Consider the following 143325-nt stretch of genomic DNA (forward strand, 5'->3'; position numbering starts at 1 on the left):
ACCCGTGACAGGATCATCAAACATCAATTATACCACAACAGATTGATTTAGAGATAATAATATGATTTAGGGCTGCGCAATGAATCTCAGTGATATTGCAGCATTAGCATTTACACTAGCGACTCCAGAAATCTTGGAGTATAGCATTTAATTATCATACATAGGCCTGTCATGATAACACATTTTGCTTGACAATAATTTTCCAAAATATTATTGCCGATAAACGATATTATTGTCAATATTATTTTGTTTTTTTTTTTTGTTTTTTTCCCATTTTTTCATTGATGTCATTATGATAAATTGGATAATAAAGTGAGTACACCATATCAAAAGCAAGAAACTTTAATTTCTTAAGAGTATTTAACTGAAATTTAAAGTTCAGGATCTTTTAAGTAAAATAAATTACACAAAAAATATAATAAACTTAAACAAAAAAGAGAAAAAAAAACAATGAAAATGACATGGACTCTCTTTTAGAAAAAAATACATGTCAATGAAAATAATTAATACTAATCGAAAACAATAAAACTTTTAAAACTATTGAAGGGCTGCATTTCTTTGGCAATGTAGCGGTCTTTGAGCGCCCACCATTTGTGCTTTTATTTCTATTTACTTTGCAGACCAAAAGCCTCAGTAAGAGTGGATTGTCAAAGAACAAGGCTCCGCTGCACCTCCCCTCCTTCTTCTTCGTCGCCACTATTTTCAAACAAATGCGACATATCAGCTCGTTGGTGTTCATGAGCTCACACTTTGTTCATTCTGATAAAAAACAAAATATTCCCACACTGGGACTGTGGCAGGCGGCTTAAGAACTGTATCTTTGGTGCCATCACTCATATTAGCGTGTGTTTCCTCCTTACCCCTCAGGACGCTTGCTTCAGCTCTCTCCGTGTGTACATGCGATCAGCCCCATCTTCACCCCAAAGATCACATTTTTGACAGATGCTCACTCCACTATAAATCCGCTAAATCCGCTATAGAACCTATGCACCTCGATGTTAGGAAAGATAGACGTAGTGAGCCATCTTCTCATTCAGCCTCTTTGGTCGAAAGAGAGGAGGAAAACAAACATGCATGCACGTGTCAGTATATCGAGGCTGGCAAACTTACCGTACTTCCTTTTTGTTTGTCTGCTTGTTTGTTAGTGGATTCCTTATTTTTTTTTCTGATTGTATTTCCCACAGAGAGATCAGTGAGGAGGTGGGCAGTGTCAAACAGTTTACCAGTGAGCTGATAGTGGAGGCAGTGGTCAGATGTATTCGAGTGATCAATCCAGGCCTGGGCAGTGGGCTGCCTACCTCCCTCCCTCCAGGCATGTCTGCCCGCTTCAGGGTGGGCATGAGCCTCGCACAAGCCTGCCAGGTAAGACCCCTCTCTCTCTGTTCTAACCTTTACTTAATAAGGGTGAATGGAGCTCCTTTACAGTTTGAATCAGACAGAAAAACTACAGTTCATCACAAATGAACAGATATAAGACAGACTCACTGTGAGCAGGCAGAGCTGTTTGTGTGTGTGCATGTCTGAGTGTGTGTATGTGACATATAACACCTTTGTTTGTCAGGACATTGGCTACAAAGGAGAGATAGGCTACCAGACGTTTCTGTACAGCAACGAACCAGAGATCCGCTCTCTGCTCATGTTCCTGGTGGAGAAGCTGCCTAGAGAGAGTGCAGAGACCTCAGACCAGCCAACAGGTACAGGGGACACTCCTCTTTTGTATTTTCATGCACTTGTGTTGTCCACAGATGATGATATCTTCACACAGAGTAGGAAAGCTGGCAAGATGTGTATAACCAAAGAACCATTTAGCTGAATTATAGAGCAGAACTTTTTTTAAACACTTAAAGGTTCAAGAGAAGAGTTTAGTTCTTCAGAAAATTTCAGGCTTTTTCTGCATCTTATTAAAACACAGTGGTGCCTTTAGGGATCACTGCACATGTGATTATTCTTCTTCTTGACAGTGGCAGACAGACATTTTAATCTGAAGTGATGAGAAACAGTCTGTTGGTAAAATCTTCTTTCCCAAAACTTTGCAAATCTTTGTAAAAGCATCACCTGACCTCACACCTGTTGACCATATTAGTCTCCTATATCATTCTATATTAGAGATGAGAGTGAGCTTAGGTGGTCATGCTGGTTACTTATAACAGTATGAGAAGAACTGTTCATGACAGGAACAGATTAACAAACAGCTGTAGAGAGTTTTTTTCTGAAATGAGGAAGTCTTCTGTTTTGTTCTGCTCTAGGGTTACTCAAGATGAAGTTGCTGTCATGTCGAGGTGTTTTGTTCTTGAATCTCTGTGGAGATGGTTAAAACTGTGTTTTCTCCTTGCAGGTAAATCCGTGGTCCTCCAGAGATCCATCGCTGCTGCAATCAAAGCCCAGCTGTCTGTGCCCTGGCTGCCTCCAAACTGTAGACTGCCTCTGAACTGTGAAACACAAGTAAATACACAACATTTTATTTTATTTAATGACTGCAAAACGTTTGAGAGGATCAGACTTATTCAGACTAGCAATTTTTCTGAGAAGCTGAATTTTCCTCTGAATCAATAGGTTCCTTTCTATGAAAATGCTATCTTTCTTATGAGAGAAAATGCAAATCATATTCCTTAATAGAAAAATTATTCGTAACAGCAGGGAACAACACAATCACAAATGGAACAGTGCAATGGCGAGGCTACTTGAGACATGAAACTAAATAAGTTCACTGTCTGTTAGAAGCAAAACAAACTTGCAAACTTAGGAGAGCAATTGTTGCATCTTTACTTGTCTGTGTGTGTAAATGTGCGCACGTGTTTGTGTGTCTGTGAAGGTGATGGGGCGTCGACAGCAGGGGGCAGGAGAGTGTGTGCTGCATCTTCACAGAGAAGGCTCTGGCAAATGTTTCTTGTGGTAGCTTTATTATACGGAATGAGCTTGTCTGTGTGTGACAATGTGCGCACTTGTTTGTGTGTCTGTCAATGCGTTGGAGGTGGAACTTCGCCATGCGCGAAACATGGAAAGCAAAATTAACTCGACTCTCAGGGGGGGCGGGTGCCTCCATTGGGAGGGTGGGCCACCTCCCTTTACAATGGGAGGGGAAACACTGGTCAGGAGTAGGGATGGGTATCGAATTAGGTATTTTATAGGTACCGACCAAATTCTGTCAAAAGTACCGAGTGTCGACTCAGGTAAAACCAAAAGGTACCATGTTTAGGTACCTAAACACATCCTTGTGACTGTGAGGGAATAGAAGAGTAGGCAATTTTCCATGCTGGGCATGAACACAGCATTGCAAGGTTATATATGGAAAAATAAATATGTTAAATTGAATTTTTTTTATATTTCATTAGTAAAAAAATGTATATCCTCTACCACTTAAACACAAGAAAGTACCGAAACTTGGTACCATTGAGTACCAGTACCGATTGCCAGGTACCGGGCTTTGGTACCATATCGTTTCAGGTGTGAAAGGTACCCATCCCTAGTCAGGAGTGAGCCTTGTGTGGAGCCTGTTCACAGTTATGCCAGCTGCTGAAAACACTGGCACAGCAGGGACAGATATGCCAGGTATGGCCAGGTATTTCCGTGCAAGGTTTGCTACTCTTGGAGACCTGCCTTCCTTTACCTTCCACCATGTTGTAGGACTTGAGTCAAAGTCAGGTGGTGGATCTTTAAGAAAGTAGTCCACTTTTGTTCGTTTGTCTTGTTGTTGTTGTTGTCAGAGGTCTGCTTCTCTTGTGTTCCCACGTGTGCATCAAGGACATCTGGGACAAAGCACGCCATTATGTGGGCTGGCGGGGAATTACGGGTTAAAGCTGTGATTAAGTGTAATTAATTTATTTTGATTGAGTTATTTCTTATTGACAATTAATCGATAATCCAATAATTGTTTGCGTGACTGTATTCTTTAATGTGATCCAGCTGCTAATATGGGAACTGGAAGGCATCTGAAAGCTGTTTGCATTCATCAAAAGAAACAAGCATAGGAAGCCTAAAGGAACCGAGTATATAGTAGGATAAATTAAAGATGCAAGGAGCATTAAGCGGGCCCTCGCCTGTCGTGTGCCCATCGGAGCATGTCCTGGTCGCCACATGTCCTGGCCGCCGCATGTGCAGCAGAATGTGGCCAGAGTGGGAGTGACATCGTGTGTAAAATTGGGGACAAATGTGAGAACATATATGTAATAGATATTATCATGCATTTCCAGAGGGTGGCGCGATTGCAGTAGCAGAGATTTGAGGTTATAGAAGTGTTGTGAGATGGATCTGATGGTGTGTGAAATCTGAAGAAGATTGGGACACTTAAGGACAGAGTAACTATGACTTCCTGGTTTATGATGAGTTTCGGAGTTCAAAGTGATACTCAGGGATGGAACAAGTTGGGTCCTATCACAAGGTTTAGGGCAGAAATGACCCCTACAGCAGTGTTTTTGTGCAGCAGAAGCCCAGAGCGCTCGCACCAAACACCCCCTCCCTGCTCCTCTGCCGGTTTCCTCTGCACTCAGACGGGACCATATTTTACTTGACCAAAAACACAAATAAACGGACTCCCACGGAAAAAATCCGATATCGGTCTGCATTCACGCCTTATTTAGAGAATTTTCAGCGCGTTACTTTCACACAAAAACACCGCTATTAAGGCTCTAGTTCTCATCTTGTCGTAAAACAGTGCTACCTCCGCTGCAGAGCCACAGCTGGCCATGAGGCGCTCGCCGCTTAGTGTATCAGTCTGCGCGCGCTGCGTGACAGATATAAACAAACGCAGGTAGTCTGCCAGGATGAAGAGACACAATGAGAATTTTTCGGTGAAGGGTGGTGGTGCATTTTTCAGTCACTGGGGGGCGCCATGGAGCATATTTTTTGTGCAAGCCCTGGATTCATACATTTTTCCCCGTGACTGAGTTTTATTGTGCAATTGTCTCAAGTGAAAGGCACGCAATTTGGGGTTAAAGGTGGGAAAAGAATAATAATAATCTTTACGGTGTAAGCCTGCCACCTGTGGTTGCAGGCTCAGGCCCTAGAAAGCTCTCTTCAGCAAGGCCTTGGAAAATATGTAAATGTCAACAAAATGATCACACCAAGCAGCTGAGCCTCATAGTGTTCATTGTTTTCCCAAACAGATGATTTGATTAATGAATTAATCAATAATAGAAATGAGGATCTGAATAAAACAAAATAAAAGAATGGCTGTGAGAAACAAACTCACTCCATATGAACATGGAACCAAAGGAAGCTCTGTTCTCCACTCTCTATGCAGAAGCTGCTCGCCTGTGAATGTTTCTGAACAACAGTGGACTCATTTTGACGCAGCCCCATGAAAACTGGGTGGTTTAAAACACTCTACCATAAATCTGGATCAAATGAAAGTAGGATGAAACTCAGCCAGCAGATAATCGCTTAGAAATGGCTGAGGCATTTCTACTCCTGATGAAATGGTCGTGACTTTTATCTCAGGATCTGGATGCACAAAGCTGGCTTGTTTATGATGATGTGTCACATGTCTGGAAACATTTCAACCCTGACAAGAGTTTTTTTGATTCTCTTCAGAGTCCTGGAGAATTGCACTGCTTCCACGTCCAGCCGCTGAGTTTGGCACACTGCACTAAAGGTCCTGGGAAGAAGCAGCTGAAAGGTAGATACCATGCTGCAGACAGACATGCAAACACAGGTGCGGGAGAGCTTTTCTGCAGGTCAGAGTTTGCAGCAGCTTTCCAGTAGATGGTGATGTGATTGAACATTTGATTATTAATACCCAGACGGTTTTTTAAAAACATCTTTAGTTTATAAAATTCATGATTTTATGCAATTTAATTTTTCAGCCTGTCTAAAGATTATTCTGAAAGCATGGTTTATGTCATAGAGAGGACAGGACAGTGGACAGAGCTGGAAACAGGGGTGGAGTAGAGACTGGCATGTTTGAAACTGGCCACAGGCTGGGTTTGACCCTGAGCCACCAGACTCTTGGGTAAACCTTATGGGGCGTGATTTACACTGCAAGGCCAACTGTGCTCCAGGTGACTAATAGAAGGTGGTTGAAGTCTTGAGTTTTCAAACTGTGTTTCTGTTCCTTCTGTGACATCAGAGGTAAGAGACTACCAGCGGGATATTCTCCTGCCTGTGACCGCCCAGCCTTCCCATCATTCCTTTGTGGCAGCGTCCATACTGGAGCAGCACACGGCTGAGCTGAGTGCTGCTCAGGAGTGGGACAACGAGTGGAACAGCCAGGGACTCCTGTCCCGCCTCACACCACAGGTGAGTCTCTCTAAACCCACAGGGACTGGGTTTGAGTCTGTGAAGCTGCGCGGTTTTCTTTTTGACTCTGAGGACCTGATGAAACACAGAGCAGGGAGGAAGCGGCTGGGTTCTTCTCATATGAGCGCAAAACATTTTCAGACTGAAAAACTGATGTTCTTATCATGTAGATAGTTAAATTAGATATGAGACCAGGAATGTTTCTAATATTTCACTCTACTTCTGCCAATCTATAAAATACATCGCTACAAAAGCGAAGCAGGGTGAGCTGTCAGCTGGTTTCTTCATATAAAAAATGTGTTTCCTTTATCTGATTACTTAAAAAAAACGTTATCAGTTTTTAGTACACTCTCATGTCAATGATAAAGTCTCTGCAGAGAACATTCAGACGACGTTAAATCAACTTTTAGTCTTGATTTTTTCTAAGGAAGCTGTATTAGTTTCAGGATTTACTGTAAAGATGATTATTTCACTCCTCACAATATTATCATATAAAAGTGAACTGTGTGTGAAAAAGTGACTATTTCACAGCAAAAGACGTCCATTAACATGGGATTACACACAACCTGCTCTCCTCGTGGTACAAACAATCATAAAATCTGTTCTACCCGAGCGTAGTTGTGCATGTACGACACACAGCTTGTCCAGGCACCAAAACGACCACAAATGAAGTTAATGGGATTCGTTTTTGTAGGTGAACTAGTTTATGATATTGAAAAGGTTTTATTATCTGTATCTGACACAATGCAGGTTGGTCTGTCCCTCTGTCTCTTCTGCTTCAAACTGAAGCAGACCTGGTGAGAGCTCCAGTCCCTCCTCAGTCTGTGACAGGTTCAGGTTCAGGCTGGAGTCTGTAGCTTCTTTCAGGGCTCGAACACATTTTTAAAAGCCAACCTTCCACATTTCTGGACCTAAAAGGAAACGATGAATAATATTGTGGCTTCTAACAGTCAAATATCACTGATCAAATGAAAGATGTGTAGACTAAATGTTAAAAACTCTGTTGTAGTTCAGTTTATCACATTCACACTGCTGATGACTGGAGTTATTTCCTTGCAGGCAAGTTTTTTTCTGACGCTTTTAACACCACTTCTATTTCAACCTTCCTGACCCCCAGAGGAGGTACTTCAAGCACTGAATGATACCATATCGTGCACGCGCAGGTCGAGTAGCTATACCAACAGAGTCACGTGTAACCCACTGATGACCCCGACAGGTCTATATCCTCCAGTGTCATCAGAGGATCTGTTCCTTTACATCTTCTGGCTCGCAGGTGTTGGACCAGTGAGTGGCTCTTTGGCTTGTCGCTGGTAGCCCTGAGACTCTGTCAGAGTTGCAGGGTTTCAGTCGCCCTCCAAGGGCTGTGACAAGCTTGACTTCAGCTTCCTTAGATAGTAATCCCCAGAGGTAGTCGCAGACACATTGTGAGTGTCACAGCTTTTGTTGTTGCTGAGGTTGTGTGTGTTTTCACCACATCAGCGTAGTTCAGTTCTCTATTTTACTGTTACCGAAGTTGTGTTCGCCGGAGCTAACCGTTAACAGCGTAGTGTAGCAACTCGGCCTACAGCCAGCTTGTATTAGTTCTTTTGTTGCGGTTAGTAAATTTGTGTTTGCCAGAGCTAACAGCTAGCAGCATAGGATAGCAACTCGGTTGTGGGCAATCGTGCTTAAGCACGGCACGGTTTACTGGTTAATTTTGATGCCACTACTTTTGTTAAAAAATGGTTGTTTGACCATAGACATTTACTGAGCACTTTCACGAGGTTTTACTGGTCCTGCTCCGGGACCAGCCAGCTCCTACGAATTGAGGTGGGTGTAGAGGGGACCCCTCGTGACTTTGTTGGTATGAGTCATCCAGTTCTTGAAGCACAGCCTCTGGTGGTCAGGAAGGTTGAAATAGAACGAGGGTTACATATGTAACAGCGGTTCCATGCACCCTGGATGACCGCCAGAGCTTTTGGTCACTTGGGATCATCGCATCTCAACAGAAGATTCCACAGGAACAGATCTTCTGATGACACTGGAGGATATAGACTTGTCGGGGTCATCAGGGGGTTACACGTGACTCTGTTGGTATAGCTACTCGACCTGCGAATACACGATATGGTATCATTCAGTGCTTGAAGCACCTCCTCTGGTGGTCATCCAGGGTTTATAGAACTGTGGTTACATACGTAACCCTCGTTTTCCAGCAGTCAAACAATCTGCGTCATTTCTCTCTCCCTCTGCTACGGGGTTTTGTTTCTCCAGCACAGAGAAGTCTCTGTTTTTTCTGCACTGCGTCCCTCTATGTTGTAAATTCTGTGGGTCTGGCCAGCTTAACCTTGAATATTTAGGGGCATGTTGGGTAAATGATGAATGTTTTCAGCTGCCACATTTATCAATACCTGATCAGGCATACGCCATGATTGGCCCTGGTACGCACGTTTCCTGGATCACACGTGACCGTTGCTGTAAGCTCATTTTTACACTCAAATTTGTGCCAATTCCCACGCAGGATTGATAATTGAGGGCCACTGTGCCCCCTGTGTTTTTATAGCAGAGGAATGTGTTTCTTAAGACCTGTCTGAGCTGAATGATTGTGTGTGTGTTTCTCTCTTTGTCTGAAGGAGTACCGCTCCAGGAAACTGGGCCGGCTGCGTAAACGTATTGAGGAGCAGCTTCGCTCTGCTGCTCTGCCCTCTCCTGAAAGTGCCTTTAGTGGTCCCTGCTCTTCATCAGAGCTGTCTGAGCTGCTGCAGTCTTTCAGAGGCACCGCCCCCTCCGACCACATCCTGACCAAGGGCACGCACTTCACCCACACACAGAAGTTCTCCTTCACACAGGTGCGGAGCAGAACACAGACATGGGCAATAAGACTGTCAGAGGATACAAAGTTTCTGCTGTGTTCTCCAACTGTGTGTGTGTGTGTGTGTTTCCTACAGGAGGCAGTACCAGTAACCAGCCCCCTCCCCACTGGGCCTCAGTCAGAGACTGAAATCCAGCTCCGGCAGCAGGAGGAGCTGACCTCTCTCCAGCACCAGTTTCAGCAGCTCTGCAGTGACGTGGATCAGCTGGCAGCGGACTTAAAGCACACGAGTGTCACTAATACACAGGTAACATAAACACACATGCATGCACACACGCTGAGGCTGATGGAGGTCATTTTATAATGTGGCTCTTTTCACTCTCTAGGTGTTGGATGAGTTGAAGCAGAGGGAGCTGGGAAACTCTGAAAAAGATGAGAAGATGCAGGTGAAGAAGAAAACCGTGGATCTGCTGCCAGACGCGGACGAGAACCTATTGAAGCTTCAGGTAGGAGGGCTGAGTGAAATCCCTGATCAGGTATCAGACTCCTCACACCCAGCAGAGAGATCCAAACCTGTCCGTTCCTCCTACCTCAGGCTCTGGTTGAAGCAAGTGCAAACCGGGTGGTGAACCTGGCCTCTCAGTGGGAGAAACATCGAGCTCCACTCATAGATGAGCATCGCAGACTGAAGGAAATCTGCAGCAACCAGGATGTGAGATACTACCACAGATCACCATAGATATGTCCTGTCACTTTGTTAATCTGACCATCTGTCTCTCTTTTCTTCAGATGGAGTCATCCAGGAAGCTGACAGAAATCAAGTCTCTGCATGACAAAATCCGTGTGTCCTCCGAGGAGGCCAAAAAGAAGGAGGAGATCTACAAACAGCTGGTAACTGAACTTAAGATGGTTTTCACCAGAACAGAAATAATCAGCAGCAAGTTCAGCTAAAGCCAGGTTATCACAAAAGGGTTGCATGACTTCAACTTGAGACAGAGAAAGAATCACAGAGATTTCATCATTTCTAAATGACTCTGCAGAGCAAACCATGTGCTCAGCTTGTGTTTGCACAAATGTGAATGAGACATTTTTCATTTTTCTGCTGTGGGGGAAGTTTGCCTCCCTGTGTGAGTAAAACTCACTGGAACACAACCTCAGATAGATAAAGAGCAGCCAGCTATTAAACATTGTGTTTGTCTTTATGGAGTGTGTCTCAGGGTGTGCACTTCACAGCAGGGGCAGACTGGTCATCTGGATGAATACCAGAACGGCCCATTGGCGGCAGCCGGCGGCCGGTGCTGCCGAATAGCTGCTGCGCCACCATCATGTTTTTTTCTCTCTTTTTACAATATAGGCCTACTGCTGTTTCAGGGGTGGCAGCAATGCGCTGGCACAAACTGAGCTGCAGCTTACTCGCTACTTATAGGTGTTGAGAGCAAGTGGAGATGGAAGAAATACACTAGAGGGTAGAGACCATCACAGGGGACGTGTCCCCCTCTTCCACAAAGTTGTCCCCCCCAAAAATCGTGGTTAAATAACATTTTTCTAGTAGTAGAGTAATGTGTTTCCGTGGTATAATCCAAGTAACGCTACTTAAAAACACACTGACAATTTTAGTTGTTAAAGATCACAAACCCCCCTGCCCTTAAAATGGTTTGGTCCAAACTTTCTCATGGTGACCAGCGCGTCAAAGCTGTTCCTCAGAGGAGGATGTAGATGACAACAATAATGGTTGTAGATCTAAAGTGGTTTATATATATATATATATATATATATATATATATATATATATATATATATATATATATATATATATATATATATATATATATATATATATATATATGTATATAAACTAAAACTATGCAAGACATTTGATTAAGTATCAAGACAATACAGCAAAAATATAGCATTTATTTTAATGTCACTCCCCCCCTAGAATTACTGTGAAATTTTACTGTTTACCCCAACAAGAGGAATTTACGCCCCTGGACACCATGAAGACTGCTGTTGGTAATTCCAAAAAAAGGAAAGAGAAGGGTGGGGCTAAGAAGGCAAGAGAGAAGAAAACCAGACAACTAGAGAGTGAATCATCCAAATGTCGCAAACTTACAGACACGTTTGCCAGTGGCAGGCATTTAAAACTATGAAAATCAGGAACAAAACACTCAAAATAGTTTCTCTGTGGGCTTCTCTTAACCCTCTCCTGAAACCAGAGCAACTGGATGTTTTAGCTGCAGGCTAGCAGCTGTTTCATTTTAGCTCAACTCTGGTTGTTGCTACCCTGGGAAAATTAGTTGTCCCCCACACATACAATTCTATTGACAGGCTTAACTCAGTAGTTCCAGGTTGAAAATACATCATGTACCCCCTGCAATGTTCTTTGGTACCCCTGGGGGTAAACGTACCCCTGGTTGGGAATCATTGTTCTATACTATGCTCTTAACACCACTTTTAATCAACTGCAGTGATAATGCTTTGATTTTGAAGGTAGAATATCATGGGTTAAATATTGAAGTATTTTGAACCCTGTGTCTCTGGCTGATGATCTTTTGAGCACCTGTTGTTGTGGACTGGGCCGAGTCAAAGTCCAGGGCTGTTTTTCAGTCCCAGTCCGCCACTGCTTCCCAACCCTACCTGTGTCTGCAGTTTGCTGATTTCACCCCTCATCCTGTGTCTGTTTGTGTCTTCTCTCTTCTCTCAGGTAACAGAGTTAGAAAACCTTCCTCAGGATGCGTCTCGGTCTGCGTACACTCAGAGGATTCTGGAGATCGTTGGAAACATCAAAAAACAGAAAGAGGAGATTACCAAGGTACACTTGACCAAACAGATCCAGAGATCACACCATGTCAAACCTGATGTTTTTCTATTTTAACTTCTTTATGGAGAAATGAGCATTTTAATAAACACACAACAAATGATCTATCACGTTCTGTGAACAACGCTTTCTCACTCAGAATGTGCACTGTTCACCTGCTGGTCTTAGGTCTGGGTCTTTGGTTCTGTTCTTCACACCTTGTGAACATAAAGTGTCTCTGACAGTGTGAGAAGCAGGCCCAGAAGAGGAAAGCAGAATAAAATGTTATATTCATCATTACAGACCTTTAAAAACTGATGCAACTTCAGAGAGCCTCCCTCGGGGACATGGGGGGGCGTCTCAAAGCGATAAGGTTCCATCCTTCCTTCCTCCACTTGCGTCGTTCATTTGCGTCTTAGTCCCTCCCACCAGAGATGCATGAGAGAGACACGAGGAAATGAAGAGAGGAGAGAGGATGGAGGGGATTCGTTTATAGAGCAATGGGACATTCTCTCCTCACGTCACATGAAGTGAGATGTTTCAGTGATGACGGCATCAGCTGATCACCTCTGGATCATCTGTCAGTCAGCTCTATCAGCTGTTTGTGTGTCTGCACATGTGCGCTGTAATAACTCAGATCAAACAGAGACAGTATCAGAGATTTGTCTGTTTCTTTAACTTGTTTAACAAACACGTTACCATGAAGAAAACCTGCTCTCTGTTTATTCTGTGTGCTGTTTAAAGCTCATGGATCACTTTTCCGGGAAAATGCGTGAGATAATTTATGAATTATTTAGCCTTTATCTTGAGCCTATCTGATCGTGAACTCTAAAGCTTATTAATATGACCCACCTTATTGTGTCTCAGGAAGATACTGTTTATCAGTCAGTTTTCTGTATTTATCCTCTGTTATATTGATTTGATGATGGCTGTGTTCAGTGTTTTGTGCTTTAAACTCACAACAAACACTTTATTACCAGATTTATGATCAGTTTCTGAACGACCCTTAGTGCCTGATTTAAGCTTTTTCTTTCATTAAACTCCGTTGTGTTTGTGAAGTTGGAAAAATCTGAGCCGCTGCAGCGTCCAATTAGAGAGTGATATTCAATATGGGGGCGTGTCTGTCAGTGAAAAGACTTCCACAAAGCCGGCTCCCGTGTCTCCTCGATCATAGCTCCTCCGATCAGTCTCCTCCATCCTCTCTCCTCTGAGTGCAATTATCGCTTTGGGACAGTCTTCAAAATAGCGACTGGGAAAGTACTTCTGGTGCCACAGAGGAAAGGGAAAGCTCGAAGTTAACACATTGAGACGCACCCATGGAGGGATCTGTGTTTATTACAGAAGACAAACACAGCATGTTTTCAACATTGAAGCGTCTCCTCTGTGGATGGTTCTGCTCTCACAAACTCTTGACCCTGATCTCATTTCAGATCTTATCAGACACTAAAGAACTCCAGAAAGAAATCAACAACCTAACAGGGAAACTGGACCGGACCTTTGCTGTGACCGATGAGCTCGTTTTCAAGGTGAGGGTCTTTTTTTATCAGAAGAGCTCTGGTTACATTTATTTTAAGCTGTTTATCTGTGAAGAAAAGTTTTTACTGCTGTAGAATAAAAAGAATTCCTTCAGGAGAGGGATAAGATTTTTTTTTGTATTAACAGGGCATGTTCTGTTGTTGATTTTATCAGTGTAATACTGTGAATGAAATGATAGTAAGTTTCTGAAACTATATGGACAGTTTTAATTTGTTCTGCTCCTGTGGAATCAAACTGCTTTAATTTTTATCAGAAAAAACAAGGTTCAAAACATTTGATCAAATATTTCTGCAACTTTTTAATAGTCCACCATCAAATCCTGAAACATTTGTTCACATGAGGTGTGTACCCAGCCTAACTGAATAATACACACATTTCTACAGTTCTACTGAAATGAACCCCGAGCCCTTCAGAGGGCTACTGAAACATCACACATTTCCCTTCTTCATTGTTTGTTTTACCCACTGATTTTATGAAAATTGTAAACGGGAAAGCTGCATCCTTTCAAAATAAAAGCATGTGATGAAACAAGTTTAGTCCAGTGCAAAAAAGCCCAAAATGTGCCCAGGTTGAAGTTCCTCACAGCATCAGGGCTGTTTCCTCAATCAAAAAATTTTTTTGAATTTATCTTTGTTTGTTCGTAGGACGCCAAAAAAGATGAATCCGTTCGTAAATCCTACAAGTACTTGGCCGCTCTACATGAAGTAAGTCCTCCTGTTGTCATGTATTTGATGCCTTCAGTCACTCTCTTTAGAAAAAGGTTAAGATCATTGTAAGGTCTCTAGGGATGGGTACCGAATTAGGTACTTTTATTGGTACTGACCGAATTCTGTAAAAAGTACCGGGAACTGATTCATGTAAAACCAAAAGGTACCATGTTCATGTACCTAAATGCATCCTTGTGACTGTGAGGGGGTGGAAGAGAAGGGGATTTTCCATGCTGGACATGAACACAGCATTGCAAAGTTATATATTGTAGAATAAATTTGTTAAATTGAATTTTTTTTATATTTCATTATCAAACAAATTGATATTTTTTACCACATAAACACAAAAAAGTACCGAAACTTGGTACCGTTAAGTACCAGTACCGATTGCCGGGTACCAGGCATCGGTACTGTATCGTTTCAAATACGAAAGGTACCCATCCCTAAAGGTCTCATTTATTCTTCTGTAGAACTGTAATCAGCTGATCCAGACCATCGAGGACACTGGGACAATCCTGAGGGAGATCCGAGATCTGGAGGAACAGGTAGGACTTTTTCTAGATCCTTTTTCTAGAAACATCATTTAATCACACAAACAGCACTTAACCAAACATGCTGCCCACAGAAGTGCGGTTTGATTCTTTGGTTCAGCTTCCTGTTGTGTCAGCGAGCTGGTCACTGAGCAAAAAGGAGATTCTTTATCAGAGGAGTTGTCAGCTAGCAGCTTTGAGGCTCAAGGAGGATGTTAAAATTATTATTTATTTCCTGTTCTCACAGAGGTTTGCAGCTTTTCTCAGAGCTCCAATGTCTCTTATCTGCAGCATTCTGACTCCAAACAGGAATCAGATTCTAGTCTGTTTCTTACATCTGAACTTGATGCAGTACATGTTTGTGCAGCAGCACAGTGAAGGATTCAAGTAGTTTTTAAAGTATTTTTTTCACTGGTGTCTGAAAATTTCCAACAGATTGAAGCGGAGCACAACAACAAAACTGTGGCCAACCTGGAGAAGATTTTGGATGACTACAAGGCGATCCGACAGGAGAACTCTGCGCTCACTGCCAAAGTGCGAGAAGGCTGAAGGAAGCTGCGGTTTTCTTTATGAATGAACCTGGAACCGCATATGGACCTGAAACAGCACTCCAGCTTTCACTACGAAAAAGAAGAAGACAAAGAAGAAGAAGAAGAGACAGCAGCTGCTCATTAACACCACCCTCTGATATCATTGGAGGCTGCTCTCTGTACCATGGGACTAACCTGGCATCTTACAGCACAAGCTGAATGGATAGATCCCACTGAGTGCTGTGGCTCGGCTGGTGGCTCCCTGGGGGTCCTCATGCTGGTGTGATTGCTCTGTACCTGAATGAAACACAACACTGGACAGCAGAGGGCGCTGTCAGACCTTTTCTCTTCAAATGTCAAGTCATTCATATCAGTGTATAAAATGTTTTCATAAGATAACTTGATTAAACTGAAACCTTTGAATTTTTAATACAGGAAGTAGTCCATGGTTTTCAGACCTTAGCAGTCCCTTTGTGGTCATATTTCTATTTGAACCCAGTACGTTGAGTGAATGGCCTTTTGAATGTAATCCATTAACAATGTTGTTCAGCCCCATCAGCAGAGTATTGTTGTATATATGGTACCAGCTTAAATAAAGATGCCTTACAAACTTGAAGAGCAGCTCTGCTTGTGATGGTGAGGTCCAGCTCTGTTGACCTGCATGGCTGGACTCTGGTCTGAGAAGTGTTCTGGTTTGCATGTCCCAGTGGTTGGTCAGGTGTAAGCAGGAGAAATGGTTTGTATGGAGAGTAAAAGCAGGAGAAACACCAATTAGCATGATGACATCCCAGCTCATAAAGGTGTTATTTCTTTTTGTGCTGCTGAAGCCAATCCATGTGTCTGTTTCCTTTCCCTGCTTTAGAAATAAATAAGTCCTCCATTCAGTGCACAACAAAAATCTGTAGTTTTCTTCTCTTGACTAGAACAGACCCAGCAAAGCCTATCTCATCATTGATTTTACACGCCATTCAACAAAAAGGCACAAATTTAGAGGAAGAAGTGGCTGTTTTCGGTGTAGCTGTTAAAAACATTTTTTTTTTTTTCAGCATCGCATCATTAGACACAACAAAAAGAACTCTCATTCCTTTACTCTGCTTTGAGCCAAAGTGATTAGGTTGTCATAAGTGAGATTGAGCATTTCGGATCATGTTTACAATGTTTCTTCCAAAGTTTTTTTTTCTTTTTTAATATGACCATCCATTAAGAAAGTTAAAATGGGATGGATGGATGGATGGATGGGTGCAGCAATACTAGCTTAACAGGTCATCGAGTCAATTTTTTCGGACTCGGCGAGTTAGCTTCCGTGCTCGGATTTGTTTTTGGGCAGCTGACGAGACAGGACAAATAACGTAGCCTTCCATGGAGACCATTTTCAACAGGAAAATTGATAAGTGGGGTTCCATGTATGGGTAATTTCTCATTTTAATTTCAAGATGATGCAAAAGTTCTGTTTTCACTTCTAAATTGATTGAAAAGGTCTACAGAACAATTTTGGTTTAGAAGGTCAAGCAAGCGAATCAAAAAATTGCCATCTAGGGGGCGTTAAAGGCTACAAACCCACCACCAGCCTTAACAGAACATGGAAACTGTATTGATCAGATTAACTGATCCATACATAAGAAGTAAGTATTGATTCAGGGTCAGGGGTAGTAACTGATATTTCCAGCTTACTGCCATTTTTTTCAGTACCAGAGCACAACTTCAAAAATAGTATGAAAATCATAGGTCTGTACACACACACACACACACACACACACACACACACACACACACACACACACACACTACAGGCAGACAGAGAGACACAGTCTGTAGTTTGGCATCGTAATGTTGATTATGGTTAAACTGTAAATAACCGTGGCAGCTGGAGTCTGACAGGAGCACAGCAGCAGACCCTCCAAATCACTGATCCAGAGGAACCTACAAGACAAACTCAGATCCTCCCAGAGAGGTGTATGGTCAGTAACTATAACAGGACATTAAGACTAGGGGCTCTAATTTCGTGGCGCAGCGCAGGGGGCGCAAGCCTGGCGCAGCCTGCGCAGTGCTAATTTCGTGCGGCGCACCGCCTTGCGCTGCCAATTTGACAATTTGGTAGACCGTCTGCGCAGAGATGGGTGTGACGGCGCGCCAGGGGGAGTTGACGGTGCACCAGGGGGAGGTGTCAGCAGATTCATGTTGGAGCAGTGACAATTTCATGCCAAAAAAGTGCGCTGAAAGCTCGCCAGCTCCAACCTGGTCTATCCTCGGTGCAAGGCGGAGTGCACCCTCCGCAGCTGTAATTTGGTGACAGGCACACATGTGCGCACATGTCATCAAAGCCTCAGAGGCAGGTTTCCAGAGTGTCAGGCACATTTTAATGCAATAAACAATCACAGCAATCACTGTTTAATGTAACCGTCTGAACCAGCATATACATTTGTATCTATATTAACTGTCCCGTCACATCTGATGTCAGATTAAAGCTGTTTGTCATCATGGAAAGTTAACCTGACGGCAGCTGGAAGTTTGATGTACATCTTACAATTAAACAATAAACAGCCTTGACATCTGATACTGAGTATATATCTGGTTCTCTCATTTCATTTAATTCAAAGAAAAGAGGGAGAGAAAAGACGAAGAAAAAAGAGACAAAATAAATGTATGTTACTCAGGATTTACCCGTGATTTCCCATTTTTCTCTGTTTTAGTCTTTATTTTTAACCTGATCTAAAAAGATGGAGTACATTATTGTAAGGAGGATGAGGTGGAGACACTGGGAGAGTATACAGTATATCACCAAAGGTTCTGCTATTTGGTGATGACAAACCAGGAGTGCAGGTGGATCAAAAGTATTCTGAATGGATAAGCCAGCTGTGTAACTGTCTCTTAGGCTGTATTCAGACCAGAATGTCCTTTAGTCCACTTGTTTGGTCCGGACCAAAAGCGGACTTTATTTTTTTCGTTTGGTGCGGTTCGTATTCAGATTGTACTTTTTGCAAGTGGACTATATTCTGTAAACACATCCACGTGTGTGACGATCAGTGCTCTCATTGGACAGCACTGACAAAGGTGGCACACAGAATACAGACCTGGAAATGGAGGTAAACATGTGTGTTTGTGCTCTTATTAGAGCTGCTAAATCATTTTCAGTTTCAAGAGCAGCTCCTTCAAAACAGCTGAACAACACCGTTTACAATTTTGGAACAGTGAAGACGAATGCGTGCAGCAAGGAGACGCTATGCTCTGCGTGTCCTGACCCACAACATGCCAGCAACAGCGTGGCTAAACAGAAGACGGAGGATCAGGTATGCACTAAAGACGGTTAGGTTACGGTGGCTTTATAGGCCCACAAGGCACATATATGGTGTAGTTAGTTCGAATGGACCTTGGTTTGTATTTAGACCTGCACCGGAGAACCACGAACCGCACCAGAGTTTGTTTGGAAGCGGACCGAGAACACCTCAAAAAGTGGGTCTCTGTCCGGTTGTTTGGTTCGCACCAGGGTTCGTTTGTGTCTATTCACACCTGCATGAAAAGTCCACACCAGCGTGGGAAACAAACCCCGGTCCGTTTAAAGTGGACCAAACAGTCCAGGTCTGAATACGCCCTTAATTTTTTACTCCGGATAAAGACAAAGGAACAGATTAAATCTGTCCCGGGAGCTGGCCCACAAGGTGACGCGCGTCGTGTCCTCCGATGCGCCCCACTGTCCATTGACCTGCTGCAGGCACAGCGGCTCAGACCGTCTCCGCTACCAGCACTCTCTCCGCGGTGCTGGAGATCACTCAGACCAATCAGACGCTGCGCCTCAGTCGCAGGGCATTTAAAGGCGAGGAGAGGCGCTCATTTGATTGGTGAAAACAGCGCTCGGCTGTGTTAAACCCACTCACAGCTTTTCTCCTCCCTCTCTGCCATTTGCGTGGAGGGAGGCATGGACGCGCAGCTCTGCACTCATGTGCGCCTGTACTGCGCCTCTCTTGGCAATGCAGGAAACTTGCAAAGTGCGCCGGTCACGCCCTGTGCGCACGGCGAAGGCCTGCGCAGGGCAGGTGCGCCTGCACCTGGTCTACGAAATTAGAGCCCTAGAAGTTAGGACTAGAAGTTAGACAGACAGATAGAGAGGGAAACAGGAGCCCTGTGTGTCAGTTCCCCCCAGCAGTCTAAACTTATAGCAGCATGACTAAGAGCTGGTTCAGACCTGATCCAGCTCTAACAGTAAGCTTTATCAAAAAGGAAAGTTTTAAGTCTACTCTCAAAGGTTGAGACCGTGTCTGCTCCCCGGACCTCAACCGGTAAGTTATTCCAAAGAAGAGGAGCCTGATAACTAAAGGCTCGACCTCCCAGACTACTGTTAGAGACCCTAGGTACAACGAGCAGACCTGGTGCTGAGAACGCAGTGACCTAGAGGGATAATACGGAACAATGAGCTCTTTAAGATAGGATGGCCCGGTAGCATTTAGCGCTTTGTTAGTCAGAAAAAGAATTTTAAACTCTATCCTAGATTTTATAGGTAACCATTGCTAACACTGGAGAGATGTGCTCTCTCCTCCCAGTCCAAGTCAGTACCCGAGCAGCAGCATTCTGAACCAGCTGAAGAGTCCTAATAGACTTATTAGGACAGCCGGATCCAACCTGGAGTACACAAAAGCATGGACTAGTTTCTCAGCATTGCTCTGAGACAAGATGTGTCTAATTTTCCTGTCATAACGAAGATGAAAAAATGCCATCCTCGAGACCTGTTGGATGTGAGAGTTCAAGGACAGGTCCTGATCCAAAAGAACTCCCAGGTTCCTGACAGTGGTGCTGGAAGCCAAGCTGATGTCGTCCAAGGTGGTGATGTTGTTCAAGAAAGCTTCTCTGAGATGTTCAAGAACAATGACTTCAGTCTTCTCTGAGTTCAGCAGTAAGAAGTTTCTGCTCATCCAGGACCTTACGTCTCTGAGACATGCTTCAGCTAACTAAATGGAGTTTGTGAATGAGGCACACAGATGAATGACCTTGATCACATCAAAGCAGTAGAAGAGAGAAAATAATTAAATGAAATAAGACACAAGAAAATAAATAACTAAAGGGCAAGAAGTTTTTGTAAGATGATAGAAACTTCCTGACACACGCACCTAAATATTGTTTAAGAAATACAATAATTAATAAAAGCCTTTCCTTACTCACAATACTCAGGTAATAGTACAACGTAAGGAATTAAATGAAACAATTTCTCTCTCAGTGAAGCAGCTGTACTGTAGCAGCTAATATATTCAATTTGACAAAGCTTTGAAAAATGGCAGCCATCTTTGATTTTTGCCAAACCATAATACTGAAAAAGTCAACATTTGAATAAAAGTTGATTACCTACACAGTATTGACTTAAAACAGCAATAGAAATGAAATTAAAAAGCAAATTATATAAAAAATTAAGACCATTTAAAAAACAAAACAAAACATAAATCGTTCGTGGCGTTACCCGAAGCCAGGTCCGCTGTCCTGTCAGACAACTGCAGCTTCACCAGCAGCAGCAGCCCCTAGCCCGGCTCTCGGTGACAAGGATTTGTCAGAGATTTAGCCCGAGATTCAACCCAATGGAAACGATTATATTAAAAAATAGATGAAGGGTTTGAAAATGTTATAAAACAATATGCATGTTTCATGCAGTCAGTAGAGTGAAAATGGAACAATTAAAAACCAAATTTCATATTAAGTACTTTAATCTCACATTGATTTCAAGTCTATTGATCACATTACCTGGATGCTGGATACCTCTTGTCTTTTTATTTCAAATCTCTGTATAATTTTTCTCAAAGTTTTATGAAAATATTAGAATTTTAGCTCCATAGATTCCAGGTCATGTGATCGGTGGACTCAAAATGAATGTGAGATCAAAGTGCTTCACTACCCCCCAAAATACACCTCTTATTTTTTCCATGTTAGATCTCTTGATAATTTCTATCTATTTTTATTTATTGATATTTGCATTTTAGCTCAATAGCTTCTTGGCCATGTGATCAAATGACTCAAAATCAACCTTGGATCAAAGTTCTTCACTCCCCTCCAGAGATACGCCTCTTGTTTTCACATTTCAAATCTCTGAATGATTTCTATTCATGTTTATATAAAAATATTAGAATTTTAGCTTCATAGCTTCCTGTACTACGAAGCTGGATTAAGTCATCCAGGATAACTCTGCGACAACTTGCTGAACTTCACTGGATCTCCGTTATCCAGATCTGCTGTGCTGCGAGGCTCGTTATCAACTCGATGGGCCTTTTTCAAACCGCCCCCTACACACTCTCCCTACCCACTACCCCTCCGTTTGCGCACTCTCCCGCAGGGTCCGCCACATCCAGAGATCCGCGGGGATGGGTAGTGTGCTAAAACCCTCCACAAGTGAGTCTGCACGGATGTTGACTCGCTGAACACGTGTAGCGCTAAAGTGTGTCCGGTGTCAGCCATGGAGGAAGCAACGTACAAATGTAAGTTTCATGCACATGTGCCTGCACAAACACTGTTCAACTAACACAGATATTTTATGATTGTCATGCAGATGTTCACAACTTTAGATGTACATGTCACTGATTAAGGTCTACCTTGCATTTGTTCAGACAGTTTGTGTTTATTTGAGTGTTTTATATTTACAGAGACTGTCACAAAAACAAAAGAATTCATTCAAGCAAGTAAAACATGAAAGACTCTTAAAAAAATAGAAATGCAGCCAATGAAGCGTGGGAGTAAGTTTCTTTCTTTCTTCCTACACCAGGGATGTCAAACTCATGCCATGGAGGGCCAAGAGGCTCTCCACCAGAACTCCACCAGCTAAATTCACTGATTACCTCACCTTCAAGCAGAGAGCAGGGACTAATCAGTGGAATCAGCTGGTGAAGTTTTTGGTTGGAAAGAAAACCTGCAGCTTCTTGGCCCTCCATGGCATGAGTTTGACATCCCTGCCCTACACCCTGATGAAGTGAACTTCATTCAGCTGCGAGTGTGACTCCGTGACGGAGTGCACTCCCTCATGGACGGGGAGTGGAGGGGGACTTAGTCCTAGCAGATCAAGGTTTTGACATTAGGGAGAGTGTTGGTATGTGTGCGAAAGTGAAGAGTCCAGCATTCACAAGGGGTCAGCGACAGTTGGATGCAAAGGACATAGAAGAGACAAGATATCTTGCAAGCCTGAGAATTAATGTGGAAAGGGTCATCGGTGCTGTCAGGAACAAATACAAAATACTGTCCTCAAAAATCCCAATTGAAATGTTTTTTTCCCTGTGAAGGAGAAGAAATCACATTCCTGGACACTTGATGATGTGTTGATGGAGTGGGAAAAGTGATTTAAAAAATTAATAAACAATGCTTAGCCTGGGGTGGGGGGGCAGGTAAAGCCTGGCGGCCTGCCAGGCTTATAATACCCTGGGGGAAACCCAGAAGCTGGCGCTCGCACTCTGTAAAGCCAAGTCAAACCAACCAGTAGAAACTATTCTCTCATCCACCAGCGTAGGTCCCGCACATTAAGTGCAGTTGAATTCGCAAGCGTAACTGGAACTTGCAAGCAAAGAGGACTGATTTATAAGCAAAATGGAAAGAAATATGTTTTTTCAATTGCAACCTGTTCTGTTTTGATCTCATTTTTTTTTCATTTCTCACTTATTCTCTTTGCTTACAAATCTCTTTTTTTTGTTTCAAATCTATTCTTTTTGATTGCATAATAAAGAAACAAAATTCTCTCCATGCAGGGTCACCTTACAAAACGGACTTAAAAAAGATATATAAACTGTGTATAAATCAATATGTGCAGAGGTTTGGTGAATGAGAATCAGAGTGAATATGCAAGTTTAAAAAGATGAGTTTTAGAGAGTCCAGGGGTAGGGACAGAGCAGCTGAAGGATCAGAGGTCTGGAGCGCGAAGCTGGATTTTCTCTTAGCAGGGTAACTTCATGGTTAAAGTGGACATATCATGCTTGTTGCTCCTTTTCACTATGCCAGACTAGGATGCCTGTAAAGCATTTCTGCCCTCAGTATAAGTCATTTAGTTCCTTCATTGCCCCACAATAGCGTTCTCAATATCCTCAGTTTAGGCCATTCTGAAGATCTCGTTGAAACGCTCCGTTTGGAGAATGACCTCCAGTAACCTCGCAACGTCACAGCACTTTGTGCTCTGATTGGTCAGTTTTATCAGAGGGGTGGAGGGGGTAGAGCCAGGGGGCAGTTTTTGCGGCATGGCAGCATTTACAAAATCGCCACATTGAATGGAGCAGACTGAGCGAGTTTGCTGTTTGCCAAAACTTCACCGTAAGGCACTGATAGCACTAATAAAATGGCAGAGTGTAGGATACGTTCTTTTGTATTGGACCCCGAGTCAGACCCGGATGGTTCTGCAGTTCAGGAGGGAGAAAATCCACCTGGACACAGATCATCTCAGGACGCTTCAGTGTGGTGAGTCAAAGCGGAACTGTAACATGTAGAGTTTATACGTGGAAATATAGGCAGACTTCACCAATAAACTATTTCTATAACAGGGCTCCATCCTGCTCCTTCACTTTTCTCTGTCTGTTTTATCCATCATGCTGAAAGTGTAGTCTAAAGATCACCTCTACCGTCAGTTCCTCACTATGTTATTACCGCAGCATTATTGTGGTCCAGGTTCACAGTGCATGTCAGAACAAGCATGCAAATATCACAGTCTCACAAGTATTATGACGTCTGCTAAAACTACAGTGTTTTAACTGCTAATTCACCATGTAAAGCCGAGCTGCTCAGTAGAGCAGAGTCCCTGCATCCAAGTCACTCGGCTCTTGGTGGGTGTATCCCTCGGTGGTGGTTGTGTGACTAACTGACATCACAGAGGAGGAGCTGCTTTATCAGATTACTCCAATAAAAAGAGGATGAAAAAAAGGATCCTCGTGTCGTCACAACGGTCAAAATCTCGCGGCCAACTGGCAATGACCTATTTTCAGAGGCATCAAATCTCATTCTAGGATATGAGAAAAAATACAACATCTAATTTTGTTGAAAATTCAGGGGGTGAAAGGTCTTGTTTTCAAATTTATTATATTATATGTAAGTATTAAATCAGGGATCAGCATGATATGTCCCCTTTAACTTTGGATTTTCTGTCCTACGACGCTGGTTCACTTATTACCGGACAACCTGCTCTGGAGCAGGATAAGATCTGGATCAGAGATCAAAAAGTATAAAAGCACCACCTCCTGACCAATCAGCTCTCTTGTTGAATGGTCTGCTCATTCTTAGAGGATCCTGATGAAGTCGGTGAGGGGATTGTAAGTCAAGCTCTTAGTCGGGAAAGATGTAACTATTTAATGTCCCTGATGAAATGACAAATTTTCATCAGATGGACTGAGCTACTTTTGTAAACCGATACACAGCTATGCCATCAAACATGTCAGTCACTTAAGGAATCAGAGAAGGTGCACAACAACATCATCTTTGTCTGACTGCACTCAGTTCACCAACTCAAACTCATATGATGTTGTTGTGCATGCTCTCTGATTATTTAAGTGACTGACGTGTATGATGCATGATTCTTTTTGGCGTAGCCACAGGAAATGGAGACACAGAGGCTTAATCTATAGTAAATTTTTATTAAACAACTTCAGCATTTACTGCGAAGAGTGAATTCACAAATGGATTGGACCAAACTGATTGGTTCACAGTCATGTAAACTTCATCTCCTGATGGGAGCTGATGCTGGTTCTTTTGGCACATATTGCTCCTCAGATTTATAAAACACACATCATGAGTTAGAATGAATTATCTCAACACGTTTCTTCAGCTACCTCAGACAGCTCTGCTCTCTGACAGACAAATAATCACAGACACACACACAGACACACACACACACACACACACACACACACACACACACACACAGACACACACACACACACACACACACACACACACACACACACACACACACACACACACACACACACACACACACACACACACACACACACAAGGCAATGGGATCCATTCTTAGATATTTAAAGCACATCCTGAATAATAATGCTCCTCCATCAAACTGTGCTGTCAATTACATTTTTCATTCAGACCTTTGTCCAATTTCCTTATTGATTGCGGTTATTTACACCACTTTAAGCCTCTGGGAAAGCAAATGGCTCTGAATGGGTGTGGGGCATCCATGGTCAGCATGTTTGTTGGCTCTTCGTGTGAATCAAAGGAACGCCGCCCATGATGGATGCTGGTGGTCTGGGTCATCCTGGGTGGGCTCCTGCCGCCACTTTGGAGGAACAGATTGTCCTTATGATTAATGAAAACAGTCCCACCAAAGCTGAGAGCCTTCCAGCAGTAGGTTGGGTCTTGGTTCCTGTCCAGAGGACTGGAGGACGAAGGCTGCAGCAGTTGGCTGCTGGTGCGGGAGGGAGAGGGGGGTGCTGGAATTTAATGGCCGCCAAGACTTCGCTTCTCTCCACTCATCCAGTCCAGCCCGATAAACGTGAGGCTCATGGTCATGAAGACGAAACCCAGAGCAGTGAAACACGCAGCCTGTGAGCAGAAAAGGACACAACAGCATGGGACCAGAGTCTTTGTCTCTGTGAGCCTGAGCTGGTTCTCTTCAGTGTGTGAAGGGACTCAACCCACCTGGATCTTGGGTCTGGACTTCAGGGGCTCTCTCTCAGTGGGGATAATGCGGATGTAAAACAGTCCAGGGAGGATGAAAATCAGACTGGGAGCAGTCGTTGCACCTGGACACAGAGAAGGCAAAAACAATGACCTGAGACAGGAAAATGTTGAGCAACACCTGCTAAAGGGATTTTGAAAAGAGTCACATCCATCCATCCAATCATCCCATCGTCCATCCATCCATCCATCCATCCATCCATCCATCCATCCATCCATCCATCCATCCATCCGTCCATCCAACCATCCGTCCATCCCTCCATCCATCCATCCATCCATCCATCCATCCATCCATCCATCCATCCAACCATCCGTCCATCCTTCCATCCATCCATCCATCCATCCATCCATCCATCCATCCATCCATCCATCCATCCATCCAACCATCCGTCCATCCTTCCATCCATCCATCCATCCATCCATCCATCCATCCATCCATCCATCCATCCATCCATCTATCCATTTTTCCCCACAGGTTTGGCTCATTTCTTCAAACAGAACTCTTGGTGCTTTTGCCAAAAACCCTTGATTGATCAGCATAAGACAATGGATCACCTGCAAAAGCTCATATCTCTCTCACCTCACTGTTTGGTTAGGTGTCAAAACCAAATTTTCTCATATAAACAGTCATTGCCTCCAAAATGCATCATCCCATTGGCTTTTTATAAGCATTGCAAGTCAAAATGTTTAGATGTTTTGTTTCTATGGCAGAGGACCATTAAAATATCCCTCATGTCCACCTCTCAGTCTGAGCCCAGTCCACCATTGACAATGGTTACTGTACTCATCAGCTATCAGAGTACAATTATGTGTGAAACTGAAAAAAAGGAAGGTCGTATGCATGCGCAGTACTCTCTGGAGCGCTGACTCCACTTCCTCCTTTCTTTGAGGGGCAAGCGTAAACAAAGTCTTAGTCAGTTCAGAGGTCAGTGCAGCCACACAGCGCTGTCTGGAGTGACACAGACTGCAGCAGAGGACTAAACAGGTGCGTCCATTATGGAGTATTGGTGAAAAACACAAGTTTTGGATGATTAATGCAGTTTTAGGAGAGGCGCTGTCTATGCCCCGATGGATCCCATAATATGAACATCCGCTGCACGATTTTGGATCTAAATATCTCCCGAAGCACTGCTTGGATCAGGAAAGCCTTTTGGGTGAGTATTTTTTTCTACTTCATTGTATAAACAATGTAAAAACTATATAAACTGAACTTATCCTTTAAGATCACTCAGAGACTCTTCACAGGGACTTAAGATTTTAAATTCACATTTTAGAGCTCTTTCCTCCGACAGCCTTGGACTTCTTTGACCATATTTCCATATCTCACCAGTAGGGCTGCACGATTATTGCAATCGCAATCGCAATCGCAATCGCAATCGCAATCGCAATCGCAATGTCAGCACATGCAATTACGTAATCGCAACAGAAGATATCGCAATCGCAATGTCAGCACATGCAATTCAGATTTTTCCCCATGATAACCAAGCAAGTCTGTAGACTCATCATGACACAACTTTTTATATTAAATCGCAAGCACAATCACAATCGCAATATTGTCTACCTAATCGCAAATCGCACCTTTTCCCCAAATCGTGCAGCACTACTCACCAGTGATGCCAAAGATGTCCCTGATGTTGGGAACCAGGATGACCAGCAGGTTGACGGCAAACAGCAGGCATGTGGCAATGGCGATGTGTCTAGCCCAGTGGAAGGGTTTTCCTGGGAAGAGCAGCTGCAGGAGGGCACGTCGGATCTGAGGGTAAAACAGAAGGTGGTGAAGATTTCCAGTTCATGATTCTAAATATTCATATTTAACCTTATTATAAGCTCTGTGTGAGAGAAATATTATGTTTTGTTTTGTGAGCTGACTCTAAAGCTCATTAATATGACTCTTCATTGAGGATTCGTGATTTATTTGGCTGTTACCAACTCAAGAAATCTATGCTGGATCTAAACTGTGTTTAAAGTTCAGTATGACAAAATAATTGCCTCCTCTCTTTGTCTTTGCTCTGTATTTCTGTTGTTTTTTTCATTTCAAATGTATAAAAAAAACTGTTGCTCAGCATCATTTTAAAGGAGGACCAAACTTCTGGTGGTATCTTAAAGCTTTGGTTTCAGGTGTTGAATCAGCTTTCTTACGGGGAACAGGACCACAGGGACGGTCAGAGTGACAGCCACCAGGACGGCCACACGCACACACAGGATCAGGGTGTCCAGAGGATCCACCTTACTGTACGTATGGAGAAGCTCTGCCTCCGTGTTGCCTGCATGTAAGTAAGCACACACATACATGTCCAGAAATATATGACACCTCAACCTCTGTACTTAGAGCTATGCTTGAATTAAAGATGTTTCCTGACCATAGAAAGTTAGGTATCCAAATATGGCGGTGAGGAAGTACATGACAAACATGCCCAGGATGGAGACGTTGCCGATGTTCTGCATCCTCCTCTTTGTTGGGCTGAAGAGGAAGAAAGAGGGGAATGGAGAATGATAGGTGAATGTTCTTAGCTGTGAAGTGCATGATCTAAGGAGAGAGGAGCAGGATTACTGATGCAGCTCTCACAGAGAAAAGGAGCTGCAGTCCTTTGTTTCAGGATGTAAAAAGATAAACCTGCTGTTTGTTCATCTGACCCATGATGGTCATGGTTCGATGCGTTGACTGTGCATGTCCCCAAAGCTGGTGAGCATGTAAGGATGTAACTGTAAGGAGACTCTCTGTCATCCATCTCTCACAGTTGCTGCATTAGGGAATCCTCCTCACCACCATCCTGTCAGACCTGGGTGAGTAGCTTCACGCACCGCCTCCCAGCGCCCTCACCTCAGAGAGACCCTGCGAGTGTGGCTTACACATCCACCAGTACAGCCTGAGATTTTTGGCTTATCCTCTGAAGAAGGTATCATTCACCAGTGCTCAAGTACTCTGATCCCAAGCTCCAGTTCATCGTGGAGGTAGACGCATCTGACGTAGGAGCTGGTGCTGTGTTGTCCAAACGAGACCCACAGACCCAGAGGATTCACCCCTGTGTTTTCTTTTTGCGCCGCCTGTCCCCTGCAGAAAGGAACTATGATGTCCAAAACAGAGTTGTTGGCTGTCGTGTGGGCTCTGCAGGAGTGGAGGCACTGGCTGGAGGGCGCTATGGTGCCCTTCATTATTTGGACAGATCATAAGAACCTCGCCTACCTCCGTTCTGCCAGGAGGCTGAATCCCCAGTCAGGCCCGCTGGTCACTGTTCCTGAGCTGATTCTCCTTCACCCTGTCCTACCCCCCCAGCTCTAAAAACGTCAAGCCTGACGCCCTCTCCCAGATGTTTTTACCTCCCTCTGCTCAGGAGGAGCCTGAGCCCGTTCTGCCCCCCTCCTGCGTCATAGGCGCAGCTTCCTGGGAGGCTCAAAAGGACCAACCTGGGCACCGGACCACCAGGCCGGCTGTTTGTGCATGATGCTGATGCAGCTCGAGCACAAGTCCTCCAGTGGGGACATTCATCTAAGCTGGCCTGCCACCCCAGAGTGACCCGGACTGTCCAATTCCTGAGGCAGCAGTTTTGGTGGCCCAGTATGGCCAAGGACACGAGGGAGTTCGTCCTCGCCTGCTCGGTCTGTGCCCAGGGCAAACTGTGGTGTTCCTGGGCTGCAGCAGCTGCTGCTCTCTCTTCTCCCCCTCCCTGTGGAAACCTGGCTGCACCTCACACACCTGTTTCGAGCTGGTGATCAGGAGCGCCAGCTCTTCAGCTCTGCTGGGGGAATGGGCCTGTGCCAGTTGATTCTGACCGTGATAATCAGGCCGTACCAGTGTATCTCAGTGTTTTGTGTTTTTGTGAGTCATTTTGAGACTAACCTCTGCTTATGTCTCCCTTTTTCCCCAGTGCCTCTTGGATTGCTCCTGCAGTCGCTCACCGGCAGCCACACTCTCTCACTCTCACTACTACAAACCCCTGCAATAAAAACCCTCAAATCGATTTTGCCTCTGCCTCCTCTTGGGTCCCTTAAACCTGCTGGTCATACAGACTGTAACAGAAAATCCTGAATGAGAGTTTTCTTAGGAAACTGTTACCATCTGCTAAGCTAAGGTGTTTGCAGCAGACTAGTCAGCAGCTCTGGCATAGTGTAAAGAATTGATAAGGGAATCGTTAAGCCCAAGAGCTAATGATATTGATGGTTTGCAACATTTCTTATCGATTCTCAACAGGAACTGATTTTCGATTCCTATCCCTAGTTATTACATTTCATTTCATTTCCGACTCAGTACTTTTGTCATGTTATTAACCAGTGATTACATTTTGGCCTTTGTTACATATTGAGCTTTAACAGGGCTGTTAGCAGTCTGTGGATCACACTGCCAGCCTCTAGTGGAGACTTGAGGATGTGCGGTTTGTTATACTATAATGAAGGTTTATGGTAGCAAACGTCAAATGAGTGGTGCCAGCACAGAATGTAAGACAATACATGGGTCTATTTTGAAATTAAGTGTCAAATGGAAATTGAGTTTCTTCTGTTTGAGGTTTCTCCATGAGCCAAACTCAATCAGCACAGGAACTCTACCAGCTCTTACATCATGACATGATCATTTCCACTGCAGGAAAGTTGATTCAGTTTGAAACACAGTAGAGAAACCTGTGTGTACATTCAAACACCAGGAGAGAGGATGCTGTGTTTCCTTACACTGCTGGGAGTAAGAGGCCTGTTAATGGTGCTGTGTGTGGACTGTATGTGCAGAATGCTGTAATGAGTTCATCTTACTTGCTTAGCTCCGTGTAGATAGGAAGCACTTCAGGATGACAGACGAAAGCAAATGCCAGGATGGGGATGGTGTACGCTGTCTGTAATTGGAGTCACACAGTAACATCATTTGGTTGTTTTCCAGGAAGTGCATGAACTGAACACCACCAATGAAACGTGATGCTCCCACAAATAGTTCCTGAGCAAACATGTGCCGAGCGCACTGAGCAGACAGCTCCATACATGAGCAGCCTGAAAGCAAACTTTTGTGTCTCTGTAATTGCAGTTTAGCTAGTTCCTCCTCTCTGACCTCTTGGTTGATGGTGAAGAATTTGGCTGTACACGTGTCCTCTGGGACCACGGCGCTCACAGAGAAGTTTCCGAACACTTCCAGAGGACACGGGATGTTGAATCTTTTGTAGATGACCTGAGGAGAAAGAGGAGAGACACTTTCAAACACACACCCCACACTCAGGCTGGCACTGCTTTCTTTTCCTGTTCTGTTTGCTTGCTCACTCCTGGATTCACTATAAACTATGAATACATGTATTTTGATGCATTAACTAAATCACAATCTGGAGACAAGTTTCCCTCTCTGCTCATTATCTAAAGTGGATTGACTTCAGCTCTGGGAGGATGAAAGCACATGGTGTGGCTCTCTCTAGTAGTCACTAGCCACGGTTACATGAGGAGTTTTCCGTCTTTCCGAATGGAATCTTTCTGAATGACTTTTCCGAAAACAATAGTTTACATGGAAAGGAATATTTCAATCTCTGGTCTACATGTGCCGCTGTAATCAGAAAAACGTAAACATCACGAGATTTATCAAAGCTGGAGGACGACAGTTTGTTTATCACGGTGTTGCAATACTCCGTATTGCCGCTCAGTCTTGAAATTATGTTCATTTCTTTCAAAGTTTGGATCAAAAACAAACTTTCTGCAGCAGTCCAGTGCTGACGGCTCGCCGCCATTTTTAAAGTTGAGGAACATCTCTAGTTGCGTCTTACGTCATATTTGAGCATGCGCTGAAAGAACGCACCCTGACAACTTTCTGTTTGAGTGGATACATGATACCTCAATCAGTTTGGGGAAAGGAATATTCCACCCCTGTGAAACCGATTAAATGTCCATTCTGATTGGCACTTTTCTTTCGGAATGAGGTGTATACAAAGGTTAAATTCTTTCCGTTTGAGCAAATACACCGAATGCAAGCGGAATATTTGGGTCCATGTAAACGTGGCTAGTAGCAGCTCAACAGCTAATCAGACTCAACACGAGTCACTGATCATGATGTCTCACCGAGGACAGGAAGAAGACCATACAGGAGAGAGAGAAGCCGCTTGTGTAACCCAGATAACCTGCAGGACATGAAAAGACAGCCTTAGAAAACACACAGACTCCCTCCGAAGCAAAGTGACTGTTTCTGTTGGCGCAAGGTTTGTCTTTTTAGCTTCCTTTCACTGAAGAGTTTTTATTTTCAGCTGATTCTGACATACCCAGGTGTTTCATCAGGGTGAGAGGGAGGATGATGCACACAGTGACGATGATGATGAGGTAGTTTCCATTCATGAACCACTCCCTTCAAGGAGAAAACAAAGTATCACACAGACAATAGAAAACAGGTGGGCTATGCAAAACTCAACCACCACAGACCCATCACAAAGTTCAGACCACAGACTTCAGACCACTGACCGTTAACATCAACAGAACATAAAAATGAATTTGACATCTTCAGATCTGAGGTACAGTAACAAGTGGGGGAAGATATTTCAGAACAAAGCTGTCGAGGTGGGAGATGTTTGTTGCATAAATTAATGTTGTCTTGGTGGAGATCTCAGCAGCAGAAAAAAGAAGATCTTTGCGGGAGAATCTTTCAGGAAGGCTTTTTGATGAAAAAGATGCACGCTGGAGGATTTAAAAAAAGGGTGTTTGAAGAGATACTTGCCAGAGATCCTCAAAGTGATACTCTGGGATGGAACAAGTTGGGTCCTATCACAAGGTTTAGGGCAGAAATGACCCCTACAGCAGTGTTTTTGTGCAGCAGAAGCCCAGAGCGCTCGCACCAAACACCCCCTCCCTGCTCCTCTGCCGGTTTCCTCTGCACTCAGACGGGGCCAATTTTTTACTTGACCAAAAACACAAATAAACGGACTCCCACCGAAAAACTCTGATATCAGTCTGCATTCACAGTTTATTTAGAGAATTTTCAGCGCGTTACTTTCACACAAAAACACCGCTAAGTAAGGCTCTAGTTCTGATCGTGTCTTAAAACGGCGCTACCTCCGCTGCAGAGCCACAGCTGGCTACGAGACGCTCGCCGCTTAGTGAATCACTCCGCGCGTGGGGCGTGCCAGATATAAACAAACACAGGTAGTCTGCCAGGACAAAGAGACACAATGAGAACTAGAGCCTTATTTAGCAGTGTTTTTGTGTGAAAGTAACGCGCTGAAAATTCTCCCAATAAAGTGTGAATACCGACCGATATCAGATTTTTCCGGTGGTAGTCCGTTTATTTGTGTTTTTTGTCAAGTAAAATTGGCCCCGTCTGAGTGCAGAGGAAACCTGCAGAGGAGCAGGGAGGGGGTGTTTGGTGCGAGCGCTCTGGGCTTCTGCTGCACAAAATCACTGCTGTAGGGGTCATTTCTGCCCTAAACCTTGTGATAGGACCCAACTTGTTCCATCCCGGACTATCACAGAGAAGATTGTGAGAGAATCTTATAATATTGCTGTTTTGGAAGAAAGTGTTTTGAATATTGAAAAATCCTTTTTTTTTTAATCTTTTAATTGTATTTATTTATTTTTTCATTTATTTTTGAGGAAATATTTTTTGGAGAAGCACAAATTGATTTTATCTGTGGGGAGATATTTGTAGGAGAAGCCCTGAAGCATTTTGAAAGGTGATAACTGCAGGAGAATCATAAAATAATTATAATTGAGAGAGGTTTTTGTCTTGAAATCTTGAAGTATCTTGAAAAAATGCTGGCTTAAAAAAGAGCTTGGGAGAAAAGCTCATTTAAGGGGGGATCTCTGCCAGGGAAGCATGAAATATTGCTTTTCCTGGGAGGTCTTTGTGGGAGAAATACTGCCGTTTAAAATGAGATCTTTGAAAGGTGATCTTTGATAGAAAATCTCTGGGTAAAGCTGTTTGAGAGGACATGTTTTCAGGAGAAGCAGAATGCCAGCTGTAAGTGGAATCTGCAGGAGAAGTTTGAATAAAGTTAAGAGTGTTCAGGAAGTTCAGGGGTAGATACATACCCATGGAGGGGATCGCGAGTCTTTAATTCATCACTGTGATTGGTACTCACTCAGACATGGATGTTTGGCCGAGAAAAGCTTGGATAACCAGCGGCAGCTCAGATTTGACAATGAACAGGTAACTGGACATGGCTGCAGGAGAAGAGACCAGAGAAGAAAAGGTGTTTACACTTCCCCATCTGCTTTTCTTATAAAGCTGTGACCTCCTGCCATGTTTGTTCCCCTGGGAAGATCCGTCTCCAGCACCCACTCACACAGCACAAACATAACAAATACCACACCTGGATGCCAGGGTCTCACCTCCGATGTTATGAAGCGTTATGATGATCGCTGCCAGAATCTTCCCCGTGTGACCGAAAGCTCTGAGTCCGAGCTGCTCGTACGCACGAATCCCTGGACAGCAGAAAGGCCACTCTATGATCTCTGCTGGGATTTATTCTCTAAGCTGCCTCAAAGAATGAATGAAAACACTGGAAAGTCTTACCCACAACTCCTGCACTGGTCAGCAGCAGGTGGATGGAATAACAGGATAAACATGCGATACACATCAGCAGGATCCTGTCACACATGGGGGAAAAGTCAGGGTTGGGTCTTTTTTACTGAACTAAGAGAGGAGCAGGGTTTGAGGTAAAGTGGAGGGTACTGAAGAGCTCACACTTTTACATTCTCTAGAAATGGCATGGGGATATTGGATAGAGAAGTCAGAGTCAGAGTCAATGTCTTGTTGTTTGTTTGTTGGTGCGCCTCAAAGCAAGCACTGGCAGACATCTTTGACTTTCTGCAGACTGCAGAATTCTTACTGAGGTGTAATGGTGAAAGATTTATTCTGCTGTGGAGAACAAAACCTCATGTGTCATCCAATCAAGGAATCTCCAAAATTTAGAACTGGGTCCAAGCTGACCAACATGTTCTTCATACCTAAACCTACCCTCAGCTCCACCTGTGCGGTGCTGGGCTCTGAGACCCCGTTTACACGACAATGTTTCACCTGAAGACGATAAAATGCTGTGAAAATACAGTGGAAAAAAACTGCGTTTACATGGAATCGCAGAGGGTCTGAAAACACTGTAGTAAGCATGCTAACCCTATAGTCTGCACTATAACTGTCTTGTCCAGAAGCCAGTTTTGGGAGATCTCCACCAAAGTAGAGTTGGGCTGATTATCTGGGGTGTTGGGGAATAGTAAATGCAAAAGTGGAGCAACTGATGCACATTTTGTTAAAGACAGTCAGCAAGATTCAGCAGCACAAGCACAACACGGTGGGGGCAGCTGTGGCTCTGTGGTAGAGTAGTCGGCTCTCAATCGGAGGGTCGGGGTTCAATTCCAGCTCCTGCTGTCACATGCCAAAGTGTCCTTGAGCAAGACACTGAACCCCGAATTGCTCCCACTGTTGGTCAGTGGTGTGTGGATGGGTGTGAATGTGTCAGATAAAAACTGATAGTTTCCATAGGAAATCCACCATCAGTGTATGAATGTGGTGTGTATGGCAGAGTCCTGCACGGGTCCAATTTTCAAGATCCGACCCAAGGATGTACAAACCCGCGCATCAGCCTGATTAGTACCGCAATCCGATCCGACCCGTTGAAACACGACCCGCAGTCTGACCCTTAACTTTATTTAAAGTAACCATTTTGGGTCATATTGTCTGAAAATTGAACAGTATATCGCCATAGTTCAGATGCCAGTGAGTAAACAACCCACCTGAATGAAGCAACTCTTCCAATAAAAGCCTGACTTCAGCTCCATCATCAACCCTCTGTGATCTTCTCACATACAACTGTAAAATCACTTGTTTTTTACGTTAAATGCTTTTAAACTTTTAATCTCTTAAAGGACCTTTGCGTGTGTAATAGTAGACTTACTTTCTGTCCAGACTTAAGCGACGCTCAGCAGGTACGAGCCGTGATCATGTCACAACCATGGATGCATTATAAGAACTGGATAGCGTGGCTCAGCCTTCCACCATGTTAGGGATTTACGGATGAGGTCCATGTTTTTTTACAGTCTATGGTCACAGCCTTACAACCAGCTTACAACTTACGTTTTTATTTTATTGTATTTAATATTATTTTATATTAATTTTGATGTGTCAAACTAAAACCTGCGACCCAACCCGCATGTTATTTTTTCCACCCAGATCTGAACCCGGGAAAAAAATAGTTTTTAAAAACCACCCACAAATCAGCTGTTTTTGCAGGTACCCGTCAGGTACCCACGGGTTCCCGACCCAGTGCAGGACTCTGGTGTATGGGTGAATGAGAGACTAGGAGTGTAAAGCTCTTTGAGTGGTCTGAGGGGCTATAGTACACCATTTACCATTCACGGTAGTTCACGACACTGGTAACAACACTGCTTACGCTGAGTGGAGTGTGACGTCAGCGTTTCCACTGAAAACACCAGCTTACTGTGTTTCAGAAAAATCCTGCTCTGGCTGTTTTCAAAAGTTGCAACAACAAACTCAACTTTTGCACTTCACCCTAAAACCATTGTCGTGTAAACGGCCCCTAATATACGACACCAGAGTGGTGTGTCAGCGCCCTCTGAGGTTGTGTTTTGGTTTCACTTGGGAGAACACAGAGGCGTGTCATTCATATTAATACGAAGACCACACCTTCTGTTTCTGGGTTTTTGTTTATATCATATAAGTCTCAAAGTCTGTGTCTGGGTCTCTTCTTCTGTTCTTAAACCCTGAAGTGATAAAAGCAGCACACACACAGAGGCTGAGTCAGTGGACTGGCTCGGTGGACCAGAAACATATGTCTAAAGTTAACAAAAAAAGCAGCTCCCACTGTTAAAGCCACAGGTCAACACAGCAAACCCAGACTGTGAAGAGAAAGACTCCAGAGAAAGAAACAGACAGAGCATGGAGCAGGATCTTTCTGGATCTGTTTGTGTCCAGTTCATTGTGATTATTGTCAAACCTGATTATTTTAGAGACGTCTAATGTTGAAGTTTTTGTCCATCACTGTCTGAATCACAGTAAAACAAATTTTAAGATGCTCACAGATGGTGTGAACATGACAGGAAGAGTGCATCTCTTTCTTTTCTGTGTGTGTGCGTGTGTGTGTGTGTGTGTGTGTGTGTGTGTGTGTGTGTGTGTGTGTGTGTGTTGTATTTGGTGTACCTCAGCATGTGCTTGCATTACTCACAGGAAGAGGACAATGCCAGTGTTTGACATGGCGTATGACAAACCCAGGATTCCACTGCCCATGATGGCGTTACTCAGGTTAAACACGGACATCCCGAAGGAGGTTTTACCCTCAAACTGGAGACACACCAAGATAAAAACAGGAAGTCTAAGGACAACTACAATGAATGAAGTGTGGGCCTCAGCAGTCTAAAATCTTTTAGTATCCTCGTCATGGACAAAAATCTTGAGTCCCTGTCGTACTCACATCTGTAAACTGAGCGTGCTTGGATCCATCGCTCTTATGCTGCAGGAACTTTTCCTGCTCAGGTGGGACTCTGTGGAACAAAGAGACACAGCTGACATGAGCTTTAAATATTATACATATGGAAAATAACTCAGAGGGAGGAAATATACCCTCCATCCAGAGGAACTTCAACGTCATGGTGGTGATTTCCATTCGACAGCTTCTGCATCTCCATTCTTAACATTGGCTCATAGGATGACGGGTTTCTTTAGGTGGATCTCAGGAACAGGATATAAAAGCTGGAAGAAACAGAACCATAGAATAGATTCATTTAATCCAGAGCACTGCAGGAGGGAGCTTTACATGGTGAAACCTTTCTTCACATTAAGACACTGATAAGAAAAAAAAAGAGGTGGACTAAGTTTCCATCCATCCATTTTCTGAACCACTTATCCTGTTCAGGGTTGCATGTGGCTGGAGTCTATCCTGGCTGTCATTGGGCGAGAGGCGGGGTTCACCCTGGACTGGTCACAGCCAATCACAGGGCTGACACAGAGACAGACAACCATTCACTAACACACTCACACCTATGGACAATTTAGGGTGATCAATTAACCTGATGAGCATGTTTTTGGACTGTGGGAGGAAGCTGGAGAGAACCCACACATGCAAGGGCAGAACATGCAAACTCCACACAGAAAGGCCCACCGGCCAATCAAACCGAACCAGTGACCTTCTTGCTGTGAGGCTGCAGCCCTACCCGTTGCGCCACCATGCATCCCTGATTCAGTTTCAGCAAACATAATTTATTCCTTCTTTTGTTGATTGAACTCTAACACTATGGGTCATCAGTGAGCTGCTAGTTATTCTAGCAAAAATGTATTTGTGTCTAACACTCTCACTCTACAGGGACTCTATGTGAACACTGACCCCTTCTTTCAGCTGGTGCTAATTCCAGGCCAGTGCCTAACTTGGCACTGGTTTTTGTGTTTCCACCAACAAAGAACTGGCTCCAGGTGCTCGAAACTAGAGTTTAGCACGCACTAACTCTTTGCTAGGCCAGAGATAAGCACCGACTACGCACATTCTGTGGCGTTATAGCAACATGTGAGTGTTCGGTCAGCTCATTGGCCACAGAGCGGAAGAGGGGAATGGGATGGAATTACCGTAATTTCTTGTATAAATCCCCCTGCTTTTCATTGAAACCATAAATATATAGCAGTTTATGTTTGACCCTCAGAGGAATACGGGACAAAGTGCAGCCCTTATCGGTTCAGCACGAGACGCGTATGCTCGAGTCCAAATACGGGACTATTCCGTATTTCAAGGGACGGTTGGCAACCCTAGTGTGCATGCGCTTGTGGGTGTATGTGTGTTTTTGGACAATCATCAGAGCCCAGAAAATGTGACACAAACTACAGTAGGTGCTTGATCAGCCATCAGTAAGGCCCTTTATTCTTTTTGCTCCAAGAACAGTTTAACAAGCTCAGTCAGCTTTCCCATCCTACAGGTTCGTCTGCCATACATCCATCCAAATCTTCAGAGGGTTAAGGAGTTGCTGAAGTAAAGCTTGTCTGTAAAGCTTTTCCCAGCTAGAAACAGCAGCCCTTTTATATATCCTGGGTCCATTATAACCGCTTAACCAGGCTCTACTGTCCTCACACCTTTGTACTTTCATATTGATCCGGCAGTACGGCATCCCAGGGCATGATTTCACGTCATGGTATAGCAATAAAAAATGTAACTGACCTTCAGCTGTGATTCCCATTCACACACACGCACGCACGCACGCAGGCACGCGCACACACACACACACACACACACACACACACACACACACACACACACACACACACACACACACACACACACACACACACACACACACACACACACACACACACACACACACACACTGTGGGGTTTGGTTGATTTCATTTTGAGCTCCTCTTCAAAATCAAACTGAGACAGTTCAGCTGTAAAACCAAACCCAGAGCTGACAGATCCTAAAATGTCATGACACTTATCATCTGTTCACATCTGTTCACATCTGTTGACCTGCAATCAAACCAACAGTCTTAGGGAAGTGTAAACTTGATAGATGCTTCCATTCATGCACTACACAGAGCATCAAAATCTGCTTTCTGCACAGGTAGGGGACTTGAGTGACCCAACTAGAGTCAGAATCTCACAAATTGAGGACTTGAGATGTGCTTGACCAAAAGTAATAAAAGACCCAACTTGACCTTGTCTTGGTTCATTACTTGAGACTTAACTCAGACCTGAGACAGATAACTTGAATACTTTAATTGAGATAGTTGCACTGTTTGCATTAATTTAAAGTCATCGTGAAGCATCTGTTTACATGAAGCGCAATCTCATCAGAGTCAGCACAATGAGACACAGAGAGCACTGCTACAACTTTAGAGACTTTTGGACTTATAGTAAGTCGTTTTCGCCCGACACAGCGCTCGCGGTGATTATACGTAATGGATCGCACGCGCTGTCCGCGTGCTTGTGCTCGTGCATGAAGTAAACCGTGCTGAAGCCCACCTCATCGAAGCGTGCCGAAGCACGGAAGGGAATCGTGCTTGAGCACGGTACAGTTGCGGTCACACTGGCCATTCCAAACGTGCTTTAGAGCTGAAGCGTGCTTAGGCACGGCACGACTGGCCAGTGTGACAGCGTCCTAACAGCGGTTGACAAAGGAGCAGGTCATCACAGGAGCAGCAGCAGTCATGGAAGCAGCAAGCCAAGAATCATTCAATTTGGGTTTAAGGATTATGATGTTGATGGCGATGTATGGAGAGGAGAACAGTGGTACGCAAGGTCTGCAGCTCAAACCTAGTGACACCACCACCACAACATCCATCTTCATCCCTCACCACAAAACTCTCAAAGAATAACAAGCAGCCAGCTGTTACAGCTGGCTGCTTGCTGAAAGCTAACGTTTGCGAACACTAATATTACCCAAACAAGCTACCTAATGTAGATGTCATGTCAATAAAATGCAAAGTAAAGTGTCTCTTGCTAACTTATTGGTTCGTCACATGAAGCATTAACTAGAAAGAGGGCAGTAAGCATCAGGTTGGGTAATTGTCAGCAGGCTGCAATACTTTGGGTGATTGGTAACTTAAAACTCAACTTGTATTCCACTGTCTTTGCTGACTTAGATATGGAAAGTGGGGTTGATCATTAGATTTTTGTATGACTTGACTTGAGACTTGAAGGTTAAGACTTGAGACTTGCTTGTGACTTGCACATAAGTGACATTCTCCCAGTTCTGCTAGTCTCTGAGAGCTCAAGTCTATGCGCTGCAAAAGCAAGAATCTGAACTACAGTGTGTTTATCTTATTCTTAGACTAATGGACTCAATAGACTTAGACTCAGCAACATTCATCTGATACAACAAAAAAAACTCAAACTTCAAGATATCTAAGACAAACACGATGCCTGAACTGCTTGAAGTGAGTGATAAAATAACCTGGGGTAGAAAAAAGTGCTAGGAGCTATGAGCTGAGAGCTAAAAGCTTAGAGAGCAAAGAGCAAAGAACCAAAGACTGAGAGCTGAGAGCTGAGAGATGAGAGATGAGAGCTCAGGGTTGAGAGCTAAGAGCTGAAAGCTGAGAGCCAAGACCTGGGAGCCAAAGGCAGAGAGCCATTAGCTGATAGCAGAGAGCTGAGAGCCAAAGGCTGATAGCTGAGAGCTGAGGGCTGAGAGCTGAGCACTAAGAGCTGAGAACCAGGGGCTGATAGCTGAGAGCTGAGGGCTGAGAGCTGACTGCTGAGAGCTAAGGGTTGGGAGCTGAGCTGAGAGCTAAGAGCTCAGAGCCAAGAGCTCAGAGCTGAGGGCAAAGGGCTGAGAGCTAAGAGCAGAAAACTGAAGGCTGAGAGGTGAAAGATGAGGGCTGAGAGCTAAGAGCCAAAAGCTGAGGGCAAAGGGCTGAGGGCTGAGAGATGAGAGCTGAAAAGTAAGAGCTGTGAGGTGAGGGCTGAGATCTTAGCGCTTAGAGCTGAGAGCAGAGGGCCAAGAGCTGAGGGTTGAGAGCTGAGAGCTGAGAGTTAAGAACTGAGGGTAAAGAGCTTGGGCTGAGAGCTGAGAGCTGAGGGTTGAGAGATGAGAGCTGAGGGTTAAGAGCTGGGGCTGAGGGCTGAGAGCTGAGAGCTGAAAGCTGAGGGTAAAGAGCTTGGGCTGAGGGTTAAGAGCTGGGGCTGGGGGCTGAGAGCTGAGGGTTGAGAGTTAAGGGCTGAGAGCTGAGGGTTGAGAGCTTGGGCTGAGGGCTGAGGGCTGAGGGTTGAGAGTTAAGGGCTGAGAGCTTGGGCTGAGGGCTGAGGGCTGAGGGTTGAGAGTTAAGGGCTGAGAGCTTGGGCTGAGGGCTGAGAGCTGAGAGCTGAGGGCTTAGAGCCATATGCTGGGAGCTGAAGGCTGAGAGCAAGGTGGCGTTGCAGATTTGTAGCTGGAGATTAGCCAGGTTTGTGCGTTGAGCTTTAGCAGGCCTCAGGAACCACAGAGCCACTGATAACAGCTGAGAATGACCTTCTTGCTCAAACATCACTGAGCTGATTTCTCAGACTTTGACACCCAGAGCAGCTGTTAGTCCTCATTTTAGTAAATATTGTCCCTGTGCAGTGACAGCTCACACTGCTGTCCACAACCACTGCACACACTCAGGCCACCTCTTCAGAGACAACAGTTTGTCACAGACTCTTTTGGACCTCACGCTAATCTGAAAATACTACATTAATTTTCACACAGTTTAAAGTTCTGTTTGCACTTTACTCTGCCTCCAACTGTCTTCATTTTGGACTTTTTACATGTTGCTGTCCCTATTTTTCCTTGTTCTTTGGCTGTTTTTTATATTCTTAGTTGGTGTTCATTTTGGACAACAAAGACATAAATTATACAGGGAAACATTTTTCTTTACCAAGCACAAGACAATAAACTTTTTGAATCTTATCTCTAGAGGAGTCACAGGATGGGCTGAGTGGAAAGCACAAAGTGTACAAACTTGGGACTTGGTCTCTGTGAAACCCTACATCTGAAGCCTATCGTCGGGTCATAGTGGAAATACTGGCTCAGCCTGACTTCAGTGGACTGTGGTAGGGAGAGGTGGGCTCTGAGCCTCCTCATTATCAGCCAAGGAGCGCCTGCCTGTTTATCAAGTCGGCCATTTCTCTAATTATGACAAATCCAAAAGCTTAATATCTCCTTAAGTTCTGAGTTATACTAGCTCCTCCTCTGCCATACTTAAATCCAGAGGCTCTTGGACTGGCTGTGTGTGAGTGCTCTGTGCTGTTTTTAACACACCATCTTAACGGTGGTGGTGAATTCAGCCTGCCCAGAGGCTAATGAGAGGCTACCAACGGTGGAATCTGAGAGATTGTCTTTTAGCTGTGCGAATACATCAACTTGTTTTTGTCTGTGGTTGCTGATAAGTGAAAGGGTGTATGATGAGCAAGTGGTTATGGCGTATATGGACACAGAATCAGGGTGAGACTCAGAACCAGGTCAGAAGTGTTATTTAAAAAGTGGAGCTCCAGGTTCATGAAAGTGATGCTGACAGTCTGAGGCTACTGTGAATATGACAGGTTTCAAGTCAGAGTATGGACACATGCTCTGAGTCCAGCTGTCTCCTCTGGCCCTGAGCTCACCTGTCTCTATCTGACTGATTGTTTGGACCAACACCCGCCCACCCTCTGCACCAGTCAGCTTTCAGAGATTCATGCCAATGTTTCTCTGACCAAAGACACGTTCACGACTGTCAACAGAAACGTCTATTTATGCCAAACTCTGTGCTGAGACATGTGCTCTCACTCTGCAAACAGTGTTTGTGCAACACAAAATCAAACATGGCTGTCACTGAACTTTCGATTTACTATAAGACAACATCACAGCAAGTCAAACATCAGGTGACAACATGAATACACATCCAAAAAGAAAGAGGATGAGTGTTCATTCATAATAACAAAGTGTGTTCACTCTGCGTGTGTCACGTTTTCTGACATCTGCCTGATATGTATGTCCAGGTAGAAATCACAGGTATGTGTTTAACACCACTCCAGCTCAGAGTGCCCTCTGTGACGATTTCCAGCTGTTGGTCTTTATCTGAAGATTACACTCTGTTCCCTTTCCTTTGGATCTGCCTCCAGTTTAAAGTAGGGTGGAGTGGGTATGGTCGTAACACTTTTTTCTTCAGCACTTCTCACTGAATTATGGGTCAGAGTTCTCCAACTTCAATGCAAAATATCCACATTTGTTTACTACAAATGGCACCAATTTAAACCTCTGCAAGAATACCACAGACCTCACCAGGTGATGTCAAATACATGGTGCTCCTTTGTTACAACCTTCCCCTCTAGTGGGGTGGGTTGGAATACATATTGGGGTAAGTTGTAACAGTTGTTCAAAAAAAAGCAAACAGAGATCATGCCCCTAAAAAAGAGGTTTATTGAAATAGAACAGTCCACATTGTCTCTTTCTGTGACTGACCATAACTCACTTCCTGTTTGACTCAAGACTTAACAGTATGTATGTTCAAACACCACAGTGCAACTGTGAAAAGAACACATAGGTCTAACAAAAACATTGTGTGTGTGTGTGTGTGTGTGTGTGTGTGTGTGTGTGTGTGTGTGTGTGTGTGTGTGTTTGTGTGTGTGTGTGTGTGTGTGTGTGTGTTTGTGTGTGTGTGTGTGTGTGTGTGTGTGTGTTTGTGTGTGTGTGTGTGTGTGTGTGTGTTTGTGTGTGTGTGTGTGTGTGTGTGTGTGTGTGTGTGTGTGTGTGTGTGTGTGTGTGTGTGTGTGTGTGTGTGTGTGTGTATTTAATCAAATTAACAAATAAATGTTTTTATCACTGGTTGATTTTTTTTTTTAGGCGCAACGTTTCCTCCTGCACCTCAGAGGAAACCTTGCTACTGCTTTGTAACCCACACTGGGACATCACTGGGATATCACTGGGTCCAGTAGCCTACACTGGGACATCACTGGGATATCACTGGGTCCAGTTACCTACACTGGGACACCCCTGGATCCAGTAACCTACACTGGGACATCACTGGGATATCACTGGGTCCAGTAACCTACACTGGGACATCACTGGACCCTTAGCTTCTGCAGTGATTGGTAGGAACATGCCAGATCCCTTGTGCCTTTGAGACTGATCTGACTGGCGTACTGTTCCTTTTTGACAACATCAAATGCTTATTTTAAACATCTGCAGGCACACCTCTGTCAGTCTTTCTTTCCCAAGGCCTAGGTGTTCCATAAAAATATTTAAATCAAAGAAAATGTTCTTAGGGGGATAGCTGTAACAATTTATAAAGATGTGTTACAACCCACCCCACCCCTGTCAGCCAGTGTTTAGCTAGCTCAATTAGCATAGTGGATTGAAATTAGCATGGGAAAAATGTGTCAAATTTTGGCTGAGAAACGACAATTTACTCTGATATAAGACAAATGTTTCTTTTTTTCTGGAATAGTATAAGTACCAAACAAAATATCTTCTCGGTCAAGAAAATTACTTTCTGACCTCAAAATCATTTTTTTCTCCATACCAGGGGTACCCAAACTTTTCTTGCTCAAGACCGAAAACAGAAATTTTGTGTCTCCCTGAGACCCAAAGGTCCAGTCACTACTGTTGTTCTCCTTGGACAAACTCCAACAGCTGTGATCAAAGGATCAACATAAAAAGGCAAGCTTTGTCACCTGAGGTGATCACAGTGGATTCCCTGAAGCTTGAGTTGCAGCAGTGAAATGCTGCTGCGTGGTCGGCTAATGTCCTGACCAGCTAAATAAAGTTTGTCAGACTGTAAGCCAACAGAAAGCTCTTTGTGTCACTCAATACAACATCCTACAGACTGAAGCATAAAGGGAAATCACATTTTTCTTCTATTTCAAAATACAATAAAATAATTTTATGGATGTTTTTGTGCTGTTGTGACTCCTGTTTTTTTTTTTTTTTTTTTTTTTAATTTCTCGTGTACGCCCTCCAGGGGATGTAGAGGACATTCCAGCACTGTTATTTTGGTTCGTGCAAGCTAAGAGTTAAGGAACTTCCTTCTTTAGTGGACGACAAATGAATTGCTCAAACTGAAAACTGCAACTCCTGGTTGGATTGTTAGCTTAGCTTTGCTCCCTGAACAATATGCCGAGTTTGTTCCTGAGAGAGAAATTTCTGAAATGTTTCACACATCACACATCTTTGACCCCTTACATAGAGTATGGAGCATCTTTATGAGGCAACATAAACATTCAGACAGCCTGGAAATCACAGTTTCTCTCAGGATGGATGGGTCAGCTCACAGAGATGGTCACACGGTGAGGAAAGAGGAGAACATATAGCGTACAATGTGTGCCTGGTTGAGGCCCTGCCCTGTTTCCAACTGTGGACCGTGGAGATATATTTGGCTTATGTAATACTGTCACCTTTAACCACATTTGGTCTCTTTATGACAGTTTTAAAAGGTTTAACTCTGTGATGTTTAGTGGGATGAGCATCAGCTGAGTTTATGCTCACGTCAGAGTCTGAGAAAATGTTTACAGTTTGTTTTAGTCGTTGTTTGGGTACGCTCTCCATAAAAACCTTCAAATTCATGAACATTTAGACCTGCTGAGCATTATTTTAGATGAAGAAGCTTAACATTTTCAATGTTAGTGAACAAACTTTCAAGGAGTAATTACAATGAAGATCTTTAGATATGTATACCCAACAGAAACCAGCTTTACTCTCTGTGGTACACACTTTAAATGCCGCACTCACTGCTGACTGTCTTTACACATAAACACATTAAAAACAGTTTTTTCCCCCCAAACTTTAACAATCTAAAAAATATCATACTGCTAGAGATAACACAAAAAGTCACATCCAAAATTATTTGAGTTTTAAGTTATATTTAAGTCATCTATATGGAATCAAAAAGCTGCAGAGAAATGTAAAAGCTGTCAGTAAACATCTGTAGAACAGCTGTATCATCTCAGTGAGAGCACAGTCACTTTGAGGGAATCTAGCAATCCTCCAGAATCAAAGCCCCTCAGCTCTCTCTGCTCTCCTCTCCCATGATTCCTCACTCCTCTGGAGCTGACCCTGCTCAAGTGTCCAACCCACGTGGCAGCAGAAGCTGCAGTTCAGACATGCTGAGAGCGAAAAGAAATGTCCTACCTGCAGAGACAAGTCCAGCTGAGTCCTCTGAGCGGCGAGGTGAGCAGGAGGTCCTGAGATCAGAGGTGCAGCTTGGGTCTGAGAGGACGGGGAGTCTGGTATGTTTCTGAAGCCCAGCAGAGGAGCACAGGGGGAGGTTTGGAGAGGGAGGGAGCAAATGTTGGAGCAGCAGCAGCGGGCGTTGAGGAGGGAGGGAGGGCCACACAAAATGACGGTTTCAAGTTTCTGGTGATGTCACATGTGAAGGCAGTCCTGTTGAAAAGTTTACTGTGACTTTCTCTCAGGCCTGTAAGGGAAATGTCTGGGCCTCTCCACAAATACACACAAACACACACACACACATACACACACACACACGCCACGCACAGGGCCTAATAATTTGTTGCCGTGCTGCAGCTCCTTCCAGTGCTGACAGTGGAAACGTGTTGAGGTGATAGGCGCTGTTGCGTAAGAGCTGCTGCTGCTGCGTGGTGAGCAAACTGGAAACAGCCTGCTCTCATCAGATCGATGTGGAACCGTTCCAAACGGAGGTAAATGTATAAACCAGTGTTCCCCTCAAGTGTCCAAAGTGACCCAAGTCAGGGAGCTCTGAAACAACAGCTGGTTCAGGATGCACACATTCCCAGGGTTATTTTGGTGCATTGTTCCCACACAGGAACAGTTAAAACAGAGTGTGCTGGTTTCAAATGTGTGTGTGTGTGTGTGTGTGTGTGTGTGTGTGTGTGTGTGTGTGTGTGTATGTAGAGGACAAGCTTTTCCAACGAGGTCCTCTAGACATGAAACCTGCAAAAACAGGCAAACCCCTCTGAATCTGATTCATAGTTTTCACAATCCCTTTAAATGTTTCTCAGCCTGTTGAAGCTATCAGGACTCCAACTCTGGGTGGGACTGAGTCTGACTGTGCAGTGTGCACATGACTCCTCCAGTAGGGATTTGGTTCAAGAAAGGAGAGCATGGTTTCTGAGAATGAACTCTCCTTTCCAGCTCAGCAATACAAGCTCAGCACAACACAGTACAGATAGAAACAGGTTCTAATAAAAGCAGGGTTCAGATGGTAACAGTAAGACGGCGTATTGGGCCAGTAAAGAAATAATAATAAAAAAAAAAAAATTCAAGAAAAAAACTCAAAATTTTTGAGTTTCTAAAGTCACAAATTTACGACTTTAGAAACTCAAAAATTTGCGAGTTCATTAAGTGGAAAATTTACGACTTAATAAACAAGTAAATTTGCGAGTTAATAAAGTCAGTTTGAATTGGTGCCATCTGTGTGTGTGTTAACAAAATTTCTGAATCAGCGTGCATCTCTGACCATCTGCCTGTACTGTTCACTGTATCAATCCAATGTTTCAGGTCTATGACCTGTGCTTTTATGCCCTGCACGCCCTTTTGGTGATATTTTGAGCACTTTGGATGATGATCACACTTTTAATGCTGAAGAACTGTTACATAACTTTAATTCTACTTGTGCTGATATCCTTAACCCTTCTATGATGTTCGGGTCAAATAAGACCGATTTACAACTTCATTCAAACATAAAAAAAATATTTTTCCTCTGATCGCATCAAGATCTTATGATATCCTCCACACCAGGCATTTGAACATATAACATTGCTGATCACCACTTTCATTGAATTTTGACTGATCCAATCAACTTTGAAACACCTGTGGTGTTCCCGGTCAAAAATGACCGGCATAGAAAATGAATGGGTAATACTATATTATGTTAATCCATTAGATGGGAAAACATCCATGCAGACACACACATCCACAACCACCACCCCCTCTCCCCTCACGCACATACACACACACATACACACATTTAGGCTGAAGAATTAGGTGTCAATTATGGGAACCTGTCTCTCTCTTGCACGCTTGTGTGCCTATCCCTCCACATGAACCACTTTCCAAACTAATGCATCATACCTGTTCAAAGGCACATCAAACAAAACAATTAAGTGTTTGTTTCTGTAACATGTCTCTTTCCCGCGCTTATGTGCCTATTCCTCCACGGGAACCACACTTTCCAGACTAAAGAATGCATCACATCTTTTCACAGGCACCCTCATAATCTTACATTTAAAAATTTGGTCCGTTTGGATAATTCTTCTAATGTTCAGTGTCAATTTTTTGTATATTGACTGCATTCATAAATGTTCACTATGAGTTGGAGACATTGTTTACATCATTGGAAGGGTGTTAAATAAAATCTGGTGATGATTATGCTTGAATGATGTTTTTTGTGTTAATATAAGAGAAGTTAAACCAGAACATCAAAAGTAAGGGGGGGTGACACGAACATAATACAAGGGTTAACTCTGTTGCACATTTTAGATTGCAACGCACTAAAGCACTTTGTTCTGCCCTTTGTGTGTTATGTATGTTAAGGTTAAGAACAACTTAGTGAGATGGTTTGTTTGTATTAAAAGTTTCATGCTTTTATTTTGAAGTCAGCTTGAACACAGAAAACAGGAAGTAGGAAGTTCAGCTGTTGTGGGAGAAAAACAGCATGCTGCATCTGTGTGGTTTCTCTGTTGTAGTCCAGCCCAATGCCCTCCCCAAATCCCTCAGAAAGCAATGGCTGTAAGTAATACATATTAGTACTATGTTTTATGACTCATATTTGTGAGTTTTGGATGCACCTTTCTTCATTTGTACATGTTTTATTGGGTTAATCTCAGAAGACCTAGCTGTTATTTTTCACATGCTACTTACCTGATACATATTTACAGCACTACCAGTCATTACAGGAGAACTGTCCACATTTGTTGATGCTGTCAAAGCAGTTTATTAAGAGCGATTTGTCTCTTTTTTTGTAGTTTCACTCCATTTCAATGTAGTCAATCTAACCTTCTACTGTGAAGAAGCCATTAAAGGAGCAAGGACGCTCACTTCCTGGCTCTTGAAAAGGAGTTTGGCTTGCTGTTTATTAATGTTAACACTCCAGGAGTACAACACATAAAGAGAACAGTACAATGAAAAGCCACATTATCGGAGGGAATTCTTCAGCTTCAGTTATGGAAGTCCAGGCGAAAGACAAACATGAAGAAATGTCATCAGTATCTAAGTGTTCAAAGCAGACATCATCTTCCTCGGTAGCTAGCACCGCTGCTTAGGCTGGAACGAAAGCTGAGGCTGCCCATACCAGAGTCACGTTTTCACAAGAGGAATTAGAGCTGAAAAAGCAAAGAGCTAAACTAAATTTGGAAAAAGCTACATAGAAGGCAGGTTTAAAGGCACTGGAGCTAGGAAAGGTAGCTGCTGCTGCCATGGCAGAAGCTGAAATTTTAGAGGCTGCAGCAGGGACTGACTGTGAGGACATGGGTAGTACTAGGAGCGATATCTCTTCACAGTTTGTGAAGCAGCGCACTGAAGCATATCTTGAACACCAGGCCAGCACCAACCCTTAGACCAGCCACACCTCCCCAAGAAGCACAGCCCCTCAAAAGCCCATCAGGAGCCAGGCTCCTCTTCATTCTAGTGTGAGAACTATCCAGACTAATTCCCGAAGAAAAACACGCATGAGTCACCTGTTACTCCAGCAGATAATATGACAGACTTTGCTAAATATCTTGCATGCAGAGAGCTGGTGACCACAGGACTTTCTGAATTCGATGACCAGCCGGAGAGCTTCCGAGCATGGCAGTCTTCTTCATTAACGCCACACAGGGCTTGGATCTGACGGCCAGTGAGGAGGTGGATTTACGAGTAAATAGGCTCGGAAAAGAATCATCTGAACATGTCAAAAGAATATGAACTGTCTATGTCAGCAATCCCCATGCTGCACTTCAGCTGTCCTGGACGAGACTCCACGAGTGCTACGCAACCCCTGAGGTATTGAGAGTAGTTTTTTTAGGTGTCTGGACAGTTTTCCTCGTCCCTCACCAAAGGAGAAAGTTAAGCTAAGGGAATTAAGTGACCTGCTCATGGAGCTACTCTCAGCTAAAGAAGACGGGTATCTACCTGGGCACAGCTACCTAAATACACCCCCGGGCATCAACCCAATCGTTGAGAAGCTACCACTTAGCTTACAGGAGAAATGGTCTCTGCTGGCTCACTCTACAAAGAACAGCATGGAGTTTACTTTCCTCCTTTCAGTTACCACTCTCAGTACTGCAACGACAAACCAATAGCGAGACATAAAGGTATGAAGGCCACCATATCTGTTCACAAAACAGATGTGCTTGCAGCAGCAGACTCAGGCGTAGAATGTAAAACAGGGACAGACAAGAAGTTTAACACAGATCAAGCCAAGTATTGCCAGCTTCATAATAAATCTCATCCCCTGGAGAAATGTCAAGCATTCAAAATGAAGCTGCTAGTAGAACGCAAAAAAATTACTGAAAGAACATAGACATAGTTTCAAGTGCTGCTCACCTGCTCACATGGCCAAAGAATGTTTGGCTGAGCTGACGTGTAATGAGTGCCAAAGTAATCAGCACAATGCATGCATCCAGAAAACATGCACTCAACCCTCTCACCCCTAGCCTCTCCTGTGGCAGAACCAGAACCTGAGCTATGAAATGACCTGCCTCCAGAGGTAACTTCAAGGTGCACTGAGATCTGTGGAGAAGGTCTCCCAGCACAATCTTGTGGGAAGATATGCTTGGTGCAGGTATTTCCTCAAGGACAACAAGAACGCACAGTCAAGATGTACACCATCTATGATGACCAAAGTAATAGGTCCCTGGTTGTGTTTCAGATGGAAGCTGTAAATGGTGATGTGTGCTTGGACTTACCTCAACTCATTGAACACAATGAGATTATGAGCAACAGATCTGAAATTCCGACACCAGAGGTTGCTCTTGCTCATACTCACCCGACACCTGTTGCGCCTTACATTCCAGAGATTGATCCTGAAGCCCAGAACCTAATCTTACTTGGGAGAGACCTCACATGAGTTCACAAGGTGAGACAATGGATTCATGGGCCCCACAACACTCCTTTTGCCTAACCCTTGGACCTAGGTTGGGCGATAGTGAGTGAAGTTTGTATCGACAGTGCACACAAGCCCACTGTAAGACTAATGGCCTGCAGAACGGATGTCGATCTCTTTTGTCACTTTGTCAGAATAACATCTGCATTAAAGAAAAAGCAGGCTATGGCAGGGAGCAAAGACGCCGTACCTCCACCTCTCTGTCAGGCTGTCCCAATGCTAGTACCCCTGCCAAAGACAAACTTGGACTGGATGTGTTTATGAGAACAAAGAATGATGACAAACCTGCCCTGTCTTTCGAGGACGAGACCATCTTGGAGATCATATCAACAAAGTTTAGTAGAGATGTACAAAACAACTGGATAGCTCCTCTGCCAATCAGATCACCCAGACCACACATCCAAAACAACCGTGGTCAACCTCTTTCTTGCCTGCACTCCCTGCAACGTACTCTGAACAAAATCCCTTCAACGAAAGAACAGTTTGTCACCTTTATGGAAAAGCTTTTTGAGAACAAACATGCTGAGGAAGCCCCTCCCCTCCGGGAAAATGAAGAGTGTTGAAACTTACCCATTTTCAGGGTGTACCACTCCCAGAAGCCCGGTCAAATACGAGCTGTTTTTGACTCAAGTGCTCAAGAGGATGGCATCTCTCTCATCAGTGCTCTGCTCTCAGACCCTGACTTAAATAACTCCTTACTTGGTGTGCTGCCTAGGTTTAGAAAGGAGGCCATTGGCTAACAGCTGACATTCAACAAATGTTCTACGGGTTCATGGTGAGAGAAGACCACAGAAACTTCTTAAGATTTCTTGCAATCCTGCAGTCACACACATTGTCAATTCTTCCTTGGAATCTGGGGTCTTCCCCACAGCTTTTAAACAAGCTCGGGTCACACACAGTAAACCACCAAATCTTCCTCTCCACACTCTCTGAACTTGGAATCTTAGGATCTGCGCTGTCTTGGTTCAAGTCCTACCTCACAGACGGATCCATCAGAGTGTCATGGCAAAGAGAAGTGTCAAACTCACATGGGTTATCAACAGGGGTACACCAGGGTTCAGTGCTCGGTCCCCTACTCTTTTCCTTATACACCACCTCACTTGGTGCAGTGATCCGCTCTCATAGCTTCTCCTACCACTGCTATGCTGATGACACTCAATTTTTCTTGTTTTTTCCTCCTGACGACACAGCTGTCTCAGCTTGGATTTCAGCGTGTCTGGCTGATATCGCCACATGGATGAAGGAACGCCACCTTCAGTCAAATCTGTCCAAAACTGAGCTCATTGTCCTTCCTGCTTGTCCCTCGGTTCAACCACAGATCAATGTCCTGCTTGATTCCAATCGACTTGTGCCACAAAGTCTGCCAGGAATCTGGGTGTCATGATTGATGACCAGCTGACTCTTAAGGCTCACGTGGCCTTGATTCCTCGATCTTGTGGATATGCCCTCTGTAACATCAGGAAGGTCAGCCCCTACCTGACACAACAGGCCACGCAGCTTCTGGTACAGGCCCTTGTGATATCACACATCAACTACTGCAATTCCCTCCTAGCAGGCCTCCCTGCATGTACATTTACAGTTTTTCACAATTGTTAGCACACAAAAAACTTAACTTTGGCAAAATTTGCACAACCTTAACCTCACCTACCATTCGCCTGACCTGAATCGTCACTGCTTCAAACTCCCTTATGCCCCCCAGACTCTGACTTTCCTTCTTTACACTCTGACGCCAATTGCACATCACCTTGTTGTCTAACACTACACACAATGTTCAGTTGTTGCACACACCTCTAATGTGAAAGCTCAAAGCTTCATCCTACAATACACTCTGCAGTCAATTGTACATGAACTTGTTGTCAAAACACAACACACAATGTTCTGTTGTTACACACACTTCTCATGTAACATCTCAGTGGTATCAACCTACAACACACAGGTGTTCAAAACTCAACAAATTCAGGTCTGGTGAGCAATTAGCAATCAGGACTGCAGCATATAAGTGCCTTGAGCTTCCTCCTCTGTGCAGTGTCGTACCCAAACACTTTCAAAGATCGTTCGTTCATTAAGTAACTCATCTTCTGGGTGAACGTGAACGTCCCATTCATTTTTGCTTGATGAACGCTAAATCGTGAACTCTGTCTTTTATTTCTTGAACGGCACTTGGATTTCATACAGATTACGTTAGTGACAGATTTCAAGAGCCATCCAGGCGAAAAACCCAGCTAAAACTGTAAAAACACATGGTAAACAACTAATAGACTGTTGCGGATAACCACCCGATCTGGCAACCGCAATTCCGGCCGGTCACTCTACCAACTTCGTCATCAGCGGACCCCAGTCTCATCACAATTCACATGTGTGCAAGGAAGGAGGATGTGTTTACTGAGAAACAAACACAGTCAGCCAGCATGGACGAGGAATCCAGCAGGAGCAACTCTGACCACTCAGACCAATTTGACTACTTGAAGGATTTCTACATTAAAGTCAGTACTGACGCTGATTGTAAAAATCTTACCTACCATTGTAAACTCTGTCCACCGGGATTAAAAAAACATGTCCGTACATTAGCGACGTCGGCAGCCGATCTTAAACGGCATGGCAAAAAAGCACATGAGTAACTTGCACGGTATGAGCGAGTAGTTCGTACATATAAAATGACACAACGTCAACAACGTGCCCACTCATAAAGAACATCGTGCAGTCACTAAGCACAAGGCTAGCTGGTCTTCTGGAGAAGAGGGAGAATATACTGTCTGCTATGCTGGTGCCAAGGTTCAAGCTAGACTGGGTTGAAGATGATGTGAAACGTCTCCAGTACAGATTGATGCTTAAAAGAGAATGTCAAACTCACTCTGATGACTTAAGCTGCGTTTCCACCAACCAGTCCGGGTCGGTTCAGTAGGGTTTGGGACGGTTTGGGACAGTTAGGCCTGATCCCGTTTGCGTTTCCACAGCAAACTGTGCCCTCTCGTGGTGGGCGGCGTGTAAGCTGGATGCCGGAAGCCACAGCTGTTAAACAATAGCACGACGCAGTAGCAGTTTACCCCGCTATTAAATCCAACAAAGAAGAAAACGCGACACAGTAAACAAAGAGCATGGATGGAAGACATGCAGCATTTCGTCCTCTCTGTGATTGTCATGTAGCTCTTTGATCCAAAGGGCAATCAAGTTTTGTTTCAGAGAAGTCTGTGTGCCGCCAGGAGAAATGCAGCCGCTGTCGGGGTAAGTGACAATTCTTTTGACCAATCAACGGTCTGCAGTGTGTTGCTCCACCTCCCGAGAGCGGATCGGTTCAGTCTGGCACCCATACAAAAGGGTCCCAAAAAAGTGGGACGGCTCGTCTCGGTTTTTAGGGATCCGTCCCGGGATGACTCAGTGGAAATGCCGCTAAAAGTGCACCGTACCGAGACAAACCGACCCGGACTGCTTGGTGGAAACGCGGCTTTTGATGCAGGAGATTCAGGTCAAACCCTGACCAGTGGTGAAAGTGAGAAGAAAGATCCCGTGGCTTCATTCTTTGAATTTAACAGGAACCCTCAGGTTTCTGAAGAAACTAAAGTGGACACTTATCTGGATGCCCCAACAACAGATGGGTTTGAGGAATACAAGCATTTTCCTGAACTCAAAAGGTTGTTCTTAAAACAAAACACTGCGCTGCCCTCAAGTGCTCCGGTAGAGGCTCTTCAGCAGCGGTGGTCAAATATTCAGGTTAGGATGAACTGTGATTGTATTCCATATTAAGACATTATTCACCATTTGCTTTAGTAATAAGTACAATGTATCACTCAGTAAACATCCAGCCTCAGTCATAGATCTGTCTTGGTGATATTATCTCAACACTTACACAGAAAATAGTAATTGTGGTTTCAATAAAAATAAAGCATATGTTTTTGTTTTTATATGAAGCAAGAAACCAGGGGTCCATGTAAGTACATGGGATTTCTTATTCCTGCCCATGTAGGCTGCCGCATTTGGGAATCTAGACAAAAAAGAAAAAGTTGTACAGCTTTAAAAATGACACAAATGGATTTCTGACAAAATTTCCCACAAAACAACATATGTTTACACAGATTAAGTCAACATTCTGGCCTATATTACAAGTTGTTTGTAAACTTTAATGAATTTGGATCCTCCTCTGCTGCAGCAGTTCTGTGATGATGTCACACACTGATTTGCAGTTGGTCATGTGACTTAGCAGAGGAAATAATACATGGTATCAACTGTTATAGCACTAAGAGGGTCAGAAACATATGAAACCCTCACAGTGGAGGTTATACCTTGATAGCAAAAAGGGAAAGACCAGCAGAAGGTACCTGCGAGGACCTGTTCAATGCTGCTTGCAGCTTCAATTCGTCTGTTGAGCTTCTGTCCATCAAACCTCTGTTTGTGTAGAAAACTTTTACATGACTTGACAAACTTTTGAAAAGCCTTTGTAACTCCTTTTGTTTCTTTCTCAAACTAGGGACAGTGGTCCATGAATAATCTGTTGTGGGGGGACTGGTGATAGATGTTGTGCTGTAATAACTTTAATGTAATTCTCATCTCATTAAGGGATCAGTTCTTTGAAGAAGCTCTCTGTAAGAAGGCTCAGTTTGAATTGAACCACAGCTCCACCTTTTGGCTGGAGGCTCATATACTGCCATAAAGACCTGAATCCTACCAAGGCATGTGTTTGCTTTGGAAATAGATTAAAATCAGATTTTCTTTTAAACTCTATTTTTCTTTGTTTAAGACAACTTTTACCAGATACAACGCCACAGGGTAAAGTATTTGTCAACAGTTAGGTAGAGCTACGCTTTGAAAAGTGACAGCAAGCAAACTTTGTCAGTTTGTACCATAGTTTAACAGACGCCTATATTTCTCTGTACTCACAGCACGGTGCTAACGTGTGTAATGTGTAACGTTAGTGAATCCTGGTTATGTCCAACCAGAGCTCATCTACCAACTCCAACCTCACCAGATAGATTATCTAAAGACATCCAACAAAGCTTCCTTTGAGATAGACCTTTTTTGAACACAGACTATACACTGGGATTGTCAATGGAGTCATCCCTGTTGGCCATTGAAAACATGACAGGTTTAAAACACTTTTGCTCATTCTTTTCTCATTTCTTCTTATTTCTGTTTTGTTTTTCACATTCAGCAGCCTAACACTGAACTCTTATTCTAAGAGTCAGTTCAAAACTTCCTGTCTGCTGATTGGCTGACGGTTCAGGTTTTGCGGTTTGATAAATCCACTTAAAGAGCACCCTGCTTGTGTAATCTGTATTAACAGATAACCACACCATCAGGTCACATATGTTAGCCTCACTGACTGAACCCAGTGCACATAAAAATAACTCCTGTCCCCAGAGGATTAAAGAGACAGAGAGACCTCACCTGGACCAACACGAGGAACTCCTACACACACACGCACAGACACACACATACACACACCAAAACACAAACACACAATCAAAGACAGAAGACACAGACACACACAAAGACACAGACACAGACACAGACAAACACATAGACACACACACACACACACACACACACACACACACACACACACACACACACACACACACACACACACACACACACACACACACACACACACACACACACACACACACACACACACAACTAGTGGGTTGAGTCAGGGGTCTGGTTTTTCACATCTGTGTGTAAATGTCACACTAAGGTGAGTTAATGTTAGCACAATGTGAAATAAAAGACACGCTATCATTTGTCATTCCTTGAAAAGAATATTTGGGAACATGTGCTATGACGTGAATGTCAGAGCCACTCCTGGGTAATACTCTAGGAATGAATTGAGCTGGAATTTCAGTTTTCTGACAGAAAGAAAAGAAAAAGCCTTTGAGCCCTGATCTATGCAAAGCCTCTTTAGCTCTTTCTTTTTGTTTGCAGTGATCAGATTCAGCACTTATCATCAGATGTTGAGCACACAGCTGTTTTAGTTGTTTGGTTTCTCTTCAGTTTTTCAGGCTCTTTGCAGAAAACAGCTCAGAGACAGGAGCAGCTGGTGATGGTATGGAGCCTTTAATGGAACTAAGGAGTTCAAAATCAGCAGAAACAGGTTTGGTTCTGGTTTGCACACCTTGAGCCCAGGCATCGGACTAAAAGACTCCTGAAAGACATCAGCTGTCATGGTGCAGGTACCAAGTAGATCAGACGGTCACCTTGAGCTCCTTCAGTCTGCTTGACTTCATTTTTTTCACGTGTGTTGTGAGAGCTTGTTTTTGGTTGTAGTCATTTTCTTGAAAAAACAAACCCCATGGCTCGGCTTTTGTCATACTGCTGCTGTTTTTGGCGTTCCAGGTAGTGAGAGTTCATTCCTCCACAGGAGTAGAGAGCACCTTTCTCTTCACCTCACTGACAATTTTTCAAGCCAGCGAGCTACCACAAGACAACACAGACACATTTCACCTTTCCCACTCATGCTTCAGCAAATCACAGATAAGGTCATCAATCATGTGTGTTGAAGATTCAGAAATATTTCAAAACCTGCTGTCACCTTTAGGTCTGAAAAGAGAAAGATAAAAGAAGAACACATGATTTTCTCACCGTGAACTTTTCTTGGACACAGCATATGTTAAGATACAGCTGAGTTTAAAGGGGACATATCATGCTGATCCCTGATTTAATACTTACATATAATATAATAAATTTGAAAATAAGACCTTTCACCCCCTGAATTTTCAAAAAAATGATATCGTATTTTTTCTGATATCCTAGAACGAGATTAGATGCCTCTGAAAATAGGTCATTGCCAGTTGGCCGCAAGATTTTGACCGTCGTGACGACACGAGGATCCTTTCTTTTTATTGGAGTAATCTGATAAAGCAGCTCCTCCTCTGTGATGTCAGTTAGTCACACAACCACCACCGAGGGATACACCCACCAAGAGCCCAGTATAAACATATAAACTATACATGTTACAGTACCTTTGACTCACCACACTGAAGCGTCCTGAGATGATCTGTGTCCAGTTGGATTTTAGTGCTATCAATGCCTTACAGTGAAGTTTTGGCAAACAGCAAACTCGCTCGGTCTGCTCCATTCAGTGTGGCGATTTTGTAAATACTGCTATGCTGCAAAAACCGCCCCCTGGCTCTACCCCCTCCGCCCCTCTGATAGAACTAACCAATCAGAGCACAGAGGGCTGTGACGTTGCGAGGTTACCGGAGGTCATTCTGGAAATGGAGCGTTTCAACGAGATCTTCAGAATGGCCTAAAATGAGGATATCGAGAACGCTATTGTGGGGCAATGAAGGAACTAAATGACTTGTACTGAGGGCAGAAATGCTTTACAGGCATCCTAGTCTGGCGTAGTGAAAAGGAGAAACAAGCATGATATGTCCACTTTAAAGATCCTTTCTCACTCTTTCAGAGGATCAGAGTGGAGTCAGATTCATTCCCTGTTAGATGACTACACTCAAAAAAAACTCAATTCATTAGATGAACATGATTTTATCATGCCACCTATACTCCATAAAAAGTAACCAAGTAAATTCAATAAATCTTGGCTGTGTTATTTTCACCTAATTAAATTCCTTTCATTTAGCAAGACCCAAATTTGTTTAACTAACTAGTTGTAAATATGTTGTGTGAACATAAAGTTTTGGCATTACTATTACTTATTTGCAATGTGTGGGTCCAACTTAATTTGTAAAGGTTGTTTCAAGATATCCACTAAGTTAGGACATTTGAACCGTCAGTGAGGAGGGTACACAGTGGATATGTGACCTTGTTGTACATCGAGCTGTGTTGTACGTTACTTTGGACGAAAACAAGGTAGGCTGTCTGAGCACCACTGCATGAACCGGCTGTGTTATCTTAAAACACTCCATTTTAAAATTGTCCCAAAAAGCAAAGCCCATCAATACATTTTGTTTTGTTAACATAAAACAAAATGTAAAAATCATTGGGTAAATGGGCTGGCCATATGGAGCAACGACCACCAGTCCATGCCAGTCGAGCACAAATGGCCAGTTTGCGCCCAAGGAGCACAGACAGTTGGTCACACAGGGCCTCATATGCACTGACTTTACTCCTCACTCATGGCTTCATGAGCTGTTACAACAAAAATACTTCATTAGTTTGTACCAATTATACAAACAAAAATTTACAAAGTTATGTCCAGATGGAACCCTCACAACAGTGTGTGGATTTTTCGCCAACTCTTTGGAAACATGCACCTTCAAAATGATGTCCAAATTATCCTTTGATGGATGGGGCCATTTGCACCCCCACTGACACCATAACAGTGTCATTTATCAATCTTGGGTGGGAATTGGCGCAGATCTGGGTGTAACAATCAGCTTACGGCAGCGTTTGCGTGTGATTTACAAAACGCAGGGCCAATCACGGCTTACGCCAGATCAATTGCTGATAAATGTGGTGGCTGAAAACAATCGTAATTTACACAATAATCCGCAAATATTCAAGGTTCAGCTGGCTGGACCCACGGAATTTACGACATGGAGGGACGCATCACGAGAAAGAGGAAACTTCCCTGCGCTGTGGATCGACAACGCCACAGCAACAGTCGTCATGTTGTTTGGCAGTCGGAACAGTGGCATTAGAGAGAGTCAAAAAAAGGTTGTCTGCAAGGAAATGACTGCAGCTGTCAGCAGCGTGGATGTGACAAACTTAACTACAGCAGAGTTTTAAACATTTAATTTACACATCCTTTGTTTATACCTTGATTAATTCATCCGCAACATTTGACTATTAGAAGCCACAATTTTTTTTAATGTTTCGCTTTGAGGTCAAGAAATGTTGAAAGTTGTCTTTTAAAGATGTGTTTGAGCTCTGAAAGAAGCTGCAGACTCCAGCCTGAACCTGTCACAGACTGAGGAGGGAGTGGAGCTGAAGTGTGTCCATCGTGTGAAATTACACATTGATAGACCCGAGTTTTATGATTATTCGTACCATGAGATAAGCAGGCTGTTTGTGATCCCATGTAAATGAACAGCGTTTGGTCACTTAGTCACACACACAGGTCATGTTCATATGATAATATTGTGAGGAGTGAAATAGTCTTCGTCACTATAAATCCTGTAATTAATACAGCTTCCTTACAAAGTTTCCAGGCTAAAAGTTTGTACCTGCATCGTCTCAATGATCTCTGCAGAGACTTTATCATGGACATGGGAGTGTATTAAAATGTTAAAAGCGTCTCTATTTTTTTCTCTCTATTTTTTCAAGTAAACCAATGGGAAAGACATTTTTTACATGGAGAAATTAAATCTTAATATTATTCTAAAAAAACAAACAAACAGTTTTTCTGTCTGAAAATGTTTTGCGCTCATATGATTGAATATTTCTCCTCCACTGACTGTTCACAAACTCAGACCGTGCCTCCATGAGTCTCCTTTGCGACTGCCCACCTTCTGCCACGCTCTCACAAATGGACATTCACCTGCCTCCTCCTTAAGCCACACAGTTCACCTCCAGTGGATTGATTCCTTTCAACCTCTACTCATTTCTGAGGATAAAACTCACTAAAATGGCTTCTTCTAACTCTCAGCTGCTTTTGGGTTCAACTTCAACAACTGCTTACAAACCTTAGAAAATAAATCTGGGTCAACTATCTGCTCTGACGTTACACGTGTCTTTGTTGCTGTGTTACCTCTCAGCCAATCAGAGCACAGATCCTCACACTCCTCTGGGTGCACGCCAGCTCGTTAAGATCCACTTAGCTCTGACGTCACTAATGAGCTTAGTGTAGCAGCAGGTGAATGAAGAGAGAAACTGAGAAAGATCTGTTTACAGTGGTGTTGGACTGAAGGATGGTGCAGGCCGCATCATGACGACATGTGTCTGTAGAAAATAGATCTCAGAAAAGCCCACAGATTACAAAAACCAGCAGGATTGATTTCACGGCCTGAAGGTGAAGTCTGGAGTTTGAGAGTGATCCAGGAGGCCAGGATGGAGTGCAGCGGAAAGGTAACTGCTAAGTCATCCACACAGGACCGTGTCAGACTCTTAGACCATCAGACACAGAGCAGGACTCTCTGCAGAGCCACAGGAGCACTTCACCAATTAGACTTCTCTCAGTCTCACCCTATGCATCCCTCTACCTTTACCTGGGTGTTTTTACACCTGTGTGCAACAGGAGCAACACACTTTAGATGGTTTCTGCGCCACCAGCAGGCGACCCTTTGTGACCTCTGCTAATCCACAAAGACAAGGAAGAACTGCTTTCAAGGCTTTTCAGAAAAGACAGGAGGCAAAGAGGAACAAACAATTCTACACACACAAGAGATCTGTGTGTGTTTGCATGATGATGGTTATTATAATAACAAAATATGAATTTGTTCACCTGCAGTCATTTTACATTTTCTCTACCTTCACTGCTAAATAAGTTTTTTATTACATTCTGCTGTTGCTAACTCAGCTTTTCCCTTTTGAGCTCACTGCTGTGATCTTTGACTCACACAAAAGCATTTTTAGGGATGAATGTTAAAAATTAGCATCTGCTACAAACACTGAAACTTGTATTGGAAAACATTTACCAGTTTTCCTGTATATACTGTATCTGTCTTTTAATACTTAATTTATATTTAGATAAATAATGGATCAGTTTTAGAATTAAGATTAGAAACAGGAAAGAGAAAGTTAGAAAATAAAATCTGGATGTTAAATCGAAACAATCATGTATCTGTTTTTTGATGTGATGTGCATGAAGTTTCTGCAGCTTTGAGCTGCTCATGGTTCCTCTCTGCACGGTGACAAACTGACATTCATCAACAAGCACTGGAACTGATGGTTTTCATGGTTAGATATATATCTGTTTATGAGTGGCACACGATCATCAGCCTGTTACTTTTGCCTCTTTGAAAGTTGTCCAACTGGTACTGTTTGAACATGTTCTTGAGAAACAAAGTGCTGCCAGTCAGTCAGAGCCCTGTTTGCAATTCCTTCATGGTCTTTGTTTTGGTGTTTGTAGTTTTCTAAAAGAAGACATAGTTCCAGCTCTGCCCAGTTTTACAGTTCTGCTTGTGTTATTGTTATTTAGCATATGAACATCTGAGAAGCATCTCACACACTGTACAGTCACTGTCACAAATTACTGTATAATTACATAAAAATGTCAACGGTAATTTCACTGTAAAATAATAGTAAAATCCTGTTTTGTTTAAATACAGCACTCTGAAAAAAGTTCATTGTTGAATAACTGTAAAATACTGGCAGCAGGGCCCCTGGTATTTGACTGTTATTTCACATTCATACTGTAACCCAATTTACAGTATTATACTATAAAATAAATTGCAGTACACGCACTGAAAAATAACAGGAGGTCACTGGACATTTCTGCTGACAGTATTTTACTGTTATTTTACAGTGACATTTTTAAAAGTGACGGTAAAGCAAAGCCTCAAACTCCGTCAGTGAGTTGATTAAGTGAGTCCATGCAGCGTGAAACCACTCTGACTTCTGCTTTGTGTGTACAGATGTGAGGTCATCTTCTTCTCAGAGGAGTTCAGAATCAGAAGGGTTAGGGAATTTGGAATTAACATTGCTCTTCACATAACACAGCAGCTGGAAAGTAAGATGTAATAAGGGCATAAAATAAAGTAAGTGATAGATATACAATCAAATAAGCAATAAGTAAGCAGTAAGTAACAAATAAGTGATAAGTACTAAACCATATAAAAACTGTTTTTATTAAGAGGTTTATCAAGATGAGCTATGAACTATGTTGTTTCGCTTAATGAACCATAATAAACAGAATATTGCACTTACTGAAGTGAAGTAAAATGAGCAGGGGAGAATGGGGTAAGTTGAGCCTGTGGGTAAATTGACCCACCCCCTGTCTCTGGGAAACGGTACAAATCAGTGGTCAAAAAACTCTGGATTTCAAGCTCTCTGTGGTAAACAGAAACACAAACTGAAGTGTTAAGTAACTTTTATTCTCCAAAAATCATTTTTTGCATGTCAAAGTAAATTTTCAACATATCACGCATAGAGCCTATAAACTCAAAACAATTTTAACTATATTTAAAAAAATACATCAAATGTGTTGCTGAACTATCAATGTATAAAGCCATGTGAATCATGTAGCTAGGTATTAGCCTGAATTGCTAGGCTAGGTTGTTTTTTGGGGGGCAAGTTGAGCCACAAAGACCTTTTTTTTTGAAAGGTTATATTTCCATGACCAATCATTATGGATGTGGTCTAATTATTTCCATTGATGTCAGACATCATGAAATCAATGTACATGTGTTGAATTCACTTCAATTTCGTTTCCACTTGCCTACAGGTCAAACAATGTAAAAAGTGGCTCAGTTTACCCCGCTCTCCCCTATTGCATTTGGTATACTGAGAGAAAAAAAGATGTTGCACACAGTGAACTGTTTAGACAGATTTTGCACTTGAAGACAGGTATTGCACATTAAAAACACGTATTTCACATTAAGAACAGGTATTGCACATTAAAAACACGCATTTCACATTAAGAACAGGTATTGGACATTAAAAACACGGATTTAACATTAAGAACAGGTATTGCACATTAAAAACACGCATTTCACATTAAGAACAGGTATTGCACATTAAAAACACGCATTTCACATTAAGAACAGGTATTGCACATTAAAAACACGTATTGCATATTAAAAACACGTATTTCACATTAAGAACAGGTTTTGCACAATAAAAAACGCGTATTTCACATTAAGAACAGGTGTTGCACATTAAAAACACGCATTTCACATTAAGAACATGTATTGCACATTAAAAACATGTATTTCACATTAAGATCAGGTATTGCACATAAAGACCAGGTATTGCACATAAAGAACATGCATTGCACATTAAAAACACGCATTTCACATTTAGAACAGGTATTTCACATTAAGAACAGGTATTGCACATTAAAAACACGCATTTCACATTTAGAACAGGTATTTCACATTAAGAACAGGTATTGCACATTAAAAACACGCATTTCACATTTAGAACAGGTATTTCACATAAAGACCAGGTATTTCACATTAAGAACAGGTGTTGTGGTGTTTTAACCACTGTGCAGACAGGATGTCCTGTTTTAATCTGAATGAATGAGTACTAGTTCAATAAGTGAATGCAGGTTATTTGCCCAGTGTCTAGTTTGAATGGAGGAGTGATGAAGCCTTAAGGCCACAGCCAGGAATGACCCCCTCTCTGTGGGGCTTCATGGGGGAATCTGTTAATGGATTGTTGTCATTTTTACCTACATGATATTTGCTATAATCTATAATTTCCTTGATATTTTCGCAGGTTGTTAGAGAACATTCTAAAATACTGTATATGACTCTTTTATCTGCCTGCTTTTCATGCCTTGTGTGTTAAATGTCTGCCTGTGACATACCCTGTACCTGAGGCTCTGGACTTTGCTGATTATAACTAATCTTATTGGAACTGTTAGCATCACTGGCAGTAGATGCTGAGGATAATGTTTTGTCTCTAAAGTTTTGAAGAGCTGTTTCTCAGCTAAGTCTTTAAAGAACAAACAGTAATCTGCATCAGGGAGTCTGCTTTAAGGCCTTTGCACACTAACAGCGACGTGAATAAACGACACGAAATTGCAAAAATTTTGGAGGCATCATTCAATCTCCTCAGCTATTCTCCTCCAAACGATGTCTTTGTAATCGTTGTCTTTGGAATTTTTATGTTTGTTTTTTGTTGTTGTAAAGAACTGGGTGCTGGGACACGAACACAATCAATATTGCATGTTTTGATATGTGACTTGTCAACAACGAGCGTTTTGATTGGTCGGATGTGTACTTGTCACAAGCGAAACTTTGGAAAAATCGACCTCGGACTGAAAAAATAATAGCTGCAATTTTGCTCAGCAAAAAAACATTGCTGGTGTGAAAGCTTGCATTGTAAAACAGTAGGTTTGAAAAAAAGAAATAATGTGCGAAATATTCAAGCAAAAAATGTGCGTCTGGTGTGCAAAGGGCTTTAAACAGCTTAATTTGTGGTAATGATAAACACAGCTGATGATTAATCATGACCTGATCCTGTATCATCGGCATGTCTTAGGTTCTGCAGAATCTAGAGTCAGAAAGTGAGTTTCATCTTTGTTCTTCTGTTGTAACTCTAGGTGACGCCCCAGCTGATGATGGCTGCAGGGACAGCTGTGATTGGCTCACTACAGTTTGGTTACAACACAGGAGTCATCAACGCTCCTCAGAGTGTGAGTATGCTGAATGTAGCTACTAAATCCAAACTATGCAGCAAATTTGGAGAATTAATAAGTGACTGCATGATTTAGAAACTGCATACATCTTTCGAAACCTTAGCACGAAGCAATGGAAGGAGGACAGTTTATGGTTGAATGTTAAGAGGTGAAATTCAGGGCATTAGAACCTGAGAGAGCAAAGACTCACAGTGACCCGTTCAAAGACTCTGTGTCGACAACTGAGATGAAACTGTCTGATGCTGACAGAGTTGCGTGCCACCAGGCTGTGTTACGGACGTTAATCTGGGTCCCTCAGGTCACTGGGTGCACCTGTCAGCTCCCCTGAAAGGGTCTGACAGAAATCTGAAATGACACAGAGCATGTTAATGAGATAACGCAGCAGTTTGTTGAAGGCATTAAGGATAAAGGAGCTCAAGGCTATCAGAGCAGGTAACATAGTTTGGAGGACTTCACATCAACAGAGTGAAGAGTATTTCTGTTTGAGTGTTTGTACAAAGTTATGTTTCAAAACTCTGCATGTGGGATCTTTCTTGAACTGAACTGTGTTCACAGAACAGTAATCTGAAAAAATGAAGCCCTGAAACTGGCTCAAAGTTTACGGGGCTTTTCTGAACTCCCCACAGCTTCTTGTTAAAGCCAGTCTCAAAGGAAATAGTCCTGTCAGATGAGGAGCTGGAGTAACATCTCCAGAATAAACATCCAGGCCTGCAGATATAAGACCACTCTTTGGTTCAGAAACATATTATTCAGTGTTTTACACACAGATGATTTCTGTGTTACAGCACAAGAAGAGACAGAGCAGCAGAACTAAGCTACAATGACCAAGACAGAGTTTCTGTTGGTTAGGAATAACAGACCAATGTGCAGACACTGTCACACTGTCCCATCTTAAAAACTATTCTCCTTCTTTCACCTTAGATGTTTTCCTTCAACCAGCATGGCTATACCTGCAGTGAGCTGTACCTGCAGATAGCTGTGCCTGCTGTTTGATGTAATGTAGTTTAGTGTACCATCAGTTAGCTGTCCCTGCAGCTTCCTGTAGCAGGTTTCCATGGCAGCCATCAGCTCTGCCTGTTTTCTCCCTGCTGTGAGTCTCACATCGGTAAATCCTTGATGTCCTGAAGAAATAAAACTCAGGAGCTGAAAAGACACATGTAGGACAGACCTGGGCTCAAAATTTGCAGTCTGTGATCACACGTGCAGCCCACAGCTTCATTCTGCTAGTGTAAAAAGTTTAAATTACTCAAATGGATTAAGCTATAAAAACTAAAAAAATGTTGGTAAGTTCAATTTACTCAACTGTCTACGGAAGCGAATTGCATTCACTTCAAGAAAAAAAAACGACTCAGGTTTTTCAGTTTGTTTTTTGTGGTAATAAATTTTGTTTTCTGATTAATATTTTTTATTGGTTTGTTTTTTGTTATAATTATTTTCGTTTTTATGAGTAATTTTTTTTTTTCTGTTTTCAGATTACTTTTTTCCTGTAGTATCGAGATACAGATTTATTGACGTTGATACAGATACTTACAGAAATACAGAACTTACCTTCAAAACCTGTCTCCTCAGCGACTTTCACCAAAGCCTGCTCCTTTTTTTTTTGGTCTCTGTAGAGTACACACGTTGTATCATATAACTCTGTATAATGACACACCGCACGGATTATTTTCTACTCCATCTTCCGGTGGGGTTGAAGTTTGGAGCAGGTGGCGGTTCCCCCCCACCGTCATTAAATCATTGACGTCGTGGGGGAATGTCATCGCTGATTGGCTGCCGCGGCACAGCCTCACACGAATTTGCGTCGAAAGTTCAATATTTTCAACTCGAGCGTAGAGGCGTCTGATGCCCTAAACGCGCCGACACTCCAAACGCGGCGACACTCCAAAAGTGCCGACACTCCAAAAGCGCCGACACTCCAAAAGTGCCGACACTCCAAAAGCGCCGACACTCCAAAAGCGCCGACACCCCAAACGTGCCGACACTCCAAACGCGCCGACACTCCAAAAGTGCCGACACTCCAAACGCGGCGACACTCCAAAAGTGCCGACACTCCAAACGCGCCGACACTCCAAAAGTGCCGACACTCCAAACGCGCCGACACTCCAAAAGTGCCGACACTCCAAAAGCGCCGACACTCCAAAAGCGCCGACACCCCAAACGTGCCACGCGAACGCGTCCAACATGCCTTCCAGGATGAATGGGTGTCTTAACACGTCTTTGCATCAACTTTGTATGTAATTGGACGTAAATTTGCTTTCTGTGTGGCCACAGGAGGAGTCCATACCTTTACACGTCATCTTGATGTAGTTTCTTTAAGCGTGTGTGTGTGTGTGTGTGTGTGTGTGTGTGTGTGTGTGTGTGTGTGTGTTTTAGATCATTGAGAGCTTTTACAATGAGACTTGGCACAGCAGGTTTTCAGAGAACATCTCTCAGCCCACGCTGACTGCTCTGTGGTCACTCTCTGTGGCCATCTTCTCTGTGGGAGGAATGGTCGGCTCCTTCTCTGTGGGACTCTTCGTAAACCGCTTTGGCAGGTTCGTCTCTCCTCTATTAAAGCATTTTAACTTCATCCTATGTTAACAATGACAAACAGACTTTGATCAGCTATCTTTCTCTCTGTGAAGGAAGAACTCCATGTTGGCAGCCAACGTGCTGGCCTTCGTCGCTGCAGCGTTCATGGGTTTCTCCAAACTAGCCGGCTCCTTTGAGATGCTCATCATCGGACGTTTCATCATCGGCCTCTACTCAGGCCTCTCCACGGGCTTTGTGCCACTTTACGTTGAGGAAATCTCTCCAACATCGATTCGGGGGGCACTAGGCACTCTGCATCAACTTGGAGTGGTTGTTGGCATCCTCCTGGCTCAGGTGAGTTCAGTGACTCCTGGAGAAGGAGATGGGGGGCTGATGAGGACAGTCATGTGGAGGAACTGGCCTCTTTATTCGGTGTCCACGCTTTAACTGTTGGAGTTTGTGATCGTGTTTCTGCAGAATGAGGTTTAGTTTTACTATAACACCACTTCCTGTTGGTGCTTCAGCCAAGCCATCAAGCAGCAGAGGATTCACCAACCTCCTGCGATAGAGCTGGTGAGTGAGGGAGTCACCAATGATCTCAGGGGAGAAACCCTGGAAGCACCCTGTGTGCTTCAAACATGTGACTGCTGGGGCACAGATGTCCTAGCGGTTTAGGTTGCGCCCCATGAGGTTCACCCAGGAGAAGCAGCTTCTGTGAGCCATTTCTGTTTGGGTTTAGGTATCATTGAATCATACTGCTTCAGTTCGTTTTGGTTCATTTATAGATTTGATTGTGTTTATGCCCGATCACTGAGCTGCCCTCCAGAAACAATCGGCTAAAGACCTATAGACATCTCATTGGCTGGGATACATCAGTGGGTCAGCCAAGTTAGTGGCAGCTCGGCCCTGCAGAGATGCAAATGTGGGACTCTTATTGAACTCAGTTCACTTCTGTGAGTCTGCTCACATAGATCTACTCCATACAGAACCTACAGACAGTTCTTATTCTTTATTGTAGTATCTCATGGTGAATGAAAGGTCAGTGTGCAGCATGCCACTGTTAGATATGTGCATATTAAAGGTGTGTTCCCACTACATGTCTATCTTCACCTTTCCACCGTGCCACTACCAATAAGGCCACAATGCTGCCATATTTCTCAGCTGGTCGATGCAGCATCTACAAATACGTGTGTACACTCACAGACCACTTTATTAGATACATCTTGCTAGTACCGGGTTGGACCCCCTTTTAGATAGATTCAACAAGGTCCTGGAAACATTTCTCAGAGAGTTTGGTCCATATTGACATGATAGCATCACACAGCTGCTGCAGATTTGTCGGCTGAACATCCATGATGAGAATCTCCCGTTCCACCACATCCCAAAGGTGCTCTATTGGATTGAGATCTGGGGACTGTGGAGGCCATTTGAGTACAGGGAACTCATTGTCATGTTGAAGAAAGCAGTCTGAGATGATTCCAGCTTTATGACATGGAGCGTTATCCTGCTGGAAGTAGCATCAGAAGATGGGTACACTGTGCTCATAAAGGGATGGACATGGTCAGCAACAATACTCAGGTAGGCTGTGGACTTTAAACCATGCTCAGTTGGTACTAAGGGGCCCAAAGTGAGCCAAGAAAATATCCCCCACACCATTACACCAGCAGCAGCAGCCTGAACCATTGATACAAGGCAGGATGGATCCATGCTTTCATGTTGTTGATGCCAAATTCTGACCCTACCATCTGAATGTGGAGCAGAAATCCAGACTCATCAGACCAGGCAACGTTTTTCCAATCTTCTATTGTCCAGTTTTGGTGTTGCTGTGTGAATTGTAGCCTCAGTTTCCTGTTCTTAGCTGACAGGAGGGTCACCCGGTGTGGTCTTCTGCTGCTGTAGCCCATCTGCCTCAAGGTTGGACGTGTTGTGTGTTCAGAGATGCTCTTCTGCAGACCTCGGTTGTAACCAGTGGTTATTTGAGTTACTGTTGTCTTTCTATCAGCTACAACCAGTCTGTCCACTCTCCTCTGACCTCTGGCATCAACAAGGCATTTTGACCCACAGAACTGCTGCTCACTGGATGTTTTCTCTTTTTCAAATCGTTCTCTGTAAACCCTCTGTAGATGGTTGTGGGTTAAAATCCCAGTAGATCAGCAGTTTCTGAAATACTCAGACCAGCCCATCTGGCACCAACAACCATGCCACATTCAAAGTCCCTTAAATCACCTTTCTTCCCCGTTCTGAGGCTTGGTTTGAAAGGCAGCAGATCATCTTGACTGTGTCCACATGCCTAAATGCATTGAGTTGCTGCCATGTGATTGGCTGATTAGAAATTTGTGTTAACGAGCAGTTGGACAGATGTGCCTAATAAAGTGGCTGGTGAATGTATGTTTTCAATTCTTAACCCAAAGGGCAGTGGGAAAAGATAAAAAAGGCACTAACACTGAGTTTTTTTCCTCCCATGAAGGAAGTTAAGCATGATTTTTCCCCATAGGAAGCCCCTTAACTACACTTCTGGCTTCTAAGAGGGCATTGGGGTGGTTTTCTTTGCATTCAAGGGGGCTAGCATTTTGGCTCCAAGGATAGTTGTCTTTGTGGGTTTTGGCTCCTGAGAAGGTACTTCAGCATGTGTTTTTAACAATAAGGTCATAAGGGGGGCAATGGCTGCCCTGCTCCCCTCTGTGCACCCCACTGCTAAAGGGTTGTCATAGAGTAGATCTGAAGTGATGGGTTATCAGAGTGTAAAGCTGAAGTGATGGTTTCAGGTGTTTTTTGTGAGTCAGTGACTGAGTTTTTATTTTTTGGGGAACATGTGGTCAGTGGAGACTCCATGCTGTCAGCTGTGGCAGAGACCCTCAAATTTTTTTGTGTGTTTCCAGACACAAACTGTGGGCTTAGGAAGGTCATACAGAGGACCAGGGCTCTATTGGATTGACCTGATGGCTCCCTGCTGGGGAGACTTTAGGCTGACTTTAGCTCCTGTCTCCAGGCCGCAGACAGAGCTCCTGCTCTGAGGACGGAGAAATTCAAACCTCTGTTCTCTGAAGTCCTTCACCTAAAGTTAGGCATCACCTGTCTGGCAAAGCTCTGCATGCATCAGACAGCTCTTTCTACAAAGTAGCTTTAGTTTGATATTTCCTCCTGTGGACCGTCCTGGTTGTTGCTTCATGCTCCAGCGGTGTCTGCGTCTTTAGAGGATGGTAAAGTTTGCTTTGATTGGGTTTGTTCTGGGCCAGTCCCTCTTAGGGGATTACACCTTTAGGCTGCAGAGAAACTTCCTTTTCTCTAAGTGAGTTCTTAAAGGCAACCCATGTAAACAATTTAATTCGAGTAAAGCCTTAATCCGATAATTGGCTGTAATTAGATTACTGAGTGCTGGAAAAGCTCTCAGTCTGAGTCCGGAGCTGGATGTGCTGATGATGGTTGTTTATGAAGTGTGTTGAACTTCAGCAGATCCGGCCTGAGGCATAAGCAACTTGCTAGCTGCCTAGGGCCCTGTCACCTCCAGGGGGCCCCCAAGAGTGAGAGCTGTGGTGCATCAACTCGTAGGCTATGTGTCGCATTCATAAGCACTGAGCTATACATTACACCAAGCAACCTGTTTCTGGATACCTCTCCATCATGGAACGGTTTATGAAAAATAACTGAACCGTTCAGTTTTCCTCACTCTGTGCCTCATTTGGTTTGTGTTTTTTTTTGTTCTTCATTCTACTAGAAGCAAGTATGTAGCTCCGATCATACATGACAGAGGGTGTACCTGTGGCATTGAGTCACTCTGCTGTCTGGGAGCACTTTAGATTCAGTCTGATGACGGCGGTAAGAAAGTGGAGGTAAAACCATCACTGAGTGTTGCCAACTTAGAGACTTTGTCGCTACATTTAATGACCTTTCAGACCCCTCTAGCAAGTTTTTTAGGCAAGTGTGTGTCTCATTATGGTCACTTCTGCTGGTCCCCAGCCCACATAAAGGAGGAGGGTTAATATTAAGACTTAAAAAATTAAAACAAGAACGGACAGAAGAAAGTTCATTTGTAGTTCTAAACATATTTATGATGTTGTGTTTACATACTTTCTGTCTCTCCCATGTTATTTCTCCCTCCTACAGAGTCCAGCAGCATCATTAAGTAACTTTTAGTGACTTGTGGGACAGCCAATAGTGACTAGTGAGTTGGCATGTTGAAATTAGCAGTGCTTCACTCAGCTTTAATGATGTTTGAAATGGGAAACCGTCTCATTCTTTCAGGTTTTTCATGACTAAACGTGACAGAAGTGATTAAAGATAATGATGAGTGCGTAGCATTATGAAGAAGAGATAGTTTATTGTGGATGTGAAAGATTTAGTGTTGGTGAACAATAATTACATGTAAATGATAAAGAATTCACTAACAGTCGTCTGTGCTTAAGTGAAAGGGGGCCCCCAAATGAAGTTCGCTTAGGGGCTCCTAACAGCTTGGACCAGCTCTGGACTTCAACCTCAGATTTTTGACCAGAGTTGTGTCTGTCTCATTCCAGGAATATTATTCTGAATCTGTTTAACTATTAGTTCACACAGTGTCTGTCAGAGCAGTGAACCTCTCCCCATCTCTCACTGCGTTGTGTCTGTGTTGTGTAGATCTTTGGTATTGAGGCCATCATGGGGAACTCCACCCTCTGGCCTGTCCTGCTGAGCTTCACCCTGCTGCCGGCCATTCTGCAGTGCATCCTGCTGCCCCTGTGCCCCGAGAGCCCCCGATACCTCCTCATCAACTGCAACGAGGAGACCAAAGCCCGCAGCAGTGAGACACACACACACACACACACACACACACACACACACACACACACACACACACACACACACACACACACACACACAATCCAGGCTTGGAACCTCCAGGGTCTGTATAAATCCTGCTGTGTGTATCCACAGTCCTGGTGAAGCTGCGGGGGACAGACGAGGTGAGCGAGGACATGCACGAGATGAAGGAGGAGAGTCAGCAGATGCTGAGGGAGAAGACGGTGACCGTCATTGAGCTGTTCCGCTCTCCAGCATACCGTCAGCCCATCTTTGTGGCCATCATGCTGCAGCTCTCACAGCAGCTGTCTGGTATCAACGCTGTAAGTCAGCCTGAACATCCCCCTGTGTTTCAGACACAGGTCTTACACATGGTTTGCTCAGCATATACAGAAGATATATCATTGTTGGATGATTGATGGTAATGAGTTACGGGATCCCCCTGGATTATTCTGTTTCATCTTCTCTTTTCTTCTGTGGCTCTAACTATAAATCTGGACAGACTTTCAGTCTCAGCAAAACAAAATGTGACTCAAGGAGTCTGGCCCAACTTTGCCAACTGCTATAATTCTCATGTACAATGGTATAGCTCTACCTGCTGGTCAAAAGCAGAACTGCAATGCATCTCTGCTTAAATACACCCATGTTTGCCTGCTGTAGTGGCCTGGGCTCATCACATACATGGCTTTTTGTAGAGAGATCCTGCTCAATGAGGAGCCAGGCCTCGCTCATAAGTACTTGTAGCTTTAAATTGTCTTACCTTTGAAATAAGTGTCCTAACTGGAGGCCAATTTTTTTTATTTTACTGTCATTTAGGTTCCTGTCTTAGCTTGAAATATCTTGAACCATTGGATCATATTTAATGTCTTTGCAGTGTTGCTGAATGCTGTGAAGTGGAGTGAAGGTGGATTTCTGCATAGAGTGCAGAGATGGTGTACAGCAGTGTTACCCAACCCTGGTCCCGGGGGACCCCTGCCCTGCAAATGATCTGCTCGTCATCAAGCTCTGCTCGAGCCTGATAACGAGCCATTCATTTGAATCAGGTGTGCTGGAGTGGGGTAACATCCAAAACATGCAGGGCAGGGCCCTGTTCTACGAAGCAGGATTACTGCCTAGCGAGGTAGCTTTGAGGATAGGTTTCGGATTCCCTGTTCTACGACACGGGATCACTCCTCAGCGAGGCGAGTCTCCATGGCAACACATGCTGAACGGCTAACCTGCTCCGGGGCAAGTTAGGTTCCAGATTGAACTCGCGGACTATTAAAACCCCGCCCACTGACCAATGAGCCCTCACGAAAAAATGGCTTGTCCGTTCTTAGAGGATCCCATGGACATCGGAGCCCGACCCACTCTCTTTTTGGGATGACCACCTTTATGAAAGTTACCGGTTTTCCAGGGAGGGGTTGGTAGTATATGACACTTTCTACAGGTAGCCTAGTTAAAGGGAATGAAGAACTCTCATTGCCGTAATAAGATCTTCAATGCCAACACTTCTGTTCCATGACAATATTTTATTGCCCGTATTAAAATTGTGACAGGAATTCATGTAGGGCTCATGTGGGCTACATATCCCACAAAAAATGCAAACACGATAGGAATGAACAAATGAATAAATTCACCTAAGAAATAAATTAGTTTGTTGCATGTTACAGTAAAAGTGCATGGTGAACAGTGCTATTTCAGGATGATAATGGCACAAAAGATTTTATTTGCACTACACCACTACACTTACGCATTTAGACTATCAGCAATTTTCTGCCAGCACTCCTTCCGTGCTTTAGCAGCGGCGACGGTGTTGCTTTTAACGTTAATTACATGTTTCACCTCGTCAAACTTCCTCATGATCACCTCCTGCTCCTCCTGTGTGAAGTATGCGGTCCTTCTCTCTCCGGCCTGCTCTGACGCTCCAGACTGCTCCATGTTTGTGATTGGTCAGATGCAGTGGGCTCCGCCTTATTACGTGCACGCGCTCATTGCCTAGCTGGATCCACTTATGAGGTTGACAACCAGCGTCGTAAAACCGTGTAGCGAGACCGCCGGCTACCGCGCTCAGTTCAGCGAGGTAGCTCCAAGGCTATCTCGCTAGGCTGAACTTGCTTCGTAGAACAGGGCCCAGGGGTCCTCCAGGACCAGGGTTGGGTAACACTGGTGTACAGAGATGGTGTGCACTGTGCAAATCAAACAGCCCTTGCACTTACACACCAATCACAGCAATATACCTCTTCAAAGCTCCACCATAAAAGCCTCTATGAGTCAGGACCCATGACTCGGGATCTATGATTCAGGATCTCGTTGAAGGTCTGACACTGCATCAGAAATGGTGGTGTGCTTAGTAAACGATCCAGCCTTTACCAAACTGATACAAAAAGTGATGATTCCAGCATCCTTTTGACTTTGTTAAAGTGAATCAGCTTGATTCAGTTTGAAGAGGTGTAGTGAGTGTGGTCTTCGTTGATGTGGGGACTTAACAGATGAAACAGAGCTGTGTATGTTGGTCCAACCCAGGACATCCTGTCACCTCAAGCCAACAGATCTGTTGGCTCTAAGTCACAGAGAAGTGAATGTACCCTTGCTCAGACTCTTTGTGTCCTCCTCCTCATCTTCCTCATCCTCCTCAGGTCTTTTACTACTCCACCGGGATCTTCCAACGAGCAGGTGTGTCCCAGCCGGTCTACGCGACCATCGGGACTGGAGTGGTGAACACGGCTTTCACCGTGGTGTCTGTACGTCCTCCTCTGAGCTGACCTTTCACATGTGTTGGTTATTAAACCTCTGCTCTATGATGACCTTCTCTCTCTCTCTCTCTGCAGCTGTTTGTGGTGGAGCGGATGGGCCGCAGACCTCTTCACCTGATTGGTCTGATGGGGATGGCGGTCTCAGCTGTTTTCCTAACCACTGCCATGGCTCTGTTGGTGAATATCGGTGGGCAGATCTTCATCAATCAGCTCCTGAGATGGAGTGACTGACCATCTCTTTTGTTTGCTCCATCAGGACCATTTCAGCTGGATGTCCTACATTAGCATCGTGGCCATCTTTAGCTTCGTGGCCTTCTTTGAAATCGGCCCCGGCCCCATCCCCTGGTTCATCACGGCGGAGCTCTTCAGCCAGGGGCCGCGCCCAGCTGCCATCGCTGTCGCTGGTTTCTGCAACTGGTCTGCAAACTTCTTGGTGGGAATGTGCTTCCAGTATGTGGAGGTATGCCTGGCTGACAGCTAACAGAATCTGAGCTCTACAGCCTGAGCCTGACACCAGAGGAAACGCCTGTTGAGAGAACGTGATGTGCTAACTTCTCCTTATGTTCTCCTTTCCTTATGTTCTCCTTTCATGTCCCTGCAGCAACTCTGCGGCCCGTACGTCTTTATCATCTTCACTGTCATGCTGCTCGGCTTCTTCGTCTTCACCTACTTCAAGGTACCGGAGACAAAGGGCCGCACCTTTGACGGGATTGCAGCAGGTTTCCGTCAGTCGGGAAGTCACGGTGCAGACAAATACTCAGCTCCTGAAGAGTTCAACACATTGCGAGGGGAGGATCCGGACCTCTGAACACTGCCGTGCATGTTCACAGTCATGTGCAGCCAGGTTATGATTCACAGCTGGGGTACATTTTTAGAGCAACACTGTCATTTTTCACGTCTGTAAGCCGTCGTTAGCGTTACGGAAGAGCTGTAGTCTCCTCACAAACAGTTCAGAGATGATCGAGCTGACTGAGGATGGCTGCGTTTGTAAATATGAGAGCAGGAACTTCTCAACAGTTGCTAAACATTCCTCTGTGTTCCTAAATGAGAGGTCCAGAGTGGAACCAGGGATAGATTGGCAGAAACAGAACCTGGTATTAAAATACTGTCTTTAATTCATATTTTATCAGCTAAAACAAGGTGTGTTGTGTTTTTGTAAACTTAGTGTGAGGAGCTGATATCTTTAGATGAGTTACACATTTAGCAATGGCATCTTTTTTCTGTATCCTTGGATGATTTCTGCAGTTTGTCAGGTGCAAATTCAAACACCTATCGTGTGTGTGTGTGTGTGTGTGTGTGTGTGTGTGTGTGTGTGTGTGTGTGTGTGTGTGTGTGTGTGTGTGTGTGTGTGTGTGTTGGGGGGTGGGTGGGTGTTAGTTGACTGCAATCTGCATCCTGACCACTAGGGGTCACCGAAGTCTGCACATTACTTCCTTCAAGAGCATGCACTGTGGCAGAAAACACAGGAAGGTGAATAAAATGTTGTTTTCTAATGTGGAGAAACAAACCCACACTTTAAACTTTAACCATTCCAAAAATGTTAAACTTTTGCTTTAAGGGAAGAGGAAATAATGCTTCAAAAATATTCTGTAGGATTGGAGAAGGTTTTGGATCTGTGAAAGCAAATAGGGACAAAGCACTATTAACAGAAGGTATAACTGATACTAACCATGAGAGTAAAGTGTGTATTTTAATCCTCACCAAAGAGCAGAAAACATCAGACAGAAGACACTGTGCTACTCCTCATATTAATGCACCAATAGTCATATCCTTGTGTTTTTCATAGTTTCATTAAGGCTCTTGTTGAATCTTCTTCTATTCCAATTTTTGATGGTGCTCAGGAGATTTGAATAGTGTGCACTACATCTGGTCTGAAACTGACTTTAACCTTCTCATAAAGATGAGATATCAGGATGTTATAGATTAATTTGACTGTAAGTCAAGGTTGTGAGCTGTGAATATGAGGTTAGGCTCAAACTGAGGGCTGTCTTTGGTGTTAGGCTTTATTTATGAGTTTTAAACTCCTGTGAAGAACTTCCATTTAATGTGAACTTTGGCACCCGCCTGTGGACAGAGCAGTACCTGTTTGGCACCAGTGTGGAGCATGCAGTATAAAAATGTCAAAAATTGTTTATTACTAGTTTCTTTTTTTACTTTAAAGGGATTTAAATAGCAGACATGAACAAAGACTTTAAAAGTGACAGGCGATGATTCAACTTATTAAACTTACTTATTAAAACTCTGATCTACAAATGACTGTCTTTTTGACCAAACAGATTTTAGTTAAAGGAGAAATATTTTGTACAAAAACAGTGAAACACAGATTCTTTGTGTATATTCTCTCATAAAGGTCTGGACAGAAGTTCACTGTTTTTTACAGGCTGTTTGTACGTCACAATGTGTCTCACAGGGTTTGGTTATAGTAAATAAAACAGATATTAAAACAATGTGTTTTCATCATGTTTTTAATGTCTGCTTAAATACTGTCGTGCTCTCTGGGATGATTTGGGGTTTTACAGATTCCTGGTCTCTTGTTAGGAGAATAAAACAAGTGAGGACAGACTGCCAGAGCAGCTCAACAGAAGATATTTCATAGTTAAGTGAAGATTTCAATCACACACTTTAGCTCTTTGAAACACTAGAAGAAAAAAGTCTTTATATGATTATATTTATATGAACTACAGATGAATCCAGCAAGCCATGCATGAACAGAACTTCAAACATAAAACCAACACTTTTTGACCATACCAGTTGTAACACTCATTATTTGTCACAGATCTAGTGTGCTAAATAAAATATTAGTGAATTTGTTTGGTAGAGATATCCATAACCAGGTCACAAGTGTCCCCATTAATCAGCAGGTATCAGGATCTCCTGTTGGTGCCCATCAGCTGACAGGTCAACCCACTCACTGACAGGAAGTCAACACCATCAGTTGGCTCGGTACCAGTGGCGGAGCTTTACTTTTTTTCTTGGGGTGGCCAGGGGTGGCCAGGGGTGGCCAGGGCAATTTCAGGGGTCCACAGACTGACAATAAATTGTTTCTTGAACATCAATTGCAGTTAGAACCTAAACATAGAAGTACATTTTAGTATAGATAAAGCACACAGGAGATGAGATCTGTGTATGTTATTCGCATTTTAATAGAATAGAATAGAATAGAATAGAATAGAATAGAATAGAATAGAATAGAAAAAAAAACACTTTATTTATCCCCGAGGGGAAATTCAGGAGTCACAGCAGCATTTAAGAAAACAAAAGTAAGAAAGTGTATAGAAAGTGCAAAAAGGTCAACAAGAAAATAGATAACGACAGTCCGTCCACCACTCGTCCACCACTCTCCAGCCCAGCCAGTCTCCACCTCCACAGGGTCCAGGACTGAGCCTCCCCAGCAGTCTGTTCAGTCTCTGTCTCCTGGATCCTGTCTGCCCACAGCAGGTGAAGCTCCTCCATTGTGGCACCGGTGTCTGATGTCAGCTCCGTCAGCCACGTCTGTGAACAACACGATGCCACTCTGCCCTCCGGCAGCCCCTCTGCCGCTGGGTTAGCACGGCTAGCTCGTCCATCCCACTGGAGATAGATCCCACGTTCCCAACAACGATGGATGGAAGGACTGGTCCATGTCGTCACCTCCCAGCTCACACCTGAGAACCAGCACGTCGTCCTCACCTCCTCCTCCTCACCTCCTCCTCCTCCTCCTCACCTCGAGGGAAATCATCAAGCCCTACACTAGTTAGCATTGACATGCTACAGGCTGCTAACAGCTGATTTCACATGTAAACAATGCAGCCATGGTTACATGTAGGATCTCCAGACAAACACAGGAGAAAAGTAGTAAAAATATCACTGAAACCACAAAAAGTTTGGTGTCCGTGACCGACAATGAACCATACAAAGTGATGATCCACTCCAAATACAAAGTGATGAAAAAGAGACAAAAAAAATTCAAGAAATGGACAAAGAAGAGAGAGCTGCTGCAGGAGGCAGCTACTTGGGCAGCGCCTAGCAATGAAAAAAAAAAAAAAACTATTATCAATAGTCAACCTATTATCAATATTATGAATTATTATCAATATTATCAATTTATCAACCTTGCGTGGGAATTGACGCAGATCTAAGTGTAAAAACAATCCTACGGCAATGTTTATGTGTGATTTATGAATCATGCGTACCAGTGCCATTCACGGCATAGGCCTGATCAGGTATTGGCGGCTGAAAACAATCGTAATTTACACAATACACCCCTAAATATTCAAGGTTTAGCTGGCCGAACCCATTGATTTTAGGACATGGAGGGACGCATTACAGGAAAAATGGAAGTGTCCTCTGAATGTTCTCTACAGAGACTTTAACATGGACATAAGTGTATTAAAAACTAGTAACAGCCTCTCTATTTTATTTTATTTTTTAAGTAAACGGATGGAGGAAACACATTTTTTTATGGGGAGAAATCAGCTGACAGCTCCCACTGCTATTTCATAGCGGACTATTTTATAGATTTGTGGAAGAAGCGTGAAATGTTAGAAACATTCTTGGTGTCATATCTAATTCGAGGATCTAAATATTTATCTAAGAACATCAGTTTTTATTTCTGAAAATGTTTTGTGCTCATATGATCTAATAACTCTCCTTCACAGACGGATTTCCCTCGCTGCACCACGCTGCCCACTGACATGAAACTTGCGTACACAAACTCAGACCTGGCGTGGGATTTGAGCGTACCCAACGCTCACGTTCAGATTGATAAATGCCGATCTGTGCATGGAAAAGAGCGTACTCATTTTTCATGTGTACGCATGTTTGATAAACGAGGGCCACTGTGAGGAAATCCTTGACACGTCATCAAGCTGCCACAAAGTCCTGCAGTCTGTCCTCTGTACTTTCAGCTCCCTGTCCCTGTGGTGCTGCTTACCCCATGTCCACGAGCTCACGTCATTAAGCTCATGCCTTAAAGCGCACATTCAGCAGTGGTTAAGAAAGAGGCTTGACTCAGGTCTGTCTGAGACATTCCTGGAAACTGTTTAATGAGCAGAGAAAAATAAATACCACATACATTAAACGTGTCAAGGCAACAGGTTGGAAATGTAACTTTTCTTTCTGTGGTTCATAAAATCAGCAGCAGCTCAAACTCTTCAGAGAAACATCTCCACAGAAAACATCTCTCAGACTGAAGGACAAATCCTCAGTGACAAAAACAAATACTTACTTTAGACTGTTTTTATATGGTAACATTCATTTCAAGCTGCTTTTAGATGATCTCTGTATGATAACCTATAAAAATAGACGTCAGGGTCATGTCTCAGCTTGGAGTGCTACACGGTATGAAAAATCCTCTCCTGTCTAAACAGTCTGCCTTTAGTTCAGAGAGTCAGTGCAGTTTCATTTCCATTCACTCAAAAACACGAATAAAACTTTAAAAATACTGTTGAGGAAGCTTCTGACTCATGATGAATTAGCAGCTTCTCGTGGCAATGCATGAATCCAAGCAGTTCTTAGTGTTTTTAAAAAGCAGAGTCTGTTTCACTCAGAGACGCTCCATCAGCGAGCGCCTCTGGAGGTGCGTCCAGCAGCTCGAACATGTCGTCGATGACCTGCCACAGACAGTTCTCCAGAGGAAAGTCGTTGTCCACCAAGTTCACCAGGAAGTAGTTATCATGGATGTACTTGATGATCATCCGTGACGGAGACTCGTCCTCATAGAGTTTGGCCCACTGCTCGATCCAAAGGGCAAAGGCCTCGTCCTGAGGAACCCACAAGAACATGTTTGTAAGTAAGTGACCTTTATTTGTATAGCACTTTTCACAGACAAGCGTCACAAAGTGCTTCACATAAAAAAAACCCATTTGATTTAAATACAATAAAAATTAACATCAATACTACTAGCTCTGAAAGCCTGCTTAAAAAAGAAAGTCTTTAAATGCTTTTTAAAAGTCTCTACAGAGTCCAGGGAACGCAGGGACAAAGGGAGTTCATTCCAGAGACAGGGCGCCACCGCTTTGAAGGATCTGTCTCCTCTGGTTTTGAAACAGGTTCAAGGAACCATCAGTAGGTTCTGACCTGAGGACCTCAGAGTATGGACAGAGCTGTAGGTCAGGTAAACAGCATGGGGCCAAACACAAACTCCTCCTGAAAGGTTTTAGAGTCGAGTTCAATGTGCCACAAACCACAGAACTGGTTCAGTCTGATTTATTTGTCTGTGTTAGACGCACACTGCAGATAAGCCACAGATCTGCATATCCCTGACTCAACGCAGACGCCTACATGTTTAGCCATCAACACCTGTGACTGGTCCACTGGGCAGCTTCAGACTTCCTGTTTTACATCACTAGAATCCCTGTACATCAGAGGTAGGGATGGGTACTGAATTAGGTACGTTTATAGGTACCAACCGAATTCTATCTGAGAAACCGATTCACACAAAATCAAAAGGTACCATGTTAAGGTACCTAAACACATCCTTCAGACTGGGAGAAGGTGGAAGAGTAGGTGATTTTCCATACCGGACAGGAACACGGCATTGCAAGTTTATAAATTGAAGAATGAATATGTTAAATTAAAAAACTTTAAGATTTTATCATTAAAAAAATATTTATTACCATATTAACACACAAAAGTACCAAAAATTGGTACTGTTGAGTTACCAATACTGATTGGCAGGTACCAGGCATTGGTACTGTATCATTTGAAATGTGAAAGGTACCCATCCCTAATCAGAGGTACATGAGTTATTCATTTCTTTTTCCTCTGGGACCTCCTTTACCCTCTTTGCGTTAAGAGATCAGAACTACATCAGCCAATGGGACGATATAACCCAGCATTGAGATGCGTCTATCCGTACCGGTTTCACCTCGGAGGCTGACATCCAGTGTCAGTGTCAGCATCCCCCTGTGTGTGACCCAGTGGAGCTCATACATGCAGCCAGCAGAGGAGCAGAAAAAGAAGCAGCAGCTGCACCAGATAAAGCAGTAAAACTTCCCAACAGAGGCTGCTGGCCTCTGGCCCTCAGCAGGCATCAGTTAGTTTCAGATTTTGCATTATTTTTCTCTGTTTTTCAGTTCGTCTTCTTTTTATTCTGTGTCATTAAAAATGTTCTGATAAGAGATGAGAGCATGTCCACAAGCTGGAGCCACTGATACTGTACCCATAACAATGGAGCTCTTTACGCTCTTCAAGGATAAGTTCAGTTAATACAGCTTTTACATTGTTTATAGAATGAAGTAGAACAAAATACTCACCCAGAAGGCTTTCCTGATCCAAGCAGTGCTTCAGGAGATATTTAGATCCAAAATCGTGCAGCGGACGTCCGTATAATGGGATCCATCGGGGCATAGACAGCGCCGCTCCTAAAACTGCATTAATCGTCCAAAAACTCGTGTTTTTCACCAATATTCCATCATGGTCCACTCAGAGTTAGTCCTCTACTGCAGTCTGTGTCACTCCAGACAGCGCTGTGTGGCTGTGCTGACCTCTGACCTGACGAAGACTTTGTTTACGCTGCCCCTCAAAGAAAGGAGTCAGCTCTCCAGAGAGTACTGCGCATGCGCGGAGGGGCAATCGTAAACAAAGTCTTCGTCAGTTCAGAGGTCATTACAGCCACACAGCGCTGTCTGGAGTGACACAGACTGCAGCAGAGGACTAACCCGGAGCGGACCATGATGGAATATCGGTGGAAAACGTGAGTTTTTGGACGATTAATGCAGTTTTAGGAGCGGCGCTGTCTATGCCCCAATGGATCCCATTATACGGACGTCCGCTGCACGGTTTTGGATCTAAATATCTCCCGTAGCACTGCTTGGATCAGGAAAGCCTTCTGGGTGAGTATTTTGTTCTACTTCATTCTATAAACAATGTAAAAGCTGTATAAACCAAACTTATCCTTTAATGAAGGAGACATTTATTCTTCCTGAAACACTTTTAGTCTGACTGCACTACACTGAAAAAATGAAAACTGAACAACACCCCAAGGAACTGTTGGGTCCAGGTCCAGGTTCAACAAAGTGTAAAGGCTATTTTCAGCACAGACACTTGGTTATACAAGGGTTGATAAATGAAGACAGGGAGCTTCCTCCCTGTTTAAAAGTACACACCTCCATGGTGATGGTGATGGTTTGGAGAAAGACATTCTCACTGAAGTCAAAAAGCAAACTCTACAGTACTAATATATAGAGATGGGTACTGAATTAGGTACTTTTATAGGTACCGACCGAATTCTTTCAAAAGTACCGGGTACTGATTCATGTTAAATCACAAGGTACCAAATAAAGGTACCAAAATGCATCCTTGTGACTGTGAGAGAGTGGAAGAAAGGTTGATTTTCCATGCTGGACATGAACACAGCATTACAAGTTTACATACTGAAGAATAAATATGTGAAATTAAAAAGAGTTTACATTTTATCATTTAAAAAATGATATTTTTTGCCACATTAACACACAAAAGTACCGAAAATTGGTACTGTTGAGTACCGGTACCGATTGCCAGGTACTGGGCATTGGTACCGTATCGTTTCAAATGTGAAAGGTACCCATCCCTACTAATATAATAGTACTGAAGACAGTTTACCTTTGGGGCCTCAATCTAAGGGGTCCAAACAAAACCCAGACGTTGACTCTAAGGCTCACCTTCCAGTACATGAAGCTGACTGGGTCTGCAACGGTCGGCTGGACGATCTCTCTGCCAGGAAAGATTCCCCATGTCACAGCGTTCGGCTGCATGTCGGGGGCGTTGGTCAGGTTACGGCCCTGCAAACACAATACACACATTAACAAGAATAAGTGACGCTGACACACACACACACACACACACACACACACACACACACACACACACACACACACACACACACACACACACACACACACACACACACACACACACACACACACACACACACACACAGAACAGCAGGAGCTCTCTGCTGGACTCACGTGCACGTTGACGATGTGGTAGTTGACCCTGGGCTCGTACTTCTTCAGGACTTTGAGGAGAGCTGTGACGTTTTCACTGGAGGTGAAAAACTCCAGATACGCCTGATGAAGGAAAAAACAGACTGAGGAAACATGTCAGAGACAAACTCATCTGCTAACCTACACAAAGCCTTCCCACCTTCTGGAAGACATATCCTCCTGCAGGGCCCCAGCCCACGATGGGGTCTGTGGAGGGTTTCCCGTTGATGTTGGGCTGCGAGTTGATGGTCAGGACTCCTCGCCTGTTCACCTTCTCCAGCTCCTCCTTCAACAGGTTGGTTTCTGGGGCCAGAGGCTCGTCGTTCCACGGCAAACACATCACCTGTCAGGAGAGGACATGTGGTGAGGGATGAATGTGATGACCTTTTAGGTGGTGCTGGGTGAGTTTTTAATTTTCTACCGAACAAAAAGCCCCAGAGGAAAATGTGGGCTCCTGGTATACCTTGTGCCCTCTGCGGTTTGCTTGTGCTGAGATGTAACAGGTGAAGACCTCGAAGACGCTCTCTTCATTCATCAGCTCCTCTCCCCACATATGCAACAGAGCTTCTTTGGAGGATTTGCTCTTCAGGTAGAACAGGTAGTAGTCATTTAACTCGCCGAAGGCTGGAGACGAAGAGTTCCCCCTGAACGAGCAAATTATTGAACAGTTTAAAAAAGAAACTAATGTTCAGGGTGTCTTGTTCATTACTTATCCAGTCCCTGAGCTCACCATCTGCCATTGGGGAATTCGTCCCAGTCCTGAGTTCTGTAGATGTAGCTCTTGGGTCTGGACGCCCAGAAGATTGGTCGAACATCTTCCACTTTTCGTTTTGGATGAGCGCTCACCGCCCAGGGGAGAGGTCGTCTGGAAGAAAGAGACAAGATCTGACTCTCTTTGAATCAGGATGGACTAACCAAGAGCCTGGGACTGGACCAAACCAACACTGGGTGTTTATAGAAGGTACATGTACCTAAAGTGTGAGACTGACCTGGGGTCCTCTATCCACAGACCCAGCTGTCTCAGCACCTCCACAGGGGCCACCTCTCGGTTCAGCGTGTAGAAGTGAAGCCCCGGCACCTTCCCGCTGTTCAGCAGCACCCGGCACATCTCCACCGCCTGCTGGATGCCGTAGTTCCGGATGGCAGCGTCGTTGTCTTTGATCGGCTCGATGACTTCAGTGATCTCCTCTGGGACCTCCAGCTTGGACAGTTTGACCAGCTGACGCAGAGACTGGTAACCCTGAAGGAAAAACAGGATGCACATTAGAGTCTGATACAGGAATGTTTCATTTCCTGTTGAGATGAGACCTAGGCAGAATTCAAATGCTGAAATGCATCAGGGGTCACCTGGATGGGGAAGATTCCAGGTAAGATGGGACACGTGATACCAATGGCTCTGCAGTCGTCCAGGAACTTCAGAAAAGTGTCGGCTCTGAAGAAGAGCTGCGTGATGACGAAGTCTGCTCCAGCATCCACCTTCTCCTTCAGGTGTCTGAGATCATCCTCGTAGCTCTCAGCCTCAGGGTGTCCGGTCGGGTATCCTGGAACCATGGAGACCTAACTCAGAGATGGACTCCTGACTGCTGAAAGTGATCAGCACTGAAGGAGTGGTAGCACAGACACATACCAGCAACACAGATGTCAAAGTAGTCATCAAACTCTGATCGGATGTGCTTCACCAGGTCGATGGCGAAGTTGAAGCCTTGCTCCTCTTCCTCCCAGTCGGTTCCGATGGGATCTGTGCAGACACCAGAGTATGAAGGTGTTTTGTCCATATCCAAAAAAACAAGATGCCCTGTGGTTATTACATCTATTGTGATAGTGTCCCTCACAGAGCCCTACTTAAAAAAACTGGAACTGTCCGTTTAAGAGTCTTTGTTTTTAAGACATTGATCTCTGAAATGTGAGTATGTTGATCGTCATTCCTCTTCCTTCAAACTAAACTGAGTTTCATTTAGGGCTGGGCGATTAGACCAAAATGTAATATCCTAATATAGCTCATTTTGGATCCTGATAGGATATACATCACGATAAAGCACATTTTTGATAAGTTCAATGAATGAACAGTTTATATATTATTGCAATGTGGAAATGAAGTTTGAAATGATATACTCAATAAATAAAGGTAGTAGGTATTTGTTTATATACGTGTATTTGTTTTATTTAGAACTTTTTTTCCAAGCATGTTTTATACTAAATATTTGTTGGTCATGTTAACAAATGACATTAACTGTATTCATCATGAAGCAGTAGCCTGCTTCGTAAACAGTACACCACCCAGACTTTTCAGCATTGTGTTCGTTGCATCAAAGTATTCCTAGTTCTCTCTTAAAACAGTAAAAATCATGTCAGATTGCTTTTTTTTTATTTCCCATCAGCTTTCAACACGATCCAGTCTCATATCCTAGTAGATAAACTTGTGCATTTGTTTGGTCTGGATGTGTGTCTCGTGGGCTGGATTCTTCACTTCCTCACTAATAGATCACAACAAGTAAGAGTGAATGGAACATTGTTCAGCCTTCTGTCATCCTCAACCGGTTCACCTCAAGGTTGTGTTTTGTCTGCAATTTTCTGCATCTTATATACTAATGACTGTTGTAGTAACCACACAAACAGATTCATTATAAAGTATGCAGATGAATCTATTATCGTCAGCCTGCTCCATGATGAGGAGGTTAGTCACGGCCAGGTGCTTGATGATTTTGTATCCTGGTGCCTTGAATCTTTCTTACAAATCAATGTTCCTAAAACAAAGGAAGTCTGTATTGATTTTAGACGTTAGTTAATGTTTGTCCACAAGCTGCAGGTTTAAGGCTGGGTTATGCTTTCAAACGTGACGCATGGAATCAGTGCGAGAGTCCATTTATACTTTTTAACACTCTGTGCAGCGGCTGTTCCCAAACTGCAGGGGGCTGTGTATTGCAAGTGCTAAACCCGAGTAGAAGTAGTTCTCCTAACTGTTAATGTCACTTTTTCGCTAATTCTGTGTCTCTGCAGAGTGTGGCTGCAATTTCACACCAGGAATTATTTACACGCAGTTATCTCTGTGTGATGAATCATAAAAATGCCCAGATTTTTTTGTACTTTGGAAACTCAGAGCTACGCAGACCTCTAGGACACATCAAGCATGACTGAAGCACAAGTCGTTTTGATTTAGTAAAGTTGTGACAGACGCTTTTATTTCTACTCACACACAGGAGTGGAGGAAACAGAGGGATTTCCTCCCTCTGTTTCCTCCACTCCTATATGTGAATGAGATCAGAGACCTGTCTCTTACCTCCCCTCAGGGCCATGATGTTCTTTAGACCCAGGTGTTTGGCCTTGGCCAGGTAGCCTGTGATCTTCTCTCTGCTCTGGTTGCAGCAGGTCAGGTGCAGGACGCTCTCTAGACCACAGTAGTTGACGGCAGTGCTGGCGATCATCATGGAGGAGGTTTCTTTGTCTGAGCCTGGGTCTCCTGCTGGGTGCCAGGTGATGTCTATGAACAGAGGCCCCCCGGAGCCCATACGGTCAAATCTGAGGAGAGGAGAGCAGAGCATGAAGACACAGCCAGGATGATACTTAATACACATCACAGATCTTCATGCCAGTTCAGTCACTCATCTTTAAGCTCTTAAAGGTCTTTAAAATGAGTGAAAACATGTTACTGTGGGATGTGAGTGATCTGTATATCTTCAGTTGTTCTGCAGGGATTAAGAAAAGCTTCCTTAAGTTACTTTTAACAAGGCAGACTGCACAGAACTACAGCTTTCTGCTTCACCCTCTGGTCATGTGTGAGCTTATCTCTACTAACGCTTGCCAGTAGATAAGTATGAAGCCTTGATGACAAAAAAGCAAATGTTGGGTCACTTTTGTGGTAAAAAGATATGATGTAAATATTCAGTTTATTAAGTTATAAGATACTGAAACAAAAAAGGAGCAAGACAATGTCACACATAATCAAAATATTGGTTGACAGGGACAATTAATGTAACAGACTGTCCAAATTAGGAGCTAATTTTCCATTCAAGGAAAAACAGTTAGAAAAACAAATTAAAATTGTGAGCCCATTTGTCATAATATGTCAAAAACATCTGAATCGTTAAATTAAAAAGTCAAAACTGTGAAAGTGTTACTACACAATGGAAAAGTTGCAGTTATGAGAAAGTATGCCACAATTTTGACATAAAACATTTTAATTAAATTACATGAAAGATGGAATATCAAAGTTATGAAATAAGATGTCGTAACTTTTAGGGCTGGGTATGGCCACTGATTTTCTGAATCTATTCAATTCCGATCCACAAGGTCCCAATTCGATTCACAATCAGATTCAATATCGATTTATTTAGTAATAATAAAAGTTTTAATACCTGTTCTACTTTTGCCAAGGCTTAAAGTGAAATTAAAAAACAGTTAGTTGGGTCATTTTGGAGCGAAACGTGACCACGGTGAGCAAAGGTCCGTTTCTCAATGGATTTGTCGTCTAGTAGGGCCAAAATACAAATTTAGATGGGGTGTGTTTCTTAAAAGGGTGGGGAAACATTTTTGGAGTCCAAATCCAACATGGCTGTCATGGAAATGATCTTTTTAAAAGTTCGACCTACAATGATGGACAATACATGTTTTCAGACCTTATTTTTGTTAAGAAATACATATTTCAGGGTTACATAATGATTTGACCTTATTTTAACCTTCAAATTCAAGATGGCTGCCACTTTTGGTGTTTTTTAGGGGTTTTTGGTGGGAGGTTTTGTCTTTTCTGGGGCATTTTTTTTTCCATTTTGTTGCAGAGTCTCTATAAGGTTAAAATGGAAACGCTGCTCATGTGTGACATCACACATATGTCTTTGCTCCAGCGGTTTCCATGGTGATGGTAAATCTCCATTCATTTAAATGGGAGCATATTAAAGGAATCTTTTCATTTCCATTGGCCTGAAACTGCAAAAGAATTAAATAAAGCCAAAAATATTGTGATATAGACCTGACAAGTCATAGCTGCATGGTCCTTTCTAATGGGAAATGGGTAATCAACAAGCGTTGTTTACACATAAACATCTACTTTATTGACTTCAGATGTTATTTCTGTGAACTTTAACTCTATTTTATGTAATTCAGCATGAGCAGAGCTTCCATTTTAACCTTATAGAGACTCTGTAACAAAACGGAGAAAAATGCCCCAGAAAAGGCAAAAACTCCCCCCCCAAAAAAACACCAAAAGTGGCAGCCATTTTGAATGTGAAGGTTAAAATAAGGTCAAATAATTATGTAACCCTGAAATATGTTTATTCTTAACAAAAATAAGGTCTGAAAACGTGTATTGTTCATCAGTGAATGTCATTGCTGATTGGCTGCAGCGGCACAGCCTCATGCAAATTCGCTTTGAAAGTTCAGTATTTTCAACTCGAGCATAGAGGCGTCTGACGCTTCAAATGGGCCAACGCTACAAACTCGTCCAACACGTCTGTGGCGAATCGGCGTCCAAGCACGTCTCTGCAGTGACTTTGTATGTAATTTTGACGCAGGTTTGTGTCCGGTGTGGCCATACCATAATACTTGTGACAACTTTACTCACCAACAACTCATTCTGTTATTCATACGGCCCATATCCCGCCTCTCCATGACTTTTTCCAAAATTGTTTTTCTTTTTTTTGGTTTTCTTTTTCTCAAAAATTTAGACGCCAAAAACAACAGTCATTGCTTTTTTCCTGTTTGTTCGTCATGTTTGTTTACACCAAACTCACGTTTTATCACGCAATATATTCTGATCTTGCGTTCTAAAGCGTGACTGAGCATGAAGAAGCTGATACCGTGCTGAAGAATGGGTTAGTGTGTGTGTCCTCCAGAGTGCACACCACACACTGTAAGATCAGAAGAGAGAGATGTGATGCGATCTGCCTGTGTTGTCATCAAATGTGTGCTCTGTAAATGCGTGAAGGTTTGAAGAATCCTGTACTGTGTGCCAGCCTTAAGTCAGGGGGCTAATCTCTTTGACTGCTAATCATAATTACGAGATTTCAAGGGAAAGATAAGCAAAAAAGTCAGTCAACATTTGAACAATCAAAACTAGAACACAAAGGTGTTACGATGCTATTATGTCTATATTCACTAAGGACTTTTCACTGGTTTGAATCTCTTTATGTCCCTTAACAGATCATATCTGAATGCACCTGCCTTGAAATAAGGTTGACGGCTCCACTGGATGTGCGAGGGGGAAAGAACTCTAGTGAGAACCAGTGGTCCCCAGACTCTATCCTCCTCCTCATCTTGTCCCGCAGCCTGTCTGACCGGTCTGCGTCCAGCACTGGCGTGGAGGACCGCGAGCTCTCCTTGGAGCTCTCTCCTCCACTGTTGCTGGCTCCGCTGGAGTCGCTCTTGCATGGCTGCCAGCTGCCATCCCTTTGCTGAACCTGGTTCACCATGATGGCAGATTATACTGAGGGAGGAAGACACAAAACAAATGACACATCTTAGACACAGATACTTCTGACAGTGAAATCTTTACGGTGTAATTCCTTCTAAGCTGCTATCTAGGAAGGATCTATGCACTCCATCGCCACCTTGTGGCTCAGAGTCTTCGCACGCTGTCATAAATTACTAAGCGGGGTGTGTGTTTGTTTTGGAATTAAATGGAGATTGGATCAAAACAAAGTCCCTTTGCTCAAGACAACTTTTTACTGGATACAACACACTGAGGTAAGGTATTTATCAGTACAGATACATAGTGCAGCCCGGTGCTCCGACATATCTGAAGGATAACGTGACAACATGTAAACACTGTCAGTTTGTAAGTAGTTAAGTTTATGTTTAGTGCAGCTGGCAGCCCTGTGCTCTAAGACATGTCCATAATATGTAACATGAGTGATCCTGGTTCTGTCCTGCCAGTCATCTACCAATCAGAGCTAACATAACCTCACTCTTCATTTTATTGATAGACTCTCAAGTTTGAACAGACCACTGCAGAATAACTGCTGACTGTGGGTTGGAGTCAACATTATCACAAACAGATTAGCCCCTGTATTATGGAGTGATACAACCCGAGCAGAAGGCTAATTAGCCTTTAGCTCGGGCTGTATAACTCTCCCTTTAAGCTTTCTTCTGTGCTTCTGTCCTTTTTCTGTCTGACAGTTAGACTTCTGTGTCCACCATCACTACAAAATTAATGACAGGAATCGTTTTTAGCAGAAAAAAGCACAGATCTCTGTATTTTATCTCTTCTCACAACTAAATTTCGTCAGTTGGCGTGGTATTGTTGGAGACCCAGACATTTTGGTCCCGGTCGACCTGAACTGGAAGCTAAGAAGATTTAATTTAAAATCGCATGTAACCAGCAATATTAACGCTAACAATCACATATTAAAGGGAGCCTTTTTAAAGATCACTTTCAAATAATTCACAGCCCCTTTAAAGGGACAGTTCAGTTTTTTTGAAGTGGGGTTGTATGAGCTCTATGTGACCACTAAGGACATTAGATACAGTAGAAGTTGTCTCCTCTCCCTCAGTAAGACACAGACTGTCATCGATGGTGATTAGGAAATAGACGCTAACAGGGAGAGACCGTACCAAATTCAAAGGCTATTTTCTCTGCCTCAAAAAATGATACCACAGTTTAACTCATCACACAGATTTCCCTGCTCTTCTAAATTCTGGAGTGTCCTGTAACAGCAACAACAACAACAACAACAACAACAGTCGTAGCAGCAGTAACACTCAGCATCTTGATATCCAGTGTCTGTGGATGCTTCCTCTGTATTCCTTTCAGTCTCCATCTGTAGCAGCTCCTCTTCTGTGTACTCCGGTTCATACAGGTATCCTTTTAGTTCCAAAGTGAATGGAACTTCTTCATCACTGTCATAGTCACTCATTTTGAATTTCCTACGCTGCCTCACAATCCTTAGAGTACAAACAAAAGAATTACAATACTTGATCAAACTTACACGAGGCCACAACCGGTGCCCGAAGCATAGCTTGTTTACTTTCCCTACAGCTGAAAGGGGGAGGGGGGACGGAGCACACTAGCGCTGCGCGGAAGGACACATGACCAGTTAGTTAGGTCCAGATAAATGTTTATATTTCTGAAGACTTAATGCAATTAAAAATATTTTATGTAGCATACTCTTAAACTGTGGTATTACTTTTTGATTTGAGTTCTTGTAGGCAGAGAAAATAGCCTTTGAATCTGGTACGGTATTTCCCTGTTAGCCCCTATTTCCTCGTCACCAGCAATTAGTCTGTGTCTTACTGAGGGAGAGGAGACAACTTTCTACTGTATCTAATGTCCTTAGTGGTCACATAGAGCTCATACAACCCCACTTCAAAAAAACTGAACTATCCCTTTAAGGACGACCATGAGGTTATCTCTCCAGTCAAAATTTACAACAGGTTTAAATGACAACAAAAGAAATTGTTCTTGACTAAAATTTTAAGAAAACTTCAAGAAGATCCTTTTGACCATTAACCATCCCAATACTTGATTTAACCATTGGTCAAGCGACATTAACGCTAACAGCCAATCACAGTTTAGGATTTTAGAGCGGCACATTAGATGGCTCAATGGGGTCTCATACCGCCCTGTCCACCCCTCTCTGGACGCGCTCCTGCAAACGCCATTGAAAGTGCGACATATCACTTCGGGCGGCCTTTTCGTCAACATGCCAACCAACTGAACACGGCAGAAAAGATCAGATCACATCAAATCCACTAGGAATGAATAGAAGAGGCTAGTGATCTTCATACTTATACTTTTAGCAACTTTTATCCCCCTTTAATGCAGCCTACACATCACACCCTACGCCGACAACACTAATCTAAAAGTCTAGAGTTTTCTAGTAGGTGTTAGGACGGTGTAGTAGCATAAAAACTCGTACAAATCAGACGAGGGTGACAACAGTCTGGATTTAGAACCCGTACGAGTAAGTTAGCCCTTAGATGCTACATCAGCGATGCTAGCCCATTGATTGTAGAAATCAAAATAAAACGATAAGGTTAAACTCTTGTGTTCTGGAGCAACACAAGAGACGACTTATTAAATGTTGCCTCTCCTACCTCCTCCAACCGGCTGTCCCAGTGGAGCTTGGCTGTCTTCCATCCAGGACTACGCATGGGAGAGTGCATTAGCAGCAGCAGCAGCAGCGTGGGAGACAACGGAGCTCAACGACACGGTGCTGCGTTCAATTAAGACGGAAAACACACTATCCGAGAGTGAGCGCTCACACCGCAGCCACTGCTTATTCATGAAACACAACCAATATCGATTTCATCCCACGCAAATTTGACTCTCAATCCAATAATTTAATAAATACCGCACACCAAATTTATGCACACAAAATTGTTGAGGTAATGTTCTACGAAATATCTGAAATTTAGTATTTCCCTGATGGAGTGTATTGAAAATTTCTCTGACTTATTTTTATTTAATGCATTTCTTAATCCAATCAAGTTTGTTTCACGGTTATGGTTGTATTTTTTGTTGTTGTTAAAACAAGTGGAAGCTAAACAGCAAGAAAATCAGTTTTTATAAGAGACATTGAATGCAGCATCAAACACCATATTTGGTGTTATGGAGAATCACAACCACGCGGTTTTAACATTTATTCTCTTCTCTTATGTGTTACTTATATGATAAGTATACGTTTTACATTTGTAGCATGTGTCTCTCTAAAAAAACCTTATTATCAAAATAACTCGAAAGAAAGAAAGAAAGAAAGAAAGAAAGAAAGAAAGAAAGAAAGAAAGAAAGAAAGAAAGAAACAAAGAAAAACTACAGTACAGTGTGCACAGACATTCAAAGATGCTTTTTTAAAATCTTTGCTGACTTAAAAAGAAATCAGACTAGTTTTGCGTAAACACGGCGCAATTTGATGTTTGGGTCCGATTACTTCCTTTGAGTCACATGACTATGCCGTATGCTGCGTTTACTTATCGTGGTAATTATGGAACTTCGTGTACATACATGACAGTGCTACCCAGTAACGTTTTAAAACAAAATTAATATCAAAGCTTTCAGTTTATGGATTTTAACTTCCGTAATTTCTTATCAGTTTGACGTGATCTTAAAAGTGAGTTTTCCCGATAAGTGTACAGTTTTGATTTTTTAAGAACTTGCCTGTTTTACTGTGGGCCCTGAACATAGCATGACACAACAACGAAGATGGCGTGTTGTAGAAGCTGTTTTTGTTGCCAATGTTGCTGCAGAGAAGGAGAGACACGGACACCAGAGGAACTGGTAAATTGTTTAAATTTACTGGGCAAACTGGGATTGTGTAGGTGGTTTTAATGTGGGTTATTATACCTCTCTCAGACTCTCACCTGAGCTCATCGCTGTGTCCTGCTCCAGTTACTCCACCCTGTTCACTGACCACAGTCTATTTTGTCTTTTGCAAGTAAACTACATTTTTCTTTTACTGTCCTTCGATGCAAAATAACAAGAAGGGTAAAGAAGTCAGTAACAGGACCATAACTTGCCCCTGGTAGCTATCAGTCGATAGGTTTCTTTAGTCATGGAGCTGAAGCAGATGTACTGAACCCTGTTCAAAAATTCTTCAAGTTAGAGCTTCCCTCACGGTATATTGAGCCACTGCACGCTTCCTAACACTATGCCAATGTATCTTATTAATCTGAATTTTGTCCTCAATTCGGCGTTGAACTTACCCGTCAGTTTTCTACTTTACATACACACACACACCTTAAATGTATGATAAGCTTGATATTGCAAGTACCGTCCAGGTGCGCTCCATATCTCACATTGGGGTTCATTCAATGCAAAAACATGTTAATGATTAAGATTATTAAAGAGCCGAATTAGCTTAAAGATTATAACTATGCCTGGAAACTATGTGAGCATACTTCATGTAAAAGGTGTTTTCTTATTTTTAAGTGCAAAATAATTTTACAGAATTGTAAATGGAGTCTGGTGTGGCTGTTTAAACTGCATTTAATCATACTGCTTTTTGGCTTCAGTTCTGGTCAGCTGCCTGCTAATCTGAGTGTATTAATGCTGTGTCCTTCCTCTTTCTTATCCAAGACAATTCTTGGGGAAATCCGAGAAGAAGAAGATGAGATCCTGCCCAGGAAGGACTATGAGGTGAGGAACTTTTGTTGTAATAGAAACACATCGTGTGTAGAAAGTGTTGTTGTTGTTTTCACTCTGTCTCTGGTGATGGTAAGAGCGTGTGGATATCTGACCTTGGCTTTAGGAACACAGTCTGTGCTTGTTTTGGCTCTTTCAGAGTTTGGATTATGACCGCTGCATCAATGAGCCGTATGTGGAGGTCCTGGAGGGGATGGACCACAAAGTAAGGAAGATTAGAAATGTATTTGTGTTATTTTGAAATGTATTTATTTGTGATGGTTGATATTGAGATTCTTAATCATGATAAACAAATGATAAATATGAGGCGACACTCAAGATCTTAGGGACTGCCAACAGCCTAAGAAGTGGAGACCAGCTTGTCCATAAATATGTGCAGATTTATTGTTTATTTGTACAATGTTTCACTATTTTGGATTGAGCATTAAAACATAAAAGTTTAAATGTTGTAGTTGATAATATCTAAAAGCCTGTTTGCTGAGCTCCAAATATGAAAGTCATAATGATCATAAAGAAAATAACTTTTTTAATAAGGACATTTTCACTTCTCAATTTTAGATTTTTCCTCTGAACCTGTTTTTTTTTTGCCACCAGAAATCCGGGAAGTATGAAGCCGTGCGGTGGCTGATGGTGTTTGCAATTGGAGTCACAGTGGGTCTGGTAGGTGTAAATTAAAATATCTTAGTATTCACAACATTTCCTGATCTTTAATTTAAGTCTATTTTACATGTTGGTAATTTCTGCAAAGTTAGAAAGATTTTCAAATAAAAAGAGTTTTTTTTTTTTTTTTTTTTTTTTTTCATAGAAATGTTTCAGTCCAGGTCATGTTTTGATATTTCTGTAGTTTATTTTTATTAGATGCTGATCATGTGACTCCACTGTGACCTGTCTGTCTCTTTCAGGTGGGCCTGTTTGTAGACTTTTTTGTGCACCTCTTCACTAAAATCAAGTTCTCTCTGGTGGGTGATTGTATCCTTCCACTGTCAAACAGTCAAACAGATTGCCGAGCTTCAGTCATTAAGTGAAATCACAGTTTGCATAGTCTGCAGAATAAAACAGCCACAGACAGATTGTTATAACCTTTATGTGCAGAACAGAATCAAATGGATCAGATGTTGAGACAGTTTGAGACAGTCCCTAAGCTCAGCTCAGAGTTTCTCTGCATGTGTAAAGCTTATTATGTGCTGCTTTGTGTGATTCTCTGACATGTGGCTCCTACTGTGAGCTACATGTTGGCAGCAGAAACACTGACGGCAGAGCTCTGTAGAAACATGTGCAGAGTGAGTGTTTTATTTCTCCTTCACTTGGTGTCCGTAGCCATCGAGAAGTGCAGTGATACAGGCTGCCTGGCTCTGTCTCTGTTGGAGCTCCTCTCCTTCAACATGTTCTTCGTCTTCATCGCCAGCATGCTCGCCCTCATTGAAGTGAGCTCACTCAGATACACTCAGGACATTTATTTGAGTTGTGCTTTCTTGTTTTCCTTTTCAAATACAGAAGCTAAGTGTGTTGGAGATGATGTTAAGACACTAACACTATGATTTCCTGTTTTCAGCCGGTAGCTGCAGGTTCAGGGATCCCAGAAATCAAGAGCTACCTGAACGGAGTGAAGATCCCTGGAATCGTGCGTCTGCGAACGTTTCTCTGCAAAGCTGGAGGAGTCCTGTTCAGTGTGGCTGGAGGTAAGGATGAAGAAATGCAACAACAGAATAATAATAATAAAATCCATTTTTTTGTAATGCACTTTACATTTCAAGGCTCTCAAAGTGCTACAGAGCAATAAATAAAACAGTAAAAACCATAGAAACAAACAACAGAGAACACAGGGTCAAAGCTGTGAAAATGATTGTGAAATATCGTGATTGCTCTTGGTGCTCTCAGGTCTGTTTGTAGGAAAAGAAGGCCCAATGATTCACAGCGGAGCCATCGTGGGAGCTGGTCTTCCTCAGGTAAACACACACCTAGCTGACTAACACTCTGTGTGTAGAATAATCTTTAGAGTGTTTGCTCTTCCTGTTTTGTTTCTTATTTAGGGAAAAAAAGAGTTATGAAGTAACTTACTGCAGTTTTTATCGCTGAAACAAATTATTAAGTTCCCCTGAATTTAAGCGTGAATGCAGACCGATATCAGAGTTTTTTGGTGGGAGTCCGTTTATTTGTGTTTTTGGTCAAGTAAAATATGGCCCCGTCTGAGTGCAGAGGAAACCGACAGAGGAGCAGGGAGGGGGTGTTTGGTGTGTGCGCTCTGGGCTTCTGCTGCACAAAAACACTGCTGTAGGGGTCATTTCTGCCCTAAACCTTGTGATAAGACCCAACTTGTTCCATCCCAGAGTATCACTTTAAGGAGAGTCAGAAAAAACACTTGCAAGAAAATCACTGCAGCTGTCTGCAGCGTGTGTGTAACAAACCAAACTACAGCAGAGATTAAAACATTTAGTTCACACATCTTTTGTTTAAACTGTGATTAATAATACATTATTTCTAGGGCTGGGACAATTTTTATGGTCTGATTTGATTTAAATTGTGATTATTCAATATTTCTGATTTTTGAGAATTTTAGTTTGCTTCTTTAACTCCACGGAACCCCAAAAGATTCACAATTAAATAAATAAAATCATTTTGATATAAATACCATTTTGATTAATAATAAACAAATATATAATATGGCCATTAAATTGTAAAATACTGTAATATTATTATGAAATGTGTTTTATTGTTCTTCAATATCGAAGTATTATAATTTGATATTTTATAATGATTTTGTTAACAATTTCATACGTTTAAAAGTAATGACTTTTTTTATTTATTTTCCAACCTTTTATAAAACAATTTTTTTTTTACAAATTCAATTTTTATTTCTCAATGTCCTTTTCCACAATGTTCATTTTATTTCATAATCTTGTTTGTCGGCACAATTACTTGGTGTGTCAATCACATAGACTGTATGGTCAATCAAAGCACATAAGACGGAACCAGTTAAGTGATTGGCTGATCCTTTACACACACATTGCAGCAGCACTTGCAGTATGGATTCAAACGTGGAGACTTATTACTAATGCTAAGATGACTGAAAAGCTAAAAACAGGAGTACATGACACATTTGAGACTAAATGGCTGCAGGAGGGAAGTCAGTTTCAGTTTCAAGGAGCTGAGAGTGGAGGTCTGCAGCTAGACCCCTGTCAAACTAATTGATCTTAAAGGATCAAGCACTGGTCCCACCCTCTAGCTTTGACAGACCAAGTCATTCTGAAGAAAAATGACATGAAATAAAAAGGCCACTGTGGAAAAAGACATTATGAAATAACAATTGTCTTTTAAAAAAACGTTTATTTTTTAATTTAATAAAAGCGTGGAAAATAAAAAGACATCACTAAAAAAAGTATGAAATTCTTAAAATAATCACAATGAAATATTTTATTATAATAATTCAATATTAAATAATAATAAAAAATCATAATGATATTGCCTTATTTACAATTTAATGGTCATATTGTATATTTGTCTGTTATTTATCAAAAAAAGTGTTTCAAAAAGTTGTTTTAATTTATGTATTTATGAATCCTTGGGGTTCCATGAAACTCCAGACCATGTGAAAGTTGAGTGATGATGATTTCTATTTTCGGGCTGTATCAGGGGCCATGTTTTCAGAGGAAAGGCTCATCAGATGTGAGTCAGTTTTTGAGATTTATTCAGGGGATGTGACATCACTTTACTGGATAGTCTGAGAAAACATTTCACCATCTGCTGGAACCCACCTTTTGAACAAAGACTAAAATGAAAGATTTAAATTTGAAAAATACATTTATAAATACATATATTTTTTAAAATTCTGATTTAAAAATTGTAAAAAAAAATTCTGATGCTTATATGATTGATTTTTTTTCTCACCCAAAGTTAAAGCTAACTATTAGAGCCCCAGTTATATTATTTTATCACACCCATGTAAAAAAAACCCTGTAAGGATGGCTGTTAAAAGTGTGTCAGCTCTGAAAGAAGCTGCAGTTATAAACTGAACTGAACCTGTCACAGACTGAGGCACAGATTGTGTCTACACACGGGCAGATCAGAGTGTTGTGGTTATTTATTCCATGAGATGAGCTGACTGGTGGTGATCTTATCTAGAAGAGTGTCTTTGTTAATGAATAACCCACTTTTTTCACACACCGACCAGATTTATATGATTTTATTCTTAGGAATGGATCAATACTGGATCTATACAACTTCATTAAAAAAAAAAAAACAGGCTGAAAGTTTGATCCAGTGTCCTCTGACTGTTCCTCTCAGACACTTCACTGTGGACATGAGAGTGTCTTCATCACTGATACTGGCCCCTCTATCTTTTAAATAAATGGATAAAGGAAAACACATTTGTCATACAGCTCACTTTGCTCTTTCATAAGCAATGTATTTTACAGATTCAGATTGATAAATGCCGATCTGTGCATGGATACGAGCGCACACCCATTTTTCCATAAATGAGGGCCACTGTCTCAAAGATTCAGCAAAGTTTGAGAGAAAGTTTTACAGGGGGCAGTGGTGCCTCAGTCAGACTGATATCCTCCAGAAGAAAACAAGCAAAGGACTTCCATAAAGCCAAATTGCAGTACGTCTCTTCAGAATCCTGAATACATCTCATTCTCAGTATCTGTTTTTTGCCTTCAAACTGTCACAGATTCATCTGAGAGGAAGCTTTTACTCAGTCCTCTCCAAATTATTGCTTTGAATCCAGAGTCTTATGATGCAGCTGATGTATTGAACCTTTTCAGCTCTGTTTGCTCATCCGATGTGTTTTCTTCTCTCAGTTTCAGAGCATCACTTTCAAGAGGATCAAATTTGATTTCCCTTACTTTCGCAGTGACAGGTAAATCTGTGTCTCTCTCTTTTCTGATTTCTTTGAGTCCAAATATAAACCCCCCACTTCCCTGCTCGGTCTCTGCTCTGTTTCAGGGACAAGCGGGACTTTGTATCGGCCGGCGCTGCAGCTGGAGTCGCTGCTGCCTTCGGCGCTCCTATCGGAGGAACGCTCTTCAGCCTGGAGGAGGGCTCGTCCTTCTGGAACCAGGCGCTCACCTGGAAAGTGGTGAGTCACAAACTCCCGTCTACATGAAGGAGGACACAATGTTTCCTATTCTTTATGTTCACTGTGTTTGAGCTTCAACACTGAACTAAACCCCATGATAGAAATAAGAATAAAAGAAGAAAGCCTTCAATGTCATCACCTAAATCATGCATGGTGAAATAAGGAGCGCTGGTTTGTTTAGTGCTCCAACAAGGAATCTAACAACAGTGGAAAAACAGCAGCATAAAAAAAAGAAAAAGAAAGAAATAGGAGAAGAACAAGAAAGACAAAGAAAAAATGAAAAAAAAGGCAAGAACAAAAAAAAAATGAAGCAAGAAGAAAAAAAGGGGGAAAAAATGAAGGAAAAAAAACTTGAATTTAAAAAACACCTTTCTTCTCTTCATAGTCATTACACAAACTCACAACCTCAGACCTCTTCTTCTTCTGTTTCAGCTCTTCTGCTCCATGTCTGCAACTTTCACGCTCAACTTCTTCCGTTCAGGGATTAACTTCAACAAGTGGGGCTCCTTCCAGCTGCCGGGTCTGCTCAACTTTGGAGAGTTTAAGGTTCAAAGTTTCTCCTTTGATCTGTCTATTAAAAAAAGACACAAAGTAATCATTTCTACACACAATCTGGATCTTATCAACGTTTTTTTTTGCCCACTAGTGTCCAGATGGAGATAAGAAATGCCACCTGTGGACGGCCATGGATCTGGCTTTCTTCGTCATAATGGGGGTGGTGGGTGGCCTGCTAGGTGCACTCTTCAACTGCATGAACAAGAGTCTGTCAAAATATCGTATTAAACACATTCATCCCAAGGCCAAGTTCATCAGGTAAGTTCTACTTCATCCAGAACCCAAACTGTTCCTCAGACCTGTCTTCAGACCTGTCCTCAAACCTGTCCTTAGACCTGTCCTAAAAGTCTTCTAACCAATTCTCAGACCTGTCCTCAGACTAATCCTCAGACCTGACCTCAATCCTGTCTTCAAACCTGTCCTCAGACCTGTCCTCAAACCAGACCTCAAACCTGTTTTCAGACCTGCCCTAAAACCTGTCTTCAAACCTGTCCTAAAACCTGTCCTAAAAGTCTTCTAACCAATCCTCAGACCTGTCCTCAGACCTGTCTTCAAACCTGTCCTTAGACCTGTTCTAAAACCTGTCCTCAAGTCTGCCCTCAGGCCTGTCCTCAAACCAGTATTCAGATCTGTCTGGAAACCTGTCCTCAAACCTGTCTTCAAATCTGTCCTCAGACCTGTCTATAAACCTGTCCCCCAAACTGTCCTAAGAGTCTTCCAACCTGTCTCTAGTCCTGTCCTCAGACTTGTCTTCAAACCTGTCCTGAGACCTGTCCTCAGACCTGTCCTCAGACCTGCCTTCAGACCTGTCTTTAGATTAAAATAAAAACCACAGAACACAGATGCTGATCTGATTTTTGCATGTCTCTAGAGTCCTCGAGAGTCTTCTGATAACCATGGTCACATCCATCGTGGTGTTTGCATCATCCTTACTGTTGGGGGAATGTCGGGATCTGTCAACCCCACACACCCACAACTCCACAGTAAGTATGGTTTTCTTCCTGCAGATTATTTTGATTTTACAGGGCGCTGCTCCTTTGGTTGGATTAATTTCTGTGCACAGTTAATATATAACACTTTGAAACAACCATGGGAGGCATCCTGACATCCTTTCCCCTTGGTTTTTTAATCTGAGGTGGATTTTCTTTTTCTCTGTGAACAGTTATGTGCATGAAGAGCAGCTAACAGTCTGCTTACTATCAAAGGTTTCAGCCAGAGCTGCAGATTTGAAACTATGGCATTGATTTATCTGGAGGTTTGAATTTCACCTTACTTGTGATCTGAATGCATGGTAGGCATGCACAGGAAGTCCCTACTGGATGTTTGGCATTAGATACTGGCTTCAATGGAATATTAAAATCATCATTTTCACAATCCAGTTATTGTCATAGAGAGCTGATGGAATTGCATGGACCCACAGAGAGCAGGGTATAAATACAAAAGATTTTATGAATGAGACTTTGATCCAAAGGATGGAGACTTAAGCTTCTATGTTTCATGATGAAATCTCTACACTTATGCTCATGATTTTTAATCTCAGGCTAAATGATTTTTCTCTCAGGTGTCTGGCAGTGAAGACATCAACTCAACAATCCGTCAGTTCTTCTGCACCAATAAGACCTACAACGACATGGCCACACTGTTCTTCAACCCGCAGGAGGCCGCCATCCATCAGCTCTTCCATCAGGACGGTCTGACCAGAAACACTCTTTCTCAAGGGCTTTTACTTTGAAAATCTAACCCCCATTTCCTGCACACGAGGGTCATTTAATGTATCTGAAAGAGAAGCTGAATAGTCCATTTGTGACCCCATCTGTCTTTCTTTTCCTCTCAGGCACCTTCAGCCCGGTCACTCTGTCTCTCTTCTTCCTGCTCTACTTCCTGTTGGCATGTTGGACTTATGGCGTGTCGGTGCCCAGCGGTTTGTTTGTTCCCTCTCTGCTCTGTGGGGCTGCTCTTGGACGTCTGGTAGCTAACATCCTCAAAGTGTGAGATTACATTTCTCTCCATTCACAAAAACTGAAGCTAGCCTCCCTGCTGCTTCTGCAGGCTCACGTCCACCATGCTGGAATCTGCTGACTGTTGGTTTGTCCTTAACTGTGTTGTGTCAGCCAGTTTTGAGCTCCTCTCAGCTGAAAGTAATGACTGTTAGCACACGCTACTATCAAATCACCCACTGGCTCCAGTCTTTATGAAAGAGGACATATCATGCTGATCCCTGATTTAATACTTACATATAATATAATAAAGTTGAAAACAAGACCTTACACCCCCTGAGTTTTCAAAAAATGAGATATTGTATTTTTTCTGATATCCTAGAACGAGATTTGATGCCTCTGAAAATAGGTCATTGCCATTTGGCTGCGAGATTTTGACCTTCGTGACGACACGAGGATCCTTTCTTTTTATTGGAGTAATCTGATAAAGCAGCTCCTCCTCTGTGATGTCAGTTAGTCACACAACCGCCACCGAGGGATACACCCACCAAGAGCCGACTGACTGAGTGCTGGATGCAGGGACTCTGCTCTGCTGAGCAGCTTGGCTTTACATGGTGAATTAGCAGTTAAAACACTGTCGTCGTAATACTTGTGAGACTGTGATATTTGCATGCTTGTTCTGACATGCACTGTGAACCTGGACCACAATAATGCTGCGGTAATAACATAGTGAGGAACTGACGGTAGAGGTGATCTTTAGACTACACTTTCAGCATGATGGATAAAACAGACAGAGAAAAGTGAAGGAGCAGGATGGAGCCCTGTTATAGAAATAGTTTATTGGTGAAGTCTGCCTATATTTCCACGTATAAACTATACATGTTACAGTACCGGTTTGACTCACCACACTGAAGCGTCCTGAGATGATCTGTGTCCAGGTGGATTTTCTTCCTCCTGAGCTGCAGAACCGTCCGGGTCTGACTCGGGGTCCAATACAAAAGGACGTATCCTACACTCTGCCATTTCATTAGTGCTATCAATGCCTTACGGTGAAGTTTTGACAAACAGCAAACTCGCTCGGTCTGCCCCATTCAATGTGGTGATTTCGTAAATACTGCCATGCTGCAAAAACCACCCCCTGACTCTTCCCCCTCCACCCCTCTGATAGAACTGACCAATCAGAGTACAAAGGGCTGTGACGTTGCGAGGTTACTGGAGGTCATTCTCCAAATGGAGCGTTTCAACGAGATCTTCAGAATGGCCTAAACTGAGGATATTGAGAACGCTATTGTGGGGCAATGAAGGAACTAAATGACTTGTACTGAGGGCAGAAATGCTTTACAGGCATCCTAGTCTGGCATAGTGAAAAGGAGAAACAAGCATGATATGTCCCCTTTAACTCTGTGAAGTTTCTCTCTCTGTGATCTCTTCTCTGCACAATGTCTGGAATGATCACTGATCTGATGTCTGTCCTTCCTCTGGTAGGAAGCTGGGGATGGACATCTACTCGGGGACCTTTGCGCTCATCGGAGCTGCTTCCTTCCTCGGGGGTGTGGTTAGAATGACCATCAGCCTGACCGTCATCCTCATCGAATCGACCAATGAAATCACATACGGGCTGCCCATCATGATCACTCTGATGGTGAAGTTTCATATAAACATATGTATAATCAATACAGAGACTGAGTGTCTGCAATCTGCAGGAATTCATGAAGAGTTGATCAGTTTTTTTGTTTATGATGAAGTCACATGCTCTCTCTTCACTTTATAGTTGAGCCTTTTTGTGTGTCACCAGGTCGCAAAGTGGACTGGAGATTTCTTCAACAAAGGCATCTACGACATCCACATCCAGTTGAGAGGAGTGCCGCTGCTGGAGTGGGAGACTGAGGTGGAGATGGACAAGTGAGCCAGATCCTTTCTTCCTACCTGTCTCACCTGACAGATAGTCTGTGTGTGACTGGAAGCTGAAGTCATTTGTGTTATCTTAAGTTCTGCTGGAAACAAGCAGGTTAACTGGCACCTCTACAGGATCCTCATCACAAAGTGCAGCTCCGTCCTCACCATTTGTTTGTTTGTTTGTTTGTTTGTTCATGTCGCTTCCTTCACCTTTACCAGATTGACAGCCAGTGACATCATGGAGACAAACCTGACGTACGTGTACCCCCATACCCGGGTCCAGTCTCTGGTCAGCATCCTGCGGACCACCGTCTACCACGCCTTCCCCGTGGTCACTGAAAACCGACAGAATGAGCGAGACTTCATGAAGGGGAACATCCTGGTCAGCAACAACATCCGATTCAAGGTTGGTCCCTAAACTGTGTGAGCTCAGCGTTGAGGTGTAACTAATGAGCAGTAAGACCACTAGAGAAGTGTAGAGGTTAGGGGTGAGAGATATACTGGTTTCATCACCGTCACCGGTATCATAAGTTGCCACGAAATGAATTTTGCTTTACTGTTATTACCGCGGTAAAGCGTTGTTACACATAATTTAGTCCAAGTAGTGGTTAATCTATGTAGGAGATTTATTTCTCCCGTCGTGAGAAGACGTTTCTGCCACAGCCATTCTGAAAATGCACCTTTAAGTCCAGTAGCACTGAGTCAGTGACGTGACGAGGTAAACATTTACCACGTGCAGAAAGCGAAACAGCTGATGTGTGTGATGATGGCTACCCTGTTTTGGACACAGTCTGTGCATCGTTACAGGTAAGTGTCTATGGTCAAACCTCTTAACCTAAAATATGATACAATCATTTTTTAACAAAAGTAGTGGCATCAAAATAAACGTTTTGAAGCAAACTGAAACAGTAAATTACGGATTTTTACAGTCTAACAAGCTTCATACCCTCTAAGCATTGAAACCAATAAATTTCTCGATGATTTTCGTTATCAATGAAATGCGTGCAGACGAAAAATCTGAGTTTTGCTGAGCTTTGACGGAGTTCAGGCATAAACAGCCAGCCTGCTCCTGTGCGTCCGGCTGGATCGACCGCTGTCATTCAGAAGGTTTCTGCTGATGGGAAAGAGACAACAAGCGTTGTGCTAGTTTGCTATAAGTTTGTTTTTACCCTTTTTTTTGACCAATAAACATGCAGCTACAAAATGCCTGTGATAGACTCTTGTTCTGAGGATGAAGCCTGAGCGCTGTCAAGCGCCACATCATGATGTTCCGCTGGGACAGGTTGTTGTTTTTACTCCTTGTGAGTGACGATGATAAATATCTTAAGACAGCATGGTTTAGGAATCCTACCTTGGATCGATAAAGCTGTGGACCGAGCACCTGCTTCAAAAGTTTTTGTTTTTTCTGGTCGTGGTTCAGGCTCTGAGTCTGAACTGTCGCTCTGTTCTTCCGTCAAAATCACTGATCTGTCTGTATCTCTGTGTTTGTTGCCCGAAAAACACGACAGCGATGGTAAAAAGCACGTCAGTAAAATGTTCTGTCCCATGCCACAGCCGTCTGTATCACAGCAGCAGTGTTTAGAGGAATAAAAGCTCAGAAATCTTAAGCGCTTCATTAGACAACCTTACAGGCTTCAGAAAACATACAGAACATGCAAAAAGTTTTTTTTTTTTTTTTGTATATATTCTTCATTCCTCAGTGCTCACCAGTACAGTGCGCTTCAAGCTTGAATTGGGAAAAGTTTCCTTCCAAAAGCACATTATGGGCAAAGCCTTTTTCTATCACAGTATTAGAGATTTTCCTCCTGCTTGGTAGGATGTGTACACTTATAACACAGAACAGTCAGAATCATGTTTTGGTAAGACTTCATGTTTTACATGTTGGAAAACCACGATATAATACTGTTATCACAATATGAAGGAAAAATACCGTAAAGTAAATTTTGGGCCATATCGCCCACCCCTAGTAGAGGTTCAGTGACCACTTGTCCGACCTTTAGTTTCAAATGGACCCTTACTCTCACTCATGGCTTAAAATGTTTGTTAGGATCAGGGCAGAGAGGACTAACATTTCAAACAGTCAGCATGTCCTCTTCATCGACATATTTGATTCATGTCTTATCCTATACTCAGGTTTTTTGGTACTTAGTTATTTTTTTGATCAGAATTTCAATGGCTTTAGTATTTTATAATCTATTGTCTTCTATTTTTTCCCTTTTCCTGGATTTCATATGTATTTGGTTGTTAAAATTGTTTACTTCTCTATGTGCCTTTAATTGCCCCTCAGGGTTAAATCAAGTTTTTTGATTGAACTGAATTTGAATTATTCTCTATCTTCTGTAAGGCTGTCCAAGAGGACTGGATCTGTAAAACTTCTTTTACCCTCACTTGTAGAAATCCAGTGTGATGTCTCGAGCTGGGGAACAGCGGCGGCGCTGTCAGTCTATGAAGTCGTATCCGTCCAGTGAGCTCAGGAACGTTTGTGACGAGCAGAGTGCTGCTTCAGAGCCGGCAGAGGAGGGAGAGGACCTGCTGCAGCAGATGTTAGAAAGGAGGTAGAGGATGCACACACACACACACACACACACACACACACACACACACACACACACACACACACACACACACACACACACACACACACACACACACACACACCTGACAGTCCTTAAAGTTAGTGCGAGGAGTTATGGAGTGATTGTAAAGATGCCAGTGAATCACTTCCTTTTTAATACTTTTTATTGTCATCACATCACAACTTTCATTGCCCTTTTTAAGAGACCTATGTAGAGATGACAACCATTTTTATACATACATAAATAATAACATTATTTAGCATCCAAGTTTAAAGTGCTACCATATTTAAGATTCTCCATATACAATTAAATGTATACAAAAACATTTCTGATTTATGAAAATCTGATTACTGTATTTTTCTCAAATTTTCACACCTTCTGAACATTATGGCAAGGCAAACATAGAGTATATACAAACAGACAAATAGAGAGAGAGAAAAAAATGAAAATAAAGTACAGGACATTTCTCAAGGTAAAGTTCATATAGTGCTCCCCCAGTTAACTGTCGGCCTCAACATAAAAATCACAATTCAATAGTTTCAATTCATTATGCCATGACCATGTGATAATAAAGTGACCACTTAGACCATCTTTTTTCAAAAAGTTTCAAGTTTCCCCTTATTTTATAAGTTAATTCCTCCATCTGGTGTATTTTTTGCACCATTACCCTCCATTTAACTATCAGGGGACATGTTTTCTGCAGCCAGTTTCTTGTTATCTACTTCTGTGCTGTTATGCGCAGTGTCCTTATCAAATATTTATCATTGTCGTTTTGTGTTTTATTCACAGTTTTGCCTAAGAGCACAAAGTATATATTCAACACTTCAAATGACATTATTCCATTTTCGTCCAGACACTGTCCAAAAATAGTCAGTCTCTTTTGTGCCCATATAGTAAAAGTTGTGTCATGTTTATTAGGAAAAAAATCTGGATCTTCTTTTATCTCTCTCAGCACCATTAAATCATTTTTATTTCAGTTACTCTTAATTTGACCCCAAATCTGCAAAGTATTCTTAATAAATGTACCATCCATTGCTTGTTACCTTTGTTGCTTTGCACAAAAGGGTATCGTTTTTAATGAAACACCACACATGTATTTCTCTATTGACCTCCACCTTACCTCAGAGTTATCATTTAACCAAGTACGTATTGATTGTAATTGAGATGCATAGTAATAATGCTTTAGATTGGGGAGAGCAAGTCCCCCCTTCTCTTTAGCCATTTTCAGAGTCTTCATTTTAACTCTTGGTTTTTTATCATCCCACACAAATTTACTCAACATTTTGTTCCAGTTTTTAAAAACAACATTTTGCTGCATTTATAGTTTAGAGAAAACATTTATAAATGACAGTGGTTTTAAGTTTGTCAAATTTCCTTTGCAATGCATAACTCTTGTTAAAATTCAGAACCAAATCCTGACTCTTTTGAGCTCAGTGAGGTGGTGTGCTTTGTTTTTGTCTCCAGCAGAGGACAGCACTGACCTGCAAGCACCTTTGAGATGCACAGATTATAAGTCAAATGGTTCATGTTTATGATAATATAATGGTGTGTATGAAGCCAGCCACCTGTGATAGTTCACCTGTGACCTCCTTTTCCACAGACACACTCCGTACCCAAACCTGTACCCAGACCAGTCCCCCAGTGAGGAGTGGACCATGGAGGAGCGCTTTAGACCTCTCACCTTCCACGGCCTCATCTTGCGCTCTCAGCTTGTCAACCTGCTCATCAGAGGGGTCTGCTACTCCGAGAGTCAGTCGGTCCGTCTCTCACAAACACACACACACACACACATACACACATACACACACATGCACGCACACACACTTGACCTGTGCTTCAAACGTTTCTGTGTGTATCTGAGTGAGCCTCCCTCCCACAGAGTGCCACGCAGCCGCGGTTATCCTTCACAGAGATGACAGAAGATTACCCACGATACCCCGACATCCACGACTTGGACCTCGCCCTGCTCAACCCCCGCATGATAGTGGTACGACACATTTTCTGCACAGAGGGCTAAACTTAACGAAGCTTTCATTGTATCTTCCAAACTCTCTTCAGACAAAGAGAAACTTCCAAACATCAAATAATCTTAAGGTAGAAGGATCCAGCCAACGACTGAGTGCTCCAAATCATCAGCAAACGCTGAAGTCAGATAATATTCACATCACATGTTCAACATGTGATCACTCAGAAACTATTGTGGTAAAAGTTTGGAAAGCTTTTAAGTGTGACCATGAATAGATCTCTTTACGTCTCTTCCATCTATTTTTTGATCTAAAACCCTCTGTGCTGCCAATTTAATGCCTTCCATGGTTTTTTTAGTTCATGTGTTTGGTTTTAATCAAACATGTGGAAAGTTAGACCCACTCACAAAACTCTAAGGTGTCTGTTTGAGCTGCAATATAACTGGAAGGATAATAGCTTCTTTCTCTCAGCCAAAGTTATCTGTGAAATGGCAAAGAGAAACATTCATGGGAGTATTTAACTGTTTTAATCTTTAGCCCGTGTTTTAGAGCTTAGCCTGTATTTTAGACTTTATCCCATGTTTTTGCCGTTAGCTTGTGTTTTAGCCTGTAGCTCGTGTTTTAGCCTTTAGTCTGCGTTTTAGGGTGTGTTTCAAAGCGATAGAGTTCCATCCTTCCTTCCTCCATTTGCGTCGTTTATTTGTGTCTTAGTGCCTCCTACCAGATATACATGAGAGAGACGTGAGGAAATGAAGAGAGGAGAGAGGATGGAGGAGATTTGTTTTTAGAGCAATGGGACATCCTCTCCTCCGGAGCGTCACATGAAGCAACGTGTTTCAGTGATGATGGCATCAGCTGATCACCTCTGGATCATCTGTCAGTCAGCTCTAACAGCTGTTTGTGTGTTTTCACATGTGCGCTGTAATAACTCTGATCAAACAGAAACAGTAACAGAGATTTGTCTGTTCCTTTAACCTGTTTAACAAACACGTTACCATGAAGAAAACCTGCTCTCTGTTTATTCTGTGAGCTGTTTAGAAGACACAGATCAGTTTACTGGTAAATTGCGTAATTGTTAAAGTATTTTTGAATGATTTGGCCTTAATCTGGAGTGCATCTGATGGTGAACTCTGAAACTTATTAATATAACTTAGTTTATTGTGTCTCAGGAAGATATTATTTATTAGATACCAGTATTGATCCTCCATTACATTGATTTGATGATGGTTGTGTTCAGTATTTTATGCAGCTATGGCGATTCAGAAAGTACTTCCGGTGTCACAGAGAAGATAGGACAGAGGAGGCATGAAATTATCGCTTTGAGATGCCTGTTTCTTAGCCTTTAGCCTGTGTTGTAGTCTTAGCTCGTGTTTTAGCCTTTAGCTCGTGGTCTGTATCTCCCCTGTTTATCTTTCTTCTGCTCTTCTGTCATTTTTCTGTCTGACAGTTAGGCTCCAGTCTCCACCATCACTACAAAATTAATCACAGAAATCATTTTCAGCAGAGAAAGACACAGATCTCTCTACCCTGAACTAAATGTCATCAGCCGGCGTGGTGGTGTTATAAAGGCTTAGATGTGTTGTAAATCAATGGGGTCCTTCTCGACCTGGAAGCTAGGAGTAGCATTCAGGAATTACCTTTAAACCTTTATTGGTGCTGATAATCTCATTTTAAAGTGTGGATTAGGATCAGGCATGTATCTAGAAGGAAGAGTTTTTCTACATCACTCAAATGTCCTCACAGGGACTTACACATCCTGGGCAGGTATGAAAGTCTTCCATGTGTTTTTTGTCCCCAGGACGTCACCCCCTACATGAACCCTTGTCCCTACACGGTGTCTCCTAACACCCGAATCTCCCAGGTGTTCAACCTGTTCAGGACGATGGGCCTGAGACACTTACCGGTGGTTAACGCTGTAGGAGAGGTGAGTGAGACGGTAAAGAGGATCAGGTTCTGCTGGGCCAGATTCCAAAAGCTGATATTATGCTCTGTGGCTGTAGGGACATCCCACTTTTTATTAGAAACCTGGATTAAAGTCTGATAGCCCAGCTCGTCTTGGCTTCATCCAACCTCCCCAATCTGCTTTGTCTTTCAGATTGTTGGAATAATCACACGACATAATCTAACACATGAGTTCCTGGTGGCCAAGCTGAGACAGCATTACATCACCATCTGACCAACCCCCAACCCCTCAGCATGTAGGCATTCCCAAACCAAACTGAATTTTAACACACACACGCACACACACACTCTCCCTCTCTGCGGTTCAGTGTGGATCTCAGTCCTTCTGTTAGGGAGACCAGCAGGTTGTGTTTCACAGGAGTCTATCTTTCATCCCTGGCTGTGCTGTGATCCACCATGGATACTAACGGTTGGTCAAAAGGAACAGAGCTGACTGTACCACCTTGATGTGTTAGGAAACTCATCATCTCATTGGCCACATGGTGAGATAAAAACATCTAGACCAGTGTGATGCTAAATGTCCTGATCCGTCTGCTAACCAAAACAATTTTCACATTCATCATGGCTCCCTCATGTGTCACAGCAGAACACGCTCCTGTGTGGCTTTGAGGCCTCATTGGTCTACAGAGCTTTCGATTATGTTGTTGCATCCTTTTTTATTAACATCAAATTCCTTTTTTTTTTATTAACTAACCTGTCAGTGAAGTGAACCAATTGCTTCTCTATGAGGAGACGTAACACTGGCCATCTTTTTATGAAGGATGTAATGAAAATAAGATTCTTTTTCAATTATCTGAGCTGGAGACCCCTGCAAGCAGATTTTAACTGGTTTTAGAACAAATATAAATTAATACTGATGTCTTTGAATGACCTTAAAACACAAAAACTTCCATGTGCAATCAGATTAATCATTCTTTTCAGCTTCAACAGCAAGTTCTTGTCAAATCAAATCACCCTGGGATGTTTTGGACTGGAAAAAAAAAACTTTAAAATGTAAATTTTGGGGGCAAGATCAACATAAGTCAGAAGGTCACAACAGGAGCTGTATGTTTGTTGAACTGTGTGACATGTCAAATATTTATTTTAAACTCATTTCTGCTCTGATTTAAGCTTCCTCAACCTTTGCACAGCTAACGGTCAGACTGGGAAAGAGTTATTCATGCTTTGATTCGATGTAGTGAGGTCACTTTTTGCTGGTTGAAGACCAGAGCCCCAGGTCTAGTTCAGATCAATGCATGGCGCAGGGACAGATTAGAGGGGGTCAGGAAGGTGCTTTTGTGCACCTGGTGCTCTTTAAACTCTTAAGAGCTTTTCATTTTCAATGTTTGCATGTTTGTAGTTTAGTGGCAGAGGTGCTGTTACATGAGAAACACCTCTGCTGTCCTCCACAGACCACATTTCTAAGCTCTCCTCTAACTTCTCACCTGTCTGTGAGTCAGCAGCTTCTTGTAGGTAAATCAAGAGAAATAACCATGAAACATTTCTCTGTGTGCATTCAAACAGTACTCACAGGACTTTAAATTCTCAGATGTTTAGTCTGTAATGATGTTTTGGTTTAGAGTTCATAGGAGCACCAGGCGATGAAAGACCAGGACACCTTGTCTAGATGTCTGTCCTCATGACCTCCTGCATGATCAAACACTACATTCCCTCAGTAACGAGGTTATGGTCTGCTCTTTTGGTTCCTGTGCCCTGAAAACCTACAAAGATAAGTCTGTTTGCTTTTCTTCCGCTGCTTGCGGCGTGAAGCTGACCTGAGTGAAACACCACCTGCTGAAGTTTCCAAACTACCCACTGGCCAGAACATCTGATTTGACTTTTCAACAATGCTTTATCATCTCTGTCACTGTAGCACTTTGATTTTTGACTGTATGTTTGGGTTTCCTGTGGAGGTAACTGGAATTGTCTGCACTAACGCGGGCTGGCATCCCTCACAGCCTGTGTCTGAACTAACCCTCAGAGGATGCTCAGAGACCTCGTGGGCTCATTCCAAGGTGGACCAACAGTAACATTTTTAACCACTTCAGCTCTTTGTAAATAGATTAGCAAAGTTGATTTGCACTTCTGATGTGTAGATGGTTTCCCCGCCTGCCCATCCATGAGCTCAGAGCTGGAATTTGTCTGGACTGAGAGGACTGAGCAACAGTCTGAGGTTACTCAGACCAAGTTTTTCTGTCAGGATCTGTGGGGATGTAAAGAATGAAGCTCCTGTATTAACTCTTATATTTGAAGTATTCCACAGAGTCCTCAGCTACGGGATGTTATCAGCACATTAGCTCCTTTCTTGCTCTCTCTATACAGAATCTGTTTCCTCTGAGGAACTGAAAATGAGACCCAGCAAAGGAAGTGAAGGGTGCTTTTAATGAAGACCACTGTTTGTCAGGGCGATTGAAAACCATGGCACATATTTGTTCATCAAACATTCCTTTTTTTGTTTCTTGTCTCTGCTTTATGTTGTATTTAAGAGATTATTTTTATAAAGCTGGATTTTTATGATTTGCTGCCTGTGCTGTGAATGAAGCATCATGCAGTCATGTTTCTGAGGTGGCTCTCTGTCATTTACTTACTCAAAGTCCTATACAGTAGGCAGTGCTCACTTATTTTATCATTGAACTTCTTGTTTTGATGTTAAGCCTTTTAAATGCGTCATACGGCACAGCAGGAGGTGTCCAAGCTATGAGATTAAGGGAACAATGCTTCGTACATATCCAACGTGAAGCCGGACCTGCGACTGTTTGCCAAATCCTTTCTGCTTCTTTTGACTCATGTGGAGGTTTCCACAGCGCCCCGTGCTCGATCAGACCATGAGAAAACTGACCCTTTTCCTGCAGAAGGAAGAAGCAGAGATAACTCTGCGTTGTGCCTTTGTTATGTTTCAGATAAATAAAGGTTTTCTGTTTCCCAATCACACAAAGTTTGTCTTCTCTTTGGTTTTAATAAAGAATTTGACCATGGAAACGTTATAAAGGAGCGATTTTTGAAGTGTAAGACAGTGAGCCTCCCTTTAGGGAACATGGAAGTCACCTGGGCCCCCCCTACTTGAATGAAAAGAATACTCATAATAATGAATACATTATTCCCTTTGGGTTTCAACCACCAAACATCTAAAACAGTCTCCAACATTTTAGTGAAGACAGGTAAGAATCTGATGAGTGATTCTAAAATATGGGTCCATGGCATATATTTATTAATTTTACCAAAATATTAATTTCAAGCAGTGACCAATTTTCCAGTGGGTCATTAAGTTTTTGTGCTGTCTGATTTCTCACACATAAAGTTTGCTCTTCAAAATTAACACTAGAATACATGTTTGTGTTTATTATTTTCGTTATTATTTGATCAAAATAATCATTAGAACATGACAAAGCAGTTTTAAAGTATTGAAATAATTAATTTAGATAAAACATTTCACTTTGTGTGTGAAAAAAAACCCTATAAATTAGCAATGGTGTGCTCCAAAGTCACGCGACCCAAATCAGCTTTTTGGTGGGAACCTTGAAGAAAGTGTGGTATGTTTCACTTCCTCCTCATCAATATTTCATCAGAATGATTGTCTGTACATGGAGCGCATTAATTGTACATCAACTGTCCACGGCTATCGGCTGTTAGTGTTCCATGGCGCAGACCAGCTGTCGGCTGTCTGTGCTCCACAGCGCAGACCAGCCATCTGCATCCACAGTGCAGACTGGCTGTCTGCGCTCCATGGCCCAAACCATGTATCCAGTGATTTTTGCCGTGTGTTTTTGTGTTAATAAATGGGATGTGTTGATGGGCAATGCTGTGTTGGTCAATTTTAACCCTTTTGCCCCACCAGCAACAATTGTTGCCTAAGTGTATCACTGTAATTTTCAACACTCAATAAAAAAAATCTCAGCGTTACTAAGCAACTTTTTCAACTTATATGTTAGTAGACAACTAAACAAACATTTTGGTTTGTAAAAAGTAGTTTCCAAGTGGTCCCGGTCACATGACATCATCTGCTTGTGGAAATCTTGCTCCTGGAAAGAGCTAATTTTCATAAATTTTTTATGACACCCCCCAAACATATACAGTTTTTTTATTTTTCAAGTTTAGAGTCTGGATGAGAGCATTTAAGTGAAGGTACAGTCCCATAGACAGCACCATTTCATGATTCAGCTGCTGTGTTTGGATGTATACTAACAGCAATGTCTAAATGCTGTTTGAACTGTTATTAGCATGATGGTTATTTATTTGTTTAGTCAGAGACTTATTTTGTGGCCCCTTAATCAGTGTCTCACATCCCACAATGACCAGCCCTGATCCAGTTTATGATGACTGATGGTGATCATACATGGTTAAAAAGGAAAGGGTAAAAATGATCAGAGGTTTATCTGAACGCTCGTCCAGGTCTTTGTGTAACTTATTTTATAACATTTGAAAATCTGCTATTATTTATCTCTCTTCACCAACATGGTTATACACTCTGATGGATCCTGTCAGGAGGAACAAATGTTTGTTTGTTTAATGAGTTTTTCTCTCCCTCCTCTCTCTCTCTCTCTCACACACACACACACAGATGGTGAGTTCTTCACTGTTGAATCTTCATCACCTGTAGAGCCGGGACGTGTCCGATCAGCTGGTGACTTTAATCAGTTTGTCAGCAGGGGCTGCTCGGGTTGCAGCGTGTGAGGGACTTTATGATGATATAATTCAAAGCAGGAGGAACGCTTGACACCATTTAGCTTACTGAGCGTAGGATTGCCCACAGATAGCAGTAACAGAGCATGCTTCATAAACTCAGCCTCTGAAGCTTGATGATGAAAAACAGTGTTAAATATAAGTGATCAGCCAGTGGCCTTGCAGGGGATATAAAGAGTTTCAGAGGATAAAAGTTACTCCTGATGACTTTAAGCTGGAGCAGCTTATTTGGGTGTGTCTCTTTGGTTTGTTATCAGCTGAGAGAAACCATCGCCTCACTGTCTAGTGATTTAAGGGTTTGGTGTTTAGCACGCACTGCACACTGAGGTCTGTAAACCTACACAGTGACATATCACAGCCCAGGGACTGTCAGCAGACCCTGGATAGGTGCAAAAAAGCTCTCACTGGTAAATGGCCATTTGCAGACCTGAGAGAAGCAGATTCTCCAAAGGTGCACCTCTGTGTTAACCAAAGCTGACACCACCCATGCAGAGGTGTGAGGGGAGACACAGGAAACTACAGTAAACAAAAAAATTATTCACTTTTACTTTTGTCCTGACCCCATTTTTGGCTTCCTTCAACCATAACAAGAATTCATCATCAGCCACAGCTTGAAGTGCGTGTTTTTAAACTCTACCTCCAGGAATCTAATTTAGCATCAGTTTCCCCTCTCAACACATCAAATCAATTCTATTACTGATCTTAGGTTTATCAAAATCTATTAAAAATAGCCTCAGCCCTCCAACATCTATTATATGAAAAATAACTCATTAAATGTGTTTTTCTCCATATTAACAGTGACATCATGTAATCAAATGGACATTTAAATGATTCAAATAATAAAATTGATACATATTTTATGTATTTAATTAGGATTAAAGTGGATGGAAAGATTTAAGAAAAAAAAAGTGGGAAACCTCACCAGATAACCAACAGGCAGCAATTGCTCAGTAGTTTTCAAGTAATGAAGGTGAACTGGACTAAACACAATAGGTTTGTTTACCACTCAAATTTGGTTATTTGTGGCAAAGTGGAGTCTGAAATGCCTTTGTTTAACCAAAATAGGTCAATTCTGATTGTTCATGAGACAGTGTTGCTGCACACATTGCATTTATGTACGGTAACTTTTCAAGAACATTTTCATGCCTATGAAGTGACCAAGATTAATCAAGACTTTGTTGTCATTCGTGTTAATGACCTGCAATATCCCGGGCCTTTTGTATGGGGAGCACATTTTTGTCTGACTTAGCAGTTTAGAGGATACTAAGATCATGAGCTCACCCAATCAGAGGCACAGCTCAACTCATCTGACTGAAGGGACCCCATAGCTGTACCCCAGGCTCTCATCAATTCCAATAGGGCTGTGATAGCCAATATGCTTCAAAAACCTGTTTCAGAAACAGACAGGTGACATCCGGGAGACTATGTCCATTAATTATGCAGTCCATGGTCACGCCACTGTTGTTATGTATGAATTATAAATCTACACACTTATATGAGAGTGCTGAAAATTTTATTTTCTATTTTATCATTTTTGAATTGGCACTCTATTATACGGGACATTTGAGGTGAGCATGCCAGTTTTCTAGTTTGATCTCTTTATGTCAGAAATGAGCCAGCAAGCTCAAGGAAGATGATAAAAGGTTTAGTGTTCAAAATATGTTCTTGAAATAACAGTATTTTCTTTATTTCTTGTTTTTTTCTTCATGTTAAAAAGCACCATCATAATTTTTATGTCATTACCAAAACATGTTGTCATTACCATCACAATACATTTTTTGATAGACAATGTTGCTTTTTTGTTAACTAGGGTTTCACCTCAATTATCGTAGTAATGTTAAGAGGTCTGAATTTAATTTTCTGAAAAAAGTTGTAATTTGAATATTCTGATTAGTACACAATATTTCATTGTTGAGACAACGCGATATATTAAAAAGTTAGAGAGAACATGTTATTAAAATGTATTTTAAATGTACTTATAAATACCTAGTACATGGTTTTTAAAAAGCGTTTTGTACTTACTGGAATGATTATGGAAACTTTGCTTGTCATATCATTTTATACTAAAATCAGTGTTTTGTTTTTGCGATGGTAATGACATTTTGCTGTGACAACTTTGAAAAAAGCATCACAATATCAAAATTATCGTGAAGTACAATCAAAGCTACACTGAGATCTTAGTTCCAGACAAGTTGATAAACCTTTTGAAAAACATAGATAAAAGAACATTATTTTTTCAAAATTTCAAAAGCCAAAAGTACCCTGAATTGAAGAATCAACAGCATACAAACATTAATCTGTTGCACAGTTTTCCTGTTGAATCCATAAACACAAACTGTTCCTCAGGACTCTGTCGGTCGTTGGCTCTGAAACCAGCCCTGAAGCAGATTGAGGCATTAAAAACAAAAACAGAAACAGACAGTTGTTTGTGATGGCTTCATTAGTTTGAGTGGGTCATAAAGAAGCATCAGTATCAGTATTAATCTGTTTGCTTTAAAGCCCCCCTCAGGGACTTTACATTCCATTTGTTCATATTTTATCACACAGTTTTTCCTACCAAGACGCTGTCCTCTCATTGCCTGTGTGTACGTCAGTAAGTGCACATTGATTTCTATGCTAAAGAATAAGATGGTTATGATGTAGGATATCTTGATGCTAAAAGGCACCTGTAACTTTAAAAGCAGCTTTGGTGTCACTTCTTCTTCGATCAAGTTGGAAACACGTGTTTATGGCCCTTTATGTTTAGACCGACTAAAAGTGATCTAAACGCTCAAACAGATGAGCGCAGGGGTTGGTGTCTACGAGAGCCTCTCAGCAGGAGACCTGAGCCCACTGAAGGCCTCTCAGTCATTTAATCCAGCCTGTTATAAATCTTCACCTTTGACTAGCGAGGGGGGAGCCTAACATAATCTGAGAGGAGCTCAGAGAGGTGTGTGGAGGTGAGGGCAGCTGGCTATTATCCCACCAGATTAGTGAGAGAAGAGATGGAAACACTCGTCCTTTGTGTGTAATTGGAGACCATCTGTAGGTGATGGTAAACACATGCTGCTCTGAGGGACAGGATGTGGCATCGGCGAGTGAACATCACCATATCTGCTTCAACTTCCTCTCTTGAGCTGGTAATAATGACAGAGCCCCATGGTTAGAATGCTGGGTTTAATGGTATGAGCTGCAGAGGTGAAGGTGCCCAGACACCCTGACTCCCCCTCGCCTCCTCACCTCCTCTCCTCCTCTCCTCCTCACCTTCTCTCTGTCTCTCAGTGTGACTTTTTATTTCACGGTAATTCTTCGACAGCCACTTGCTCCAAACTCATCCTGATGAGTCTCTCGTCCTTCCTTCAGCCGTGTCACTCTCATTCCCTCCATGTCTAACACAGACAGATGTTCAGTGACATGTTCTCAGTCTCACAGTCAGGATTCACTTTGAAACTTAAAGACACCTGACCCAACTCTGGACAACTTTCACCTGCATAAATATATAATATTTGTACCAGGCTGTTGGTGATTTGTTCTACTTCTGTTCCACTCCATCATCTGACTTCACAGATTTGCTCGATGAGGTCTTGGCAGAGTGTCCAGAAATCTGCCTAAAGTAAAGTGATGCCTGTATGTATGCAAACCTTCATTGCTTATAGTGCAGGTTTCAAAGGGTAAATTGAACTCCATTAGTGTTAAATTTAACACTGCTCTGGTGTTTCTATGGGAACCTCTGAAGAAGTGTTAAATTAACATCTACTCTCATAATATGAAATAACACCACAATCAGATCCGGCCCGAGGCATGAGCAACATAAGCAGCTGCGTAGGGCCCCGTCACCTCTAGGAGGCCCCCAAGAGTGAGAGCAGTGGTGCATCAACTCATAGGCTATGTGTCGCATTCATAAGCACTGAGCTGTACATTGTACACCCAGCAACCTGTTTCTGGATACCTCTCCATCATGGAACGCTTTATGAAAAATAACTTTGTTCGGGGCGCGTTCGTGTTTTTCTTTTTTTCTACATTTTACAGCTTGGTATGAAGCGAGTATCTGGCTCCGATCATACACATGCATAACTCAAGGCGTAGGAGTACAACACATTGTAGGGAAGCATGTGTGTTGTTTAAATGACAGAAGGTGTACCTGTGTTGTTCTGCTGTCTGGGAGCACTTTAGATTCAGTTTGAGCTCTGATGATGGCAGTAAGAAAGTGGAGGTAAAACCATGACTGAGTGTTGCCAACTTAGAGACATTGTCGCTACATTTAATGACTTTTCAGACCCCTCTGGCAAGTTTTTCCAAAGACGACAATTCTTGTGACCTTTCTTGAGTTTGGAGAACCTGAGGTTAAAGCGTGTTTTGATCTTCTCAATGGTCAGCGTGTGGGAGTCCCTCCCCTGTCCAAAACACAGACAGTCCTCACTCACAGCAGTCTCCTCCTGCTGTTCTAGAGCAGACAACTGCTTTCAAATGAATCATGCAAGTGTGTGTCTCATTATGGTCACTTCTGCTGGTCCCCAGTCCAGATAAAGGAGAAGGGTTGATATTTAGATATATAAAATCAAAACAAGAATGAACGGAAGAAAGTTAATATGAGTGGATATGAGACCCTGTTGAACATTAAGTGGCTGCAGAGGGGCACAGACTGTTGGATAGTCCCCAAGAGACTTTCCAATAGACAGGCTGTCTGTGCTCTACACATGACACGGACCTAATGTCTGTGCTTCATGACATGGACTGGCTGTCTGTGCTCAGTTTGTCATTGTGGGGCCTTTTCAGTTAACTTTGAATTAACAGACAGTAATGTTTGGTGCATGCTGGGCACAGCCAAGGCCCATCTAGTGTTGGGCACAGACACTGCGTGGGATGATGCACACATACAGCCGATTCGTGGCATACACACAGACAGCCAACAAGTCCGCGCAATGCAGCAAAAAGCAAAGACAGCCAGCCTGTGCCATAGAGCGCAGACAAGCAGTCTGATGCATTTGGCACAAATAGTCTGTGCTCTCATGTACAGCAGGGTCTCATAACCACTGTGTTCCCTCCTCACTCACTCACTAAACAGCAAAAATGACTTTGCAAAAACGATTGACTTAAAATGTAAAGAGCAGTTTTTTGAAGTTTGGTTACAGAGAATATTTAATTGAAAAGTCTGAAAATTTAGCTTGGCTTGTTTTGAGTTGGATTTATACAAGATGATGATTTGAAATGAATCAAATCAATAAGCACATGAGACTTAAACTAATGATGTCAGCCCAAAATAAAACGTTTAAAAAAAAAAAAAAAAAAAGTGTGACCAATTGAAACAATTTTATCAAGTTGGACCAACAGTTTGTTTTTACAGTGCAGTGTAGTTTAAGTCCAACACTTTTAGCACTGAAGTTGAACCTACTTAAACCTTTTATTTAGTTCATCATGACTCAAATCATTTGAGTGAAATCACTTGCCTCAATTTTAAAACAGTGCAGATCTGGCCAAAAAATCCTCCAGTTTCATTTTGATTGAATTAAAAGCTACAAACGGCCCACTAGTAATTTTTACTGAAACCCTGCTGAAAAGGTTTGCTAACAAACAACTTCTGGATCAAAAGTGCAGATCAAAGGAAGGGCTATTGCAAAACACAATTATTGCAACCATGAGTGAGGAGTCTTTAAAGAAACACTGTGTGGTGTTATTTGCCATCAACACTGAAAAGTAACTCAAACAGTTTCACACCAGCATTGAGTTAAATTCCTTAACACAACAACCAAGAACTGTGGTGTCACTTAAATGTTTTATTACTTTCTTATTAGCTGATTATAATTGTGTAGCAGGCAGACATCAGTATATCAATTTAGATTAGTTCTGAGTACATGATTATAAGTTAAAGAGTACTGAACATTTTGAGTGTGTTTCTCCATATTATGAGTTAAAGAATATTGACAATCTTGAGTGATTTACTCCCTAATTATAAGTCGAGGAATGTTAATACTGATCTGATAATATTAAGATTATTTAAGGCAGCTCCAAATGTATTTTATTTTATTTATGTTAACTCAAAGCATTTTAAAAAAGCATCACTAAAACATATTTTTTACAAAATAATTTTTGAGTTCTGTTAATGTTTACAGTTTACAGTGTGCTTCACCTGTATTACAATAGTCCAGTGGATTAAGCTGTTTATAAGCCAGAGGATCCAGTTCTGACTCAGTTCAGTCTCCTTTTCTCTCCTGCCCGTTTTCATAACCTCCCTCCTGCCCTCTCTCTGCTCATGTCAGCCACACTCACTTGTCCTGAGGTGTGGACAGAGGCTGAGATCATTAGGGGAAATTACTCTTGTGTTGCATACCAGCTCTGATAATAAAACTGTCACAAGGGGGGACAGTGTGCTGGCTGCACAGTGCAGTGATTAGAGAGAGAGCACCCATCCTCTCCTCTCCACGCTCCCTTCACCTTCCTTCTTTGGGTGTACAATCTTCATAATGACGCCTGATGGTCAATGAAATGTTTGGATGTCTGATTGTCTTACAGCAGCTTTAACTTAGTGAAATGATGAACAAAATGAGTCAGAGTCAGTTTCACAGATGAGATCTTATGACTGTCAGGGGCTCTGTCAAGTCACCATTTGTTCACATACCTGCCCTTAAAGTCTCCTGGCCATCATTAAAAAGAGAAGTTAACATCTCTGCCCTTCTCTAACCCTTCATTATCCTCCAAGAAGTCCTGGTCTGTCTGTGGTCCCTGCTCTAGATCAGGGTTAAGTCCACTGACTTTCAGCTAAAGTCTCTGAGACTCTAGATTCAGATCTAGACCAAGAGCAAACAGCACAGAGCTGCCTGATGGATGTGGTCACAGTTGAATAACAGTATATGTAGGCTTTTTTTTTTTTTTTTTTAATGATTTAGGTAATTTAAGAAAGTCTGACCCAAACATTGACCAAAAGAACAATCTAACTGAAGAATCAGATTTGGATGGACACAAAATTATCCAGATCATAGGGAAATCTACTTCATTGATATTTGGCCGCCCAGTTTATATAATTGTTTATATATATTGTTACAAAATAGGTCCACAGAAAAAACAACATGAAGATGGCTGGAGTTGCAAAAGTGAAAGTTGTGCTTTATTTACAAAAACTGTGCAAAAATCAAGGTCTCCAGAGGAAGAAAAACAAAGGGGAAACAAAAGAACATGTCGCACACATCGGGCAGTAACGAGCCGCAGAGGGAGAGTCAGAGTGAGAGCTAGTGTGGAGAGGTTCTACAGTTACTCACTGGTGGATTTTCCTGCTGCGTGTGGACAAAAGTATTTCTAAAAATAAATGGAGGGTATTTGTTTTTGGAAATCTGACTATGTGTGGACAAGGCCTTAGAAAGTCCTCACAGGGACTTTAATACAGAGCAGGGGCAAATGATGCTTCATTTATGGGGTCATTAGCAGTCGTAATTCATTCTTTGTGAATTTGCCTTCAAATCTGTTCCTTTTTTGCTCTGCTCACTAGAAATTTGTCTCCTCCGCCTTACCCCTCAGGAAGCACCAGGTTGGTAAGAGACTTTGGGTTCGGCTCAGAACTCAGTGGAGGGATTTTATATCCTTATCATACACGCTACTAAAACACAGTGACAGTAACACCCTGAGTTTGAGGTTTCTGCAGAGAGCTGTCCCCAATCCCAGAAATACTGAGTTTTTGTCCATCAGATGTTTTACTGCAGGCTGTTCATCTCTTGATGTATGTACATGAAGTACAAGATGGACTGCTTTCCTAATCAAGGTGAAGGTAGTTTTTACAGAAGAAGAGAGGATGGTAACACAAACACATCAGTTTGGCCATGAGTGAGTCAAACAGTTCCTCCTATAGAAGAGGAGGAGGAGGAGGGGAAGGAGGAGAAGGAGGAGGGGAAGGAGGAGGAGCCTGTACCTGCAGAGATAAACTCCTGTGCACCAGTGTGTGCATGTCTGCAGCTTTCCTGCCTGCAGCGACAGAGAGCAGAGTTAATGATGCGTTCAGGAACTCCTCATCAACATAAAATAACCTCTACAAACACAGAGGTATCTGGGTTACTCTGGATGCTCAGGGGAGGGAGCAACTGAACATGGAGCTGGAATAGCTATACATGTCCCTTCTTCACAGTTCTCAAACCAAACCTTCAGGTCCATGACGGAGGTCTGCTCCATGTTCATCCTCAGCCGCTGCTTGGAGCACTAAGAGACGTGCTGCAGGTATTCAGACAAGCAGCTCATTAATCCCAGGAGCTTTTCCTTCATTCATTAGACCGGCTTCAAATCCTCACCTTAAGAGATGTGTGTGTTTGTGAGTGTGTGTGTTTGTGCCTGACTTCCTCTCCTCTGTGTGCTGTTTCTGACGCGTCAGAGACTGTGGGGGTCCAGCAGCCCGAGGTAAAGCCATTGATATTTTTCAGGACGCTGTGGGGGGCCAGGGGAGGCAGGGCGGAGCAGCTAAAGAGGTTTTAATGACATTGTAAGCAGCTCTTTAAGAACAATGTCTGCCAGGCATATGTGGAGTCAGACACGGGAACATATTTCCATGATGTTTGCGTCGCTTTGAAGAAACACTGATTAGAAAAACAGAGAGAAAAACTCTTTGCTTCATGGATTAAGCTCTCACTGCACCCCTCTTCAAAATAACAACTCTCCAAATCTGGCCTGTTAATAAAACCACTAATTAAAGAAGTTGATGCGGGAAATAAACAGGACCATAAAGGGTATAATAGTGTCCTTAGCAAACTAAGGTGATCATATGATCAAATATATCCAGGTAATGGAAATTAACTTCATGAAAGCAAAGTTAGAGACCAAAGTGATCCTGACAAGAGGAAACGTAACAGAAGGCCAGGTGATGTTGCATGAAGAGTGTCAGAGTCTGTTCCACAAGGTGGAGAAGTGAAGGAGGGTCAAACCAAACCAGGACCACAGAGTCACTGTATCCAAGAATGGATGAAGCATCTAGTCTCCTCAGGCTGAACGGAAACGAGGCCTAAATTTTCACAACCAGTGATGACATTCCACCCCACGTGGCTTTGAGTGGACGAAGCAGCCTCCCACCTTGTGCAGCCCTTTTCTAAAAGCCACCCATGTTCTCTCATGCTGATTTTGTACGTCTCATTTTTGCACGTCACGTTTGTACACAAAGCGTAACCCATCCTTAAAGTGATACTCCAGGATGGAACATGTTGGGTCCTATCACAAGGTTTAGGGCAGAAATGACCCCTACAGCAGTGTTTTTGTGCAGCAGAAGCCCAGAGCGCTTGCACCAAACACCCCCTCCCTGCTCCTCTGCTGGTTTCCTCTGCACTCAGACGGGACCAATTTTTTACTTGACCAAAAACACAAATAAACGGACTCCCACTGAAAAAATCTAATAGGGTTTGCATTCACGCTTTATTTAGAGAATTTTCAGCGTGTTACTTTCACACAAAAACACAGCTAAATAAGGCTCTAGTTCTCATCATGTCTCTTCGTCCTGGCAGACTACCTGCATTTATTTATATCTGGCACGCCGCGCGCGGACTGCTACACTAAGCGGCGAGCGCCTCGTAGCCAGCTGTGGCTCTGCAGCGGAGGTAGCGCTGTTTTACGACAAGATGAGAACTAGAGCCTTATTTAGTGGTGTTTTTGTGTGAAAGTAACGCACTGAAAATTCTCTAAATAAAGCGTGAATGCAGACCTATATCAGATTTTTTCAGTGGGAGTCTGTTTATTTGTGTTTTTGGTCAAGTAAAAATTGGCCCCGTCTGAGTGCAGAGGAAACCGGCAGAGGAGCAGGGAGGGGGGAGAGCGCTCTGGGCTTCTGCTGCACAAAAACACTGCTGTAGGGGTCATTTCTGCCCTAAACCTTGTGATAGTACCCAACTTGTTCCATCCTGGAGTATCACTTTAAGATCCAGCTCATTTTTCTTCTCCACATATTAAAGTAAACAGTGGTCATAGCTCCAGTCACAGTCAGTATCTTCAACACACATGAAGCTAATTAAACGTCGCAGGAGGAACGTGTGAAAAGAACAAAGGGCATGTTATTCCCTGAGCAGCAATGAAGGCAGATCTAAAGAGGATTAAGGCCTCAGCCATCACTTAACAGACGCACAGAGTTAATTAGAGACCATGAAAAGGTCTGTGACAGAGAGCTATATGACTCATTTATTAACACGTGGGTGGACACATACAGCTCTGACCTGTTTACGCCTGCATAATATGTATACTTTTATTTTCACATTTCCTCTTTAATGTCAATGCCCTGTGACAGCCAGGGAAAGCACAACTTTAGTTCATTTTGAGCCAGGTTTTAAAAATAGCATGAACTCACACTAAATAAATGCAGCACCAGCCCTGCAGGGTGAGAATAGCCTTATCTGTGTAAAGGTGGCACTAGAGGGGTCACAACACGCCTCTGTTTCCACAGCCCCCGGCCGGAGAAAGGGAGGCATGATGTAAGGCTGAGGGAGTCTGGGATCAGTCCAGGACAGGAAAAAAACACATGAAGGTTAAACCCTGATCTGCTGCAGCAGTGTAAGGCTGGTGCAAAGACAAGGCGAAGGTGGAGTAGAGAGAAGGTGAAGGTGCAGCAGGGAAAGGGTGAAGGTTAAGCAGAGAGAGGGTAAAGGAGCAACAGGGAGCAGAGTGAGGGTAAAGGTGGAGCAGAGAAAGGGTAAAGGTGGAGCACAGAGAAGGTGAGGGTGGAGTAAAAAGAAGATGAAGGTGGAGAGGAGTGAGGGTGAAGGTGGAGCAGTGAGAGGGTGAAGATAGAGTAGAGAAAGGGTGAAGGTGGAGTAGAGTGAGGATGAAGGTGGAGCAGTGAGAGGGTGAAGGCTGCGACAAGCTAGCAGGTCAAGGTAAGGTAGAGAAGATGAATGTGGAGACAAGAGAGAAGGTTGGAGGTGGAGCAGAGGGAAAGGTGAAGGTGGAGCAGAGTGAGGGAAAGGTGGAGCAGATCCTTTTAAGGACTGATGATTTCACTCTGGGTTTTTTAGTCTGTACAGATTTGAAGTATTAAAACCTGAAGAATGAACCTTTTTCCTTTGGTTCCAGATTACCAGGCTATGATCTCTACACATCCACTCCTCCCAGAGTCTTTTTAATTTTTATTCTGGTCCTTAGTGACATCATATTTGGTTAGCTCATAACTTTCCATTCACCTGAAGGTTAGAACTTGTTTCCAAAGGTGAGGTGTAGGGTTAGAGAACAATGACCTGAGCTCTGAGCTGTCTGAGTATCTTTTAGAAACACCTGTAGTCTGCTCTTAGGGGCTGTTTATGCCACAATGGTTTTAGCATTTAACATTCGCTTATACACCATAAACTGTTTATAGAGTGGGCAGCTTGGCTCTGCCATTTACCATTGTAAGGTTTTGAAGCCAAAATACCCCCGTCACAGGTGAAGCCATTGAAGTAGTTGTGCAGCCAGAGTCTGCGCAGTAGAGAGTGTGAGAGAATCTGATTGGAGCCGGATGACAAAAATAATATTTATCCTTTTTTTCCAAGGGTCTAATCACTTCTTGACTCTACCTCCCAACATCCCAACCACAACAAATTGGACATGAGAAACATTTCTACAAGGTGTATGAATTTTTTAAAGTTTGACCACAGCCCATCCAGAATGACTGGAAAGACAGATTTTTTACCTATACTGCAGCCAGTCACCAGGGGGAGCAGTTTTTGTGGCGACCTCACTTTGAGCCGAGCAGGATGATGTCAATCTTTTATACAGTCTATGCTATACACCATGTGATTGGCTCAACTCTACATCAGTAGAGATCTACTAAAAGCGAGGCAGTTATAGCACCAGCTACAGGCCTGGCATGCTGACTACAGCATTTTCAGTCCTTCAGCATTTCCGTGTAAACGCAGATTTTTTTCACTGCGTTTTAGCGTTTCCAGATGAAACGTCATGTAAACAGGGCCTTGGTAGATGCTGCCCAACAATAAGCAGCAGCTGGTGTTTCAGGTGAGCCAGTGGTTCAGAGAAGCCTTCATGTCAGCAGTAGGTTGAGGTGGTTATTTTTTGCTCGGCTGTCAATGATTAGCTAAAAATGTAAATGAGTGAGCTGTAAACTGGAAGAGGATGGAGAGAAAGTTAAAAAAAAAACAAGCTCAACACTCACTCCTTTTACTCATCTTTTTAACCCTTTAATGTATGGGATGCAGATTGTGTTAAAACCTCTTTTTATGGAATGAATTTCCTGTCTTAAATCAAGAGCATTTTTAATTGATTTGAGAGCAGTATTTTATTGATTTCATGCTCAGATTTCTTGATATTGTCTTTCAAAACTCTGCTCTTGCGCTCAAATTTGCTCTGCACATGTTCAAACTGTGTCCTTGCACTCGGTTACAATGCTGCGCAAGCAGATTTCCTGTGCTGCTCACAGATCTCTGTCTGCTCTTGAATTTTTTTGTATATCAGCCAATAGAAGGCGGACTAGTACTGACCAATCAGATTATCCCTCTTTGTTTACAGGTGCGTTCACTGTTCTTCACAGTGCGTCACATACTGGCGAGCCTTCTATCAACCTGGTATATCACCCGAGCTCTTGTCTCTCTTATCACAAAAAGCACAAAGAATTGATCATTGAAAAACAGTTTTTATAGAACCTGTGAAGTTGTCGTTCTCATTCTTTCTCTGAAATGTTACAGTTTTTAAAAGAGGAGAAGCAGAAATGAGAGCTCAGTTTTAAAGCAGTCCATGAAGCTTATCTTTAGACCTTCTGACAGGACACAGGAGCAGCACCAGGCATCAGCTTCATTCATTCAAAAAGGGTCAAGAAGGACCCACCGATAGTTCCAGGAAGAATGCCATGGAGCTTTATGGCTGATCCAACACTAACCTGATCAGTTATAGATTTAGAGATGTGTTGAAGTTAAACCTTTCAGAGGAACTCTGATTACGTATTACAGCAGAGTGATGCTGAGCTGAGCCTGGTGAGGGCAGACAGCACAGGAAACTTCCAGCAGTGTGTTCATGATTATCTAATCTGTGAGGGCAGAAAGAGGAGAGACGGTGCTGACAGGATGGCATCCTCTGCTGTCTCTCTCTGGCCCATCTTTTATCAGGTGTAACATTCCCTGCTTACAGCTCAGCACACAGCAAAAAGAGCAGACAGAGAAACAACAGAGAGACCATGGACAGACAGCAAAGGGACAGCAGAGACACAGCAGAGAGAGGGAACAATTACGATGAAGAGATGGGAGCGCGACAGTAGAGAGAGAGAAGAGAGACAACAGAGAGACAAAAGAGAGACAAAAGAGAGACAAAAGAGACAAAACAGAGACAACAGAGAGACAAAAGAGAGACAAAACAGAGACAACAGAGAGACAAAACAGAGGCAACAGAGAGACAAAAGAGAGACAAAACAGAGACAACAGAGAGACAAAACAGAGACAACAGAGAGACAAAAGAGAGACAAAAGAGAGACAACAGAGACAACAGAGAGACAAAAGAGAGACAACAGAGAGACAACAGAGACAACAGAGAGACAAAAGAGAGACAACAGAGAGACAACAGAGACAACAGAGAGACAAAAGAGAGACAACAGAGAGACAACAGAGACAACAGAGAGACAAAAGAGAGACAAAAGAGAGACAACAGAGACAACAGAGAGACAAAAGAGAGACAACAGAGAGACAACAGAGACAACAGAGAGACAAAAGAGAGACAACAGAGAGACAACAGAGACAACAGAGAGACAAAAGAGAGACAAAAGAGACAAAACAGAGACAACAGAGAGACAAAAGAGAGACAACAGAGAGACAAAACAGAGACAACAGAGAGACAAAAGAGAGACAACAGAGAGACAACAGAGACAACAGAGAGACAAAAGAGAGACAAAAGAGACAAAACAGAGATAACAGAGAGACAAAACAGAGACAACAGAGAGACAAAACAGAGACAACAGAGAGACAAAAGAGAGACAACAGAGACAACAGAGAGACAAAAGAGAGACAACAGAGAGACAACAGAGACAACAGAGAGACAAAAGAGAGACAGCAAAGGGACAGCAAAGACACAGCAGAGAGGGGGAACAATTACGATGAAGAGACGGGAGCGCGACAGTAGAGAGAGAGAAGATAGACAGAAGAGAGACAAAAGAGAGACAATAGAGAGACAGCACAGCGACTTAACAGAGACAGCGGTGTGTAGCTCAAACCCTTGAACTATTCAGGTCAATGGTGCTCTTCAAGACGTCTAATGGGCTCAACAAATGGAAGGCGATGTCGCTTTGCCTCAATATATTATCTATGGAACCAGCGCGACGTGGCGACATTCAGCTTCCCTCCTCCCAACAAGCGACAGGCGTCATTCGTGCATGTGAAATTTCACGCTCGTCCACGTAGACGTGCACACGCGGCCCTGCGAAGTGATACAAGAAAGTTAAAAACAAACAGTTCTACTTTTGTCACTGTCGACTGGCGCTATTACCAATCAGCAAAGGTTTCTTTAACTGACCAATGAACTGCAGAGCAAGCTGCACATGCTGTCCGGTTCTCGCTGCTATAAACATGGAGGAACAGATCATTTTGGCTGTGTCCGACTGTCCCATCATTTATGATACTTCACAAAATGATTACAGAGATGTAAATAAAAAGGCAGCAGCATGGAAACTTGTTGGCTCCAGAGTGAACTTGTCCGGTAAGTTTTTTCTTGCATTTTCTGACGTCCTCGATACCCTGTTGAACATAAAGAGCAAAAAGATAAACAGGCCTATATAATCATTTGCACTCAAATAACATACAAGTATAACTAGTGTAATGTACAACTGCATTTATTTGATGATGTAACTACGAACATGAATTCCATTGGTACTTTATTCATCAATAACTTACTAACTGGCTTGCGTTCCCATTCTATATTCTAATTTCAGTAGGAAGGTAGGGACCAATATAACTATATAAAAGACTGAAAGTATTTAAAGGGAATTTCAAAAAGGAAAATTAACAAATGTTGTTGTTTGTAATTATTTAATAGTGATTGGATTCCCAAAGCTTCCATATTATTCTTATGGCTAAACGTCCTCTCTACTGACCAACTTCACACACGTTTTTGAATCTTGTCTCCACTTTTGGACACCTTCATGAGAAAATAGTTGGACCTTAGTTCATACGTGCTGACAGAGAAGACATTAGACTTTGTGACAGCTTTTGTTTCATGTGGATTGGTCCAGGAGTTACAGAGAGATTAGTTATAAACTACAGGGAAAAGCCTGCATTTTGACAGTTTCTGTAGTTATCCAGTATGGAATGTATAACTGCCCTTCATCTCAGTTTTAAACCATAGTTTCTTTGGAATGTGTTGATGTCATGTGAACACAACCTATTGAGCTTTTTTAACATGTGAGTATATAATAACTTAAAGTAAACTTTTTTTTTTTTTTTTTACATTTTAAACACATTTTCAGTCATTTCTCTCATAGCGTAGCATGGCAACGGACAATTGAAAAAGCCTTCAAAATATCATTAAAACAAAACAAAAAAAAAAAGTTTGTCGAACCCATCTATACAATCTGGTGTTGCCATGGCACCTCACTAACAGGTGAGTTGAAGTAATCACAGTATTTTCCTCTGATGGTAGCTGCCTCCCTGGTTGAGTTGTTCGACCCTGTCTGGGTGATGGGTTCCAAACCAATTCTCCTTCTCCTGTTTTGATGGACAGTGACTGTGGCATACCCCCATCCACTTCTCCATTTTGCTGCATGTAGTTTTGCAGGACACATGTTGCCTTTACAACTGAATCTGATTTTTTTTGGGCAGATACCAAGGACACGGTGGTACATTCGCCACTGGGTGGAAAGGATGCCAAAAGCATTTTGCACAATTTTTCTGGATCGAGACAGGCGGTAGTTGTAGCACCATTGTTTTCTGTGCAGCTGTTTCCCAGGAAATGGCCTCATGAGGTGTCTTTGAAGGGGGAAAGCTTCATCTGCCACAAGTACATGTAGCATTGGCCCAAATCGTCTGCGCCTGGTAGCGGGGTGTCTTCAGGCAACCCCAGGGTCCCTGTCCTCAGACGTTTCCCTAGGGGAGACTCGGAGAAAATGCTCCCATCGCTGTTCCCTCCATATCCTCCTACATCAATGACCCGAAACATGTAATGCGTATCAACTACAGCTAAGAGGACAACAGAATGGGAGCCTTTGTAGTTAAAATACTTTGAGCCAGAGGATGCAGGAGCTTGTAGGACAACATGTTTCCCATCCAGAACACCAATACAGTTTGGGAAATTCCAATTAGCTTTAAAACCCCCTGCAATGGTTTTCCAGTCTTGCATTGGTGGCAATGGCATGTATACAGGTTGTAGCACATCCCAAATAGCCTGTGATACCTCATCCACAATCTTTCCAACTGTCGAGTTTCCCACACGGTAGTTAAACCCAATGGTGGCAAGGGAATCTCCAGTTGCAAGGAACCTTAAGAAAATACACACAAAATAAATTATGCAATAATGGAACAGGAATCGTTTGTAATCAACATATGTTTATTGGTCTAAATCGAATCTTTTAAAAATAATTTTCACAATATATGTATATTATGTAGAGATAAATATGGGTATGACTAGTTTAGGGTGAATTCAGGTATATTGGGACATCAGGTTATTATGGACAGATAAATAAGAACCATGCTTCCACTCCCCTTTATAGGGCTGTGGCAAATTAAGAGGTGCTAATGCATTGCTGTGAATGTCTCCTTTGAAAGTCACATGACATATTTTGAGGGACATCCCATGGGGGTGTGGTCAGCATCAAACAGGAAGCTGACCCCTGATATCAGGAGGTAAGGAAAGCGGCATCTGCTTCTGTTGGATTCAATATAAGGCTGTTAAATTTCTATGACTTATTTACTGTAGTTATGTGATTTATATTCGGATTTATGATGCAATGGTGTACTGAAATAAACATACATTGTTTTGTGATGATATTTAAATTTTCTTAATTTGGACATTTTCTTGCTGTCCCAAATGACCAAACATGGTATGGTAATTTGGGACAGCATGTTCAGGTCATTTGGGACGATCTTTCTGGGTTTGTATTGAAATACTTTAGAACCCTCAGATTGACACCTCCCTCTCTCTGGATCTGGATGTCTCAGCAACATTAGACCCAGATGTATTTGCCACCCTGGACCAAGCTGTTCTTTCAACATCAAGGCCTATCCAGACAGATGAAATTATTCCCCCAGACCCCAGAAACATAGTTGAAGTTAAGACAAGTTTTAATGAGCTCAGAAACATTGCCTACCTGTGCGCGCCCCTCTACCAGCAAGGTCAAAAGGTCAAAGCCTCCTAGTAGCTACCTAACAAGTGAAGCCCACTTTGAATTTGTGCGAAGCAGAGCAAAGGGGAAAGGGAAAGGGAAAGATCCTGGAAAGAAGAAGAAAACTGAAGAAACAAAGAACCTGTGCTGTGTTTGTGGAGAGAAGTATGGGGACATAAAAGATCCAAAGAGAGGTGAAGAGTGGATGTCCTGTAAGTCCTGCAAAAAATAGTGGCATATGTCTTGTGGGGAGGAAAACGGAATTCTTGATGATGACAATTCATACATTTGCAAGGATTGCCTTTGAGTGCGCAAATTGTCAGCCAATGCTTCAGATGTTCATGGCAATTTTGACAATTGACTTTAAAATGAACTTGTTGACACAATGAATTTCATGACGTTAAAATGGATATGTTATTGTTTGTTTTTACTTATCCAAGGCACTTCTGATGTTTTACAGATGTTTTAAAAAATAAAATGAATTTTACTTGTGCTCTACTTATGCAGTCTATCAATGTATTTTTATAAGTTATTGCAGCACAATGTAATCTTCTACATCCACAGGCCTCTGTCCCAAATTACCAAACCCTCTGTCCCAAATTACCAAACAAGTTGTGAAAAACAAGTTTCGTGTTTACACCTCTAAAACAGAGTGCTGTGCCCTAAAAACACATTTTTAGTACTTTTTCTTTTTAAATATGGAATGTAGACATCTAGAGGAATATAGAAATATCTGATTTATTGGGTATTTATTAATCTTAATGACAAAAGGTGGCTCAGAATTTGAATTTACAAAAATTGTCCCAATATACCTGAAGTGAAGAGGTGAAAAAACGGTGGAAAAATCTCTGAGACACATACATGAGGATACGTAAAGCACTCAAAAATAAGAAAAGTGGCTCAGCAGGTGGTGAGCACAAGATATGGAAATATTTCCAAGTGATAGTTAAGACTGTTTATTTCTTAATTGTAAGATGTGCATCAAACGTCCAGCTGCCGTCAGGTTAACTTTCCATTATGACAAACGGCTTTAATCTGACATCAGATGTGACGGGACAGTTAATATAGATATAAATGTATATGCTGGTTCAGACGGTTACATTAAATAGTGATTGCTGTGATTGTTTATTGCATTAAAATGTGCCTGACTCTCTGGAAACCTGCCTCTGAGGCTTTGATGACATGTGCGCACATGTGCGCCTGTCACCAAATTACAGCTGTGAAGGGTGCACTCTGCTTTGCGCCGAGGATAGACCAGGTTGGAGCTGGTGAGCTTTCAGCGCACTTTTTTGGCACGAAATTGTCACTGCACCAACATGAATCTGCTGACACCTCCCCCTGGTGCGCTGTCACACCCATCTCTGTGCAGACAGTCTACCAAATTGTCAAATTGGCAGCGCACAGCGGTGCGCCTCACAAAATTAGCACTGTGCAGGGTGCGCCAGGCTTGCGCCCCCTGCACTGCGCCCTCTGCACTGCGCCACGAAATTAGAGCCCCAAAAATGTAACACTGAACTGGTTTAACACCAGCACAGAATAAAGTATCTCATAACAACACCAAGAATTTAACACTGAACTGGTTTAACACCGGAATTTTGACACCCAGGGATTCGTTGAGCATGTTTTAACCAGCCAATTGGGTTTGGGCTCCCAAGAGGGTATTTAGCATTTGTTTTTTAACATTAAGGCCACAGGGGGTGCCCCTGGCCCTGTGCACACCACTGGCGTCCTCTCTGACATCCAGGGATCCCTGCTTCATGCTGTAGCTTCTCTGTCTCACACAGATCCTGTGAACATCAAACTGTTGTTCCCAACAGCTGTGAAACATATGACTGATCACAACGTGCTAAACTGAGGACCTCCCTTAGACCTGTGTCCTCCTTAGTGTGGGGGGACCTGTATCAGGGCAGGTGAGAGTCTGCTTTACAACTTAGGACTATCACATAGAATTCCAATATAACAGGTTTCACTTTGTGGACGTGGCATGACAAACATGGCAAAGTTCCAGGGGCTCTGTGGGTCTGAGCACCTGCACCTGTATGCTCAGCTCAGACTCAAAGTGCTCCTGCTGTTTTAAACTCAGTCTGACACAAAGTGAAGGCGAACGAAGAACAGCATCTGATACTATGAAAGAGGAAGGAAATGAGAATGAAGCTGTTGGTTTCTGACTTTAACTGCACTCTACATGTGCCACGTTAACACTGACAGGCCCTTGTTTTTAGGCTGAGGAGACACTGTGAATGAATCATTTTTAGACATGATTACCCACAGGAAGCTGAAAGGGTTTTCTCTTCAGAGACATGAATTCAACAAGTTTCATTGGGGTAACCATGAACCTTCAGACAACATAAGACATTGTTTGCTAGGTTTAAAACTTAACCCCCAGGAGGGGAAAATGAAAAACTGCACATGAGTGTGCACTTGTTTGTTTTAGTCATTGTGCATTTCATTCTTGGCCTGTGACCTCTGATGCATCACTTTCAGCTGACCTGTGTGCAAATGAGTGAAGGATCCTGTGAGAAAAGAAAGTTTAACCAACATGCTTTCAAATGTCCAGAGGAAAAATGTTTACTTCACAAACATCTTTCACCTTTCTCGTCTGGAGTTGTCTTTGTTAAGAAGCAGAAACAGAACTGAAAGCTCTGATGGTGAATCTGCCCTGCCTGAATAAGAGACAAGATTCTCCCGCTCCCTTCACATCATGCCAGCACAACTCAGACTCTGAACATACAAAGTGTCTGAACATTCAGCGCTGCCCTGAGGGTTGAGTCAATTTCATCTGATAGCTCTCCAGATGAGGAGCTGGGGAAATGTCAATTAGGCAGCGTCCTCCTCCACAGCGTACGCTCAGCCTCAGCGCTGCCGCCCCAGGTCCAGGGCTAATCGCTCATCATTTACCCCCAGCGCTGTCTGGAAAGAGGGCTGGCACTGGAGTGGGAGGAGGGGGCACACACACACACACACACACACACACACACACACACACACACACACACACATACACACACACACACACACACACGTTTGTCAAACCTCAGATCAGTCCTCTTCTCTCCTCTCTGTGGACTCTGCAGGTGGGCAGATCAGCTCTTATAGTTTGATCAAAGACACCAACATGAGGCAGGACGTCACATGGCGTCACATGATGTCAGGTGACATGTGACCTCACTTCGGAATTTTTGAGCTTTTCTTCTAACAGTTCTCTCTCTGCACTCCCGAAGTCCTGGCTCTGAGATTTATAGTGCTGAAAAAGATTGACAGTGATGAAAAGATGAGCTGTGTTAGTGTTACACACCTGGAACAAACCGACAGCTCTCCTCTATCCCATCTCCTGTGTCTCTTTGTAGACTGTAAGAGGCCCCAACCAACAGGATGGAGTCGGCTGGGAGCTCTGTGACCCTTAATGAAGTCCACCTCTACATCTTATGTCTCCATAATGGAAGAAGTAGCACTGAACAGGAGCTCCGACACCAATCACTGACTGACTGACAGTCGTTAAGTGACCGTGCTGATCTGCCTCTGAATCTGTCTCCTGCTCTCAGTCAGGCAGTCAGTGAGTGATTTGTAGACTGAACATAATTAACAGAACAGTCAGGGTGGTTATAAATGATTGTTTTAATAGCTCTCAGTTTCCAGCTTTTTGGCTCTAAAAGCTCATTGGTTTATTTTTCACCACCTGCTGTTCTCAGTCCGATCACCAGCAGGTCTAAATGTTTGGTTGTGTTTCAGCTCATTAAATTCTGATTTAATATTCCATCATGGTCCGCTCCGGGTTAGTCCTCTGCTGCAGTCTGTGTCACTCCAGACAGTGGAGTGTGTGGCTGTAATGACCTCTGAACTGAACGAAGATTTTGTTTACGTTTGTCCCTCAAAGAAAAGAGTCAGTGCTCCAGAGAGTATTGCACATGCACAGTACTCCCTGGAGAGCTGATATACCAATATTCCTTTCTGGAATATTGGTGAAAAACACAAGATTTTGGACGATTAATGCAGTTTTAGGAGCGGCGCTGTCTATGCCCTGATGGATCCCATCATACGGACATCCGCTGCATGATTCTGGATCTAGATATCTCCCGAAGCACTGCTTGGATCAGGAAAGCCTTCTGGGTGAGTATTTTGTTCTACTTCATTCTATAAACAATGTAAAAGCTGTATAAACCGAACTTATCCTTTAAGTGGAGAACAAAACGTTTAAGTCACTAATGCCCTGTTGCACTGAGTGCCACCTACAGGCCTGGAGCTCTGCTGTCGTTAGTCCCTGTCTTGCAGCATTCTGTGTGTGTGTGTGTGTGTGTGTGTGTGTGTGTGTGTGTGTGTGTGTGTGTGTGTGCGCGTGTGTGTGTGTGCGTGTGTGTGTGTGTGTGTGTGTGTGTGTGTGTGTGTGTGTGTGTGTGTGTGTGTGTGTGTGTGTTTCTGCTTTGTTTTGATGCTGCAGCATGTTTGCTGGTGGTGCATCTTTCTGCTTCTCAGTGTTTTCTATGTTTGTTTTGCATTGCTAGGAGCCGCCCTGTTGGCTATTGCTGCCTTTTGCAGCAGCTCTCTCTTCTTTGTTCGTTTCTTGTAAGTTTTATGTCTCTTTTTTAGTAATCTTTGTATTTGGAGTGGATCATTACTTTGTATGTTTCATTGTTGGTCATGGACACCAAACTTTTTGTGGCTTCAGCAATATTTTTATTACTTTTTATCCTGTGTTTGTCTGGAAAACCCCTAGTAACTAAGGCTGCATTGTTTACATGTGAAATCAGCTGTTAGCAGCCTGTAGCATGTCAATGCTAACTGGTGTAAGGCCTGATGTCTTCCCACAAGGTGAGGAGAAGGAGGTGAGGAAGATGTGCTGGTTCTCAGGTGTGAGCTAAGAAGTGACGACATGGACCTGTCCTTCCATCCATTGTTATTGGGAACGTAAGATCTATCTCCAATAAGATGGACGAGCTAGATGTGCTAACCCAGCACCAGAGGGAATACCAGAAGGCAGGGTAGCATCATGCTATTCACTGACATGGCTAACAGAGCAAACATCAGACACCAATGCTACATTGGAAGAACTTCACCTGCTGTGAGCAGACAGGATCCAGGAGACAGGGATGGAGCATGACTACAGAAGCTCAGTCCTGGACCCTGTGGAGGTGGAGGCTGGCTGAACCAGACAATGATGGACAAGCTGTCATAATTTTCTTATGGACCTTTTTGCACTTTCTATACACTTTCTTACTTTTGTTTTCTTGATTGCTGCTGCGACTTCAATTTCGTTGTACTTGTTACAATGACAATAAAGTTCTATTGTATTGTATTGTATTGTATTGTATTGTATTGTATTGTATTCTATTCTATTCTATTCTATAGACTTTGGCATGAGGTCATGAAGCTGTCTCTGAATGTGCACGTTTCTCATGATGAGGTCTGTTCGGGCTGCAGCTCAGGAAGCTTTGCCTTCTGCAGGATCATCCCAGGAAGAGTTGAAGGAGCAGCACATATTGAGCCAGACAAACTGTTCAGGTCACTAGGGGTCTTCATGAGGCCTTGCTTCAGTCACAGAGGGTGTTTGTTAACCGTCCTGTTTCCTGTCACTTCTCACACTGACCTCACTCCTCTGTGGATCAGTGATGCACAAAGACAATGTTAAAATGTGCTACACTTGTTTTGGAGTGCAGGTCAGAGATTTGAAACATCTCAGGTATCAAACATTAGCTGAACATAAAAAAAGTGATTGGTTAAACATTGATGATGATGACGTCATTATTCTGCCTGGTGCAGTGGTTGCTTCACAGGATCTTCTTAAAAAGGAGCTTCATCCAAACCTTCTGAGCCTTGGTTCTGCAGGGCACCTCATCCGCATGAGAAATAACTAAGTCATATGAACTATGTTCTCTCTGATAATTCTGTGAGGGAAGGTAAACCTGGGTGAAACACCCGAAGCTCTCCATCCCTGCAGCAGGATTTTTCTGAACAGACAATGAAAGCTCAGGAACTGGAGTTCGTGCGCGTCACAGAGGAGTTTGAACCCGTGAACACCTCCAGTCCCCGTTTTACTGTCAGGTTGGCCTGCATACCCCTCCATACTCCCACGTGTGGCAGCATTAGTCACACCTCGTTAATTTTCCCAGGCCTCGTGACGGAATCAGGTCGCGTATAAAGGCGGCACCTGGCCAGCGCGAGACACAGGAGCGGGGACGGACCTGAGGCGCGCGCGACAGCTCGAGTAGGAAAAAAAGCAAAAATAAAAAAAAAAAAAAGCAGAAAGAGAAAATGAACCAGAGCCTCAGCCTTTACTGCTTCTCTCTGCTCCTGCTGCTGAGCTTTATTAGAGCCAAACCTGTGTCTGATCTACAGGTAAGATCCCCTTTAGAGCCCAGTAAGGCTCTTTCAACCACTGCAGACAGGAGGTTAAAGGATCATGTGGATATTTATCATTAAAAAACAAAATCACCTTGGATGTTTTTCATTTGATGCTTTCAGTAACAGCTGAGAGGAAACTTGCATCTTGGTCTGTGTTTGAGTTTACTCTGTGTGGTAAGTTGAAAGTTCTGTTCTCTGTTCTCCCGCAGACTCTGAAGCAGCTTTTAGAAGAGGAGCTTAACTCACCGTTTTACTCCTCAGAGGAGGAGGTGAACGCTGCTGAGGGGAAAGATGCTTACACAGATAAGTCAATGTTCGGAGCTCCAGAGGAGCAACCCTGGGTCTCCTCCGACCCCAGCAACTCAGCCCTGCAGGCGGCCAAAGAGAACGTCCTAGCGCGTCTCTTCAAGGACCTGACGCGGACCTCCAAGCGCTCGTGGAGCCGGTTCAAGAAGGGAGGACTGAGGAGCTGCTTCGGGGTCCGTTTAGAGAGGATCGGCTCCTTCAGCGGGCTGGGATGCTGAAGGTAGGAGAATGGCAGGGGAGAGGGTGAAATCTGAGAAACTTTATTTTCATGTGTATGTGTACTCTTTCTGTGCAGACTGTGGCAACAAATGTCCCGTGAAGGGTAATAAGGATCTATCTATCTATCTATCTATCTATCTATCTATCTATCTATCTATCTATCTATCTATCTATCTATCTATCTATCTATCTATCTATCTATCTATGTTTATTATAGCGACAAAGAATGAAAAGTGTTTTATTCCTCCCGCGCAGTGCTGCAGAGGAATGACGTCAGTGGAGTCCAAAACGCAGGAAAAAAAGTTTGTTCAGACTGTGGATAAAATTAGGTGTTTCGAGGAAATAGTTTGAAAGAAATGCAGGAAAGGCATGAACAATGGAGAAAGCATATAAAAACTAGTCTGAATATGAGGCACAGCGTGGATGAAGTCACAGCTGTTACACTGTGCTTTCTATTTGTGAAGCTTAGCCTCTTTAAATTGTTTAAAACTGCAACACAAACAAAACTTTGACGCTTGGTGATTGAACTCAGGCTGGTAAAAGCAGAGACCCTCCTTCATCAGATCTGACAGTGATCAATCAAAGAGTATCACTGTGACATTAATGTGAGAGAAGAACTCCTTTGGAGCAGCTGCTTCACATCATCATTATCATCATCATCATATCATCATCATCATCATCATCATGGTTTCCTCTGCAGTGCAGCAGGTCACTGAAGGGCGCAGCTGCTCTGACGCTCAGATATTACAACCTGTGACAGTCTGGTTTTAATCTGTTGTAATAATAATAATAATAATAATAATAATAATAATAATAATAATGGTGTAAATATGTTCTGTTTTCACAGATGATCGTGTGTGATGTCCTCCTCAGAGGTCCTCTCCCACCTTTAAAGACAGATCCTCCTGCACTCTCCTCCATGTGGTTCTGATCCAGGACTGTGATTTGAGTTTTTCAAATGTGAGCTGCTAAATGATGAACAATTATTGTAAATGTATTTATTCATTGTTTTGCCTTTTGTAGGATGAATTAGTGTGTGCTTGTTTTAAATTATCCTGCAGTAAAGAAAACAAAAACAAAAACAGTTATTTTGCACAATGTCTGAGTCTGACTGACTTTCTTCCCCTGTTTGGCACAAATCAAAGAGGTTCACTGAAATAAAGTGACGAGTCAGTTTCAGAGAAAACTAATTTGTCCTTTAATTTATTATTGAAGCTGGCAGTCTTGTAGACACTGAGGACACTTCAGCCGCTTACAACCCGTTTTCATCAATGGAAAGCTGATATTTATTATTGTTTATGATAACAGGTTAATTAAAGAGCTGCAGCCACACATCTGCCTTCACCCATGCAACATGAGGGGATCTCCAAAAAGACACTTTATTTTTCTCTAAAGTTACATATTGATATTGTTAATCTGCAGACAATTGTCTTTAGTTTTATGTACAGTTTACTTTCATACATTACAAATTTGTTATTGTACATGGGAAAACATGTATTTTAACAGGATATTACTGTAGATTGATTTGACTGTTTCCTACAATGAATAATTTACACAATGAAATTACATAAATTAATCCTGCAGGAATCTGATTTGAATGTGTTTTGACTGAATTCATGTTATTTTACAGTATAACAGACATTTATGAACAATAAAATTCTGTGTTTTAACTAATTTTGACAGTAAAATCTAGTCCTGCATTTTTCCAGTTATTACACATAGTTCGGTGTTACTGTGTTTGACTGTAATTTTACGGTATCCATCTGGAAACTTTGCTGCCAGTGCTTTTACCATTTTTGTTTTAGTTTTGTTTTGTTTTACAGTGTGTAACACCTAAATTCCGTATCACCAAAGTTCATGTGACTGAAATGAATGTTCTCTAAGGAACTGTGTAATGGTCGCAGAATTAACTGGAATAAAATCTCTTCACTTTGGCTTTAACCTGCATCTCTTATCTGACGGCCATCAGTGGGTGACTACACTGGCTGCAAAGGAAGTTTGGTAGAAAAATGACCCCTCTTCCAGCTGGGTCACTTACCTCAGTTAGAAGAATAAAACACAAGAAATTTATCTGGAGTGTCAAGATTTTTACAAAACATGACGGTGAGTAGAGGAGAGAGTGTAGGTGGTGGAGTCAAAGCTGCTGAACCTTCCATCAGTGATGACAATCCTTAAACAAGGTTTAACTGAGACCAGATGAGACTCAATAGAAGGTATGGGGGCTGAAATAGGTACTTTTATAGGTACTGACCAAAGTCTGTCTGTAGTACCGTATACTGATTCACGTAAAATCAAATGGTACCATGTTTAGGTACCATGCTTAGGTACCTAAATGCATTGTTGTGACTGTGAGGGAGTGGAAGAGTATAGGTGATTTTCCATGCTGGACATGAACACAGAATTGCAAAGTTATATTTTGAGAAATAAATATGTTACATTAAAAAACTTTAAAGTTTTATTCTGAAATATATATAAATATATATATATATATATATATATATATATATATATATATATATATATATATATATATATATATATATTTCAGTCACTCGAGTCAGTTACCCAGAAAGTGCATAGAAATCTATATGTCAGAGAGATTCATACCAGCGAAATGACTGAAACCGACAATTAATACACTCCAATGTGAAAGGAAGAGTGAAAGATCAACATATATAAAACAAACATTTATCTTTCTAACTCACAAATAATACTAATAGAATTACAGTGATATGGCGAGACATTGCAAGTTGGGAAAGTTTGGGAACTCAAGTGTCTGCGCCAAGAGTCAAGCCATGTTACGTACGTTCGAGCTGGCCGGTGACTCGTATGAGTCATTCTGTGAGTGAGTTAGTGCGACCTGTATGTGCTAAGAGTCAAGCAATTTTACGTACGTTCGAGCTGGCCAGTGACTCGTATGAGTCATTCTGTGAGTGAGTTAGTGCGACCCGTATGTGCTAAGCGTTGAGCCATGTTACGTACGTTCGAGCTGGCGAGTGACTCGTATGAGTCATTCTGTGAGTGAGTTAGTGCGACCCGTATGTGCTAAGAGTCGGGGCTTGCTATGTATTTTCAAGCTCGTGAGTGACTCGTTTGTGCTTTGAGTTATACTGTGAGTGAATTAGTGCAATCTGTATGTGCTGAGAGTCCAGTCATGCTATGTATGTTCGAGCTGGCCAGTGACTCATATGTGCTTTGAGTCATA

The 143325-nt window shown here is 42.7% G+C and overlaps 7 protein-coding genes across 9 annotated transcripts in view; 5 read left to right on the forward strand and 2 right to left on the reverse strand.

Annotated features, from left to right (window-relative positions):
* ccdc22 (CCC complex scaffolding subunit CCDC22) overlaps window positions 1-16006 on the forward strand; it is a 16921-nt gene extending 915 nt beyond the window's left edge. Inside the window, exons 2-16 of one of the 2 annotated variants that reach the window (XM_074682305.1) lie at window positions 1185-1362; window positions 1562-1694; window positions 2336-2442; window positions 5530-5614; window positions 6065-6234; window positions 8844-9059; window positions 9159-9329; window positions 9409-9528; window positions 9618-9734; window positions 9812-9913; window positions 11727-11834; window positions 13250-13345; window positions 14000-14059; window positions 14533-14607; window positions 15028-16006. In XM_074682305.1, coding sequence (XP_074538406.1) covers window positions 1185-1362; window positions 1562-1694; window positions 2336-2442; window positions 5530-5614; window positions 6065-6234; window positions 8844-9059; window positions 9159-9329; window positions 9409-9528; window positions 9618-9734; window positions 9812-9913; window positions 11727-11834; window positions 13250-13345; window positions 14000-14059; window positions 14533-14607; window positions 15028-15141 — 1852 coding nt within the window. In that variant the 3' untranslated portion in view covers window positions 15142-16006. Of the gene's footprint in view, window positions 1-1184; window positions 1363-1561; window positions 1695-2335; window positions 2443-5529; window positions 5615-6064; window positions 6235-8843; window positions 9330-9408; window positions 9529-9617; window positions 9735-9811; window positions 9914-11726; window positions 11835-13249; window positions 13346-13999; window positions 14060-14532; window positions 14608-15027 lie in introns of both variants that reach the window. The other variant, XM_074682304.1, reaches the window with a different exon arrangement.
* An 8808-nt stretch (window positions 16007-24814) lies between these two features.
* On the reverse strand, window positions 24815-46393 carry slc38a5b (solute carrier family 38 member 5b). The gene is made up of 16 exons (XM_074681531.1): window positions 46257-46393; window positions 37273-37401; window positions 37124-37193; window positions 36878-36993; window positions 34213-34286; window positions 34029-34121; window positions 33779-33860; window positions 31970-32052; window positions 31773-31831; window positions 30784-30900; window positions 30495-30574; window positions 28115-28215; window positions 27894-28018; window positions 27363-27507; window positions 25716-25819; window positions 24815-25619 (listed from the first exon to the last, which is right to left on the reverse strand). The coding sequence occupies exons 2-16, from the start codon at window positions 37344-37346 to the stop codon at window positions 25515-25517; spliced, it is 1428 nt and encodes a 475-aa protein (XP_074537632.1). The 5' UTR covers window positions 37347-37401; window positions 46257-46393; the 3' UTR covers window positions 24815-25514.
* A 20970-nt stretch (window positions 46394-67363) lies between these two features.
* On the forward strand, window positions 67364-76666 carry LOC141799648 (solute carrier family 2, facilitated glucose transporter member 1-like). Of its 2 annotated transcripts, XM_074681946.1 has the most exons (9): window positions 67364-67619; window positions 67763-67923; window positions 68014-68254; window positions 72512-72674; window positions 72809-72996; window positions 75292-75396; window positions 75484-75585; window positions 75665-75868; window positions 76010-76666. In XM_074681946.1, the coding sequence occupies exons 1-9, from the start codon at window positions 67587-67589 to the stop codon at window positions 76214-76216; spliced, it is 1404 nt and encodes a 467-aa protein (XP_074538047.1). In that variant the 5' UTR covers window positions 67364-67586; the 3' UTR covers window positions 76217-76666. The 2 variants fall into 2 exon arrangements, with proteins under 2 accessions (XP_074538047.1, XP_074538048.1); XM_074681947.1 differs by lacking the exon at window positions 67364-67619 and having other exon boundaries at window positions 67853-67923; window positions 68018-68254.
* A 3747-nt stretch (window positions 76667-80413) lies between these two features.
* On the reverse strand, window positions 80414-93517 carry mthfr (methylenetetrahydrofolate reductase (NAD(P)H)). Its single transcript, XM_074680606.1, has 12 exons — window positions 93378-93517; window positions 90507-90768; window positions 87631-87869; window positions 85981-86091; window positions 85701-85894; window positions 85343-85593; window positions 85084-85218; window positions 84817-84997; window positions 84514-84696; window positions 84336-84437; window positions 84030-84149; window positions 80414-81149 (listed from the first exon to the last, which is right to left on the reverse strand). The coding sequence occupies exons 2-12, from the start codon at window positions 90752-90754 to the stop codon at window positions 80910-80912; spliced, it is 2004 nt and encodes a 667-aa protein (XP_074536707.1). The 5' UTR covers window positions 90755-90768; window positions 93378-93517; the 3' UTR covers window positions 80414-80909.
* Window positions 93518-94396: 879 nt separating this feature from the next.
* On the forward strand, window positions 94397-114596 carry clcn6 (chloride channel 6). Its single transcript, XM_074681538.1, has 23 exons — window positions 94397-94557; window positions 95356-95415; window positions 95561-95626; window positions 96016-96081; window positions 96324-96390; window positions 96739-96845; window positions 96974-97100; window positions 97300-97367; window positions 100221-100279; window positions 100366-100498; window positions 100931-101044; window positions 101145-101311; window positions 101925-102036; window positions 102615-102744; window positions 102888-103041; window positions 104476-104632; window positions 104786-104892; window positions 105106-105292; window positions 107281-107441; window positions 109063-109219; window positions 109342-109449; window positions 111225-111350; window positions 111522-114596. The coding sequence occupies exons 1-23, from the start codon at window positions 94483-94485 to the stop codon at window positions 111600-111602; spliced, it is 2589 nt and encodes an 862-aa protein (XP_074537639.1). The 5' UTR covers window positions 94397-94482; the 3' UTR covers window positions 111603-114596.
* Window positions 114597-139409: 24813 nt separating this feature from the next.
* nppal (natriuretic peptide A-like) lies at window positions 139410-141668 on the forward strand. Its single transcript, XM_074682115.1, has 3 exons — window positions 139410-139589; window positions 139805-140121; window positions 140968-141668. Exons 1-2 carry the CDS (start codon window positions 139506-139508, stop codon window positions 140117-140119), a joined length of 399 nt encoding a protein of 132 aa, XP_074538216.1. The 5' UTR covers window positions 139410-139505; the 3' UTR covers window positions 140120-140121; window positions 140968-141668.
* Window positions 141669-143091: 1423 nt separating this feature from the next.
* The window catches only part of nppb (natriuretic peptide B), a 2233-nt gene continuing 1999 nt past the window's right edge, over window positions 143092-143325 (forward strand). The window contains exon 1 of the mRNA XM_074680999.1: window positions 143092-143102. Within this exon, the coding sequence (XP_074537100.1) occupies window positions 143092-143102 (11 nt within the window). The remainder of the gene's footprint in view (window positions 143103-143325) is intronic.

Source organism: Halichoeres trimaculatus, unplaced genomic scaffold (assembly GCF_033239565.1).
Source record: "Halichoeres trimaculatus isolate MK-OKI-2021-1 unplaced genomic scaffold, fHalTri1.1 fHalTri1_scaffold_11, whole genome shotgun sequence".
Classification (NCBI taxonomy): Eukaryota; Metazoa; Chordata; class Actinopteri; order Labriformes; family Labridae; genus Halichoeres; species Halichoeres trimaculatus.

Excerpts from the sequence above, each read along its gene's own strand:
- slc38a5b (XM_074681531.1), bottom strand. The coding sequence starts at position 37,346 with ATGTTAAGAATGGAGATGCAGAAGCTGTCGAATGGAAATCACCACCAT. Across the intron at positions 34,122-34,212 it reads GACCAGTGCAGGAGTTGTGG|GGATTCGTGCGTACGAGCAG; the intron begins GTAAGACTTTCC and ends TCTGCTGTCCAG. Across the intron at positions 30,575-30,783 it reads TCTTCACCATCAACCAAGAG|ACAGCGTACACCATCCCCAT; the intron begins GTCAGAGAGGAG and ends CTCCAATTACAG.
- LOC141799648 (XM_074681946.1), top strand. The coding sequence starts at position 67,587 with ATGGGTGTCTTAACACGTCTTTGCATCAACTTT. Across the intron at positions 67,924-68,013 it reads TTCGTAAACCGCTTTGGCAG|GAAGAACTCCATGTTGGCAG; the intron begins GTTCGTCTCTCC and ends CTCTCTGTGAAG. Across the intron at positions 72,997-75,291 it reads AGCTGTCTGGTATCAACGCT|GTCTTTTACTACTCCACCGG; the intron begins GTAAGTCAGCCT and ends CATCCTCCTCAG.
- mthfr (XM_074680606.1), bottom strand. The coding sequence starts at position 90,754 with ATGGTGAACCAGGTTCAGCAAAGGGATGGCAGCTGGCAGCCATGCAAG. Across the intron at positions 84,438-84,513 it reads GAGGATATGTCTTCCAGAAG|GCGTATCTGGAGTTTTTCAC; the intron begins GTGGGAAGGCTT and ends TTCCTTCATCAG. Across the intron at positions 84,150-84,335 it reads ACCACATCGTCAACGTGCAC|GGCCGTAACCTGACCAACGC; the intron begins GTGAGTCCAGCA and ends TTGTGTTTGCAG.
- clcn6 (XM_074681538.1), top strand. The coding sequence starts at position 94,483 with ATGGCGTGTTGTAGAAGCTGTTTTTGTTGCCAATGTTGCTGCAGAGAA. Across the intron at positions 96,082-96,323 it reads TTGGAGTCACAGTGGGTCTG|GTGGGCCTGTTTGTAGACTT; the intron begins GTAGGTGTAAAT and ends TGTCTCTTTCAG. Across the intron at positions 102,037-102,614 it reads CACACACCCACAACTCCACA|GTGTCTGGCAGTGAAGACAT; the intron begins GTAAGTATGGTT and ends TTTTTCTCTCAG.
- nppal (XM_074682115.1), top strand. The coding sequence starts at position 139,506 with ATGAACCAGAGCCTCAGCCTTTACTGCTTCTCTCTGCTCCTGCTGCTG. Across the intron at positions 139,590-139,804 it reads AACCTGTGTCTGATCTACAG|ACTCTGAAGCAGCTTTTAGA; the intron begins GTAAGATCCCCT and ends GTTCTCCCGCAG.